General features: G+C 49.9%; 1 protein-coding gene and 2 long non-coding RNA genes across 6 annotated transcripts; 1 reads left to right on the forward strand and 2 right to left on the reverse strand.

The window, feature by feature from the left end:
* Nucleotides 1-18,033: 18,033 nt before the first annotated feature.
* On the forward strand, nt 18,034-102,795 carry Zhx2 (zinc fingers and homeoboxes 2). 2 transcript variants are annotated; one of them, XM_013507918.1, is made up of 4 exons: nt 18,052-18,112; nt 55,890-56,055; nt 82,028-84,761; nt 101,593-102,795. In XM_013507918.1, the coding sequence occupies exon 3, from the start codon at nt 82,247-82,249 to the stop codon at nt 84,755-84,757; it is 2,511 nt and encodes an 836-aa protein (XP_013363372.1). In that variant the 5' UTR covers nt 18,052-18,112; nt 55,890-56,055; nt 82,028-82,246; the 3' UTR covers nt 84,758-84,761; nt 101,593-102,795. The 2 variants fall into 2 exon arrangements, with proteins under 2 accessions (XP_005410966.1, XP_013363372.1); XM_005410909.2 differs by lacking the exon at nt 55,890-56,055 and having other exon boundaries at nt 18,034-18,112.
* On the reverse strand, nt 38,283-67,903 carry LOC106147297. 3 transcript variants are annotated; one of them, XR_001232130.1, is made up of 5 exons: nt 65,830-67,903; nt 63,785-64,895; nt 49,116-49,191; nt 48,820-49,012; nt 38,283-41,775 (listed from the first exon to the last, which is right to left on the reverse strand). It is a non-coding gene; the product is annotated as an uncharacterized LOC106147297 (long non-coding RNA). The 3 variants fall into 3 exon arrangements; XR_001232128.1 differs by having other exon boundaries at nt 63,785-67,903; XR_001232129.1 differs by lacking the exon at nt 38,283-41,775 and adding an exon at nt 44,391-46,813 and having other exon boundaries at nt 63,785-67,903.
* On the reverse strand, nt 78,471-87,781 carry LOC102024506. Its single transcript, XR_264820.2, has 3 exons — nt 85,768-87,781; nt 85,570-85,656; nt 78,471-80,959 (listed from the first exon to the last, which is right to left on the reverse strand). It is a non-coding gene; the product is annotated as an uncharacterized LOC102024506 (long non-coding RNA).
* Nucleotides 102,796-115,019: the final 12,224 nt, after the last annotated feature.

The following is a 115,019-nucleotide window of genomic DNA, read 5'->3' on the forward strand; positions in this document are numbered from 1 at the left end:
ACTAAGTGATCAGACAGCTTTCTCCCTTCGGCGCTGCCTCCCTCCCTCCCCTCTCCCTCTCTCCCTCTCCTCTCCCTCCCTCCCTCCCTCCCTCCATCCCTTCCTTCCTCCCTCCTTCCTTCCCTCCCCGTCCCTCTCCCCTCCCTCCCCACTTGGCTTAAATAGCAGAAAGGTAATGACTGCTCCTTACAAGAAACACTCACTCTTCCTCTGATGAGGGAGAGATTCATCAGCTTCTCCAGCATGGTGACTGGAAACTCAGACACGAAGGAATGACATGTAAAGTGAAGGGGAATCTACTGCCCCAACACCCCAGCCTCTGTGGGATGGTGGCCTTGTACTCACCTATATCCTATTCTTATTCTTTCTCTCCCACAAATATATGCATCCCTGCCTCCGTGCCCCAGACACACACAGAGCAGAGCCAAACAACATGAGCTATCAAAGCATACAGCAAAGACAGGACTGGAACTCCATTTCTCACTAGCATTATGACCTTGTACAATGCTTAACCTGAGCTTCAGCTTTCTCATCTAGACAGTAAAAATACCTCTTAACCTTGCTGTGAGGACTAAGAAAAATAAAGCATAAAAAGTGTTTAATATAGGGGCCAGCATGAATAAAGGTTTAATAAGTGTTATCTAATACTATTAAAAATGCTGCAGATGATACTGAAATTCACATGAGGGAACTTTACTACTTTATTGGGGGTTTTTTGTTTTGTTTTGAGACAGGGTCTCACTATGTAGTTCAGGCTGGCTTTGAACTCACTTTGGAGCCCAGGCTGGCCTCGAATTCATGGCAATCCTCCTGCCTCAGCCTCCCAAGTACTGGGATTATAGGCGTGCACCGGCATACCTCATAGTTAGTTTATAGTTTAAATGAGATCCCACTAGGCCTCCAGTAATCTGACTGCTTACTGAAAACTCTGGTTTTCTACTTCAGGAAGAATAAATATTGCCCAAGCTCCATGCCCACTCCAGCTGGGCTGTTATCTTTGGGATAATGATGTGCTGTCAGGGTGGTCTTCAAAAATACCCTATGTGCATAAATATCCTTATACCTGAAAAGCATATAAAATTGCAAACTATAGAAGTTTCAGATGCAATGGAATTGGAAATCATTGTAACAAGACTAAACCCCAGAAGCCCAGTTGTAAATGGGCTAGAGGTGACACCATGCCACACTCTCCAGGTTGCAGAGAACTTCTCTGCCACCCCCTCCCCCACGGTGCTCACAGCCAGCCTGTGGGGCAGTGTCCCCCTGCCCGTCACAGTGTGGCACAGCTAGCAGGTGTGAGCAAAGGGACTAGGGAGTGGGAGAGGGTCATGGCCCAGGAGCACAGAGGCAGGTGCCAAGCAGGAGAGTCGGCCACATCGGGCAGGGACTCTTAGGATTTAGGAAAGCAAGGGACATTTCATGCTGAGATCTGTAGGAGCCTTGAGTGGCTTTAGCAGGACAGTGGTGGGATCTGATCCCATTTGGAGAAGACCACTGGCTGGATTAGAAAAAGTAACAGCGGAAGGAGGGAGGAGACTTGGAAAAAGGCCACTGTGGACATCCAGGCAAGGGGTGCTGGCGGCGGAAGAGACTGGGTGGATTTGGAGGCAGAGGGAGAGTGGAGATGGCCTGACAGCGCACTGGCTGCGTGGCGGGTGGAGGGCGGAGAAGCAGGAGGCTTCCAGTTCTGAGCAGTCAGCGGGCAGCTGATGGCGGGGAGTCTTCAGCAGAAACAGTTTTGGGATGGGGTAGTTGGGGGTCCCTGTGACCTTGTGAGGTTACAGCCACCCAGGCAACGCAGACTCCTGTAAGAAGAGAGCACCCCAGGACCCCAGCCCTCTCTGGCAGAGAGCAGGTCACAGTCCCATGCTCCCAGGCACCACATCAATGCCTTCTGCAAGCTGGGTGAGCTCGGCCCTGGCCCCATTCGGCCATCTATAAAGCAGTCTGCACCAGCTTCGAGAAGCCCTGTGTTCCTTCTGCCACCGGGGAGCAGTTAATGACCCTTCTCAGAATGCTGGGCCTGGTACCAGAAACAAACAAAAAGCCCCTGGTGTCCTACCTTCTAGTGTTTCAGGCTCTGGCAGACTTTCTTCTCTGCCAGTCTCCACAGGATCTTTCTTTTGCTAATGTTTGAAAGCGATTCTTTTTCTTCTTCTAATATTATACTCGGGCCTTAAATAACCTTTCTCCTGTGGTGGATTCTGACTAGAGGAACCTAGTAAAATTAAAATAACATCAACAATAACCATTTTTAGAGGGCCATTCCATTAAAAGTCTCTTTTATAAACAGTATTTGGTTTTACAAAAGCCTCCGAGGTGAGGTAAGCGGCATGTTTAACTCCGAGAGGCCCAGGAATGTAGTAGCCAAGAGCACACAAATGTGTAACAGCACAGTTGAATTCAAGGAGTGGAACTGGGCAGAATCTGTGGAGCAGGACCTAGCACGGGGATCCTGCTGTTGTTTCTGAGATCAGTTTCCATGACAGAAACTGAGGCACGGTGGGGCTGTGATGCGCGTGCACACACACACATAACACACATACGCTGTAGCCGAATTGATTCTGAGTTGTGCACACTCTGCAGTACCCCGGACGCCTCTGTCAAAAGGAGCCTCTGCTCTAAAGTGATCTTGGTCGGACACGAAGGCCTTTGTAGGGCTGGGTCCTTGTGGATTTCTTCTGTCCTCTAGGTGAGCTCCCTCCCTCTCCCCTCACCAGAAATTGCCGCCCCTTTCTTTTGCAAGTCTGCCCTCCCTCCTGCCCTCCAAGGAGGCTGAGCACATCCGCAGGACCACTGTGTGCTTGCCCTGTGCTCTGTCCTCCCACCTGGTGGCCATCCATCTGCCCATCACCTTCTGGCCCTCCCTGTTCCCTGAGAGGCCTTTCAGGCCCCATCTCCCTCCTCCTCCTCTGCCCCTTGACCTGGTTCCCTGGTGGTGTCTGTGTCCAGCTGCCTGGGCCTTGCAAACACACATGTGGTGTCATTGATCCCAGGGCCCTCTCCTTGGAATCTCCACTCCTCTATTGGACATTAGGGACAGAGGCCTTGTCCTCTCACTGTCCAGCCCTAGAGGCCCAGCCCAGGGCCACTCCCAGAGCAGCCACCACCACACATTATGCAACTGACTTCCAAAAAAATGATGAAGTCACCTCCAGAACCTACCCTGGCACATGGGCGGGTGCTCCTCATGTGCACTTGGGGAGCTCACCCTTTGTTCCAAAGATGGCACTGTGGCTCAGAGCATCCGCACCAAGGACACCAAGAGCGGCCTCCTCCTCTGCAAGCAGTCTCAGCCTTGGTGACCGAAAGGTAGCCCTGCAGGTCACACCTGAGGACCCAGAGCATCACATCCCTTAAGAAACACTGCTGTGAGCGGAGGGCTGCCTGCCTCACTAGGTCCTCGTCACGTGGACCTCTGAAGACAGTGCCAAACACACCCTGGCCACAGGCCACACGCTGCAGAGTGGGAAAGGGACCACAGGGAGCTCTCTGAGACTGTGGCTATTTTGTGGCTGCAGCAGTTGTGTGGGCGTGGTTACCACAGCCCTCCAAACACTTGCTAAGACACGCAGGTGACGAGCAAGGGTGTGAGGGACACCTCATCACTTCATAGCCAGCGTGGGCTTGAGACAGTGCATGTCCTTGTGAACAAGGAGCCACAGGCCTGTCAGCCCTTGCCCTCTGCCCCTGGAGAGACAGTCCCTGTTTGTGAAACAGCCGCTGCCAGGAAGCCACACCCCTCTCACGTCACTGCAGTCCCTCTGCATCCTGCCTCCTCCACAGCCTCCACATTTGCCTCAGCCCAGTGGCTCCCTCCACTGACCTGAATTTAATTATTTTCTTTATAAATAGGACACTGCCCCCACCCCCACTTTTCACCCCCACCCCCAAAATTGACTGGCTTCTCCTCGTTAAGTGTCCAGGCCTGGACTCTCTGTGGGGAGACCTGGGGTGCCGTTCTCAGGCCTCAGGCCTCATTTGTCTGAGGCCTCACTGTCCGTGGCTGTGAAAATAATGAAGATTTGGCAAGGATGTCATCCCTGAATTCCTGGTATTTGGTTTTTGTTCCACAAAATGTCTTTCTGGGCGCCCAGCAGGGAGTAAATGGACAATCAAGTTTCCTCAGAGACCACTCAGTGGCTGGCAGCAGCTCAGAAGTGGACTGTGCCCTCCAGCAGGCTGTGTCGGGCTCCCGAGCATGATGACTCCCTACCCTGTCCCTGGGTGCACTGTGTCCTTTCTGGACCCATGGAGTTACTGATCCCTGCTGAATCAGCTGTTTTGCAAGTACAAACAGACACCCTCGGCTCTGCTGCTCGCACCCAAGGAGCAGAGGGTGACATTACCTCCTGTGACTGGCTTTCTTTCTCATCTCGGTTTCCTGGAGTTGTTATAAATTACCACCAGCTGGGTAGCCTAAAGGGATGGAAGCGTGTTCTCTCACAGTGCTGGAGCCCCAGGGCCCACACGTGTGTGCCCAGCCTGCTTCTCCCTCTAGGGGCTCTGGAGCAGAATCCCTCCTGGCCTCTTCCACTTCCTCTGGCCATTGGCATTCCTTGTAGCTGCTTCTCTCCATCCTCGCCCTCCATCTGCACAGCACCTCTTCCTCTTCTGTCTTTGATCCTGTCCTCGAGTCTCAGGAGACACTGGGCACTGGGTATCAGCTTATCCGGGTAATCCAGGATGATCTTGTCTTGAGATTCTTGTCTCAATGGCCCCTTCAAAGATTCTCTCCACGTAAATTCACATTCATAGGTTCTGGGAGCATGGGTATGTGGACATCTCACTTAGGGGGCGCAGTCACCCCACTGCCCTCGCCTAGAAAATGGAGTTAGTAACAGTAAGACGGAGGTGAGATGAGTTAAGACCGCTGGTGCCCACACACACCAAGCACTCAACCTTTACCCTCTGCATAATCCTCCCTGAGGCATCATCTGTTTCATGTTTACCCCGTCTGCCATCCTGGTGGCTGACTTTCATCAGGAAACTTCTCAAACCTGGCGAGCCAGATGCGAAGCCATCCCTGGCTTCTGCACCCTGAAAGTAGCCCCTGTGTACAGCACACACCCCTGCCTAAGCCGCATTCTTCTTTTCGTGCCCTTCATTCCACCTGGAGATCGTGGCTCTTGCTTGGTCACAGTGTACCCCGTCTAACCACAACCTCCCTGGACCCCCTGGTCCACGCTGCATGAAGGGTGGAGGGTACCCCTGAAGTTAAGCACAGTACCCAGCAATGCTACCTCTTTTTTTTGACAGTATTGGGAATTGAGCCCAGGGACTTCTCACTGAGCTACAGTCTTTTGTTATCTTTTTAAATTTTGACAGTCTCACTAAGTCAGCCAGGCTGAGCTTGAACTTGTGATCCTCCTGCCTCAGCTTCCCAGAATGCTGGGATTATAGGCATATACCACTAAGCCCAGCCGAGGCACTGCCTGCTGTCCTCTATATGCCATTCCTAAATTCAAGCCAGCTCCATCTCCTACATGGGTGATGACTGTGGCTATTGCTTTTACCTTGTGCCCAAGGCCATGCTCCACTTCCTGCACACTTCAGAACCACCTGTTCTTCTCAGAGCTCCTTTGTAAATACATAAACCACAGCCAACCACCTAGGTAGGGGCCTATAATCCCAGCACTCTGGGAGGGTGAGGCAGGAGGAGTATAAGTTTGACCCCAGTTTGGACAACTTGGCAACTTGAAAAATAAAAGGGCTGGAAACATAGTTTAGTATAAACACTCTGCTGGATTCAATCCCCAGTTCCAGAAGAGAGGAAAAAAACTAAAACCAGGTCAGATCTTGTCACTCCTCAACCAATCCCCAGCCTCCTCCCCTGTTCCCCATGTAGTCCAAGCCGAGACTGAAATCCTTACCCCCGAGGGTCCCCATGGTCACCCAGCCTGCACTGCTGCAGCCTCCTGAGCCTGGCCTGCTCTTGAACTCACCCCACAGCATTCTCTGTGGTCTCTGCCTTGCTGCCTCAGGTTCTACTTAGACAACACCCCTCCCTGGCCAGCAGAGGGGCAGGGCTACAGCAGCACCCCTAGGAATGGCCACCGCATCGCCTGCGCCTGACTTTCCTTCTGAGCACTTGTTGCTTCCTGACTTTTTGTGTGCATTTGCTTATTGGATTGTCTGCACTTCCCCAGTACACTCGACCTCCACAGGGGAAGGACTTTCCTTTGATCACTCCCCCAAACCCCTGGCACATGTTAGGCTCCTCATGAACATTTCCTGACCACAGGAGTGATATGGGCCAAGCTCTGACTTGGAACTTGTGACCTCCAGTCTCCCAACAACCTATGGGTCAGTGCCATTATACCCTTGTTTGTCAGGGGTATGGGGAGCTCCAGGAGAGTAAACAAACATCCCCTGGCTTCCTAATGGTTAGCAGCAGGATCTGAACCAACTCATCTTCCCCAAGAGCCCCCTCTCTTGCACCATCTGCCAGGAGCAGGATTGAATGCCATAAGCAAAAGATCAGGAGAATGAAACACACTGTGGAGCGTCAGAACAGCCGCCGCACCTGAGGCTAAGTAGATCATCTGCTTGACAGAGGACCCTTCCCAGTCCTCGTGGAGGCCCACAGATTTCATATTTGCAATCCCATGGAAAAGTTACTGGAATTCTAGTGAGTTAATTCCAACCTGCCACTTCCAGTGCAACCCATGGTGAGAATAAAGACACTAAGGCATATTTGTAGTTATGCAGAGCCAGGGGGTCCTAAGTCCAGCCACGATCATGGCTATCCAGAACAAAGGCCTCAACCCAGGGTTGAACCCAAGTTTACTAATTCATGAAGAAAGGAGTGGCCTGGGGATGAGTGACTGTGAGAATGGCAATAAACAGCTGAGTGCCATGAGCTGAGCTGGGTAGGAGGCCTGAAATCACCTCTGCAATATGCAGAGAGAAGGATGTACAGAAAGAGTAATCTGCATCACACAACTGAGGTAGTATGTGATGTTTTGGGGTCAGTGCTTCAGCTCTGATGTGTAATCTTTTATGCCCTGGGAAGTCACAGCCTCTTATCTTGAGGCTTGATCCCAGCGTGGAGCACAGCTCTCCATCCCACCTCGCCCTGCTCACACATTTTATTTGGGAGCTATGGGGGCAGGGGAAACACTGCCCTGTCATCTTTGCTTCAAAAACTACACACCAGCACCTCAGCTGGACCAATTTGCATTGCTTAAAGCCAGTTGAAGGGATAAGGAATAGTCCTAGCCAGCTCTGCACACATCAATACATGGAAATAGGTCCAGGTTCAGCCAAAATGGAGACAACCGCTCCTCCTTCAAGGAGAGTTGGTTTGTATCTCCTTCCTACTGAATTTTTTTAAAAAATTTTGTATTTTGGGAGCTTATTTTTAAACTTTTAAAATAATAACCATAAATTATTTATCATTTTGAGAACTATTTTTGGCACCTTCCTGGACGATACAAACGAGGTGGTTAAAAAAGGCATTTGTGAAGCATCACTGTCAGACATTGGTGCCCCTGGCATGTCCCAGAAAATGAGGCTCACAGGTGCATAAATGTGTCCTTTATTCCCAAAACAGGCCTGTCCATCTTTCTGCCTTCGGTGGGTTGATCACAATCAAATGATACAGGTGGGTGATGCAAGGGCCCCAGACTGAATCAGGGTTTCCTCCCCAGCTCTTCTCACTAAAATACCCTGTGGCTGCAAATCACTGTCTTTTTTTTTTTTTTTTTTTTTTTTTTTTTTTTTTTTTTTGGTTTTTCTCCGGTACCGGGAACCGAACTCACGACGTTGCGCTTGCCAGGCAGGCGCTTTTGCCGCTGAGCTAAATCCCCAGCCCCCAAATCACTGTCTTATGTCCTGAATCTTACGAAGCGTGCAACACATTCCAAGGGCTCTGTACTTACCACTCCTGTCATGCCACAAACTCCTCTTGGGAATAGGTCCTCTCATGAGCCCGGGTGAGCACCAGTCACAGAGACACAAGGATGTTAAATGACTAAAGTAACGCAGCTAATCGTTGGCAGAGCCGGGATGGGAACTGGGGCCCCATCTCCTGAGGACAGTTCCTAACAGGCTCTATGTTATGACTCTGCACTCCTTTGTCTGTGAATTGTGGAGAATGCGCTAGGTCACATTTTCCAACTCGAGCAAGCTTTGCTCTTGAGGCTGAGAATCTGGTAGGAGTTTTGAGTCACTGGCATGAAGGCAAAGGGAAAGTAGGAGAGTGAGAGGAATGCCTCACCTACGTCTCTTCCAAGGGAACAACTGAGCTATGGGCTTCCTGTTCTCGGTCCTGCTCTCATTTTGCTGTGCTGCAGTTGGCCACTCTTCCTGCCTCCGTGGCTTATAGAAATAAGAACCCCGGACACACGTGTCCGAGCCCATGTGCACAGCCAGGGATGCTCCCACTTTGCAGACAGAAAACTGAGAGGTGGCCCAAGAAAGCAGACCATAAGGTCCCGTTACCTCTCCCTGCTTCATCCTCTCAGGGGAGAGTTTTACTTTCTTAACTGTGATGATCTTAGTACACACAGTCTGCTCCTGCTCCGGCCTCCTCCCACACGACTCCACCACTAGTGCGGAAGGGAGCCTTGGCAAGCCAATGGCTGCTCTTCACCGGGGGCTTTCTGTGTTTTGCTTCCTTTCAATCCCAACACACTCCTGAGACACACGGCACTGTGATCCCACTTCGCAGACAGGTGCTGCCTGGAAGCTGCTCGGCGAGCCACCAACCAGCACAGTGCACAGTGGCATAGTGAGGAAGCCGAAATGGGTGTCGACACTGACCATCCCCTGCACCCTCCCTCACTAATGCCTCCCGGGACTCCTAGTCATCAGGATGAGGTCCACGTTGCTCGGGGCAGCGTGCATGTATGCAGTCCTGGCGCACAGTTCCCCCTTCCTCACCTGCGCCTGCTTAGCCAGCCCTCCAGTGGAGAGTGGTGCATCCTCTCCCACTGCACTTCTGAGTGCAGTCTCCTACCCTTCCTCCACAGACCAGGCCAACACAGCCTCCTCTTCCCCCGACGTCACCCACACCCTTCTCCTGCCTGCTTCCACTCTGTCCAGGGCACCTTCATGGGGTTGCATTGTCAGAGGCAACCTACACAGCCCATGCCTCTGCAGGACATGGGCCAGCCGTGCTGAAGACAGGGCCAGAGGACGTGCACTGCACCCGAGAGCACTGCACAGCATGCCAGCCCGACGAGACCTGTGCAGCTGCTATCTGAACCAGGACCTGGTTAAGGCCCTTGCGAGCTCCACAGTGCACTTCCTTCCCTACACTGTCAGTGCCTAGATGGGGAGGCAGGGAGGCCCTTCCTGGTAATTCAGCATTCTCAATCATTTGATCCCCAAGTGCTTCCTGAGTCCAGACTGTGCAGAAGCTAAGCCTTGAAGGGAGGCAGCTGTGTCCGTGGACTTTCTGGCAGGCAAGTGCAGGGAGATGCATGACTCTGCTTCCCCATAACTTGAGACAGCCATCTAAGGTCCTGGAGCCTCGTGTGCAAAATGGGGACAATGACCCCAAACACGATTTCTGGGAGGATTAGCGAGTTGAGTGCACACCCATGATGCCTGTCCATGCTCCTTCATCCAAGCGTGAGCATTTATCAAGTGTGAGTGCTATGCCAGGCCCTCTGCCGGAGGTGGAAGTCCCTAGGGAAAAAGACAGAACAGACCCCGTTAACTCGTTCTTACTGGGGATGCAGCTTATCGGCCAGCAAATGCGGGAGCAGGTCACAAACAACTCAGTAATTTGAGAATAGGAAAAGTGCAAGAAGATGAAGCTGGTGGTAAGACAGTGGGTGCCGGCATGAACCTGAGGGAAGCAGGGTCAGGAGAGCCTCACCCAAGGGGTGACCTGGAGAAGAAGCTGATAGTCCTGGAAAGACTTGGGAGAGGCAGGGGAGCATCGAGTCCAGAGGCCAGGCAGTGGGCATTCTCAGCACGGCATTGAGTTTGGTAGTTGTTGAGGTTGTTATTGCACGTGGAGCCCTCCTTTGAGTCCACTGTCCTGTGGGAGGACAAGACTGCTGTCCAGCTCTCTGGGGCATTGTGCCCAGTTGAATTAGGTTGCACACTATGATCACGGGGGACTGCAGAGGTGAGAACCTCAGCAAGAGGTGCAGTGGTTGGGAAGGACTCTTGCAGCAGAGACTGGGGAGAAGGATGTGCGGGAAGAGACCCACATTCTGAGGGAGAAGAACTTTTGTTGAAGAGCTGGTGTCTGAGAGCCCCAGCCCAGAGCCGCTTCTCAGGGTGGCCAGAGGAAGAGGCGCTGTCTACATTAGCTCAGCTCTGGCTGACAAAGGCAGCCCCCATTGCCTTCATGGGGTGGGCAGATCATCAGCTGGAGGGAGCGTGCTCCCCACTCAGTGCACAGCCTTGGGCAGACACCCAGCAGTGTGAGTCACAGCCAGATGTATGTCTTGTCAGGAAAACCATGGCAGCAGAGAAACCAGTCCTGGTTTTCTGGAAACTTCCCGAGTGTAGGACAAGGGTGTGAAGGAAGGGCTGGGCCCCGCTGGTGATCCAGAGCTACTCCCTCAGGGCCTGTGGTCCAGCCCACCAGGCCTCTTAGGAGCCGACGCCACTGGATCCAGTTCCAAGGACTTTCCCAAATGAGCCTCTCTGGCCTTTGTGTACCACCCGCAAAGTGAGGTGATAGATTGGGAGCTCTCCAAGGTCCCACCCAGCTGGAACACCCAAGCCCCTCCTCCAAGGCCCTGCTGTAGATAGAAGAAACTGAGGCCCCAGGGCAAGGACCTGCTCAGAGACAACCAGTGCAGGTGGGACTGGCGCTCTCACACTCGCTGGGTCTACACCTGTCCACCTTGCTCCGACGTCCTCCCTCTTTTCATCTGACATGAAGCTGCAGCCTCCATAGGGTGACATTCTCACTGGGCATGGGTGGATCCAGCTCAAAACTTAGGTGGGAACTCCCAGGGGCACTGACATCAGGCAGGCAAGACCTCCTCTGGCCACCTCCTGTCTGAACCCTAGGAGCCCTCGATCCAGCTTAAATGGCACCTCAGTCCTTCCAGGTCACCTCCAGCCAGAGTCGTCCCCACACAGAGCCTCCCACCTATGCCCCTTTATGGTCCTGCCATGGGCTTTTTCACTTTCTTTTATTGTAATTATCTGTGGATACATCATAGCTTCTACATAATTTCAAAGCTTTAAAAACAGTCACCAGATCACCTCCCTTCTCCCCACCCCACCACCAGCCTGCTCTGCCACACCTGAGGCAGGGTGTGGTCTCCTGTAGAAAAGAATTCTCTCCTTCAGAAGGAACAGTCGGTGTGTAAGAGCATCCATTCCAGAGCCAAATGGGATGCAAGTTAGCTCCACCCCGTCGACTGTGGACCTTGAGCAAGTTATTAACACGTTGGTGCTTCGGTTTCCTCATTTGTAAAGTGAAATAAATCGTAGCACTTAGCGTGCTATGTCTGCAAAGTTCTTGGCATCATAAGTGGAGTTGTCCAACTCAGGTGACCCCACATGTAGATTTTGATTTCATTTTCTGAAAATACATGACACTGTCTTGCAGTTCGAGTTTGGCTTCAGCTGGTTGCCAGCCCTTCCCAGGCCTGGCATTCTCTGCATCTGCCCAGCACATGCCCTGCCTGGTGTGGCGCAAGGAGCAGGGAAGGGAGAGATGGAGCCCTGGGTCTCCGGCTTCCCTGCTCAGCAGTTTGGAGCTAGCAGCCACATGGCGGGCTCTTGCTCAATTCATGTGACTCGACAAATTTGGAACATGTAGGGAGAGAGAGTTCCCAACTATGAGTCAGTACATTTATGTTCTCACATTTTTTTAAGAAAGGGTTTACCGAGAATCATTTATGAGTGTAAAGTAAAGGCTTCTGGCAATTTTATTTTGACCCTGCAGGCAAGTAATGTTGAAGACATTTAACAAAGGGTTGGAAACAGGATGCAACTGGGAGGAACGCAGTGCACTGTTTTCTCCTTTGTTCAGTGCAAGGCCAGGACAGTCCAGTTCATGTGAGCTCATTTCGCACCTCCTGGATCCCCGATTTTTGTTAAATTTGGTCAGAAAATAAGAGATGGATAAAAGAAGGGAAGCAGAGCCAGTGTTTGTTAGGCACAGCTGTGTACCAAAGAGTACTGTCCCAAGTCCCACAGGCAGCAAGGGACTGGAGGTGGAACAATTGCAATCAGACAGCTTTGACTTCAAACTCCCACACATAATATTATCTAATCCTCATTATATCCATTTTATGGATTACAAAATGAAGGCCCAGGGAGAGGGGAGAAAACGCTTTGTCTGTGGACACAAGGGTCTTCAATGATGGACACCCTCCTTAGGTCTCCAGACAGAAACACAGTGTCTTTGTGCCAAAAATGAGGGTTGAGTTATTGTCCAAGGAGCTGGGATTCCACTGTACAGAGGGAGGCAGGCACACTGGCTCCTAGGGGTGACGTCTGCATGTCCTGACCGGACACCACTTCCTGGGAGAACAGTCTCTTCAGCCACTGCTGCCACTCCCCCTGGACTCCTGCCAGATGTGGACCAGGATGAACCGGGCTCTCCTGGGTGGCTCTCTCTGCTGTGGCTGTTTATTTTCAAGTCAGAAATCATCGCTGCCCAGATGGCTGGATCTCAGCACACCTAGGTCTCTCTTGCAGAGTTTCCTGTTCCTTCCCATCACCAGGGAGCCATGTGTGCTACAGTCAGAGGTGCGTGCATCCCCCTCAGCCACTCTGGAGCCAGGATGCCCTGCGGCCAGACAGAAGAGGCTCAGACCAGGTGCCCAGGAGAATTTCTCCCACACAAATCACAAATAGGACAGCCTTGGGGGTTCCCCTTCTCAAGGTCAAAGGGTCCCAGGTGGAGTTTCTCAGGTCAGTGGGGGTCTGAAGCTGACCTGGAGATGAACGGAATACAACTTTCTTCTCCACAAGTACTTTTGAGGGACACAGCATGCCAGTAGCTGCAGACTCCTGGTGGCTTCCCATCCCTCGCAGATGAAGATGCAGCTTCTCAAAAGGCCTTCGGCTCTATAGCAGATCCATCCTGCTCTTCCTCCAGACTCCTGGGCAAGGCCACCTGGCCAGCTTCCAAGCTCGGAGTCCACCCTGCTGCTCCCACCATGGGCCACCCACCCCTGCTGGGCCTGGTGTGCTGCCCATTTCCGGCCCTCCTTTCCGGTGCTGTGCTCTCATGCCGCAGTCCTGCCCCTGCTGTACCATGCTTGGGTTAGCACAATAATGTCCTTGTCTCCAGCCTAGTGAGGCAGAGCCCACCTGATCTCCTGCCCACAGTCACTGCCCCGTAGAAAGAGCAGACAGCGTGGAGCAGAACAGACACTCCTGCCCAGTGCAGGGCACGTCTTCCGAGAGCACCGAGGGAGTGCAACAACTTAGATGGGAGCAATTTCAAGTAAATAGGAATGAGTGTGAGGAGAGTGTCCAGTGTTCATAATGCCAGCCCATTCCTCTGCACCCCAGTCTGCTCTCACGGTCAGGACTTTCTGTGCTCTAGGGGCCTTATTTGGGGGCTCGGTCAAGTTGGTGGCAGGTACAGCGCCATTTGCCAGAAACTGCAGGCATGGGGTCAAAGTTGAAGAGACAGTGTTGGGGAATGGGTAACTATTCAGTTAGGCTGAGTTCAAACCCCAGGGCTGCAGGCTCATCGCTTATTTAATGGCACTTGGATCCAGGTTTTCCATCTGTAAAATGGGTCCATGAGTGCCTGCTCACCAGAGGCGCTGTGGAAGAGACAGGAGACGGAGGACAGAGGCCCAGCCCAAGGCCTGGCACAGAACTGTGTCCAGGAGGTAGAAGCAACTGGACTAACTCCTCGCTAGTGCTGCTCTTTGGAATTAGAAGCTGTTTTTGTGTTCAAGGAGGACTGCTGTCTGGAGTACAGACAGCGGTGAAGACTATCCTTCCGGCCTGCAGAGGGATGAGCAAGTTCAGGCTCCCCAGAAAGAGGTTATGAGTTTCACCTTCTTTGCCCTCAACCTTCCTCTCTTGTTTCCAGCCTACACTGGCTGAATGCCTCCCTTCAGTACGCAGGCCATGATGACCCTTTACCAGAGCAGGGTTCTCACTGGGCTACTAAGTGTTTGCTGAATGAAGTGGAGCAGAATGAGCCACTGTACTGGAAACGATGAGAAGGACATCTCTCCTCTAGTAGTGGAGCAGGCGTGGACTAGGCCAAAGGGAGGGTGGGGAGCTTTTCTCCTCCCTGGGTTTTGCTCCACGGCACTCTTGTTTTCTGTGAGCAGAGTCCTGAGCCAGGAAGGCAAGCTGTGTGCTCGTTTGGCCCGGGGCACTAACTGGAGCATCCTTTCCCGCATGTCCCATGGAGAGCTGCTGTCCCCACTGCGGAGCTGAGCCTGTGTGGTGTGTGGCGAGGCAGCGTACCCCCACCGTGCTGGTGAGGACTAAATGCCTGTGTGGTGGGAACAGTGCAAGTCTGCGGTCAGGGTGAACAGAGAACATGGCTGGTTCTGAGAGACTCCCAGCTCTGAGAACTACTTGCTGTGCAGCCCTAGCCACTCACTCAGCTTCTCTGTGCTCACGCAGCTGCCTCATCTGCTGGGGAGAAGAACAGGTTCTGTTGATGACGAGAGCTGCTCACCCACCTGCCCACGCAGCTCCATGCATCTACACATCTCACCTCTGCCTCGCCTCGTCAGTCCCGTGGCGGCTGTCCCTGCCAAGGAGGGGAGAGGGAGGGCAGAGAGTTGCAGGAGAGAACTGGCAAGGCACAGCCATGGGCCAGAGGTGGCACAGGCAGGCACCCAGCCCCGGACCCTCAGTGGGGCATGTAGAGGAGAGGAAGGCGGTGGAGACCTCTGGGCAAGGTGACCTTCAGCAGCAGACGCAGGAGTCTGGCAGCTGTGCCTGCCGCAGGCCTCCTCCTGGTGCATTGTTCTTCTCACATGCTGGATACAGTGTGTCTTTCTGCTTTTCTACACTATTCTTAAGGGTGAGGCTGGGTTTACTTATTGATGTCTATCTGGTCCTTAGCACAGGGTCAGGTGTCTCAGGTGCGTGCAGGCACTCAATAAATGAGTAGCTTAATATTAAATATATTCAGTGATTACATGATCCATATTTAACAGCTATACACATTGTACATTTAGTTATATATAGATATAGGTGCCTACAATGTAACTTCCACTGTGTAGGTAATTCTGCTATAAAATGATATGGACATTGTAGACAGCCTTGCACCCTGAAAAACTGCAAAATCCAGAGCTTTGGGTGTCCAGGGATTGCAGTGGCACCCTCACAACTCATGCAAGACTGTAACAAAATACAGTCCTAATAAAGGTAACAGCAAAGTTAAAATGGCGTGCTGAAGTTTAAATTAAAAAAGAGAGAGCCAGGTATAGTGGCACACACCTGTAATCCCAGCACTCCAGCAGGCTGAGCCAGGAGGGTCATAAATTCAAGCTCAGCCTAGGCAATTTAAAAACTTAGTGAGGTCTTGTCTCAAAATGAAAAGGGTTGGAGGTGTATCTCAGTGCCAAGGTCCTGTGTTCAATCCCCAGTACCACAGAAAGGGGAGGGAAGAAGAGAAATAAAACAAGCAGTAACTTTAGGACCTTGTAAAGTAACTGGATGGGAGGCAGCTTGAAAAGGGTTAGTGCTGGGTTCTAGAGGCAGGTAGGGACAGACACCTCCTTCAGGAGCACAGTGCAGGCTGTGCTACCTCATCGCCAAGGTGGACCGTGTAGCGTGGTCTCTTTGCACAGAGATCAGGGAGACTTAAGCAGCAGCCTCCCAAGATGGCATGTGGCCACCTGGAGCCCAGGGAAGGGTGTGAAGTGCGTGGCGTGTGCGTAGCAGACTCCTGGCTGTGCCAGGGCACTATGCTGCAGCAGCTGGCCTCAGGGGTGCCCAGCATCGACGTGCTGGGGACGTTCCTATAGCAAACACTAGTGCTGCCTCTTAGTCACATCACTCTGCGTGCCTCAGAGGAGCTCATCGGCCCTGGGAGCAAGTGCACGAGAACGAGCAACACACACTGGCCCTTGGCACCCCTGGGCTCCACATCACAGCTAACTGCTGATAGAAGATACTTGGGAAAACACTTTGTGTGTAGCAAACACGAACAGACTTTATTCCTGTCATTATCCTCTAAACAATGCAGCGCAGCAATTACTGATGTAGCATTTACATCATATTGGAGGATACATCATCTAGAGGAGGATTTCATAGATTGTGCAGATCCTGTGCCTTGTTATGTGAATGACTTGAGCATACAAGGGCTTTAGTGTCCACAGGGAGTCCTGGAACCAGTCCATCTTGATACCCAAGGGGGACTTGGCTAGTCGGTCAGCCAAGAATGTCAGCTGGCTAGTTGATATTAAGAGAGGCACCCTAGGAGAGTTGTGGACCATCTCCCCCTCAGCCCATGAGTCTGTTCAGTGAACCCAGCTCATGCGAAGAGTGCAGTGGGAACATAGAGAACAGGTGACCCTAGTTGAGAGCGTCATAGCCTGTGTTGGGAAGTACCTTCCCCATCAGGAAAAGTGGAACTACCTTGGTCATACGTCTGGACTTGAAATCAAAGATGAGTTAGTGCACGCTGCAAGCTATGTGGCCTCTGGAGGGCTACTCGGCCACTCTGTGCCTCCGTTTCCTCAGAATAGGGCTAATGATTAGTCCCTAGTAAGTTGGGAGCTGGTGAGCTTCAGGTCAGCTGGCCTCTTGGGACACCTTCTCCAGCTGGATGGTTAGTTCTGAGGGCAGCAGGCAAGAAAACTAAACTCTCTGGACTCAAAATCAGCCACTGGGATTTGATGCAGAAGTTTGAATCCCCCTGTCGGAAGGAGGTCTGGAATTTTTGCCAGGGAAATCCTGTGGCACTTGGCAGAGGTGGGTAGGAGCTGCCTCAAGCATCAGTGCCTCCCTGCCTGTGCTCTGTGATCTGGGACCCTGCCCCAAGGCTTGCCCCCTGGAGAGTACAGAGGAGAAGAACAAGGTTCCAGTCACAGTTCCTCGGCTTTGGACCTGCTGCGCCACTTACCGACTGCACGGCATAGCAGAGGGGCTGGCATCTCTTGGCTAGCACCTTCCCCTGCAGAAGGTGCTTTCCTCCTTCCTGAGGAAGAGCAGCACAAACCAGCACCTTACAAACTCCAGTGTGCCCACGAGGGACTTCTTAAAATGCAAGTCCTGACTCCCAGAAGTCTTTAGGGCTGTGATTTCACCCTGACTGGCAAGAATCTAGCTCAGGTTCACGGTGCATGGCAAGTTCTCAGAAAACACAAACCAACACAACAAAGATTTTCTTCACCCCAGCCAAAGGCGCTCCTTTGAGAGCAGGGACAGATGGATACTGAAACCTCAGCTCACCTGAGAATTCTTAGGGAAACAAGGAAAAACAAGTTTTGTTCTGCAGGCACCAGGGCCCAGGGAACCAGGGAACGAGGTTGGCATGGTCAGCAGTGTGGCTGCGGCAGTTCTGGCACCACAGGCAGCCTCTGCCCAGCTGGCTGCAAAGCCTGCAGTGCTCAGCCTCCTTCTGCCATGCTGCACACATCCTCAGCTGGGCAGGGGCCTGGCCCCTCGGCTGCCCCTCTCCCGAGGAACATTCAAAGCATACAAGGTGCGCTTGGCAGGAGCCACTGGGGATATAAACACACTTCAAGGCCTTTGTTTAAGGATATCAGTGTCTTTCCCACTCGAGGCCTGAGCATCGAGCTTCCCCTCCACCCTCACCAACATGGCACCATGCACAGTCCGCTGCTGCCAGGAGAGCAGCTCAGATGACTCGAAGGGACAAAGGACGCTGAGCGGAGGCGCAATGCTGCCTCTGGTGCCACTCTCCACACGGCCTGCCTGCCGTCACTGCTGACTCACCCAGGGTTAGGGGCTTTTTTTTCCCCCTCTCCCTGTCTCAGAATCGCCACAGAGCTGGAGACATTGTGTTTGTTTAGTAAGCAGCTCGGTCCTTACACCAAGCCCTTGGCTTTTCGTCCTCCTGACTCCATCCAGTCTCCGGTGACCAAGCCTGCTGGAAAAGAGATGGGCACCCAGCTCGTCCTGCTGCTAATCTTGAGTTCCTTTTCACAGGTCTCAAAGCCCTGGCTGCTCCTGGAGTCGAGCTGTAAGAAGATTCTCAGGATGTGAGCAACACGACACGAGCCTGGTGAGTGCGCTGTGTCTGGCTGTGGTCCCTGCAGCCTAGGTTGGATTTCAAGAAGTGAGGAAGATGGTAGTAGGCCAGGGCACTGGTCTCTGCAGTTCTGATGCTGCTTCCTTCCACACACACCTGGGAAACAGCCCAGTGCCCGGCACCCAGCTGTGATCCCTTGGAATTCGCTGGGCTTCTGCCAGTCCTTCTCCAGAAGCACCCGCAGCCTGCACGTGACTGGGTGGTCCTTCTCTGCTCAGATGACAGCAGCCCAGACTCACCCTGTGGGGGCCTGTGCTTGCAGTTGTTTGCAGGGGACCTTTAGCTAGGGCAATGTGCTTAGGCCCAGAGAAAGCTAGCTTGCTCACACAGCTGGCAAGCCGTAGCCCAGGACACTGGTCTTGGGCGAGGCAGGGCCACTTCCTTTGTGCATCCAGAGGGCACCACTGACCAGAGGAGGGCAGCAGCATTGACTGGGTCTAAGCACAAATCCGTGGCACAGAACTGTGCCAAGGAACAGTAGGCATCTTGGGTAACCCTGGCACTGTCAGAGTCCAGGCAGAGGTTGGAGAAATCTTGGAAAATGTTTTGATGAAGGCAGTGTTTTTACAGATTCTGGTCTCCAAGGATCTTGGTTTCCCTTCGGGCCATGTGGCAGGAGGAAGTGGGAGGACATTTAGGGGAGACTGAAATGAGGGCAGCTGTGGGGACAGGCTGTGCTGCAGAAGCCACTGGATGTGGGGACCCTTGGGTCACCCCATGACCCGCTGCCTGTCAGCTGGCTGACCTGAGCCGACCCAGGCAGCACACAGTGACTCCAGCAGCGGGGATGTGAGGGGTCAGCGCACAAAGCACGTGGAGTTGGGTGCCGAAACTGTGACAGGCTGGTCACACCGATGAGGGACTTGGCCCAAGATCCAGACCACACTGAGCGGGAGAGAGGCCTGGGGAACACATGGCAGGACCACACCCCACTTCCCCAGGCCTTAGAGGAGCCACAGTGGGGGATACCCAGGCGGGCGCTGTTGCACGACCATCACCTGGGCATCACTGAGGGCTGCTGTCCTGTGGCAGGGCGGGACCCAGGCCACACGCTCCAGCCACCAAACCCGGCCCTCTGGGCCTGAGAATTGTACTCTAAACCCCAAGGGAGACTGTAGGCAGCAGGGCCTGCCGAGGCGCAGGAGTGGGGTCTGAATGAGAACCCGCTCTCCTTTGTGCAGCATGTGGGGTCTCGGCCTGGCCTGGCCCAGCCAGCCGCACAGGGTTTCCCAAGGGCCCAGGCCAGCACGCAGCGGGAGGCGGAGCTGGCGTTTTTCTCTCGGGAACTGACAGCCTGGATGAGAATCGAATCTGACAGTTGCTGTGCACAGCCTGTGTGTGCTGCTGAGTCTCAAGCCCTATTTAGGGGCCGGGCGGAAAAAGCAGGCAAGAAGTGGGGGCGCTGAACCTCGAGTTGAAGGCTGGGAGTGCGCGGGCCTTGGCGAGTCTCGCATCAGGACCTGAGCTTTGAGGACGGGAGCTGTGCCGTTGCGTTACATTAGGTGCTCAGTGGTGACAGATAAGGTGAGCGGCAGCTCAGGGAGGCAGCGTCTGTGCTCAGGGACCGGGCCCTGGCGTCAGACTGCAGGTTCCAGTCCCGGCCCCGCCCCTGCTGCAGGGCCTCGACGAGCGCCAGTCTCCTCTAAGACAGCGTGAGTGTTTGAGGAGTTGATTCCCGCACAGCAGCCGTAGCCAGTCTCCGTGGCTGTTACTCCCTAGCTGGGTCTAGGACAGGACTCGGCTCTGAGCGCAGCGCTGCACATTAGAAGCCCGGGCACAGATGCACAGAGGGGCCCGGAGCCCGTTCTCCACAGCAGGAGGCTCTGGCCACGCAGGCCTCCCGCCTGTGCTGCCTGTCACCCCCACCCCGAGCTCCCCGACCGCCTTTACGCTGGCGCACGGTCAGAAGCAGCTCTGCGTCTCTTACTGCCTAAATGCCCCTGGAGAATGGGGTGGTGCCTCACCTGTCCCCTTCCCCAGTAAATAGCCAGGGCAGCGCCAGCCCCGTCCTCCCCGAAATGGTCTCAAAACTGAAGAAAGCACAGACACGAAAAGACATGTGGAACTGTGTCTGGCCCCTGCTCAGCGTCCCTTCCTGTCCCTTCTCCAGTGAGGTCTGGCTGTCCCCGAGGCCAGATGACAAGCACTTGTCCTAGGTTCCCTTGGTGAAAGGCACCAGGAGTTGTAGCAGATTTTAGGTAATAATTGATCTGTGTTCACACTTGTCTTGGTCTCCTCCTTAGGTTAGTAACGGGCCTGGGGCCATGGAAGGAGATTGCTAGGCAGGAGGAGGGTTGCTTTGGGGCTCCCCTCCCCCTCCCTAGGGTGGAGGGTCCACAGTGAGCCACAGTGTCTACAACACAAGCACAGCCCCTGTGTTCAGAGGGTCTACAAAGTCAGATGCCACACTTGGTGCAGCCGCAGCCCACCAGGGACAGCGAGGCGGTAAGAGCACTGACAGGGCCATCTCAGTCTAGACAGCTTGGACGCATTCCTGCCTTGGCCACCCACTAGTGCGTGATTTGGGGGTCACTGAACACCCCAAGCCTCGGTTTCTTGGTCTGTGGTATGAGCATGTGTGACTTTTGCAGCCACCCAAGAGGCTTGCAGGGTTAAAACACAGGAGGGTTAGGAGCTTGTTGAGCTCGAGCAGTGCTCAGCACGAGTCTGTCACCCTCGGGTTAGCAGCAGGCTGAGGATTCGTGTGTGTTCACCCTAGAGGAGATGCCCAGCCAGGCCTGGACACAGACACCAGCTCAGGGCGAGAGGGATGGGTTTGGGACACCAGTGTGTAATCCTGGGACGGACGGCCTGGTGGGTGTGCTTCTGGGAAAGGAGAAACAGGGCTCCACCTGGTGCTTTTCAGCTGTGTCACCCTCCCAGCTCTAAGACTCAGCATGGGCAGGTGTCACTGCTGCCTCTCAGGCCTGTTGGGAGGAGTGCAGATGGGTAGCCAGGTATGTGGGCCGTGAAGTGACAGCTCAGAGACAAAGGACAGGTGAGCTGAATGCAGCACTAGGGTAGCACTGGCACTCAGAAGGCAGGACCAGAGCAGCCGCACCATCAGGAGACTGAGCTGCAGCTGTCCCACCTACCACTAGTATGAAACACACTGCTCCCTGAGGGACTAAACCCAGGACCCCACCTAGGTATCCAGTCCTTTGGCTGGCTCAGGTACACATTCAATAGCATGTGAGGGGCTCTATGTTTCTTCCCCCAGTGTAAGGAGTGGACCCTGTGTATCCAAGCTAAACAGGAGAAATGGAGAGAGGAATAAGTAATGACACCTTGCCCTTCCCCTGTTGTCCACCTCAAACTTTAGCCTAACCATCCTACCTTATATCTGCTTATGTTAGTCACTGTTCTGGTGCTGCGACACAATACCTGACATATACAACTCAAAGGAAAAAAGGCTTCTGCAGGCTCATGTTTTCAGAGATTTTAGTCCATGGCCAGCTGGTTCCATAGCAGGAACAGCATGGTAGAGGGAAGGTGCCCACAGCATGGCAACTACGAGTCAGAGCAGGGATGAGCCAGAGAGAACCAAGGGGCTGGGGACAGGATAGACCCTTCAACACCACACCCTGGTGACCTGCTTCCTCTAACCAGGCTCCACCCACTACCTGCACATTCAGCTACAAACTCAATGATGGGTTAGTCCTTCTGTGAAGTTAGTGCCCTCATGATTGATTCACCTTCCAAAAGCCCCCCTTTGGAGGATGTGAGCTTTTGTAGGATATTTTTCATCTAAACCATAGCACTGGTCCATATTTTGGAGCCCAGAGTTTGTTGGCCAAGGAAATGATAACACTTGAACCCAGTAGATAATGATACTTCACTGGATATTTGATTATATTATTCAGACATTCGGTTTCAAGGTAGAAATCCAATTCAAACCAACATAAGTATAAAACAAAAAAGGAGGCCATGTAATTGAAAAGTCCGAGTTGGTCTGGCTTTGAGGCAGCTGCATCTACTGGATATCAGTATGGGTCCTGTCCTCATCACTCAGCTGAGCCTGGGAAGCCTGTCCCACCCACACAATGGCAGAGTAGCCACCAAAAACCAATACCTGCTCTCCCCAAACCCCATGGAAAAAGAGCCTTGCTTCCTTAGTGGTCCTCGAAATGCCCTGAGATTAACTCAGGCCGCACATCCTCCTTGAGCTAACTGCAGTGGCCAAGGGTGGACCATGCTGGCTGGCCAGACCTGGTCCAATGCCCCCTCTGGGTATGGGGGACCACATGGACTGAGGACCATGGTGGGGAAACTGGGGAGAAGGAAGATACCAAAACCAACACGTGTGTGACTCTCCCTGAGTGAGGATGCAGCAGTGAGTGTGCAGCCTGGCCTTCTCAGAGCAGACCCAGAGCCACTGACCAAGCCTGGCACAGCCTTTGCCAACTGAACCACACACAGGCTGGAGTCCTGTAGTGCAGTATTTCCACAGAAGTGACATCCCATCCACAGAGCTCAGCACCACTGCAGCCCCTCTGGGTATGGTCCCGGGTGACAATGAGACAGATTTGAACCCACACAGCCTGGCTCTAAGCTTTTCTCCTTTACCTCCTTATTGTTGTCATTAGCTCTCTCTTCAGGCAAGAGAAATTTACCTGTCTTCATTTACTTCCTTGACAAATTTTCCCCAATTTCCAAAATTCCTTTCTACTGAAAAAGGGCAACTAAAAAATAGAACTATCAGAAACATTTCTGACACAAATACCTCAGATCTGAGCTTTGGCATTCATTTTTCCACCTGTCTATCCACCCATCCATCCATCTGCCTATCTGCCCACCCACCCATCCATCCATTTGCCCATCCATTGTCTCGGTTACTTTTTTCTCGCTGCTGGGACAAAATACCTGACGCCCAAAATTAAGAAAGGAAAGGTTTATTTCGCTTACAGTTCATGGAAGTTTCAGTCCGTACTTGGCAGATTATAAGGCAGAGTGGCACATGGCAAAGAGCTACAGCTCAGGGCAGCAGAACACAGCTAAGCCACAAGCACACACCAGGACAGAATGGGGGAGGAATGTCCTCAAGCACTCTTTTCCTCTCCCTTACATATGCAAACTATCCACCCCAGGGCAGGTGTAGCTCTCACACCCACAATCATTCAACTCTAATAGCCTGCCCCATGGTCGCATGAGGCTTTGGAGGGGACACACAGACATAAACCATAACATCCATCTGCCTACCCATCCATCTTTCCGTCCATCCATCCATCCTTCCATCCACCCATCCGTCCATCTATCGGCCCATCCATCCATCCACCCATGCATCCATCCACCTACCCATCTACCCATCCTTCCATCCACCCATCCATCCATCCTCCCATCTATGGATGATCTCTCCATCCATCCATCCATTTGCCCATCGATCTACCCATCCATCCACCCACCCATCCAGCTACCCATCCGTCCATCCATCTACCCACACACCCATCCACCTACCCACCCACCCATCCATCCATCCTCCCACCTATGGACTACCTGCCCATCCATCCATCCATCTGCCCATCCATCCATCTGCCCATCTATCCATCAGTCTGCCCAATAAACACAACACAGGCCCTCGTGAGAGCCCACGCCTTTGCCACTGAACACAGCAAGTCCCAAGCACCAGCATCCTCCAGGTTCTTTGTTGCCAGGAGTCTCAGAGGGACGCACACTGCACAGAAGCAAGCACTTGATTAACATGCTGCAGTTAGGGCATCATCAGCCTATTGTGGACCCCTCCCCCTGCATGGTTACCATGGCAACATTATTTTAACAAACAGCTCCTTAATATTTAATGAAAATTATGCTTCTGACAGACGAGCAGAAGAGTAACTGCACCACAGAGGGCTTAGAGGGTCCACAAGGACCTTTCTGCACAAAGCCATCATTTTCCCCCAATCCCTGGATGCCATTTATCACCAGACAATGTGACTGTTCTGGGACCAGGAGCCACCACGACACCAGGCTCTGGTTACATGCAGCAATTGAAGGTTGTCACTGTTCTAATGCTGAATGTCACAATGGCTCTGCAAGGACGGGATGGTGTGATGGCATTATTAAACCCTCCCTTGTACGCCAATCTGCTATCTTCACCCGCTCACCAGGCTGGAAGCCTCGTCTGCCTCCTGTGTCTCAATTTGAGCTGTGTTGTAAGATACTGTGTGCAGAGCCCAGGCATCGTGCCAGAGTGACCAGCACTGTGCTGCCTCTTCAGGCGCCATCTGTCCTACCCAGTCATCTGAATAACGTGCAGGGCAGAGCTAGGGGTCCAGCCCTCTGCTCACCTCCACCACTATGTTGTTCTGTGTGCCAGGCACTGTGCTACACAAAAATTAATCACTCTCTCCAGATCCCCAGTGAGGAAGATAGACAAATAAAGCAAAGACCATACCAATGGTGCCTGACTTGTGTGACCTTCGATACTTTACTTAGTCTCTGTGGGCCTCCGTTTCCTCATGCCCTGAGTGGGCATAATAACCCTATACATAGCAGCGGTGGCAAAGCCGTGGCACACCTGTTACTGTGTTTTTCTTTTAAGATGAAAGATACTAATGTAGAGTTACTTTTTCTAGATGGAAACCTCAGTGTTCGGGCTTAGTGGCAGTGTGGGCACTTTGTGATAAGTAAGTGGATTTGGGGTTGCAGTTTGGCGCTCGTCTCCAAAAGGTTCGCCATCACTGATCTGTAAGACTAGTTGCCAAGGGTTTAAAATGAAATAAACGTGTAAGAAGGCCTAGCATAATACTTAGAATATTTAAAACAGTGGGGGCCTGGAGAGCATTAAATAAATGCTAACTGTGGGCTCATGTTCCCATGGTACCGCGCATACAATTAGAATAACAGCGAATGTGTAATCAGTGCTACTGCGCCCCAGGCGCGCGCTGCTGGAGCTAACCCTCGTCAGATCTCACAGGCAGACGACCCTTGAGCCGGACACCGTTGTCACTTTGCAAGGAAGGAGACTGCAGTTGGGGGGCTGGGAACTGGTCGGGCAGAGGGAGATGCTGTGAGTCCGGCTTGTGTGGCTTCTCTGTCATCAGCACACAGCGTGGCAGTGCAGGCACACAGGGGTGTTGTGGTAGCACAGCACCTTGCCGTGGGCTCCAGGGACAGCTGTGGAGGGGAGGTGACCTACAAGTCCCCTGGGGAGAGTGAGGGGCTGGTGGTGGAGAAATGACGGCAGACAGGGGGCCGGGTTGGGACACAGGGCCGTGTGTGAGGAAGGCCGCACAGTCTGGCTCCATCACTCAGACAGCAAACTCTTGGCACTGGGTGTGTGTGTGTCTTAAACAAACACGACCTGTTTATTTAAAATACATGTATACATCATAGTTTCATTAAAATAAATGGATTGGAAGAAGGAGACAGAAAGGGAGAGCAAAGCTTGTAGCTTTCTCTGTTTGCTCCTGTCAGGTTTTTGTTGAGGGGAGCAATACGAGACTGTGTGGGCCGTGTGTGTGGGAAGTAGTGACAGCTTCCTGCCTGTGCCCGAAAGAACAATGAAGGAGGCAAGGAAAGGGAAGTCTGGATTGTGTGGCAAAATGTAATTGAAGGCATCCTATATGACATTCCTAAACCGTCTGTGTAGCAGTTATTCATTATCATGCTGCTGCTATGTAACAAACAGCCACTGCCTCCATGGTGGGTAAGAAGCATTTGCTCAGCTCACAGAAGTATGGGGTTCCACTGAGCAGTCAGAGGCTCTGCAGTCTCCATGGGTCCACATTTTGGGGCATTGTTGTGTACTGGCTGATCCAGCACAACCTTGGCTAGATAACAGGAGCCCTACATGCCAGCACCCTGCACCGGTCTCACCCCAGCACAGTCTTATGATAATGAGGAGCAGGAGGACAGAGTTGCCGTGGCTGGTGTCATATCCCTGACATCCGGTGTGCCAAAGCCAAAGACCTGGCAGAGGCAGAGGGAGGACCCCACAGGGCTGTGTGTCACAGAAGGTGGATGCAGGGTGTAGTAAAGTAGTGGATTCATACCACAACCAGAAACATTCCCGAAATTCACCCAACAAAACTGTGTACAGGGAGTCTCCTTGTCTTGAGCTCAGAGTGAGACCTCAAAGCAAGACATGCACGTTAGCATCTGCATTGTGCCTTACTGCACCTTGTGTTTTTCAGTTACTCCACAGCACAATTTAAGGAAGGGAAGTTTAACATGGCTCAAGGTTTCAGAGGCTTCAGTCCATGGTTGGCTAGCTCCAAGGTGGGAACATCGTAGCAGAAGGGTGTGGTGCACCAAACTGCTCACCTCCTGGTGGCCAGGAGGGGAGCAGTGCCAGAGAGGAAGGGGTGAGGGACCAGATACTGCACCCAAAGAACCATCACCCATCCAGACAACCCCAAAGTGTGCTTCAGTAGTCCCTAGGTGGCTCCCATGCTAATCAAGGTCCAGCTTCACTGTCACACACCTGATTCTGACCCCACATGTGTACAGGGACAGGCAGAACCCATTGCAAGAAGAATGGAGGCCTGGTGTGCTAGTATAGGGCTGGCCACATTGCTCATCCTGAGTGGCTTCCTGCAGAGCAGGATGGCACAGCTGAGAACCCAAGGTCAACCCTGTGCCTCCCAAAGCTCTGGCACTCCAGTGTGCCCTCAGAGCAGTCTGCCTGGAAACACACGTGTCATGAAAGAGGGCCTGCGAAGAGTTTTGTCTGCATCATTTTTCTCCTAATACCCAATGCCATGCATTTATCTTACACTTGATTCTTTCTGCAGCAATCAGGACTAAGGTAAGTGTGATGCCACAGGCCTCCACTCAGGTGGCACTTAGGAGGCTGAGGTAGGAAAATCACTGCAATTTCAAGGCCAGCCTAAGTTGTGTAGTGCATTCAAGGCAATAGCAAGACCCTATCTCAAAAAAAAAAAAAAAAAGCAGAACTAGCATCATTTCCATTTCACAGATGAATAAAATAAGGTCCAAAGAGCTTAACTGACCGCCTCAGAGTGTATACCGCAAATGCTTCTTGTTCACCATGGAGGCAGTGACTTTGTATACCTCAAAGATGAGGTGGTGGAGACCTCATCTTTATCTCCACCACCAACTCAGTCCTTAGGCCACCTTTCCACAACACTACAGTGTTCATGTCCTGACTCTGCCTCTTGTGGACATGTGACCTTCCTCTTCTGGACCCTAAGATGGAGAGAATCTTACCACCCTGATAGTTGTCATGGGGAGTAGTGGCATCTTAAATTCCAAGTTGGATGTTCATGTGCTTGTGCTACCCAGCACCATCTCATTCAGTCCTCAAAGACACATGGAGAGAGAGCAGGAATGGTCCCATCTCCAGAGGAGGAGCTGGGGCCCAAGACAGGGCAGGCATCCCCAGGTCCCACCATGGTGGAGCTGGACATGGACACAGGCTAACTGGTCAGAGCCCATTCACTCATCCCCTGCCCCTTCCACTCACCAGGAAAAGGCTCAGCAAGGACACCAAAGCCACCAGCTGCAGATGTCCCGTTGGAGCCTTGAGATCAAGGTGCCCTAACTAAGAGAGAACCTGCCACAGCAGAGATACAGTGGGAACCGTGCTGCGCCCGGCCTGGAGAGCAACTAGATCGGGGATGCCGCCCAGCTGTCTGACCTCCAGACAGCAGGAAATGAGTTAGTCACAAGTCCATACCCCAGGAAATGACAGGGAGAACAAAACCAAGAAGCTTGAATACAGCGAACCTGGGTGATTCCAAAAAGCGTGGCATTGCCCGCGGCATTTAACAAATTCACATGACTGCAGGTGCTATGTGGCAGGCACCCCATTCACTGCCTGGACATTGCTAAAAAGCTCCATACTGGACGTCCAGGCCTTCGTCCTCCTCCTCAGGCCCATGTGTGTGAAACTTCCCTCAGCACCTCTGCTTTGGTGTCTTTTAATTCCATAAGAGAGGGAAATTCAAGATGAGTGTCTAGATTTTACAGATAAGAAAACTGTAATAAGAGTGGGCATGGTAGATAAGAGTGGGCATGGTAGCACCTGCCTTAATCCCAGCACTCTTGGAGGCTGAGCAAGAGGATCTTCAGTTTGATTCCTGCCTGGGCAACTGAATGACTTAGCAAGAACCTGCCTAGAAAAGAAGGGAGGGAGGGCAGAGAGACAGGCAGGCTGGGACTATAACTTAATAAGTACCAAAGAAAAACAAAACAAAACTAAGGCTGCAACAGTTAGACTTTAGCTGCCGGTCTCTTGGAAAAGCAAAGAATGTAAAGGCTGGCACCAACTAAAACTGTCAACTGAGTTGGAGAAGAACCATATTTGTGTCTCGCCATTTACTAATTGCGTGATCTTGAGCAAGCTCCTTATTTCTCTCTGCCTGCGCTTGCTCCTCTGTGGAAGAGGATCTGCCTCCGAGAGCTCTCATGAGAATCAAGCTTCTCCACATTGCAGGTTTGGAGCACACATAGGAAGCCCCTGGTAACAGCACTGCCTGCTGGGCATCACTGCGTATGTGCTATTTAAGCATGGGTGTGAAGGAAGGAGAGTTTGAGAACTAGAATTTGCAGCAGGGAAAAGTTGCACAAGGAATCTTGTGTGATGAGAGCATTTAGGCACCCCTTGGGATGTGTGCCACACCTAAAGTTGCCCTGCCAGTGAGAGGCAGCCTGGAGACTGGAAGCCGGCTTTCCTTACCCTGAGACCCATTCCCTTTCTGCTTTTCCAGGCTGTCTGACTCTCCTGAGAAGGGGCTTCCATCCCACCCTGAGAACCACTCTGGGATTCTCACATTTAAACACCACCTGCATTCACAGCCCAGGGGAAGCTCGCACTTCCTGGCAGCTTTCAGCTGGCAAAGTTCAATGGAGCTGTGCGCCAGATTTGCACTGGCCACACGAAAAGGATACAGTTTGTACCCCAGAACATTTCACTGAGCACCAGGTGTAATAAGGCAGACTCCTCCCTGCTCCCACTAGCTCCTCACAGGAGAGGCGGCTTCAGGACAGTTCCTACCTGGAGTCCTGATTCCAGCAGTTTCTAATCAGATTCCAGTTGCTAGCTTGTTGACTTAATCTGCCCTGAGATTTCTGCCCTCCCTCTGTAATTAATCTCTCCTTTCTTTGGCCATGTTTCAGACAGAGACAAGCATTGCCCTGTGATTTATCATGTTGTGGTTATTGTTCCCCAAAAGAAGTGAATAGAAAGAGCAGCCTTTCCTCTCCATGCATCATTCTTCACACACACACACACACATACACACACACACACACACACACACTCACTCACACACACCCCCAGACATGCATGCAGCCAGCACATGAGCTTTGCATTTCTGCAGTGGCTCTGACTCTGGTCCTTTGCCTACACCCTTGGGAAACTTTAGCATCTTTGAAGTTTTTTTCTTCCTTTTTGAAGAGTAGTGAACCACCTCGCAAAGGAAAATAGTGCAGTATACAAATCTGGACCTTGAGCCCCTCAAATTCCACCTTGCCTCCCTCCCAAGTGCAAAGGACAGTGGAGATCCGCTCTTTCTGGAGCCCCACTCCCTCTGTGCTGTCTGGCCCCGGCCCACCTGAGGTCTTTCTCCCTCCCACCTCAGCCTGAGCTCACTCCTTCAAACACGAGACAAAGCTTAGCGCTCCTGGAGCTGAAGCCAGCTTGTGCCTGCTTGCTGTGCTTGGGCTGACCTCCGGGCTCCTTCTGAAGCCTGGAACCTTACCACCTTCCTCCAGCCTGGTTTCCCACCTCATCTCACCCCCTAGGCTTCAGCTCTGCAGCTGCTTCTTGCTGCTCAATGGTACTGAGCCTGAGTCCACTCGTAGTTTTACCTGTGCTGTTGCCTCCTTAATGTGGACGCTGCATCCGAGCCTGGATTCCCTCAAAAATGAGGCCCATGCAGAGTCCCTAATAATTTAGTGGGGGGAAGCAAGCAGGGAAATGTGCAACCCCAGCAGGAAGAGCGAGGGGAGGGGAAGTGAAAGAGGAAACCAAAGCTCCCAGTCATCCCGCTGACAGTCACTTCGCAAGAAACCTGGCTACTCTGATACACGGCTTGTCCTTGGACTGGCAACGTGGAGTGCAGTTGGCCACACTACAAACCGTACCTGTGTTCCTCAGAGCCAGCACGCTGTGCAAAACTGCACACTGGGAATCACAGGGCACATGGGAGAAACGTGGCTAGGGATGTAACAGTAACAGAACAAACCAGGTAACAGCAGGAACATGGTTTAGAAAGACACGACAGCAGATGTGGTGGTACACGCCTGTAATCCCAACACTCTGGGAGGTTGAGGCAGGAGGCAATTTGAGTCCAGCCTGGGCAATTTAGCAATATCATATCACCAAACAAAGGGGGAGTAGCTCAGTGTGAAGGCCCTGGGTGTAATCCCATCATGAAAGGGAGAGAGATTGAGAAATGAATACAGCAACTTACTCTGCAAAAAGATTCATTTACTCAAGAAACCAGTGCAGGTGCTTACAGCTGGCAGGGTACTGTGAAGTAGTGGAAAGTGCAGACTCAGACCACAGCTATAACCCAGGTGTGAATGGCACGGCTCATAGCACATGAGGCAGCTGGCAGACAGCTGAGGTGTGCATGTGTCTCTTGTATTCCTGTGCAGCCCACACAGCTGGGCGAAGCTTTCCGAGTTCCCCGCTGGTGGTCACCGCTGAAATCAGGCCTGAGAGGTCCAGAATTCACAGCACACTCACATGTCCTCTACCCGTCCATTGTGTTGGAACAGGTTTCTGTTTTCAAGTGTTCCAGCAGGACTGCCAGTCCTGTTTTCCAGAGAAGCCCATCAGGAGTAGGAAGAGTGAAGAACTTCCATGATCTTTTCCTCTTCCTGCTTTCCATGGCTCACAGCTGCCCCTCCCCTCCAGGCAGCCCTGCAGACCCTAAGGCCCACGGGTCTGAGCGGGTGGGACCCAAGCAGAGAAGGCCCAGCACATCCCACATCCTGGTTTCATGGTGCCCACAGAAGCCTGGCCCTCTTGGAAGGGACAACTGGCAAATCAGGAGCAAGGGGTGGAAGTGCAGCGTGCATGCAGGCCAAGCAGATCTACGAAGGCATCTGTGCCACATCCAGGTCAGCCTGTCCTGGGCCTCCAAGTGCAGACTCTGGTTCTTCAGATTTCCACTTACAGACATCCCTGCAGAAGATAGGGTCAAGGGCCCCAGAGGGGCAGCCACACATCACTCACCAGCCCACTTCAGAATTCCCACAGAAAAGGAAGTCACTGGAGCCAGGGATGTGATGGGACTTATATTTTGAACATTGCTGTGGAGCAGTGTGAAAAATGGACCTTTGGAGAACAATATCCTCACAGACCAGACAAAAGGCATTGGTGGCCTGGATCGGAATGGGAGGAATGGGCTGGCAAGAAGTGGAAGATCTGGAATCTGTTTGGAGGAAGGGCCAGAAGAGCTGCAGTGGGTAGATCAGGACAAGTATAACAGCGGGTGGTGGGTTTCATGGCCCCACTGCAGGGGCCTTCCTGGCTCATGGCAAAGTAACAACTGCAACCAAGAGACCATCTTGACCCCCATGAGCAGAATGATCTTTGGCAGGGTGGTGAAAACTTGAACTCATTGAGACATTGAATCATCTCTAGAGGAACCTGCCAGAGGCCAGTCTTCATGGTGACAGCTTTTGGCTGTGACTGAAGCAAACACAAAGCCTAGCAAGAGTGAGATGGGGGGCAGCTGTGGACGCTCCCACTGTCCTGCCTAGATGAGCCCTCACCAGGGGGCGGGTGGGAGGGTTTGGGTGGCATTGGAGTTCTCGTCATCATTGCACTGGAAATAACAAAACGTGTCACTGGTGACTGTCAGCAGCGGTGGGCTGATGAGGGCGAGGGAGCAGTGTGTGTCCCCCCCAACATCATTTGACAGTATTTAGAGACGTGTTTGGCTGTCACAGTTTGGAGTGGTGATGCTGTCAGCAAACTGCTAACCCTCCCAGGCCCCATACCACAGCCCCCTTAACTAAAATTCCCCAAGCAGCCAGGTTGAAAAACCTTGACTCAGAATCCCATGACCACCCAGCATTCAGGAACAGCCACTTGCAGGCTCCATGGTCTGGGCCTCAGCCACGTGGCTGTGAGCTCTGCTGAATCTACACCAGACCCGGGTGCTCTAGCTTTAGGGGGCATTGAGGAAAAGTTGAGTACTCACATATTTGGATCAGCGCTTTGGGAGGCTGTCAGTTTGGGAAGGAAGAAAGGAAAATGCACCAAAATGCCATGAAAAGCAGTGTGTCTAAACACGGGACAACCAAGATGCCCCTCGGGGTGAGTGCAGAATCATTCTGATGCATCCACACCCTGGGGTGCTGTCTAGCCATGAAAAGAGAGGCTCGCCGCTGAGGGACACCACGGAGGGCCCGAAATGCACAGCACTGTGAGAGCAGCCGGTCTGAAAGGCGACGCGCTGCATGGCTCCCACGCCCTAACACTGTGGGGAGGGCAAGGCTGTGGCAGTGGTGAAAGGATCGGGAGTTGAAGGCAAAAGGTGAACCAGCAGAGGACCAGGGGAGTCCCAGGCAGTGAAGCTCTGCATTTGTTAAAACCCAAGAACTACACAGGCCAAGGGGAGCTCAGGAATCAGCCGTGGCTGTGGTTAGCAGTGATGCATTGGCATTGCTTCCCCCAAAGGCACCACACCCAGGCAGACGCCTGACCCAGTCCAGAAAGGACTGGAAGGGAGGAGTTCCCCAGCACCTTGCACTTGCTGCTCATTTCTCTGATGAAACTAAAACTGCACAGAAATTAAAGTCTATTAATACAGTTAAACATATGACAGAGTAAGAGTTCCGATCACTATACCAACACTTGGTTCCAAGGAGGCAGATGCATGATGTCATTTCTGTTGGAAGGAGACACCAGAACGTGGAGAAAGCATCCACCCACCAAAAGGATGGTCACTCCAGCCCAGGTAGGCAGATGTTGCAGCCTCTGCATGTGGTCCTCACTTCTGCCCTAGGAGGAAGGTCTTCTCAGTATCTTCATGCTCTAAGGCAGGGAGATGGAGACTCAGACAGGTTAAGTGGGATTTGAACCAAACCTCACTTCTTCTTCACCCACGTGGTCCAAACAGGTTGCTGGGCCTATGTACTTGACACTGTTGCTACTCCTCTGTGCTCATGCATGTGTGTGTATGTGTGTGTATAAGAGAGAAAATGTGTGTAAAACTGTGAGATGTCAGTATGTGGGAGTGAATTAGTATGAGAATGTGTGTGATAGAGTGAATGTCAGTATGGCGAGTGTGAGTGGATAGAAGGATGAAGAAACATCAAAAATGAATAGCTATGTGCCTTACAAACACATGGGTATTGCATATATAAACATATAACAGGATGCAGTGTTGCATAGACATGTATACACATGCAGGAGAAGAAAGCGAACAGGGGAGGACCTGGCAAACAGAAGAGGGATGAACAGGCTGAGGACCCGAGCTGGGGCCTGGGCCCTGGCCCAGGCAGATTCCCCCAGCAACCCACTCCCTCCTTGGCCTGGGGTCCGGGTCTCTTCCTATGGGAGTTGCCAGCTTCTGGTTTGCTTGCTGCCAGGGCTCATGATAGGACAGTGTGTGCAGTTCCCCTGCGCCCACCACCACCACCACCAGCTGTGTCCAAAGCCAGCCTTCCGCCATGGGTGGCCCTGGATACATTGTCCCACCCTGGGTGTCCCGAGGACTGCAGACTCCACAGTGGAGCATCCCCAGCCCTTCTCCAGGGCTGCTCCCCTCCACGAAAGGCCCTCAGGGGGGCAGCAGCTGTCTTGCCCTTAAATGTGGAGGGAAGCCCAGAGCCACCAGGCTGCTTTGGTTTCCCACACTGGGCCTGCCTGCAGGCTGCCTCTAGAGCAATGACAGTGAACCTTTTAGAGCCCGAGAGCCACACTCTAGCTCAAAGCCCACTTATTTATCCCAAAGTGCCAGCACTGCAATTAAAACTGAATCCTGAGGTTTTTGTTTAGAAGAAACAATGCTATATTAACATCTTTTGTCTTAAAAGAAAAACACAGTAATAACACATGTGCTATAGGCTCACACCCTGGTCTAGAGAGACATCAAGAGTCCTGGGCTCCCTGGGAGGTGCTGAACGAGCTTCCCCGAACCACCCAGCTTTCCAAGGGCCCCTGATCAGGTCCCCAGATGGTAAAACAGAAACCCCACTGCCCTGTCAGACGTTTGCAGGTCCTCTAGATGGTGACCTCCTGGAGAAGGGCAGGTGAGAGCCCGGCTCTCTCTAGCTACCATCCCAATCCAGACTAGTCGATCTTTGGATCCATCTCGGTATCTGAACCCCCAGCCTCCACTACTCACCTGAGGACACAGCTCTTGTCCCCAATCTGTGTTTGGCACCGTGCTCGACATAGAACATGTTCTCAAGAGTTGTGTAAGCTGCACTGCCCCGAATCCAGAGCAGTCCTGGCTGGCTGGAGGCCAGTGAATTCAGAGGTGTTTTCTGTCCATTCCAGAGGATTCCAGGTATATCCTCTCCTGATTCTCATGCTGTTTTCCAGTCACCACATTTGATTTCCCTCGCCCCTCTCCCCAAGGTCCTCTCCAGCGAGCTGTACTAAATTGCAATTAATGTTGACATTAGATGCCCTCTGGCTGCTCCCTGTCTATAAGGGCGCACACAGGTGGTGGCGTATTGAAAAGCCAGTAGTAATGCATCCCAGGAGAGGTGTGGGCCTTGTCAGGGCATTTGCAATTAGATTAGGTGACACTTCTGCTGGCTGAGAGAGTACTTTGGGAGGAAGGGACACCAAGGGGTGATGCCTGCTAAGGGGCAGCTGGCCTGTCTGCAGATTTACAGCACAGGAAGTTATGACCCCCAGCATAGTTGCTTTTGCATGGGTCAAGTTTTAGTGATCAATTTCTATAGCCCTTTTACTATTGGAATTCAAAAATGAATCTGGGGGGCTGGGGATTTAGCTCAGCGGCAAAAGCGCCTGCCTGGCAAGCGCAAGGTCGTGAGTTCGGTTCCCGGTACCAGAGAAAAACAAAAAAAAAAAAAACCAAAAATGAATCTGTACGTTCTCACCCGGTGGCATCTTGCTCTCCTTTTGTTGTTTCCTTATTCTCCACACTAGTGCCTGGACTCCTTTGTGTCCCAGATGTACATCAGCTATGTTCACACCAGGATACTACCCTTGCCCTAAGGGTTCCTGCATAGGAACCAGACAGTCCATAGTGTGTAGAAAATGGTCTGGTTTAGATAAGCACAGAGACAAGAAATGCTTCCAATTTGACCATCAGAACCATCTAAAAAACTCCCATGGTATCCCCAGCCCTCCCCTGCCAAGTTAGACCCTTCCCTAAGAATGAGCTTTATTAAGAGTTTCAATCAGCTCACTTGTAATTTTTTTCTCCCCTGCAATCAACGACTCATCAGCCTGTAATTCATTAGGATTCCTATTATCCTCGGTAATGGCACAGCTGGGCACTCAGTCTCTGCTGATGGCAGATGCAGGGTGGGGCCCACCCACGGTCCTGGGGTACCCTCAGAGGTGCAGGACTCGGGAGGGAACACCTCCAGACCCAAAGTCCCAAGTCCCACAGCCTGCCTCTTGTCCCTGGACTCTGCAACCGCCCAACAGGGACTTGCTGTGACTTTATTTTTAAGGCACGGTTTTTATTGAAAGGCATGACCTCTCCTCTAAGAATTCTTTGACTTCGTACTGGTTTGGTTTTTCCTGCAAAAAAATGGGGCACATAGCAAGACGTATCTCATGACTTTCTTGGGAGAGTGCAGCATGATAATGAAAATAAAAGTCTGATGCAATGACCAGGGCACAGTTGCACCTTGTTACTGGCAGCGGACTGATTCCAGGGCCCCTGCAAATAGGAAAACCCTAGGACACTCGCATCCCTGTGTAAAGTGGTGTCATATTTGCATATAACCTACGTGCATCCTCCATACACTTTAAATCACCAGCACACTACTCATAATGCCTCACAGAAATGCCATGTAAATAGTCATTATATTGTTTAGGGCATAATGGCATGAAAAAGTTCTGTACATGTTCAGTACAGATGCAATTTGTTTTTCAAACATTTCTGGTCCACACTTGGTTGAATCTATGAGTGCAGACCTGTGGATATGAATAGCCAACTGTAGTTGCCTTTTTTTGAGCACCCAGTTCTGTTATGCATTACACATACAGTATCTTGTTTAATCCCTACAGAAACAGTATGTTTTTTATTCCCCTGTTTATGCTTAAAAATACATGTTGAGCATTTACTACAAGCCAGGTCAGATATTACACAGCATTCTGAGGCTCCTGGCATGAGCAAAGCAGACAAGTTCTCTGCTGCAAAGAAGCCTGCATTCTCATTGCTGCTGCCCATTTTAGAGACAGGAATACCAAGGTCTGCTGGCATCAGATCACCAGGCTGCAGGTCTGCCTCTGAGGTCGACCCTTGCCCTGCTGCCTCCCTGGGCCTAAGCCCAGAGCCTGATGTAGACAGGGACTTACACAGGTGTCATCAGTGTGAGACCTCAGAGAGGTGGATGAACCCCACCAAGGCTCCACTCCCTCAGTGTGGGCCAGGGACAAGTGTAACATTGAGGTCCTGATGGGTCCCAGGCACTTAGGGCAGGGGAAGGTGCTGTAGGAACTGGGTGTCAGCACGAACCCTTCCTCGAACTCTGACGCACCAGCAGGCCCGGAAGTCTTGGGAGCCACTGCCCCTGGTGCTGGGTATAGGAGCCACTTCTTGACCCCGAGAGGCAGGACTGCAGAGTGGTTTTGAACTCTGGTTAAATTCCAGCTGCCTATGGGCTCGTTATGTCACTAGCCTCACTGCGCTCCGAGTGTCACCTCTGCAGTGGGGAGGACAGACGTCCCCGCCTCACAGGGCTGTGATGAGGTTGAAATGATCTTGGGGTGACAGTAACCACCGTGGCGATGCAGTCCGACAGCACAGCACTTCTTCCCCCAAGAGCTTGACAGAACCCTGCGATTCCGAGACGGCACTGATGACTGCGTTTCTTGGGCTGAAAATTAAGTCTAATTATTTCTGGAAAACATTGTAACCAGTTATTTGGTTTTGGATTATCCCTTGCAGCCTGGGAGGTTTTTGTTTTGTCTGTCAGTTTTGTTTTTTTAATGTGGCATTTGGAAACTGAATGGAGCAATTTCATTTCCATTTACTGGAGTAGATTGTCCGGAGCAGGGACACACATAACAGCCTCACACAGGACAGGACTTTCTTGTTTTCCTGACAAAGAACAGAGAGGTCTCATTTCCTCACTGGTCTGTGGCAAAGCCTCTTGCCTCTCGCCCCCTCAGCTCTGTGTGACCAAGTGACTGGAAGAGGGGCTAAGAAGGTGACCATCCCCACACAGGACAAACCCCACCCAGTCGGACAGGACAGACATGGCGGCCCGTGTCACTGGAGCGCCGCGTTTGAGCTTAGATCCCTCAGGCAGTGTTGCACAACCTGGAAATCAAATTCTCCGGAGAAATCCTGGCGGACACGGTCAAGTGAAGGAAGGTTTTGGGAGCCTGAGAGGAAGACAGCAAGGTGCATGCCCGCCTCAGCCCCACTAGGAAAATGAGCTTCAGCCACCTTGGATCCTCATGTGTATGCCTCACTTTCCAGGGCTTTCACTACACACTTTATTTATCTCACAGAGGTGAAATGACTCACCCAAGAGCACACAGCTCTGAAGCTCTCAACTGAGATCTTCTTCATTGCAAAGTTCAAATCATTCTGATAAACCACCAAGAAAAAATGGGGGCAAGAAAACAGTTTTTTTAAATCTCAGAGAAAGTTGGAGAGGATGGTAGTCTTGGAGATGGCAGTGTGCCCATCAGTGAAAAATGACTGTTCACCCTGAGGACGACGATGTTACTAACTCTTCACATTCAGAAAGTATCCAAGAGCTGCATTTCAGATCCTTATTCAGCTGGTTGTTTTTTTTTTTTTTTTAATGAGAAAAGGAACTGGGCATGCTGACACATGCCTGTAATGCCAGCATTTGGGGAGGCTGAGGCAGGAGGACTGCGAGTTCATCCCCAGCCTGGCCAACTTAATGACTTAGTGAGACACTGTCTCAAAATAAAACATAAAAAATGGTCAGGTTGTAGCTCAGTGAAAAGGTTCTGGGTTCAAACTCTAGTACAAGGAAAGGAGGGAGGAAAAGAGGGAGGCAAGGAGAGAGGGAAGGAAAGAAGGAAGGAAGGAAGAAAAGAAGGGAAGGAGAGAGGGAAAGGAGTGAAGCTTTCCGGGGTGAATTCCCATGGTCAGAGGCACAACTAAGCCCGGTCTATCTGCTTCTGATTTCCTCTCCCACCGTCATCCACCACACACTCCCCACTGTAAGATTTTTTTGCTTCAAGTTCATATAGCCGTAAGAGACCTCAGTGGGCCCCACAGGAAAATAACAGCAGCCAGTGCCGGTAGGTGCTGTGTGCCCAGCATGGTCCTAACATTCACCTGCGTTAACCGCAGAGCTCCGCAGTAAGCCTGGGAGGTGGACTCGTGACTGCAATCGTTTTATGGGTAAGGAGACTGAGGCACAGAGCGGCCTAACCATCTGCCGCGGTCGCCTCACCAGAGAGTGACCAGCCTTCATGCACTCCCAAGCAGGCAGCCCCCGAGTCCACTCTCCTTGCTGGGCCTTGGGCCCCTGCCTGTCCCAGGTCACCAGAACCGGCCCCTGGCCTTGCCTGTGCAGTTGCAGTGCCGTCTTCACCGACTCATCCAGTACTCCCCGCTGGATGCTCTCATGATGCTACAGATCCGGTGTCCAGGGTCGGGGTGCAGTCAGCAGCCTCTGACCCAGCCGTGCTCGCCCCCTTCCTCATCCTTCTCTCTGCCTGCGGGAGCACACCCTCACCTTTCCTCCGTGCTCCTGTTCAGGGAGAGCGAGGGTTTCGCCGCCGACACCCAGAGCCTATTGAGCCCTGAGTAGGTGCTCAAAACATGTCTATACACCATCTTGTCTTTCCACCTCAAGCCAAACAGGGATGGCTGGCAGCTGCACAGAGAGACACTTTCTAAATCACAAGCCCTTTGAGACTGGAGGGAAAGGTGTATCTGTTTATAGCCTTGCTCAGAAACACCCCCTCAAGGTCTTTACCACAGAGAGACACTGTCATGGTGTTCTGTTGTGTGTGTAGTACCTGGGTCTGAGGGCAGTGTCCTAGCTCCTCCTGGCCCAGTTCCACACTCATACCTCCCACCCCCTGGCCAATCTTCTGATGTGTGCGGAACAGCAATGTATCTCAAGTAGGAGACAAGTAACTCTGAGAGGTTGCACCTGAGGTGGGAATTATGCAGGCAGCTGAATGTGGATCAGAGAGAAAAGACAAAAATAAAGCGGTGTTAGTGAATGCACGCGCACCCATCGGGCCGGGTGGCAGCTGCATGGGCCAGGTGTGTGGCAAGGTAGGCTGTGTGCAGAGCCCAGTGGAAACCAACGTGAGGTCAAGGTTGGCCTTTTGGGAAAATGTGAACGGAAAAACAAACTGCACACGCTTATTCTGACTCTTAGCAGAGATTGTGAGTTTCTGTAGCCTTTGGTGTGTCATGCTTGTCCCTTTGTGACACAGCCAGCAGCACCACCTGAAAGAGTTGCAGGAGAGGGAGGAGGAGGATGGAAGCCAATTTCTTCATAGACTTGTACTTCTCACACCCGTTCCAACTTCTGAGTGCCAGTGCCATGCAAAATGTGCTGGTCCTTTGTTTTGTCCTAGTGTGGGATTTAAGATGGTTCTGGCTTTTTGGTTTTTGCAGAACTGAGGATTGAACCCAGAGCTTTTGCTCTGATCTACATGGCTGGCCCTGTTCATTTTTTTTAAGACAGTGCCTTGCAAAGTTGTTCAGGCGGGGCTTGACCTTTCCATCCTCCTGCCTTCGCCTCCCAAGGAGCTGGGACGACAGGTGTGCACCACACTGACAGTTGTGCACCACTGTGCCTGATTTAAGATGGTTCTTTACAAAAGCTCATCAGTTGGAGCTGGTGGCTGTCAGTGTGGGCCCGGGGCTAATTATGTCATTCTGCCTCTTTGGGGGCACCCGTCTGACTCGTTTCTGTGCCTTCACCACGTCTGCAGGGCCCAGCACAGTTAGCCCACTGCACATGCTGGTTCAGTCCCATTCCCCTGGACGGGGACCCAACAGCCACCTGGCCTGTCCCAGCTACATGTGATTCCATGGAGACTTGGATTTATAGCTAACGGTGTGTGGTACTTGCTGACTACTCTCGCTCCTCCACAAAGCGATTGGCAGGCAAGCCTGCGCTTGCAAGGAAGGTTCAGACTCCACCTGCAGAGCCCAGGCGTCTGCATGGTAGAGAGTGCAGTTGCTGGCTGAGAAGTTCCCCGAATGGGCTGCGGCTGCTCCGCTGCCATGCAGCTTCCCACATGCGCTCTTTGTCGTCTTGGGTGACACAGGCGGTGTTGTTTACTTTCATACTTTGTGTTCTGAGGAGTGAGAAGAAAATGTAACTGGCTGTCAAACCTAGGTCTTCGTGGGTATTGCTGTTTTTTAGAGAGACGCTGCAGCTCACTGGGTGGCTTCGTGAACTCCTAAGCAGAGCAGCCAGGGTCCCTGTCTAGGGCAGCTCATGATGCGGCAGTGCCGATGATCAAGTTGGAGAGCCGTGCTAGAATGTGCAACTTCTTAAAAACCACTCTGCATATGGCCCATCTGCCCCACCCTACTTTTGGGAAGTGGAAGAAAATGTCAGTGTATGTCCAGATCACTTGGGGGGTGTCCTAAAAATGCAGACCCCACCACTCTCCCCAAGAGCGTCTGCTCAGTGGGTGTGAAGAGAGGCCTAGGAATCTGTACTTTAATAAGTTTCCCCACTGGGTTTGTGGGGAAAAGCCCTAGACCTTTACCTCAAAGCCTTGTTTCTGAATGTGCTTCTGAACTAAAATGGTCTTGCTGCGGCACAAAATGTTCTCTTTCATTTCTCCCCAGTGATCTATGCTGCTCTCAGGGAGTAAAATCTCATAAAAAGTAATTTAATTGTTGAGCGATGCTTCCTCCACAAACACCCTGTGCATGCAGATGCAGGGCTGCTTCGTGCGCGGATTTCTCAGCTTCAGTACTGTTGGGTGCGGGCGGGCTGGCTGCTTGCTGCTGGGTTCTCCTTGTGTTGTGGGACGTAGAGCAGGGTCCTGGCATCTGCCCACTGAACACCGGTAGACCCATACAGCCCCCTTGTGATAACCACAGGTGTCTCCTGATAGTGCCACATGACCCCTGAAGGACAAAGGCACCAGCATTGAGAGCTGCCAGGCTAAGTTAGTCACTTTCTTCCCTTTTGAAAAACCTTCCCAGAACAGCTGGACACAGAGGGTTGCAATAAGAAGAATCTGTTTACCTTCCACTCCTGGCATTAAGTTACCAAAAACTCAGATTCCTAAATGCAAAAATGCGCCCCAGCAGAAATAATGCATAGCTCCATGGCCCTTGGGTTTGTGTTCTGCCTGTCTAGGAGCCCCGGGCCCACACTATGTGAAGAAAACGTTTTATGAGAAAGCAGAGCAGAATGCACAGCCTGCAGCCTGGCACAGACCCCCTGTGGCTAAGCTGCAAACCCAAGGTCTCCATGGACTCCCACGTGGCCGGGACAGGTGGGGGGCTGGGAGTCCCCTTCTAGAAGGATTCAGCTGAGCAAAGACGTATGGTGGGCTCAGTCTGCGCTGGGTGCTGCAGGACCTGTGAAGACAGAAATGAATGACAGTGAGTCCTTTCCCTCGAGGGGCTTGGAGCTACTGGAGGAGCAGACAAGCACCCCGAAAGAAGCACCCAGGCATGGCTTGCTACACTGTCTCAGTGCAAACCCTGTTCCCATCAGAGCAGCTGTGCAACTTAGGACACACGTGACATGGGGCTCGGAGCAGTGGCTGGCTCTTAGAAGAGGTGTGTTAGGAAGCCAGAGATGAAGAGCAGGCTTTAGAGTCATGACCCGTGGGTTCAAATCCCACCTCTGACTCTTCTGGCTTGGTCACTCAGTGTAGTCTCTGTGAGCCTGAAGCCCTTCATCCACAAAGCAGGATGGTCCCAGTACTCACTCCACCCCTGATGGTGAGTATAGAGTGAGGTGAGCCTGGACATGTCTGGTGCAGCTGACAGTAACAAGTACTGAGTCACTGTAAGTTATGATTATTGCAGTTTTAAGTGGATTTATACCAATCAAGCCCTGAGAGACCAGCAGTCCTTTTCTTTCAAGTAAAAAAGGAGAAAATGATGGGCCCATATAGCTGTATCTTCAGGTCAGGCCCCTCGCTACACAGATACAGAAATGGGAAGCTGGATTTCCAAGGCCGCCTACAGGGCCACAGAGTCTACTCCAGGAGGACGCCTCACATGGGGCATCTGTCCCCACCTCCAGCCAGGGTCCACTCCTGAGGCCAGGACACTTGCAGGCTGGGTGACTGCTTCTCCTGGCCCGCATAATCATCGGATGCTGCTGTGGCTTCTGCAGGGCGTGTTCCCCAAAGCTCCCACAGTGCTACTCTGTCCTCAGGGGCCCGAGAGGACTTCTGCGACCTGGGCCCTGCAGGGCGGGTGCTCCTCCCCTGCCCCGGCTTCCTGTCCCACCTGTGATCTCTCCCTCTCACACTCACTGCACCCCGTGAGGCTGCCCACCATAGTGGGCCTCACCAGAGCCCGGAGAATGTGGCGCAGGGCCGAGCACTGCCAGAGCTGTGTGCTACGTGAACATCTCCTCACAAAGTCCCCTGGCCTTGATTCTCAGGGTTCCTCTCACAGAGCTCCACTCTCAGGCAAGGGCCTTTAGTCATTCTGTCCTAAAAATTAAGCTTTTATCAGCTGTTCTTTGTGTGCCACTAGATAAAGAAATGTCGAGCCTAACCTGGACCTTTAATGAATTTAAAATCTAACTGACTTTCTGTGATTGTGCATGTCTAATATAGGTGCCACATCCTAGACTGGGCTTCCATCTTAGCTGGAAGGCACTGGGGAGAAAACAGGCCCTTTGCACTGGGATGGAGGGAGAAGGGCAGTGTGCCAGGAAAAGAGAAGCTCCAGCCGCCAGATGAAGGAGACGGAGGCCAGGAGTGTGCAGCGCCCACAGCCAGCCTGCTGAGTCTGGCCTTCAGTCTGTAGAGGTCCACAGCAGGCTTTGGAAAGGGGGCGGCGGGCTGTCCTGTTGTTTCCCGATGTGGCTTTCCTCCTCCTCCTCCTCCTCCTCCTCCTATTCCTGCTCCTCTTTATCACCCTCATGAAGGTGAGGCCAGTGCTGGATATCGGAAGGATGGAAGTACAAGGGAAGACAGCAAATGGGAACGGGAGGGGCTGGTGCTTTACTACCCTGGGAAGAGGGAGGGAAGGAACTGGGTAACACTGGTGGGCAGCCCTTAGGGGAAATGGAGTACGCACTTCTCTCTATTCTTCCCACTAAGACACCTAAAAACCTTGAACATTACACACAAATGTAAAACTCTTCAAGGTGGAGAGGTAAAGGCAGACTGACTAGGGGCCTCACAGCCCAAGGAATGATATGGTAGTAAGTTTAAGGGGTTTGGGGGGATTTTTGTGCTTTGTCTTGTTTTGTCTCATGCAGCTCAGACTAGGTGTTGAAGAAGCCATCCACCAAAAGGCCAGTGGGCACAGACCAAAAAAGCCCCCCCAAAAAAGTGTTCTCTGTCCCTAGAAGGAGAAAGTTTTATACAAGACAGAAAATTTGTCAACAGTAACCACCTGCTCCAAAGCCCACAGAAAAAAATATGTCCCAGCCCCTGCTCCTATCAGCGAAGGCCAGGTGGGAGTCTCCCTCCACCCTCACTGGGGTGCAGCAAGCTCCCATCCACCTGCCTTCCCTCTGCCAGGGTGGGGCAAGAAGTCCAGGTAGGGAGAGAGAGGAGACTTCTGCCACAACACCAGTGGTGACCTGGCCATAGCCACCTCCCTGGAGTCTGCGGGAGCAGGGCCAGGCCCCTCACTCACCCAGCCGGGAGCTATGATGGGCGCCCTGTACACAGCAGAGCCGGGCTGCTCCCTGAGTGTCAGTGGGAGCCAAAGAGGGCCGCTTGGGGCGGGGGTGGGAGGCACACTCCCTCCCGTGTCAGAGCAGGGCCAGAGAGGCCGGGACAGATGGTTTTACTGAGACCCAAGTCTCAAAACCAGGTTTCGATTTTAAAGATCACTCATGTCAATATCTGGTAATCTGAGCAAATACTTTGAAGATAACAATATGCAATATAATAACCCTTGTTAATTTCCTATCATCTTATTTTAAAATTATGTATTGTTTTTATTTTTTATTCTCTTTAAAATAAAATATCTGAAAAAGAAAATGCACCTAAAAATAATATGATGAAATAAAAGATATAAAAAGGACATGTAAAAAGGGTAACACTAAAATGATGGGGAAGTTACAATTGTCTGGTAAATGTTATGAAGGAACCATCTGAAAAACACTTCAGGGAGCACCTGCGGATAGAATTCAAACAAATGAAACATAGTCTCAGCAAAGATATAGGAGAAATAAAGAACCACATGGAAATTTTAGAACTGAAAAATAACTGAAATTAAAAACTCACAGGATGAGCTGAATAGCAGAATACATGGGAAAGAGAAAAGAATCAGTGAATTTGAAAATAAGAACACAGTCAGGCATGGTGGCACACACCTATAATCCCAGCACTTGGGAGACTGAGGCAGGAGAATCACTGAGAGTTCGAGGCCAGCCTGGGCCCCAGTGACTCCAAGGCCAAGGCCATGCTGAACTATGTAGTGTGACCCTATGTAGTTAAAAAAAAAAGAACAATCAAAAATACAATCTGAAAAACAGAAAGAAAATAGAAATACAGCAGGAGAAATAAAATGAACAGAACCTCAGGAAACTGTAGGACTGTAACAAAAGATGTTACAGTCATATCATCAAAAGTCTAGACAGCAAAGAGAAAGACAACAGAATTTAAAAACTACCCAAAGAAATACAGGAGTACTTTCTTCTGCGGAAGCTATGTTCCAAGACCTCTGTTGAATGCCTGAATCCATGGATAATTCTGAACCCTGTCTGCATGCGTTACAACATCATGATGGGCAATCTGGTAACCATGACAACCACTAAATGACTAACAGAAGGGTAGCATATACAGTGTGGATATGCTAGTCAAAGGGAGAGTTCATGACCTAGGCAGAGTAGAACAGAATGGTACAAAATTTTATCACACTATTCAGAACAACATATAATTGAAAATTTATTAATTACTTCTAGAATCTTTCATTTAATATTTTTAAATCATAGTTGACCATGGATAACTAAAACATGTAAAACAAAGGCAATCTACCATAGTGGCTTAAAAATTCGCACATTTGACATAAATCTACAGATTCAAGAAACTGGATGAGCCCCCAAACAGAATGAATATAGAGAAACCCGTAAAAAGGCATATTGTATTCAAATGTCTGAAACTCCTGACATTTACTCACAGAAATAAGGGGAAACTCCTGCCCTTACTCAGAGAAACAACACCTGCCTCACAGGAGAAACAGAACGTATGCAGCAGATTCTCACCAGAAGCCATGAAGATCGGAAGGAAACGGCACAGCACTTTTAGAAGGCCTGTCACCAGGGCCCTATATCCATCAAAAATATGTACTATGCAAGAGGAAAGGAAAATCAAGGTAGTCACAGGTGAAAAAAAGTTCAGGGATGTTTGGGCTAGTAGATGTACCCTAAAATAATGGCTAAAGGGAGCTCTTGAAACAAAATGATAAAAGAAGGAATTTTGGAACGTCAGAAACGGCACAAAACTGTTTGCTACTTTGCTGCCCATTTTGAAGGAAAAGAACAGAAAATGAAGCAGAGGATGAGAATTTCAAAAAAGGCAAATTGTCTGACTCTCACCAAGATTATGAGAAGAAAGAAGGGGGATGACTTAGTTTCTGCCCAGGATGGATAAATGGCCTGGGAAACTGATGCGATGACTCAGTCTGCGGTTGATAGACTCAGCGCCTTGTCATTTGAGTTCAAAGAATGAAGTCATTGGAGCTGGAATAGAAATGTAAGGCCAGGGAGCTTCCTTCCTTCTTTATGTTAGCCTGGAATTCTGCAGCTTGTCTTACAGACTTAAAACACAGTTTTAATTACCTTATTTATACCATGCATTTCCTGCAAGAACTGAGCTTTGGTTACAGAATGAGTGGGAAAGTTTGGAAAAGTAAGGCTGGCTCAAAATGTAGCTGTCTAAAGCCAGTTTTCACAATGGTCAAAAGGCTGAAACAGAGTTAACTCCAGCAAGTTTTTGTTGTTTCTGGAGCGATAGGAATGAAATTCATATAGGCAAGTGCTCTACTATTGAGTTACAGTCCCAGCCCAAAAATTATTTTTTGAAATGAAAACTTGCTATAGGAATTGTATTGAGATTACTGGTTAAACAAAGCTGCATAAAAAGGCTGAGAAAAACAGCTGAAGGAGTTTACAGCCCAAAGGTCTGTGTCATTTACAGTAAAGTATGACACAGAATCGATGAAAAGTTGAAGACAACCCAAGAGTGCACCAGCAGAGTTCATTAAGACGGTGAAAGCTGTTCCAAAGGAGGATCGGCCCCTTCCCATGAGGAGGTCTGTGTGTTAGTCGAGAGCCCAGCTGTGACGCATGGCTGGGTGAATGGAGCATAGCCCTGGGGTGCATCCAGTGCCTGGCTTTGGTGGAGAGCACGCTTCGAGTGCAGGGAGTTGTGTGCATGCGCAGTTCAGGCAGAGCAGCACTAGAAGCGTCCATCTGAGGAGGGGAGCAGAGAAGCAGAGACAGGGCAATACCTTTACTTTAAATGTTTCTATCATTCAAATTTCATAAAAATCACATGCTGCCTATGTAATTAAATTTTTTTTTTTTTTTTTTTTTGCGGAACTAGGGATCAAACTCACAACCTTGTGCTTGCCAGGCAGGCGTTTATGCCACTGAGCTATATCCCCAGCCCTAATTAAAAATTTTAAATGATTTCTATTCAAGGGGGACAAAAAGCTCAAAGGTCTGTCGCATCCTAGTGGCTGGTTCTTGACTTGCGGAAATCCCTGTGAGTGCTCCCGGGATGGAAACATTAGACAGCTACAGGAAGGTGCCCTAGCTGCTTGACATCCTCACTGCCTGGCCTCTGGCCAGCTTGACGTCCCTGATCCCCAGGTTCTTGAATGCTTAGCCAGCTTGAGAGAAGCCACAGAGGACTGTCCCGGTACTGCGGCAGCAGCGGTACAGAGTCCAGCACCAGGCCACAACGAGTGTTGAAGTGTGTTGGTCTGTTTTGTTTTGTTTTCGTTCTTTTAAAAATAAGAACCAAATTGGTTCTAATGTCTTTTGCTGTTTCCCAAATGTGTAAACTCCAGACAGGCTAAGGGTTCACCTTGGATACCGCAGTAGGACAGGTGGCAAGACACAGAAGAGCTGCTTCCATCCCGGCCCTGCTCTGCATTTGGCTCCCAGAGGGCCGCAGGCGCTGCGTAGGTGACACTGGATGACAGTGTCCTGTGCATTCCACAGGCTGCTGTGGACCCGTGACCAGGAGCGAGGGAGCACTGTCAACTAGATGGTGCCACCCTCAGGGAAACCCAGTTATCACTGTCTTCCTTTTAGTTTGAGCCCTCAGAGAAGGCGTACATTCCCCACCCCACCAGCATCCCTGCATCCTGGGCCTTGGGTCTGAAATCAATTTTCAGAGCACCAGCAACTGCAGGCCAGGGAAGCCATCCTCGAACCTTCCAAAAGTGCGGGGGCTCGTGTGTCGTTTTCAGAAGTGTGTGTCTGTCTGCACTCCAAGCCAGGCCTCCCTGCCTCAGTGGGCCACTAAGAACCTGCCTGCGTCTGAGAGCCAGAGGGTTCATCCTCTTTCCAAGTTGACTTTGTGATTTCCTCTCTTCCATAGCACCTCTTCATTCTAACTTGTTCTTTAATTTAAAACTGTCCTCTGGATTCCACAAATCTGTGGCTCTGAGCCAATGGCCGTTAGGGCTCACCTGGTGGCTTAAATAAAATTTATCTGATTTGGGCTCAGTAACCAAGAGGAGTTAGGTTTGTTGTAATGGACAATTTTAGGAATACTCAGGGTAGTAAATTTGTAGATTTTTGTCTACCTGGAAGCAAGCCCCTGTTCATTCACACCATGAGGAGGGTAACCTCCTCCTCCTCACCTCTCCCCAGCCTGCTCTTCCTCTTGGTTTCCATTAACTCAAGGCAGAGGCGTGGGAGGAGCACTGTATGACACCCACTCCACTCCTGCATTCCCAGCAGCTCCCAGAGATGTAGCCGGCTCCTTCCAGCCCTGAGTGTCACTGCCTCGCCTGGGGCCTCACCCTCCACCCCTGGCCCTTATCCAGCAGTGCTACTTCCTGCTTCCCTCCATCCTTGGACCAGGGTGACCTCACGAGCCCAGCCTCTTCTTGCCTGGACCTTCCCTGCCTTCGCACATTGCCCTGGGAGCCTAGGTTGCCCCACCTCATCCCAAGGTCCAGCCCTCTCCCCAAGGGTGCATCCCAACTTGTTCACCATCATTCCCCTAAGCACAGCAGCGCCCCAGCCTCTGCTGTTGGTTGTCTACCCAGATATCCCCCTTCCCTTCTGGTCCTCAGTCAACCTCTACCTGCCCCTCAGAGCCCCTCACGAATCCCCTGCTTGGGGAAACACATCCAAGGGGGGCACATCAGAACCAGGCAAAAGACCGCAGGGGGCCAGCAGTGGTCATGCAGATTCTCTTCGGATCAGCACCCTCCCGAGAACGTAAGGGCCTGCCTTACCTGGCTGTCCTGGAAGAGGGTGCAGAAGTTGAAGGGTAAGGGAGCTGGCCGGCCTTGTGGAGATTCAGTCTGTCTGGTGGGGGTCACATGTTCAGCAGCTCTTCACAGCTCCTCAGTGCACTGTGAAAGTGGGTAGGCAAGGCGGACCCCGTGGTTCGTGGGCCCAGTGCAAAATGAAAAGGCAGGGCCTCAGCTGGAAGGCAGAGAAATACTGTTCTTTATTCTGCCGCCTCCACCTGTCCTAGTGTGTTTTACTTGCATGTCACACTTTACTTGCATGGCACCCAGGCACCCACCTGGGCCAGTTCCAGGCCTCTGCTGGGTGGAGAGAGCCGGGTCCCTGGCAGGAAGTGGGGATGGGCAGCCCAGAACCTAGGACACAGAAAGAGGTGAGGGTGCAGGGGGTGGGTGCGGGCAGCCATGCCACCTCTCAGTTCCTCCCTGTCCCACCATCCTACACATGGGTATACATACGCACACCCCTTACACACACAGACCTTTGCACACGTACCCCTTGCACACTGTAGCACATACACCTTACACACACACCTCTCACACACCCGTTACAACTCACCCCTTACATGTGCCCCTTACACCCTTGCACACCTTGCACACACCTTGCACACACCCCTTATACATTTGCATGTACCTTATGCACCCTGTACACACACACCCCTTGCACACACATACCCCTTGCACACATAGGCGTTCCTCCCCCTCTACTTCCCACATGAGGGTGCCCTGCGTGGGGCTGCTCCAGGAGGAGAGCCCACTCCTCTAACTGCTCTGGCTTCCTGGGGGACAAGGAGCAGCCACCACCCCATCAGAGAAGGAAACAGTGGAAAAGGGGGGCAGAGCAGTACAAGCAGGGCTGTTCCACTGCATGAAGATTCAATGAGGGTCTCCCACGTGCCAGGCTGCTTTCTCTAAGCCTGGGGACAGCTGTAATCGTGGAGGGCCCCAGTTCTGGGCCAAGAGACAGTGGAGGGACCGTGCTAGCCAAGCAGTCGTAAGTTATGCCATGCACACTGAGGGTGAGCATAGCTGGAGCCCAGACGGCAGAACCATAACCTCATCTTGAACAGCCGTGTCCCGACAGCTGATCTGGAAAGGTGGGAGGAGTTAGAGGTAAGGTTTGGGTAGGCTTCGGCTGGGGGTGGAGAGCCACTCCTGGAAGGCACCAGGAAGGACAGATAGCCTCGCAGAGCTGCCTGCTGGGAACCCTGCCGAGGTTCTGGGGCCAGACAAGAACAGGAGAAGGGCTTCCCAGGTCTGCCTGAAAGCTCTTCCCGCAGTTTTGCAAATAGGTTCCTAAGGGTAGGGCTGAGCTGCCAGAGCCTGACCTTGGCCCTCACACAGCTGGGTGTCTTGGAACCGTTCTCTGTGCTCTTTGTGTGTATTGCTAACACCCAGGGGAGCTCAGCGCCGGAGCCAGCCCTGACCAGCAGAGACAGGCGTGCTCAGAGGGGCCGTTAGATGTGTCTCCAGACAGGAACAGGAAATGCAGTTCATTTGTCCACCAGCCCCTGCCAGGCTGGGCTCTGGCCCTGTTCAGCACGTGGGCGTGGCCCTTCAGACCAGCCTCCAGAAGCCTGAGCAGGGGCATCACGTGGGCCTCTGGGTGACAGCTGTGCCCTTGCTTGAAGACGGACATGTGAAGGAGGTGAAGAGGTGACTAAGAAACAGAATTCCCAAAAGCACAGGTCACTATTAGAGCCTAGAGATGGCACTAAGCCACACATCCAAGGAACCACCTCTTGCCCCTGTTGTGCCCAAGACTCTGCCAGGTTCCTCAGTGCCCTGTCCACTAATCAGTGGCCTTCAGCATAAGACACTGTCGCAGTTTGTTTACAGTGCAGAAACTGAGGCTCAGAGAGCTACGTGCTTTGCCACGGCCACATTTTCACTGGTTACCAATACACAGCCACCTATGACATATCAGGTCCTCCAAATACCATGGAGGGCAAAGCCAGTGCCCAGACCTTGAGGAGTTTAGGGTCTAGTGGGGACCAAGAAGTGGTAGAGACGCAGATTCCCAACAGAGCTGCTCTGTTGAGCTCTAATGCACCTACTATATAATTCACTTGTGGAAGGGGCACCATCCAGTGATTTTAAATACCTTCATGGAGTTGTGCAATCATTGCCCGAGTTTTAAGCATTTTCATCACCCCCCAAATAGCTTCAGACCCAGTGGCAGTCACTACCCACTTCCCTCTGGCACCTCCATCTCCAGCCAGTTGGAGGCAGCCACTAATCACTTTCTGTCCTGCAGGCTTCTCTGCAGATAGCTCACAAAGGTGGAATCACAGAACATGCTGTCTTTGAGGACTGGCTGACTCCACTGAGCTGTTTCTGACTTTTGTACACACCATAGCATGGAGCTCTGCTTTGTTCCTGTTTTGGCCAAAAGATTTCATCCTATCTTTAGAACACACTTGGTTTATCCAGGCACCATCAGTGGACATTTAACTTTCTGATGGTTACAGAGTGCTGCTAGAACACGCAGGTGCAGGGCTTTGCATGGCAGGGGCTCAGATTTGAATCCAGCTCCACCCTTTCCCAGAGCGTGCACCATTGCCTCCTTAGCAGCTCCTGCATCCACAAGACAGTCCTCTGGGAGCCCTCAGGCCCACCTGTGTGTGATTTGAGTGAGAGTTAGAAAGTGGGCAGCAAGTGGAAGTGACTGGCAGGGAGGATGTCCCTGAGGTCTGGGCACAGCGCAGCTGAGGGAGGTTCCCTGTGCCTGTGCCAGTCCTCACACAGCCCACAGGCAGAGAGCAAAGGCCTCTGTGCCGAGCTACACCACAGGTTCAGCAAATTTGGAAAGTCAGGAGCAGCAGCCATAGAGTTTGAATGTGCCACCTTCTGGCTCAGACAGGGTATGTCCTCAAGTGACTCTTGGGTCTTTCCTGACCCTATCACCTCCTTCCTGGGGTTGCTTTCAGGACAAAGGAAGGCTTGTGACACCGTCAAACACTGCTGGAGAGAAGGAAGTATGCACAGAGCCCAGCAAGCTCCCATCCTGTAGCCAGGGATGTAGCAATCAGGTGGTTCCTGGGGCAGGCCTTTCCTGAGCGCCACCACACGGACACAGACACTATCCTCTGGTCGTCTGTAGTGCTTCTTGCTCCTTTACCATGGAATTCAAAACATGGCTCCTCTCGCCTGTAGCCTCCCCTTGGAGCTCAGGGCACAGCTGTCCTTCATTGCATCCCAGGTCCCTAGCACAGTCCTTGGCACCGTGGAGGGCTCAGAGAGCTGCAGAAGGAGCCAGCAAGCAGCACCAGGGAGCTGCTGCTCACATCGTGCTGCCTGCTCCTGGCAGCCTTCCCTGCCAGCTTGGCAGGGCAGAGATGGCAGCTCGTACCAAGCCAGAGGAGACAGCAAAGCTCTAAAGGCACTCAAGTCTCACACGTGAGGTCACCGTCGCACAAATGGGGAAGTAGGATGGACGCAGCCGTGTGGCAGCAGCTGGAGGTGATAACATTCGCCTGCAGCCGGCAGCACCAGGGCCCGGCTGTTCCTTCCCAGCTGCCCCACAGGCCCTGCTCAGCTCTGGCCTAGTTTCAAGCTCAGGCCACGCTGGTTGGCACAGAACACTTGCCCACCCCAGTCCAAGCTCTGCGCTTCCAGCCCTCGCTTGGCATTGTTCCACGCCCAAGACTCATAACTGATCAGAATCCCAATTAAAACTCACGACAGGTTTCCTTCCCTAAAACAGTGGACTTCTGCTCACTAATGAATCTTGTGGTTAATTCAGAAACCTCCAAAAGCTCCCAGGGACGGGCTTTCTCTCTACTGCTTTGTTATCTCAGCTTTCCCATCCCATCATTGTGTTTTCTGAGGTTCAGAGCCCAGGTCTGTAACTTAGTCATTCCCGGAGAAGCTGCCCTGGGCTGGCAAGCCCCACTTTGGGATCTTCTTGCTGCATTAAGGATTTTATGCTGTTCCCAGAGGGGAACACCCACACTTCTCCTTTGCCTCCCCAAACCTATGCCTAGGCCAGCCTGCCGGGTCTGGCTCCCTGCAGCCGTGTCAGGCACCCTTGGCCCCTCTTCCCTTAGTGCCCACTCTCAATAGCAATGGCTACCCTCATCTGTCTCCAAGCAGCCATTCCAGCTCAGAATCCTGCAGGGCAGGCACTGACCAACCTGTGGGCCCTCTCATTTGCTATGGTATGATTGTGGCCCTAAAGGCCACGTGCTCAGTCCCCTGTGGTGCTGTAGACTGTGGAAGCTTTAAAAGGACAGGCATGACACATAACATGAATGCCAGCCTCCAGAGCGGCCCAGCACTCCTAAGCGTGAGTTGTTACTGAGCAAAGCCGTCCCTGTTCTCTCACTGCCACACTGTGATGGAGCCAGGCCCTCCAGACTTTCCTTCAGAGGCTTTTTCCCCAGGGATGTCTTTCCTGGGCTAGGTCAGAAAGTCCAGAGCCCGCCGTGCTGCACACAGGGCAAGCTTGTGCTAGGAAGGTGAGTCCCCTCAACTAATCCTGCAGCTGTGGCCTGCTGGCCCAGGCTCCTGCACACTCTCCCATCGTCCTGGTGCTTCACAATCCAAAGGGACAGTGTGTTCTCTTCCAACTTGGAGATTTCCCTGAGTCCTCCTAGACACTTAGGGCCAAACAGCAACTCCACTGTAAGAAGTCTGTTAGAGGTCCTGCCCTGATCATTTGAGGCTTCATCTGGAAAATCGCCTCTGGCTGCTGTTGATCTCTGGGCTTCGTGCTATAGGACGACATTGCTCCCCTCATCTCCCCGTTCTGAGTGGTGAAGAGGACACATCCAGCTCTGGGTTCTCCCAGTGTTGCACAATGTCTCAAGAGGGCAGGAAAAGCAGAGCTGGCTCCATTGTGTCTACTGACGCAGCTCATGCTTCTCTCAGTTCCTGTGGAGTCCGACTCTGTGACAGCAATGAGGAAGGCTTGTGTTTTTTCTTTTTTTTTGGTACCAGGAATTGAACTCAGAACCTCGCGCTTGCCAGGCAGGTGCTTGCTCCACTGAGCTATATCCGCGGCCCTGAGGAAGGCTTGTTGTGGTACCAGGCTCTTCTTCCCACCGTGCAGCGCTCTCTAGAAAAGTGAGGAAGAGTAGGAAGGGGAGATGCAGGCCGAGTCCCCCATGCATCCAAGGCCAGGTCCAGGTCCCAGGTCCAGGTCCCAGGTCCCAGCTGGGTGGTCTTCCTCTCCTCCTGTCCTCCTGTAGCCCGTGGGCCATGCAACCAACGCACGCTGGTCCCCAGGCCATGGCTCACCCACATCCAGGCACCTGGGGAAGGGCAGACAGGCCTCTTGCTGGGTGAGTTTCACACTGCCTGCCTTGCAGTGCAAATGGCAGGTGCTGGCTCCTCCAGCCTTTCAGAGCATCGCCTGGCTCTGCTATGAGATTACAAGTGCTTTCATCTCCGCTTTGGCCTGGTTTCCCTCCTTCCCAGCAAGACTCCAAAGACAGGCGTGAGGCAAGAACAAGGAGAGGAGGCGCATTCATACCTGTACCCCCGCTGGGCAGGGCGGCCTGGCCTGCACTTCCTCGAGCCATGTCCTTTGGAGTTGCTGCGGCCGGGAAGGGGTGTGGAGGGCTGGGTCAAGAGCGGTTGCAGGAAGTTGTACTGCATCCTGGGAACGCTCTGATCGTGCTTTCTTTGTGCCTGGCTCGTCAATGCAGTGGAGGGGCTTTGGGGCCTCGCCTTCTCTTTTTCTTTTTTTAATCTAGTGGTACACTTTTGAGGCACGAGGCTGAGAACGTAGTGTGTCTCTTGCACTCGTGTTTGCTGTGTGTGTGTGCATGTGTGTGTGCGCGAGCGCACTCGTGCACCTTCAGCCCCGCTGCTTTGTTCATAGTCCCATTTTCCCAATTCCTTCTGCCTCCAGCAGCACAGGCAGAGTTTCCTTCCCACGTTGCTCTCAGTGAAAAAAGAGGCAGTTTCTACCCTCTCCTCCATCTGGAGACCTTCCTTCCCCTACCTCTTCTGTCCTGTAGCCATTTCTGTCTGTGCTGGGAATGGGGATCCCATGTGGGCTCAAACTGGGGCCCCCAGTCACCTCCAGCCCCTCATTCTGGAGGTCCACATAGGACCCTGCAGGTTCTTTTCTCCTTTAAGGAACCACCAGATGGGCACCTTGCAGCCCTGCCAGAAGGAGGCTTCTGGGGTCTTGTCCCTGCCTATATGACCACAGCATCTACACTGTGCTCTACCACAGCACCCCAGACCCCCAGGCCCTCGCTCAGGTGAGGAGACCATGGTGAGGACACTTTCTGTCCCATGCACTATTCCACTCCGAGCCCTCCACCCTGAAGGCTGCCTCATACACAGATTTGTTAAGACAGCTCTCAGTTCTCCCCCTTCTCTTAGCGTCAGATGTGGATCCTTGGGATCTGATGAAGTTCAAGCACCCAGCCAAAGTTAGAGCTGCGTTTCCACTTGGTGACTAATGCAATGTTCTCAAGTCAGAGTTTGTGCCTTCTCTGAGGATGTATTAGTTCCCAAGCAACACCTTCAGCCATGGAAGACAAAATTTACAATTAGCCTGTCTTGCCAGAATTCCGAATGTGCTCTGATATGTCTGAATCCTAAAACAAATATAACCTAGATCCAGGAGGCACACAGGCTACCATGGTGTCTTCCTTACCCAGAGCAGACATTGATAATCAACCACAGATAGATTCTACCCAGCAAAGCCTTAGGATTCTGCTGCCCATCAGCAGATCTCACCTCCACTCTGCAGTTCTTCCTGGATTCCCCTCATTAGAAATGACCAGGGGCTGGGGATTTAGCTCAGCGGCAAAAGCACCTTCCTGGCAAGCGCAAGGTCACGAGTTCGGTTCCCGGTACCGGAGAAAAAAAAAAAAAAAAAAAAAGAAATGACCACACCTTCCTCATAACTCTCACAGCCCTCAAGACTCAGCTGCTCTCTGGCCTCATTCTGACTGTAATAACAAAGCTAATGGCTAACTAAAGTACGAGCTCTGTCCTTGCCTGAGCCAGGAACTCTTCTTGGCACATCTTATTAAACTCATTCAATCCTCACAGTCATATGAAGTAAGTATCGTCACATTCCTATTTGACAGATGTGGAAACTGAGGCATGGGAGTTACACAATTGCCGAGTCAGAGACCCGGTCCTGCCCACCGTTGTCCTTTCAGTCATTCAGCCGACACTGTGATCAGGCGCCACAGGCACCGGGCACTGCAGTGAGCCCTAAGGACTGAAGTCGGACCGGCTTGGTGTCTGGATGTAAGTTCAGGGAATAACCAGCTATCAGGGCATTTTCGGGGACAGATGGGAGAAAGACTCAGTTCAAGAATGGGCACTGAGCTGGAGACCGAGGGAGTGAGCTCATTCAGGGTTTCAAGTGAATGGAAGAGGAAAGCGGAAGGCTGGAGTCTGACTAACGTCTTGTACTCCCTGGCAGCTCCTTGTTCTTGTCCAGCCTCACTCCTCCCTCCCCAGCTCTCGCTGTTCTGCGGCAGCTCTGGGTTTGTTGAAGGAGCCACCTGGAGCGTGAGCAGGTGCCAGCAGGAGGGCTCTGCACTCACAGCCCCTCAGCCTCACCGTTCCAACAGAGCTGCCATGGCAGCAGCTCCCCTCAGCTAGACCGTGGTCTGGTCCAGACCCCAGAACCTCAGCCTCCTCTGCAAATTCAGCAGTGCTGTTTTGCTTCCCTGGAAACAAGAGCATCATTCCTAGCTTGCGAGGCCACAGGGCCTCTGCCCCCACCACAGCCACAGCATCTCACCCATCTCTTATGGCCTCCATGTGACTATTCTGTTACATCCAGACCACTTCCACTCTGGTTCTTGGCAGAGATCGTGGTTTATTTAGACTTTTGTATCTTCTCTAGACTTGGGTCAACCAAACTTTTCTGTAAAAGGACAGTTAGTCTATATTTTAAGTCATCCAGGCTGGAATATCTCTGGCACAACTCTGCTGTTGAACATGCAATAGTCATAAGCATGGCTGTCCATGTTTCAGTGAAACTTTATTTACAAAGACAGGAGGAGGGCCACAGTTTGCCAACCCCTGGCTCCAACTGTTCCCTCTGGAATATCTTTCTGCCTTATTTTGTTGCTTCCTGGCCTTCAAGGCTTAGCTGTAGTTCCCCCTGGGCAAGAAAGCCCTGTCTTCAGTCGCTTCCCCACCACCACCAGCCTCCAAGCTAATCTCTCCCCTCATTGTCTTTGGACTTGTCATTCTGCATCTGTTCGTGTGTGTGCCTGCTTAGATGGTCAGTGTGAGGTGCACGTCTTAAATTCTCTCAGTGTGCTATTAATGGTAGCAATATGCTAGACTTACCCTGAGTGCACAGAATATGATCAACAGTTTTAAGGACTTGCTTGGTGCAGTATTTCAGGAAGGCATTGGTTCTTAGTCTGTTTTCTCTGCTACAACATATGGGGCATAGCAGTTATTCATTCAGGCATTTATTGAGTGCTTAATACATAGTAGGCACTCCTTTCGTTTCTTCTCGTTTCTGTTAATAAATCACCTGCTGGCTTCAAGCTGTTAATAACACAACTGTGTGAGACAACTATGCTTGGAAACCACTGGATTAGGAATGAAAAAATTCTCCAAGATGATGACGGATAGTCAGAATTACTAGTTAGGCTGCATCTTCAAGTCTACTCAGTGCTTCTACATTCATCATCTCACTGAATGCTAGTGGCAGCCCTTAGATGTGGATGGTGTTGTCCCATTTCCCAGTGACTCAGACATGAGGCCTGCCCAAGGTTTCATCTTCTAAAGCAAAGTAAAACAATTTTCCTGATTCTAAACTGAACATTCCAGGTTATCATAGAAATTGTTAGAAATATATCAAAAATAAGAAAAATCATAAGTAATCTCTATACCCACACATAGTCAACATTAATATCTGTGTGATTTTACAAATGTTTGTGCTTCAACTAGATAAAAGTCAGGTCCTACACCTTAACTATGTACATGCAGACCTCCATGTCTCCAGGTCAATGAACTGCAAGTCAAGATTCTTCAGAAAGAAAACTGCATACATACTAACCTTATCATTATTCCCCAAGTAATACAATATGACAAGAATTCACATAGCATTTACAATGCATTAGGTCTTATAAATAATCTAGAGATGACTGATAGTGTACAGGAGGATGTGTGTGGGTTATATGCAAATACTATGCTGTTTTATATAAGAAACTTCAGCATCTGCAGACTTTTGTATCCATAAAGGGTCCTAGAACCAGTTCCCCACAGATATTAGGGAAGAACCATATAATTTTTAATCATGTTTATATCAGTAACCTTTTATAAATGTTGGAATTATTGTAATTAACATAACTGCATTTTATTACTTTTTGAAAGTTCAAGTTGCCTACAATATAATGTGCCCTTTCTTGTGTATAATTTCATAAATTTTAAAGCTGTGTAGCTGAATAACCATGACCAAAATGAAGGCACAGAACCATCCTGCCACCTCATGGCCCCTGGTGACCCTTGAAGTCAGCCTCCACCCTTGGCCCTGGGAAAGCACTGGTTTTTATCTCTGTGATGTGACCTTCTGCCTGTGTCACCTAAGTGTCTGCGGCTCTGGTCTCTACTTGATATTATGTGAGCATGTTCCCACATTGTTTTGTTTGTTTGTTTGTTTGTTTTTGTCTTTTTGAGACTGGGTCTCGCTGTGCAGTTCAGACTGGCCTTGAGCTCACTTTGTAGCCCAGGCTGGTCTCTAACTCACAATGATTCTCCTGCCTCAGTCTCCCAAGTGCTGGGATTACAGGCATGCGCCACCATGCCCAACTCCCACATTGTTACATACTCTTCAAAAGTATTATTTTTCAATGACTGCCTACCTCACTGCACACCATATGCCCTCCAGCTCTCCACGGCACTCTCTCCCGGAGAATAGAAATGAGAGGTGGGAAGTCATATTGGAAAGGGCAGGAGCAGGATTGATCTGATCAGTGCTTGTCACCTGGAGAGGCGCTGGCTTTTCTTTCTTCAGCCAATGTGGCTGAGCTCCATGGGGACAGAGTGAACAATACCAAAAACAGCATGACCTGACCTTGACCCCAGCTTTGGGCTTGCAGAGCCTTGCTGATCAGGGCACCTTCTGGATTCGCAGGTTCAGATTCAGAATCTCACCAAGGACCTAGACATAGAACCCTCCACCAGCACGGGGCCATTGTGAGGACGAATGGAGAGGACTGGAGCGAAAGTGCTGACCACCCGTCTCCTTCCATCTCACGGCCCCCTCCTTCCCCCAGGTGTCTGATCCGAGAACTTAATGTTTTCACACCAGAAAAAGGAAACAGTCACTGTGTGAGGGGATGGATTAACTTCACTGTGATTACTTCACAGTGTGTACGTAAATCAAAACATTAAGTTGTATACCTTAGACACATAATTTTGTCAATTATACCTCAGTAAATCTCAAAAGAGGAAAGAGAAATGAGTTGATATTCATGGAAAATGTTGAAGATAGACTGTCATCCACTGGAAGCTGCCTCCTCGTGTCATCAAAAGAGTCGGAAGTGAATTGAAGAAAGGGAGAGCTTTAGAAAGCACAGAACCGCCAGCTTGATGGGTGAAGAGCAAGTACACAGGGGCTTCTAGAACCTTCTCCATCCACACAGAAGCCACTCCTCAGTGCAGGGTGGAGCAGGGGCCTGGGCTGACACCAGCACCCCTGTCTACTAAATGACTTGAGGCCTCTTCTGCATTTGTTTTCAGTGTGAAAGTTTTAAAAATATCTCCCTCCTCCCCTCCACACACGACATTTTCTCCTTCCTCCCCCAAGTCCCCCTCAGAATTCCTCCAGCAAAGCTGAGTAGTATCCTAGGTGTTGCTATGGAGAGAATGAAAAGAGATGAACTCATGAAAAAGAAAGGAAAAGAAAGAGGGAGAGAAGAAATAGGACTGACCAGATTCTTTAAGTGTTACGAAACCAGAAGAAAAGCTGCTCCCCGACAAAGTACCCCCCATATCCACAGCCAGTGGGGCTTGGGGCAGGAGCAGGGGACTTCTAGGTCCTGCAGCTGCTTCTGTGCAGAGCGCTGCTGTAGCCACTGCTCCTTGGAACTCTCGGTTGTTGGAATTCTCGGGTTGGTGGCTGAAACATTCTGTGTTTGCCAAACAGATCTCAGGGCAGCCAATTTGAAGAGTACCTTGGAATAACTGGACTCTTTCTTGTTTCATTTACGGGCCTTCCTCCTGTGCCCTCTCCCCCATTTCTTAAATCAGGTCACCCCAACTTTGACTCCCCTTTTGGGTCCCATCAAAAAGCCCAGCCTTGGATCCTGGATTTAAATCTCAGTTCTGCCCTCAGGCACATAGTCAATGCCTCTGAGCTTCAGCTTCTGCATCTGGGAAACACTTGCTTCCAAGGGGCTGGAAATTGTAGTGTAGGCCATGACCAGCCAGCACATGGCCAGCAGCTCCGCCTCTGTCTGCCAGCCAGGTGGCCCCATGGGTGTGGCCTCCACTCGCCCTCAGCCCTTCCTTAGCCTCCTGCAGGCCTCATCAACCTCCACTCCAGGTTCAGCGCGTCTTCTCAGTTCTTGCTTGGTATCTTGGATCTGTCTCTGCTTGGGTTCCCTATTGCTGCTTAAAATTACACCAAAACTTAAACATTGCAAACAAAAATTTGTTATTGTATCTTACAATTCTCTGAGAAGTTCTGAGGGCAATAGTTAGGGTTCATCTACACTCCAGGAGACCTGAGACCTTCGCTGAGGTGGGACTAAGAACGTGTGGGGACTGGTTGGGCACCTGTCTCCACACAGGAAGGTTGGGTCTCCTCACAGTATGGCAGCCTCTGGGCAGTCAGACTTGTGAGGAGGTTTTGAGCAACATCCTAGGAAGTCATAGGGCTGCCAAAACCAAGTACCACAAACCGGTGCCTTCAGACAAACTTGCTGTCTCCTGTTTGGAATACCAGAAGCGCAAAACTGAGATATCAGCAGGGCTATGCTCCCTCTGGAGGCTCCAGGGAAGGATTCACTTCAGACCTTATGGATGCCATCTTCTACGTTTGTCTCTTCACACCCTCTTCCCTCTCTGCATGGCTGTCTCAGTGTCTAAATTTCCCTTTTTGATAAGGACACTAGTGAGAGGGGGTTGGGGAGTCACCCTAATAACTTCATTTTAACTTCATTACTTCTATAAAGACCTTATTCTGAAATACAATCAAACTCTGAGGGACTAGGGTTGGGACTTCAACATTATTTTGTGGGGAGATGAACTCAACTCATAAAAGTTGGTGAACAAAGATGGACTGTAACCAAAACCTGATCTTGTGCAGTCATCTCACTTCTGGTCTCAGTCTCAGTCTCTCTCTCTCCCTCTCTTTCACCCTTTCCCTCTCTCTCTCTCTCTCTCTCTCTCTCTCTCTCTCTCTCTCTCTCTCTGGGTCGTAACTCAAGAGTAGAGAGTCCTCTAAAATACAAGCTCCAGACAGTGGTCCCAGGAATAGTGCAGATATAGATTAGACCTATTTATGTATTAAGTTCTTATTGAATGAAGGAACAAATGAACCAGTCTGCCAGTCAATGACTGACTAGTGGCAGACAGAGCAGAAGAGCCAGCACATCCCATACCTGGTGTCCCCTGAGTGTAAGAGGCTGGTCTAAGTGGTATTGGTGGGTCTCTGAGTTGTACTATTAGAGGTGTTGAGGCCTCTCATCTATCTCTGGGTTACCTCTACTTCTGCCAATACAGAAAGACTCACAGCCCTCCCCTCCTTTGAAAGAAATTCAACAACATCCTGCTATGAAGACACATATAGAGAAGACAGTCTAATGTCCTCCACTCTTAGCTGTAACAAGGACTCATGGAGGGAAGAAGGATCCTGTTCAAAGTGTTCTAGTTGACCGTACAAAAGCACTGGGTCAGCCTGGCTCCTCAGCACTAGACATTTGGATCTTTAGTCTGAGATAATTTGGGGTAAGTTAAACTGATTTGGATGAAACTTGGTATACAGTTGTGGCATGAAGTGCTAATTTTTTGTTCCCCATGAAAAAAAAACAATTGCCGAATGAGATTCTTAGGGGGCCTGTCTTCTACAAAATGTATCTGCCACCAAGAGCATATGTTAGATAGAATATCCAGGCAATGAAAACTGATCTGCTTTATTCACTGCCGTGTCCACAATGCCTAGACTGGAGGCCTAGCCAGAAAGTCATCAAAAGACATCCGTCAAGGTGTTGGGTAATGGGGAGATGTAAAGAGCCTGCAGGGGCAGGTGCTGTAGGGAGAAGAGCGTGTGAGGTTTGATAAGTTTGCTGGAATTGTGCCTGGGGCAAAGGAGAGATCAGAGGATGAGCTGGATGGGAGAACAAGGAGGTTTTCAGGTCCTTACTTGAAAGAAGAGATGAGGAAGGGCAGAGATAGATCTGCCCGGCAGCAGGCACAAGACAGCTGGAAATGGGAAAGTGTATACTGTGGTTTGAGCGTCCCACAAGGCTTTACATGTTGAAATTCAATCCTCATGGAAGGTAATGTGAGGCAGAAACGTGACCCAACATTGGTGTTTGGAGGTTGGGCCTCTGACAAGTGATTATGTTAGATAGTCACAGGGTGGAGCCCCGTGATTGAATCCAGGTGGCTTTACAAGGAAGGGACAGAGACCAGAAGAGACGCAGAGACACCTTCCGCCCCTCTCTTGCCATGTGATGTTCTGCACCACTCAGGACTCACCAGAAAGAAGGTCATCACCAAATGCTGTCCCTTGACCTTGGACCTTCCCAAATGTGAGCCAAATAAACCTCTTCCATACAAAGTAGCTGCCCTCTGTTTTGTTATAATAATGAAAAATGGACCAATACACCATGAAAGGCAGGAATGTCATTCCATTCCAGCAAACCAGGCAAGGAGTGATGATGGCTGGGATTTGTGTAGAGCTGCCTGGAATGTTGCAGATGACCTAGCGTGGATTGGGAGGAGGGAGAGAGGTAGAATAAGGAGCTGAGTTAGCTCACCCCAGGCACACACAGGAAGAGTGGCCCAGCAAGGAGCTTCCAAGCTGACTTTATATTTATTGGCCCCATGACTGAGAGTTTGATGCCCCAGAGATGGAGCCAAAGAGAGGAAACAAGGAAACCAGGACATCACTGTTTTGGCTTGGAATAGGTTGGGCTTACCACATAGATAAGGGTATCCTACTGCTTTTATTACTGTTACATTATTTTTATTATGTATCTTATTGATAAGTCAACATATTGAATGTTTCCTATAGACCAAGTCATATTATGCTGTTTCAGGGGACTGTATTACTTGATTCCCACAGCAATCTTGTGAGGATTCCTTCCTGTTATCCCCATGAGGCAGAGAGTGATTTGAATGTTTTTCTAACACCACTTCTGTGACACTGGCCACACTAACTTTTTAAGTTATTTTCCTTGTCTGCCTGCTTTCATCAGCCAGTGTTCCTGGACCGGTCCAGCCCATTCCCTCAGCCATCTGTGTTTAAGGCTTTGCTTCTTCATATCCTTCAGCATATATTTCTTTCCAGCTGACCAACTTCCTTTCCCAGGGTTTTACACCATTGGGGTGTTAAGATTAAAAGTGGGAATCCCTCTGGGAAAAGATGGAGCAGTCGCAGAGACATGCCCCCCATCTTGTTTGTGTTCCGGTACTGGGAATCGAACTCATGACCTCGCGCTTGCCAGGCAGGCACTGTGCCGCTGAACTAAATCCCCGGCCCAATGCCCCCCATCTTAACAAGGCCATTCAGCACTATTTTGTTGCCTGGCCTCGCGTGCCCATAGCTCTCACTGTTTCTCAGCCTGATCTAGAGAGTACAGCAATTCCTAATATAGCTCTAACTACACAAAAGCATGTGATTGTTAATAATTAGCTAATTCTCTGTCCTACACAAAGTTCCACCATGGAGGCCAAAAGAGGTCCTGGCCTCTGTCCCTGTTCCAGTTCAGCACATCAGCTCAGCACTTTATATCCTGTTTGTTTATCCAAAGAAAGGTGACAGCCATCCTGTTACCTGTTTGTACAAACCAGAAGGTACCAGCAGAAAGCTGGAGTAATGGTGGCTCTGAGCTGCATCCCTGAAGGAAACCTCTGGGCAGCCTTCATGGCCTCCTGGGAAAACAGGTTCTAATATTTCCTGCTGTTCTCTCCGGCCTATGAGACTGACACAAGTGGATGCCAGTAGAACTGTCCTGTGGACTGTATTGCTCAGCTGGGACCTGAGGGACGCTTCTTCGCTTTGCACTGCTGCTGTTGTGTTGGTGTAGAGGAGAGGGGAGGACTGTTGGAAGGAACCAGCAGACCACGATTTTCTGCAAAAGAGCATCAGGGTTCAAAATTACTTAGAGATGTGAAGGAGGCCTTTGGGGAAAGTGGGCAGCCCCTAAGGTTTCTTTCCAAGTGTAAATTAAAGTCACGTCTGTCTAGAACCTTTCCACACTGCAGAGGCTCAGGCAGAATTTTGCCTTCGTGATGAAAGTGATCACACAAACAGCTTTTCCTGCTTTCTGATGCAGGCCAAGTACGTGATCAAGAGCCCTCCCAAAGTGGGCACTGTGGCCGGTGCACCTGTGCACCTAGTCCTGGTCTACCCACCAAGACAGCACTCTGGGAAGGTCAACCAAACTGTCACCCTCAGCCCAGAGCTGACCTGGTGTAACCACAGGTACCCGGCCTGGACTTCAGCCCAGGTTCAGGTGGGGAATGCCTCCCAGTGGGCTGCCAAAGGCCACCTGCCGGGACCCACCCCCCACCTGTGTATCTTTTCTGGGCAGTGACACCTCACAGTCCTCCACTTCCCCACTTGTTCAGCGGGTGGGCTGGGCAAGACCAGGCCCAGGTTTACACTGCGACCCATTGTTCTCTAGGTTTTCAGGCACTTATCTGAAGCTGTTTCGTAGTGTCTGGGTGCAGTCATGCGCAGAGCTTGGTGCCCATAGCCTCCAGCAGCCATGGGTGCCGATGCAGGAGTGGCACACTGCTGGCTGCATTGGAGGAGCTAGAGTCTGCACCTCAGGCTTCCTCTTTCACTTCCTGTCTCCCTCCGTTAGCCGTAGGCCCGGAGACCGACCTACTGTAGGTCAGTGACCTTCCACAGGACACTCGTCTTTGTTCATTTTCTGTTGCTACAACTGAACAAATGAGACTAGGAATTAATTTATTTCTTGTCGTCCATGGTTCTGGCTTCTGGCAAGGCGCCCTTGCTGCGTCATAACATGGCAGAGGCCCCCCATGTGGTGAGGTGGGGAGTGTGCCAGCCCAGGACGCTCTGCCTCTCTAAAGCCACTGATGGCATCGTGGGGCCTCACCTGATGCTAAGCACTTCCCAGAGTCCCACTTCCAAGTGCCATTCACGCAGGAATATAGGGATCAAGTGTCCAGCCCAGGGACTTTGTGGGGACACCTTCAAATCACAGTGACACTCGTCCTGTGTATGATCTTTTAAAACAGGAATGAAGGAGGTGGGACAAGGGCAGTGGAGAAAGCAGGTGGTGCCGTCATGCCCACCCCCTCATTCGGTCTAGGAAATGAGAAGGAAAATATTTGTGAGGCTAGCTTAGAAACTGGCCCAGCGCCAAGAGCCTCAAGAGGCGGCCCGCCAGCTCCCAGAGTGGAGCACAGGCCTTCCTCACTGCAATGCAGGAGGCTTCCGGCGGGGGTCCCCACCCCCAGCCGCCATCAGCATCTCTGGAGGAATTTCAGAAAGGTGGACGCCGGGCCCCAGACCTGAGGTTCTAAGAGGATTGGTCTGAGGTGTGGCCTAGGCACCAGGGTCTTTAGCAGACCTGATCTCAGATCTCCAGAGATCTCTCTGAGAGTGAATGACTAAACAGGAGTGGCATGTGAGCCAGAGCCCAAGAGAAAGCAGGCGAGAGGCCCAGAGGAGAAAAGATGGGCTCTGGACCAAAGTCATCGCGAAGTGAGGATAGATAAGTCTGGAGCCTGTTTTGGGGTAGAGGAAACAATGTGGGCAGCAGGTATGCGCCTTTCTCTGAGGACTGTCCCCCTACTGTAGCCCACAGGCAGTCCTCACCCCACCAGGGCAAAGCCTTTGCATACCTGCCTCACAGGCTGGGCGCCAGCACCAAAGCTCAGGCTGTGCTGAGTCCCAAGGGCAGCACCTCAGTGGCACCAGGGCCAGGGGGAACTAGGCCTCTGCTTCTGCCTAGAGGAGGCCCTCCCCAAGGTGGGTGGTGCCAGTCTGCCATGTAAGATCAGCTTGCCCACTGTGTCACTTCCGGTGGCTGCTGGAACAAATTGCCACAGATTCAGTGGCTGAAAACACCACTAATTTATTCTCTTACCGCTCTGGGGATCAGAAATTGACAGTCGGACTCCCCGGGCTCCAGGGAAGTCTTGTCCTTGCCTCTTCCTGCTGCTTGTGGCCACCTGAGTTCCTCAGCAAGTGGTACCTCGCTCCGTCTCTGAGCACTTCAGGCGCCTGACTTTCCCATCACCACACCTCCTTCTCCTCTGTGGCCCCATCTTCTCTGCCTCTGCTTACAGGGACATTGTGGTCACATGTCGGGCTCAGCTGGACAGTCCAGTGTGGCCTCTCCATGTCTAGCACTTAGTCACCATGTCAGAGTTCCCTGTGCCATACAAGGAACATTCCCTTGTTCCAGAGGTTAGGGCCTGGCTGTCCTGGGCTGGGGGCATTTTTCAGCCTCCTACACCCCAAGTCCCAGGTGGAGAGATGCAAAGATGCGCTTAGATGGCTTTCGGGTAGACTTTCTGCCCAAAAATAAGAGGAAACGTCATCCTTTGTCCAAGGCTTTGAGATGAATTGGAGACTCTTCAAGTACAGATGAAAGGGTTCAGGAGAAAGCCATGCGTATGGGGACACAGAGGGTGGGGCTTGGAGTGCGAGAGAGAAAGAGATCTAACAGACACAGTCTAACAGCTGCTGAAAAGCCCTGTCTCGCTCTGATCCATGCCTGGGCAGCAGAGAAATCATGCCCCTCATGTAGCCCCAGGAAGATGGAGTGTGCGCAAATCCCAGAAAGAAGGGAAACGGAAAGGTTACACCAGGAAATGTCGATATAACAAATCCCTCTAGTCTCACAGCCTCTCTAAATGTTTTGATAGCAGAATTTGATGGATTGTAAATCAGAGCAGGCCCATTTTAAGCATTTGATAGCACTTTATTTATTTATGTATGTGACACATAAAACCAGAATTGATTACTGCTTCCCACTGTCTCTGTGAGATGTTTTCCCCACTATGGAAACACATCACTCTTCCCCCGCCCTGGTCTCCGTGTCTGTGGGTGTGTAGGTGTTTGTGCTCGCTCGTGGTGATGGCCGATGTGATTCTTCCTGAAAAAGAAGGCTTTGCTTTGGAAAAGATGGTCATGCTAGGAATTCACTGTTTCAAAATGTGTCTTAATCTTTAGTATTATTGCCTTTTGAAAAAAACAAGATTATTGCTAGAGAAAGTGTATCTGTTACGTGTAATAGATATGTGATTTAAAACACAAGCGCACACACGTGCACACACACGTGTGCACAGATAAAGTCCTTTGAATGCACAGTCCTGAGCTTTGTTGGCCTCTTCAAGGGACTCTGGTTAACCTCGACCCTGTCGTGCCCTAACACACTCATTTTTGCTTTGTCATACATGGTAGTGGAGCTACTTTCACTCCACTTACTACAATAAATTCTCCACTCATCATTTTCAAGTGCCTAGTGTTGGAGAGGTGTTCTTGTGCATTAGGCCCTTTAGTTCTAACAATCCTATGAGGTGGGCACTAATGCCAGTGTCTTTATGGACAAAGAAACCCAGTCTAGAAGGGGGAAATACCATACCAGTGTCCTACAACTGGTAAGCACTAGATAAAGCCACAATTCAAACCTGGGTGTGCTTTGCCTCCAAAGCTTACGTAGGGCTAATCATTCTATGTAACTGGCTTCTCAAGGATTAGGCCAGCCCCAAACACCCTGATCCATGGTGACAGTGGACAGACAGTCACCACCAGAACCCACCTCTCAATGTCATCCTCTTGCCCCAAACAGATAGACCACTCACATCATATAATGAGAAGGAAGAACAGGATTCTGCAGGACAGCTGAGAGAGAAAGAAACCAGGAAAACAGTGTCCTTCACAATAGCCTCAAAAAATAAAATACTTAAGAATCAGCCTAAGGGGCTGGGGATTTAGCTCAGCGGCAAAGCGCCTGCCTGGCAAGCGCAAGGTAGTGAGTTTGGTTCCCGATACCGGAGAAAAACCAAAAAAAAAAAAAAAAAATGTATTTTGGGGCTGGGGATTTAGCTCAGCGGCAAAAGCGCCTGCCTGGCAAGCCCAAGGTCGTGAGTTCGGTTCGCGGTACTGGAGAAAAACCAAAAAAAAAAAACCAAAACAATACTATTGGGGCTGGGGATTTAGCTCAGCGGCAAAAGCGCCTGCCTGGCAAGCGCAAGGTCATGAGTTCGGTTCCCGGTACCGGAGAAAAACCAAAAAAAAAAAAAAAAAATCAGCCTAACCAAGGAAGTGAGAAACCTCTATAATGAAAATGACAGAACACGGAAGAAATTGTAGAAGATGGAAACACCTCCTCATTCATGGGTCAGCAGAATTAATATCATTAAAATGGCCACAATTACCAAAAGCAAACTACAGCATCAGTGCAGTCTCCATCAAAATACCAGTGACATTCGTTATAGAACTAGAAAAAGCAATCCTAAAATGTATATGGAAACACAAAATACCCAGAGGAGAAAAAGCAACCCTAAGCAAAAAGAATAAGGTTGAAGGTGTCATAATGCCTGACCTCAGATTATACTATAAAGCCAAAGAAACAAAAACAGGGCTGGGGATTTAGCTCAGCGGCAAAGCGCCTGCCTGGCAAGCGCAAGGTCGTGAGTTCGGTTCCCGGTACCGGAGAAAAACCAAAACACAAACAAATAAAAGAAACAAAAACAGTATGGTACTGGCACAAAAATACACATATAGACTAGTGGGATAGAGTAGAACACACAGAGACAAACCCACACAACTACAACCATCCAATGGTAGCTTTTCAAAAGCTAAAAGTAGAACTACTTTATAGCCCAGCTATACCATTCTTTGGTATATCCCCAAAGGAATTAAAATCAGCATACTGTAGGTATACCTGCATACCTGTGTTTATCACAGCAGCCCATATATGGAACCAGCCTAGATGCCCATTGACAGATGAATGGATAAAGAAAATGTGGTGCATATATGGTGGAGTATTATTTAGCTGTAAAGAAAAATGAAATTATGTCATCTACAATGAGACCACCATGTTAAATGGAAGAGGTCAGACTCGGAAAGACATGTCTTCCTACTATGCAGGGTGTGAAAGATGATGTGGAAGTAGGGGGAGATCTATTATTGCACAAGGAGTGGGAACAAAGACGAGGAGGGAAGAAAGGTACGGAGGTTAAGGAGACAGTGGCTATCAGAACACATGTGTATAAAAATGTCACATTGAAACCTAGTGTTTTGTAAAATTTAAAAGACTTGCTCTTTTTGGAGCCATGTGGGACTTTCCACGTGTCTCATGCTTGCTTATCCCTGAACTGTCCTGCGTAGGGACAAGCAAAGCATTTTTCCATTATGAAATCCTTGAGGAGTTTTTTTCATGCTGATAAGTGAAAACTTGTACTTTTCTATGAGGCTTTTCAGCACTTTGTAAAAGGATAGCTTTGGGGAAAATAGGAATTTTTTCAGTACTGGGGACTGAGCACCTGCCCTTCACACTGAGCAACATCCCCAGCCCTTCTCATTTTGAGGCAGAGGCTCATTAAATTGCCAAGTTGCCCAGGTTGGGCACAAACTTGCCATTTCCTTCCTCAGCCTCCCAGAGTGCTGGGATTACGGGTGTGAGCTGTCACACCTAGCAAGGATTTTTAAGTACTAACAGACGAATTTGGAAATTAATGTGCAGCAAATGCAAAATGTGGCGAGTAGTCAGTGAGTCACCTGTTGTCACCGGTCAACACTCATCAGCATGCATGGCCGGTCTTTCCTGGTGTGCAGACCGAAGCTTCCCGGCTTCTGTCATGGAACGCAGGGCTGCTGCCTGGGTCCCATCCTTGAACATGAAACTCTGCACCACACTTAGCACTCGGCAGTGTCTTTATTTTTTACTTGCTCTCTGTCTACTCCCTTCTGATAACAGTTCCTTGCGGGCAGGAGTCCTAAGTCTGTTAGCAGAATCTGACACATAGCAGGCACTAAGGGATGAACAAACAGGCAGGATATGGTGGCACACACCAGTAATCCTAGCACTCTGAGAGGCTGAGGCAGGAGGATGGAAAGTTTCCCGACTTAGCAAGACCCTGTCTCAAAGTAAAAAATAAAAAATGGGCTGGAGATGTAGCTCAGTGTGAAAAAGAATAAATGAATACATGAAGGAGATGTGTTCTCTTTTCCAAGATTCATGTCTCTGTTTCTAAAAACTTAGAGCTCCTGCTGTGCAATCCTTTCCAGACCCCAGGAGTGCTTGAGGAAGGAGTGTGGTGGCGTGGGCCCCTCTCACAGCTTCCCCCACACCCCCAGGAAGTCGTCCTGGAGATGCAGTGACGCAGTTGGACACAGCTAGGAACACGAGGTTCTCATAGCATCCATCGTGAGGGCCGTGGTGGAAAAAATTCTGCTGCTAAAAATAAAGTATTGAAGCCTGGGGATGACTTATTTTTTAGCTTAGTGAGGACTCAAGGTTATCCCTGTAAAAACGTCGCTCTTGCTCGTGTCTGAGATTCTTCTTACGAGAAAATGCGGGGTGCAGAGTCAAGGCCCGAGGCAAGGGTGGCAGCCCCCAAGGGAGCACACTGCAGGCAGGCTCCCGCCAGAGGCTGGCAGGTGGGCAGGCACTGGTGCTTCTGCTTCACAAAGGGACGGTGGCGGTGAAGAGGTGGCTTGTGTGTTCAGATGTGTGCAGGTTCAGGAAGCCATGAAACTGCTTGAAACAGACTGATGCTGCGGGGCCTGTGGGATTCGGATGTGGCGGGATGCAGTGGACGTTTCCATGCCCAGCTCTCTGCCTCTGGCTGAGCTCTCCTCCCTCTGGCAACGAGGCAGCCAGGGGCACTTCGCTTATACCCAGTCCTTCAGCAACCCCAGCAACAGGCACATGTGCTTTCCCAGCGGTTACAAAAGCCCCAGACCTCAGAGTGAAATCCCCCTGGTTCTTCCTGCTCTGCTTGCACCAGCGCCCACTCTTTACATCCAGTTCCCTGGGGAAACAATTCTGCCCAGTCAGGACAGTGTGGCCTACTCAGTACCGGGGTTCCGTGTGCACCACAGTGGGTCCATAGCAGACTTTCTTTTTCTCTAGAAGCAGCACTAGACTTTCCAGAGGAGGGAGAAAAGATAGCCACAGGCATCCATCTCATCCCCTCCTCCTCACCCTTCTTGGGGAGCTCTCAGCTCTTCCTTGCAGACACCCAATCCTGAGCCCCACTCCTCTCTCTAGACCCGAAGCAAAGGATGAGAGCAGGAAGTGGCCAAGAGAACCAGGCCGAGAGGAGCCAAGGACCTGCAGCAGGCCCTGCAGCCCCAGAAGCCAGGAGGTGGAGCCAGCAGGGGCTGAGGAGGGCGGGATCAAAGCAGAGCCTGAGGGCCTGATGTGGGAAAAACTATGATGGGGAAAGTGGAGGAGGAGTCCAGGGTTCCAGCCAGAATGACTATGTAGATTCCGGTGCTTTTATCTGAAATAAGGAATGGTATAAAAGACCAGTTTGGGGAGGCAAGTGACACACTTGGCTCTAGCCAGTTAAATTTGAGGTGCACATGAGACCCACACACACACCAGCAGTGCTCAAAGATGCCCTGGAGGGGGACTCTGACCTGACCCAACCTCTGCCAGATTCCCCTCAGCACACCAGCCAGGAGCAGAGGGAGTAGAAGCTGCTCTCTGGTGGGACAAGAATGTCTGATCCACACACTGTGTGCCGTGGTCTTCCTGAATCAGCTCAGCACTGTTTTTGTAACTAAAGTCGGTGTTCAGTGGAAGTAGCCACCACAGCCTATGTGCGGCTCCCCTCACTCCGGTCCACCCCCTTCTCTCTGGCAGCTGGCAGCTGGGAAGAAAGCAGGGGTTCTAGAGAGAGGAGTGGGGCTCAGGATTGGGTGTCTGCAAGGAAGAGCTGAGAGCTCCCCAAGAAGGGTGAGGAGGAGGGGATGAGAAGGACCCCAGGGCAGGAAGCCACACCTGAAGAGGACAGCAAATGGACCCGAAGCAAAGGATGAGAGCAGGAAGTGGCCAAGAGAACCAGGCCGAGAGGAGCCAAGGACAAGGCTTTTGAGGGTGCCGGTTTGCTCCACAGGTCAGCAATATGGGATATTTTCAGCAGTGTAAGAGAAAAATGTTGACAGAGTGGGGGACAGAACCTGCAGAAGTGAGGGTAAACCATACAATAAATGACCCGATGATCAGTGGCCACCACAAATGTCCTTGGAGCAGTTTGATGACCAAGTCATTTTCACAGACAGGTGCCCTGCATCATGCCCTGCAGAGCTCATCCTGGAGTGGGTGCGGAGCTAACAGGGCGTGAAGATCAGCTCCCCAATCCAGGCCCTTTGACGTGGGTTTCATTTTCCTCCCTGGGTTCAGGCTTCCAAAGATCAGTGCAGCTTGTGCAGGATGGTGGCCCCAGACCCAGGTGTCTCCCTCAGAGCCACAGGAAGCAGAAGTTGGTATAACATTGTGTGGTCAGTGGCAGAACCATGCTGTGGTAGGAAATGCAGTCTTGTGTTTCATGTTGGTTTTGCTTTCTTTACATTTTTAGGGAAACGGCAGCCTCAGGTGCCTGTAACCCACAGGAAAGGGACCTGGCAAAGGGACATCACAGCAGACAGAGCCAGTGAGTGCTAGGGGAGAGCTAGGGCTACGCTCAGGGCTCTGTAATGGGGTGACTAGTCACCTCCTTCTGCCCAGTCAGTGAGTAGATGAGGACAAAGGTGATCTTGGGATCCTTGATCTTCTTGACAAGATTATTTGAGGCAAAATCTTCCACTAAAACAGGCAGCACAGGGAGAGCTGAAACTGCTAGACCAGTTGCCATAGGCAATCGATGGCAAGAACAAGAGCTGAGCAAAGAGAGCTCCGGCGAGCAGAGCTCCGGGAGACGATCCCACACCAGTGTCCAGCACCTTCCGTGGGGTAGGCACTGGGGGCTGAGAAGAGAAGGGAATGGCCCATCCGCATACACTTGCCAAGCCCCACATCTGAATGCGGGCTCACCTACAAAAGCCACCCTCCACGGGCCCCGCACACACGGGGTTCCACCCTGCAGGTGGAGAGGCGCTGTTGTTCAGCTGCAGACCCCGAGGTGGCCATGGTGAATTCTATATTGCATCTGCTATGCTCCAGGTGGGGGTGGGCTCTGGGACTGTGAGGTGGGCATCCTGGCGTGGCCACAGAAAGGTGGACTCCTCTGCTAGCTTCTGCCTGGATTTAACCTAGGGGCACTGGTCCCAGTGCACACCCTCTCCACCAACCAGCTGGGCACTGAACGGGGGCCAGGCCCTGGGAGCTGCATCACCACTCGCTGAAGGGATGAAAGGGTCTGAGTATGGATTCGTTGGCTCCAAATAAATGAGGAAACCCTGGGCTCAGGGCTCGTGTCTAGGACAGCTTTGCCGCCCCAGGCCTGGATGGCTGTCTCTGCCCATAAGCACTGAGTACACTACCTGAAGCCACAACCCCTACCCTACTGCGGGCCAGACCCCGACATCCTCTCTGAGCCCAGTGTCACCCAAATCCACGGCACCGCTGATGTAGCAGGCTAGGTGGAGCAGCACAGACTTCATTCAGCCACTGCAACTCCTGAGCAAGAAGGGACCAGGGCAGATTTGCACTGCCTAACGAGAGAGCATCTCAAAGCAGCACACTGAAAAAGACATCACCATTCAGTGAAAACCATATCCTCTGAACATCCCCGAGGGGAAAGGCCACTTGGAATTTGTGAGAAATCTAATTCATAGGCCCAGGATGGGGAAAGGGAATTGCTAACAGTGGACAGCTGTTGTCCCAGGGCCCAGCAGTGCCTGTGCAGCCAGGACTGTCTGGGCGCCGCCTCCCCAGTTTCATCTTAAAATAGAGATTATGGCCATCAGTTGCCGCTGCGGGCAGAATAAAGAGGATGCATGTAAACACCTTTTTACTCTATTACCCTGCCTACACTCAACCAGAGCAGCCAGCCCCCTTTCCTCTTCAAAGTGTGTTGTCTGAACAGCTCAGCACAAGATGTTAAACACAAACACAGACAACAGGAAGCAGCTTCTCAGCGCACGACTGCACCGATCCACCAGCTCCGTGAAGCGGGCGTCACTGTAGTCACATGTGTGATCCATTGCCACCGAGCACCCCGTGTCCTGAGTCCTGCCCTTTCCAAGGTCATGGTTTGTGTGGTGCCTCCCCATGCCTGCATCGTCTTGCAACTTGCCTGCCACTCGCCTTGGGAGGACAGGGTTCCACCCCAGCGACCAGGAGTTTGGGCTGCTATTGGTGTCCCCGTGTAACACACATGAAGCATGGCATCTTCGCTGGGCTGGGGCGGCGTCTGCACCCCCAGCTCTACACGGAAGAAGCCAACGATGCCCAAGTGCCAGGCCCACCACGCTGGCTGTGCGCAGGATCGTGGGGCTGCTCTCAGAAGCACAGGGCCCTGGGCCTAAAAGTTTGGGTTTAATAAGTGTGGACAGGAGATTAGGCACTGCTCTTTCTGCCAAACACCTGGCTGATGTGCGATGGTTTGCGAGCCATGCTGCAAGCTCACCCTCAAAATTCAAATTTAGATTTATGGTCAGATGGGGAGAAAGCATAAAGCTCAGGAAATCCCCCAAGAACACCAATGACCTTTCCAGAACAATTCCTGTTAAACAGATGAGGAAAATGGCAGCAAGGACAGAGACAAAGAAGAGAGCTGGGGCTTGGAAAGGAACCCAGTACCTCCACTTTCCAGGAGACCCCACCCTGCCCCATCTACCTTGTCCCCTACCACGCCTGTCTCCAGAACTCCTGGGGGGAGTGGGTTGTGGTTTTTTCACACAAAGCGATGTGCTCCCTCCCCTCATAAAAGGTCTACCCTGAGTTAACCGACGTGGAGTCTGTTAGCAGCTCTGTCGACAGACCCCGCAAAGCTAAAAGCATCCTTTTGGGCTTTGATGTCTTGACAGGATGCTTCCTTTGAAAGCTCCGAGACAGCCCTGTTATTCCCTCTGACAGCCCAGTGAAAAGCTCTGAAATGAGAAGTGGCGTCCTGTCAAAGCCTCAAGGTGTGATTTCCCTGAGCACCAGCAGCACAGGCGAAGGCTCCCAGCTGACACCCCAGGCTCTGCAGCCCCCTGTGACCGCCACACTCCCCTGCTCCCCAGGCTAGAGACCCACAGTTTCCCCACCTCCCCAGACACCAACCCCGGGGTCAGGAACCTGGCTGAGTCCCTCATGCTGACAGCAGGAATGGTGTCAGCCATCCAGAGAGGAGTTGAGGGTGCTCATGGTTTGACCCCTTTTTCCTGACCTGAGGGCCTGCAAGCCACTTGGAAGGCAGGGCCAGGACAGGGAAGGGTGCTTCCCAGGAAGATGGAGAGTGTGTCCTCACCCTCACCTGGGGCTGTGGGAGACCGCAGAAGCAGGCTTTGCTCCAGACCCACTGACTCGTTCTGCACTTTAACAAAATCCCCAAAGGGGTTTGTCTGTCCCTGAAGTTCATATCCCAGTTTGAAGCTGGGTAACCTTGACCAAGCTTCTTAACCTCTCTGAGGTTCTAAATCCACACTTCGCATACACTAAGCCCCCAGGGCAGGTGAGCTCTCTGGTCTGGGACACAAGGGAAGCAGAGTTGGTGTTGCCACGTTTAAGCCCAAAACACCCAGCCACTCCTGGGTAGGGAAGGAAAACCCACAATGAGTGAAAGAAGTTCTAGGTGAGAAGTGAGCCTCATCATGGATCTAAAGCAGAGACTGGAGACTGGCGGGAAGCTGTCTCAGCAGCCCCAACCTCGGAGACCCCCACTGCCCAAAGCACAGAAGGAAGCTCCTGGCCCGGCCTGAGGCCGCCCCGCATTGTTGCTGCATTGACTTTGCTGCACCAACCTCCAACGGCCTCAGCCCTGTGGCCCAGCCCCTGTCCGCTCTGCCTGGGAAGCGGGGCTCCCCAGTGGAGGCACCCTCCTCCTTCTCAAGCCCCTCCCCTCGGAGAGCACCTCTCTGCCCCATGAGCCAGCCTGGCCTTAGCCAGCTGCTTCCCTCCCTGCACTTGGTTCTATATTTTGGTTTGTGAACCCAATTTATATATTAGATAAATCCACTTATTTATTCTTTTTTAAAATGAATTTTATTGATACACTTTTGATATACATAACAATCACATTCGTCCTAGGGGATTTGTAGCTGTACATGATGCATCTTAATTCTTTTTTCCCCATTCCCCCCGCTTCCCTTCAATCCTTCTTCCCCTTTCCCTTTATAAAACTCAGTTTCTGTTGTTTCCCTCCCATTCTTTTAAAAACTTTTTATCCTCATTCTTCCCCCGCTCCTCCTTCCCACCTGAACATTTTCTTCCCATTTCCCAATGCACATTATACATTTTGGTCCTTATTTACACTTGCAGTTTCCCACACAAGAGAAACTACACAGTATTTACACGTGTGTCTGATTTATTTCACTTAAAAGTATGGTCTCAAGGTGCACCCATTTAACTAAAAATGTCTCCAGTTTATCCTTCTTTATGGCAGAGTAGCACTCCATTGTATAAAAAAACCACATTCTCTTTATCCTTCACTTAGTGGGCATTTGGGCTGTTTCCAAGATGTAGCTATTACAAACTATGCTGCTATAAACATGAGTGCACATGTGTTGCTGGGATGTGATACTTTCAACTCTTTTGGGAATATACCTAGAAGGGGAATAGCTGGGTCAAATGGAACTTCTAGTCCTAGTTTTTCTGAGGAATTTTCACACTGATTTCCACAGTGGTTGCACTAGTCAACACTCCCACCAACAGTAGAGAAGGGTTCTTTTTCCCCACAACCCCGCCAGCATTTGTTTTTGGTTGATTTCTTGATGAGAGCCATTCTTCTGTGGTGAGAAGGACTCTCAGCCTTGTTTTAATTTGTGTCTCTTGAATGACCAGTGATGTTGAGCATTTTTTAATATATTTATTTACTGTGTCTACTTCTTTATCTGAGAACTGTCTATTTATTTCAGATCCCCATTTCTTGATGGGGTCTTTACATTTGGGGGATCTGATTTTTTTGAGTTCTTCATATATTCTAGATAGTAGCTCTTACAGGAGTAGGAGCTAGTAAAAATTTTTTCCCATTCTGTGGGCTACCTCTTTGGTCTGTTGGTGGTTGATACATTGTGTCAACTTGAGAAGTTTAGAAGTTTAGCTAAGCACTCAGCAGGGGGCCAGGGTCCTCACTTTGTAAATATCCTGATCCTGTGCAAGAGGAGCGCATGAAGATGGTGTGAGTGCTGCGCTAGCCTTGAGGGGGAGGTAGCCTGCTTAAATGTATAAGGGTGGAAAAGAGGCTTGCTCTCTCCCCTTTTTGCTCTTGTTGCCTTTGCTGTCTTCTGCCAGGCCACCCTGCTTGGGAGCCAGCTGATTATGGACTGAAACCTCCACAAACTGTGAGCTAACTAAATCCTTCCTTTCTTAATGTTGGACATCAGGTATTTCATTTCAGCAATGACAGAAAAGTAACTAAGACAGATTGGGTCTTTACATTTGGGAGGGGTCTGATTTTTTTGAGTTCTTTATATATTCTGGAGAGTAGTTCTTTAAGGGGTAGCTGGTAAAAACTTTTTTCCATTCTATGGGTTGTGTCTTCAGTCTGTTGGTGGTTTCTTTTGCTGTGCAAAAGCTTTTTAATATGATGTGATCCCAGTTACTGATTCTTTGTAATATTTCCTGTACAATCGGGGTTTTGTTCATAAAGTCTTTGCCTACATCTATGTTTTCAAGAGTTTTACCTATTCTGTCTTCCAGCAGAGTAAGTATTTCTGCTTTAATATTTAGGTCTTTGATCCATTTCAATTTTAGTTTAGTGCATGGTGAAATATATAGGTCTAGTTTCAGTCTTCAGCATATGGAGAGCCAGTTTTTCCAGCACCATTTATTAAAGAGGCTGTCTTTCTTCCAGTGAAGATTTTTGGCTCCTTTGTCAAAGATAAGGTGGCTGAGTGTGCTTGGATTGTTTCTACATCTTCTAATCTGGTCCACTGATCCTTGGGTCTGTTTTTTTTGTTTGTCTGTTTTGATTTGTTTGGCTGGTTGGTTGGTGTTTGTTTTGCAGGGGTTTTTTGCCAGTAATGTGCTGTTTTTATCACAGTAGCTTTATAATATCATTTCAAATTGAGGATTGTGATGCCCCCTGCCTTGCCTTTGTTCCCAGAATTGCTTTGTCTATTCTAGGTCTCTTCCGGTTCCAAATGAATTTTAGGATTGTTTTCTCTAATTCTGTGAAGTATGCTGTTGGTATTTTGATCTGGGTTGCATTAAATCTGTATAACAATTTTAGAAGTATGGCCATTTTCACTATATTGGTTCTTCCCATCCAAAAACAAGGAATATCTTTCCATTTTCTGATATCCTCTTGGATCTCCTTTTTCAGAGTACTGTAGTTTTCAATGTAAAGGCCTTTATTTCCTTCATTAGACTGATTCCTAGATATTTCATTTTTCTTGATACTACTGTGAAAGGTATTGTTTCCTTTATTTCTCTCTCAGTGAGTTTGTTATTTGTGTACAGGAAGGATATTGATTTTTGAGTGCTGACTTTGTATCTTGCTTGGTCTGGGTCCTTTTGTTGGCAGATTGAGGCTAATCACACTTGCTTTTCAGAGTTGAAATAGACTCCTCAAGAGATTATGGAGAATTGTCATCAGCAGCAGTTGTCACAATTGGGTTTCCAAGAAGAGGAACATTGCCTCCCCTGTGACACTTGTATCCACCCTGCCCTGCAAAATGAATACTGACTACCCTGTGCTTTATAAACTGTTAGCACCACAACATCCAGATGCTCCTCTGTCCCCCATCACGGAGAGCAGGCCCTGACTGCTGTGCTTGGAGTCCCCGTCATCCCCCACTCCAGCCCTCTCCCGTCTTCCCTGCTTGGCTCTTTTCCATAATAAGCTCTCCAAGAGCAGTGACTTCTGTCTGTCTGTCCACATCCGGGTCCTCAGTGCCAGAACTACATCTGCCCATGTCATTTTCCCTTTATATTCTGCACTCCAAGATTTTGTCCTTTCTTATTCATGGTAGGGTTTCTTTCAGGCACACGGGAACTGTCATAGTGGGTAAAACAGAAACTGAGTCAGTGTCGGCAACATACAGAGAAGGAAAGAGTATCGTAGGTGGTTCGGCTCCTTTCTGTGTAACGCATCCCTGCCACACTCCTGGTTATCCTGAAGGCTGCTGAGACCCCCACCAGAAAGGGGCAGATGGGGAAGGGTCCTCACGAAGGAAACTCTTACCCCACCTCCCCTAGGCAGCAGGACTTGGAACTCCAGTGTGCTTTGTTCTGGCTGGCTCGGGCAACCCCCTGAGGACAGGGACATCACACCCTGCTGATCCCTTGGAGTGAGTGAGGCTTCTTCAAGTTGGCATTACTGTGCCTGTACAGGTCAGACCTGTGGGAAGCTGGCTGGGTACAAGACCCACAACTTGTAGCCAACCCATCAGGCCATTTGCTACCCAACTGGAAAGGACGTTGGAACTTAGTCCTACAATATATTTCATTTGTTCACTTTTTATTGTTGCCAACTTTGACCAGTGCACATCGGAACCAGAAGACTGCTCAAAGCACATGAAGCATCACGCTGGTAGCAGGCCTGACCTTGCTGGTGGCTCACAGCAAGAGGACAGCAGCCAGAGGCCAGCGTGTTCTGCACCACGGACACTTCACCCCTTGTCGTGGCAGGACTGTGCTCCAGCAGGAAGACTTCTTGAAGGTCCTCCCGCGGGCTCTCAGAGATGGATCCTTCAGAGGCTCCAAGAGCCCTCTCTTGTTTGCTTCTTTCTCTTCTCTTTGCTTCCTCTTAATCCACCCCAGTTTGGATGCCAGGCTGCTGAGTAAATTTTGGAAGAGACTCGTGGGTTTGAACCACAGTTATTGGAACCTAGAGAGGCTCCACACAATTTGACCTTATCTCTTTGGCCCACTTTTAACAGGTTAGAATATTCTGGATTTGGGAATTTTCTATAAGAAAGGTCTCTCCCCAGCACCCATTCCTGCAGGAATGGAGTCTTTTTGCCCTCTCTCTCTCTCTCTCTCTCAAATTCTAACTCAGACACCCCAGACCTCTTGGCCAGTATGTGCACATTTAACCACGTTCTCTGTCAGTAGTCCCTCACACAGAACCTTAGGATCTTCCTTTTACAGCATTCCTCTGCACGTATAACCCCAGCACACTCACACACATGCACATGCACCCCTGAACATTCAAAAGGTGTTTCACCATACCTCAGCATGCTCTGTGAGCTGCAGTCCCCACCTGTAGGTAGCTTCATATGCAGACAATGCTTATGGGAAGCAGTCTGAGCAGACTGTGGGCAAGGCTCTGTTCTAGGCTCTGGGGAAGCTGCACTGGAAGCTTTCTTCCCTGACAGAGTCCATATTCTAGCTCAGCATTGTTTACTAGAACTTCCAACAAGGATGGAGAGGTCTCACCCTGTTTAGTATAACAGCCTGCGTTTGGCTGTTGAGCATCAGAACAGCCATGCTGTTGAGCATGGCTAGTATGACCGAGGACCTGCATATTTAATTTGACTTCATTTCAGTTCATTTAAATTCAAAGAACCATGCATGGCTGGTGGCTGCCACAGGGGGCAGCACAATTCTGGGGGGAGAGACAAGAAATAAAGGAGTGAAGAGATGCCCCCTCCTCCTTTAGCCACAAAACAGATAGTGGAATGTCAGCTATAAGCATGCTTTGGAGAAAGCAAGGCAGAGGAAGAGCTGGAGCGTGGCCAGGAAAGGCGTCCTCGTGTGGAGGGGCAGTGGTCAGGACAGGCTTGTCCCAGAGGAGCTCCGGCTGGACTGCACTGGCCTGGGCCAAAAGCAGTACTGGCCGGGAAGTGGCGGCAGGAGCAAAGGAGGGAGAAGCACAGGGCCAGGAACCAAGGGCATAGGCGCTGTTGGAGAGGGGTGGGAGGGCTCTGTGCACGCAGGGACCGTGAGCAGTCTGATTGGATCTCACCGCTCCTGACTCCCTGGAGAAGAAACAAAAGGATGGGACTGTAGATCATTACTTTTTATTTGAGACAGGGTCTCCCTAAGTTGTAGCCTCTCTAAAGCTACCCTTCGAGGGTGGCCTCAAACTGTGACCCTGCTGCCCCGGCAAGATGTGTGCTGTCACTCTGGCTCTGGCAAGGCCTTCCAAAGGTGATAGTTTATGGAAATGGGTAGGAAGCTGGACCCTCTCTCATGCTGCTAGAGGAAGGGCCAGTTGCGGCCAAAATTTGGTCATATGAGACAGGAGGGCCATTTCCAGGCCTTTGTCCAAGGACCCTTTTCAGAAATAAGGACTAAAGGCGTTCACTGCAATTTTGTTAAGAGCCAACAATTCTAAATAGACATCCAAGAAACGTTGAATGGCTGCATATATTATGCATGGTATATCCTTACAATGTAATATAACATGCTGCCATTTTCTAAATCATCATTTTGTTCAGTATTTATGGAAAGGGGGCACTGTTAAATAAAATGAAACTCCAAAATGTAGAGTGATTGCTTTTATTTTCCTTTATAAGTTCTGCATTTTCTGGATTTTCTGTAGTGATTTTGCTTTTATGATCAGTAGCAACACGTCCATGTTCCCTTCTAATGCCCACAGAACCCTACTTGCTGGCCCCAGGTGAGCATTGGTCTGGCTTCTGAGGTACCACAAGTGAGAAGCAGCCTGCAAGCCCAAGAGCGACACCCATCAGCCACATCCCCTTCACTGCCCCCCTTTACTGCCCACCTCCTGCCCCCCACCCTCCCCATTAGAAGATCTTAGAGCCTGTGTTCCCTTTCTGCATCTTTTTGTCTCGGAACATAGAGTCATCTCCCCCTCTCCCCGCAGTCTTGCTTGCTGCTGGGGGCCATTCCCACTGCCCAGAAAAGGAGGGAAAGAAGGAGACTCTTCATGTTCAGAAGCATCCACTCGCACCTGGACCTGTGGAACTGTTTGATTTGGGTGCCCACTGGGATGGGTCATGGGGGCAGCTCAAAAAGAAAGGCTTGTTTCTTCTGCGTTATGAAGAGGCACTGATTCTGTCTTTCTCCTTGTCCCACAGATATGACGCTGCCTGGTATGTTTAGCAATTGATACAGTTGCGATTTTCTGTGCTGAAATCATTTTGAAAACTCCAGCCGGAGACTTGAGCATTCAAGGGAAGCCAAAGCCATTTGAGGGGGAATAAAGCCAAAAGCCTTTTATCCTGTTTTCTCCAAGAAGTTCCCTGCCGCCACCCCTCCACCCTCTCTAAAAATAAGCCATTGCCCAGACAGGCAGCATGGCAAGCAAACGAAAATCCACAACTCCGTGCATGGTTCGGACATCACAAGTGATAGAAAAAGATGTGCCAGAGGAGGGAGATAGGGCCAAAGAAAAAGGAATGGCCATGCCACTGTCCGATGCGGCCAAGGACAGTTGGACAGCAGAACCTGAAAGCTCTTCCAAAGAAAATGAAGTGATAGAGGTGAAATCCACTGGGGAAAACCAGTCCAAAAAACTTCAAGGTGGCTATGAGTGCAAATACTGCCCCTACTCCACACAAAACCTGAACGAGTTCACAGAACACGTGGACATGCAGCACCCCAATGTGATTCTCAACCCCCTCTACGTGTGTGCTGAATGTAACTTCACAACCAAAAAGTACGACTCCTTGTCTGACCACAACTCCAAGTTCCATCCAGGGGAGACCAACTTCAAGCTGAAGTTAATCAAGCGCAATAATCAAACTATCTTGGAGCAGTCCATCGAGGCCACCAACCATGTTGTGTCCATCACTACCACTGGCCTCGGAAGTGGTGACCATGATCCTGGGATCTCAGTAAGTAAAACCCCCATCATGAAGACAGGAAAACCGAAAACAGATGCCAAGAAGGTGCCCAAGAAGCCTGAGGAGGCCATCCCTGAAAACCATGTGGAAGGGACTGCCCGCCTGGTGACAGATGCAGCTGAGATCCTTTCAAGACTCGGAGGTGTGGAGCTCCTCCAGGACACATTAGGACATGTCATGCCTTCTCTACAGCTGCCACCAAATATCAACCTTGTCCCCAAGGTCCCTGTGCCACTGAATACTACCAAATACAACTCTGCCCTGGACACAAATGCCACCATGATCAACTCCTTCAACAAGTTCCCTTACCCAACCCAGGCTGAATTGTCCTGGCTCACAGCAGCTTCCAAACACCCAGAGGAGCATATCAGGATCTGGTTCGCCACCCAGCGCTTAAAGCATGGCATCAGCTGGTCCCCGGAGGAGGTGGAGGAGGCCCGGAAGAAGATGTTCAATGGCACCATCCAGTCAGTACCGCCTACAATCACTGTGCTGCCCGCCCAGCTGACCCCCACCAAAATGTCCCAGCCTATCCTCCAGACAGCTCTGCCATGCCAGATCCTTGGCCAGACCAGCCTGGTGCTGACTCAGGTGACAAGCGGGTCAACAACTGTCTCCTGCTCCCCTATCACGCTCACTGTGGCTGGAGTGACCAACCATGGCCAGAAGAGACCTTTGGTGACTCCCCAAGTGGCCCCTGAGCCCAAGCGCCCACACATTGCCCAGGTACCAGAGCCTCCACCCAAGGCAGCTAACCCTCCACCCACCCCAGCCAGTGACCGCAAGAAGACCAAGCTACAGATTGCACATCTCAAGGCGAGCTTTCTGCAGAGTCAGTTCCCTGATGACGCTGAGGTCTACCGACTCATCGAGGTGACCGGCCTGGCCAGGAGTGAGATCAAGAAGTGGTTCAGTGACCACCGGTATCGGTGCCAGAGGGGCATCGTCCACATCACTAGCGAATCCCTTGCCAAAGACCAGATGGCCATCGCAGCCTCCAGACATGGCCGCACATACCACGCATACCCAGACTTTGCCCCCCAGAAGTTCAAAGAGAAAACACAGGGTCAGGTGAAAATCCTGGAAGACAGCTTTTTGAAAAGCTCTTTTCCTACGCAAGCAGAACTGGATCGGCTAAGGGTGGAGACCAAGCTGAGCAGGAGAGAGATTGACTCCTGGTTCTCGGAGAGGCGGAAGCTTCGGGACAGCATGGAACAGGCTGTCTTGGATTCCATGGGGTCTGGCAGAAAAGGCCCAGATGTGGTGGCCCCCAATGGCTCCCTGTCCCGACTCGACCAGCTCACAAGTGCCCAGATAGCCAGCTCTCTCCCCAGCACCTCACCAGCAATCACACAAAGTCAAGAGCAGGTTCATCTTCTGAGGAGCACGTTTGCAAGAACCCAGTGGCCGACTCCCCAGGAGTATGACCAGTTAGCAGCCAAGACCGGCCTGGTACGAACTGAGATCGTGCGTTGGTTCAAGGAGAACAGATGCTTGCTAAAAACTGGAACCTTAAAGTGGGTGGAGCAGTACCAGCAACAGCACCTTGCAGATGATCATGGCTATGACACTGTAATGAGGAAAGCAGCGAGACCAGTTGCCGAGAGCCCAAAGAACGGAAGCGAGGCAGTTCCACACTACCACAAGGACCCCAAAGCTCTCTGCGAAGAGGACTTGAAGAAGCTGGGCCCCAGAGTGAAAGGGGGCAGTGAGCAGGCAAAAGACTGTTTACCAGCCAAGCCCTCAGAGGCCACCTTGGACAGGTCAGAGGGCAGCAGCCGAGATGGCCAGGGCAGCGAAAACGAGGAGTCTGGCGTTGTAGACTATGTGGAGGTGACCGTCGGAGAGGAGGATGCCACCTCAGACAGGTCAGATAGCTGGAGTCAGACTGCGGCTGAAGGCACAGCAGACCTGGCTGACTCCGACTCTGACAGTGGCCCTGCCGAGGCTGGCCAGGCCTAGACAGGTAATCCCACCTGTTTGCCCAAGCAGCAGGGGAGAAGGCGGGTCCCTTTCTTCTGCTTGGCAGGGTTAACAGAGGTGGTGGGTATGGAGGTGTTGATTCAGGTGATGCATTCTTTCTTTTAATCGATAAAAAATTGTCCCTGCCTATAGCACTGCTCATCAACACACCCCAAAATATCCCTGTTGCGGTGTTCACACTGAGCACCCCCAACCTGAAACACTTGGGACCAGAGCATTTTAGATTCCAGAACTTCTCATCTTTTGGAATATTTGCATGTGTACAATGAGGTATCTTGGAGGTGGGACCCGAGTCTAAACACAAAATTCATTTATATTTTACCTACACCATATATACACCACTGGAAGTTGATTTTGCTTGATATTTTTAATGATTTTGTGCATGAAATGAAGTTTCACAGTGTGGAATTTTCCATTCATGGTTGGCACTCTAAAAGTTTCAAATTGTAGAGCATTTTAGATTTTGAAATTTCAGATTAGAGATGCTCAGCTTGTATTTATCACATGCAGCATGATATTTTGAAATACGTGTGCAGAGTGACTGGCTCACTGGAGATGGTTCGCACATGCATTACCTCATGGGCACATCATTTTTGTGGCAGAGGAGTCTTTTTCAGGGTTCTCTGAAAAAGGGAAGAAAATAAAGGCCAATAGCCCCCTGTCCTTATTTCCCAAGCTCGCTGAGGGAGACAGCCCTGCTGCTGTCGCTGTGTGGGCATTAGCAGCAAGGTGACTCTTGGAGCTGCCTTCAGGACTGAGAGACCATCCTGGAGGGTTTTATGTTACATTACCTCCCCTGGCCTTTGGGGCCGTCCTTGTGGAGTCCCGTCACAACTGTTAGAACAACAACACATCCTCCACATGCTTTGTGTTCACTGCTGTAAAAAACAAGGAGCAAAAGGAGATGTCATTTTCTTTTCTTTTTGCATCTTCCTAAGCGTAAGTATGCAAGTTTACTGACTCAGAAATTTGAGACTGTTTCTTTTCACCTGAAAGTGCTTCCTCATATTTGCCTTGGTTTGTGGCTCAAGCCAGGCGCCGCTCTGCTTGGCTCCCCAAATCTGGAAGAGTCCTGTGCACATTTAGACCTGTGAAGTGCCACAGCCAGGAAGGGAAGTTGCCATGGTTACTAATGGCTGTGTCATCCACACAATGGGACAGGCCTCTGAAGCCCTTGGTGTGTGGCTTCCCAAGGCCCCCTCAGGCAGCCGGCTTGGGGATGAATAGAGAAAGGGCCACGGGGTGCTGCTTTGCTGGCAGACTGTAAGTGCAGTTTGGAATCTGGCATGATCTATCGGTCCAGGTGGACTTCTCTAGAGGTCACTTTAAGAGCAGGGAAGCGGCCTCTCAAGTTACCTTTTCAAATAATGAGATAAAGGTAAGAACCTCCAGAATGATTTATAAGGTCCTAAAGGGAGCTCTGAAAGTCATCATATCTGTTAATGAACTCTGACAACTTCAGCTGGCTATGTTACTCCCTAATTCATTTATCTGGTAATAAAATGGGGCACCTGGAAAATACGCGAAGTCCTCTAGCAGCCTCGGTTTAGCCAATTCCATCGAGCGGGGAAGGAGCAGCTGGATGAACTGCCAAGCCCAGAATGCCCTTGCATCTTCCCGAGTAGCTGCTCCCGGTACAAGGCGGCCCAGGGGTGCAGGCTGTTGATAGGAGGCGCTAGAAGAGCTCTAAAGTTACCAGAAGCTCAGCCACCCACTCCATCTGGCTGCCGCAGTTTCTTCCTCTCTGGCCATTTGCCTTCTTGAAACACTTACCAGTCCGTCCCCCACTCCTTGTTGCAGTGGAGTGATTTCTTTCGTCTGCCTAAGTGCTGCTAGCTTGTCTCTGATGTTCTCCCATCCCTGATATGTCTTCTCTTTCTATGGCTTTCTCCTTTCTGCCCTAGAGTAGGAAAACTTAGTTCTCTTCCATTCAGAGTCCCTACTGAGTGCCAGCCATTACGCTTGGCCCCGGAGACAATGAGACAGAGATAGGTGACACGGTCCTCCTTTGCATGGAGCTCATTCGGGCCAAGCGGGGAGGAGGAGAGTGGACTCAGCTCCGCAAGCCAGTGTAACCCGCAGTTGCAGTAGAGCCGGGCACAGCTGTGTGTGTGTGTGCTCACACGGGGACACCAGGCCGGCATCCCTGGGGCTTCCCACAGGAGGGGCTGTCTGACTATGGGGCTGGCTCCTAGGAAGGAGTTGGCTGAGTACAGAGAAGAAATGCTCAATAAAAACAGTACGGGCCAAGGGATAGCACAGGCGAGAACCAAAAGAAATTTGGGGTGGCAAGAAAGTAGAGTTTGGATTCAGTAAGTGAAAACAAGAACAGCTAAAAGCAAACCGAGCTGTTCTAAACTAATTGTGTTTGTTGATCTTGAATCTAAGACTCAGTATCCCAGGGTGAGCTCAGATGGCGCTTGATAGTGCCCACACTGACATGGGAAGTTGTCTGCAGGTTGCAGTTCCCCGGGGCCCCTGAGTCTACCTGTCCCCGTCCTTCTGCCATGCTACAAAGTGCCACCTGTTGAGGGTACTGTCTGGGTGGGCTGCGCCTGTGCCTGATCCATGCTGAAGTCCCAGGAAACAAAATCAGGAAGCAGTGCCAAAGCCCCAGGGAGAGCCACTGGGAAGTAGAGGAGAGGGGTGGAGGTCTCCTGAGGAGCAGAGACTGAACCGGCTGCTCCGGCTGCCCACAGTCTGATCTAGTTCTCCAAGCCAGGCAACTCTCTGTATTTGTATAAACTCAGAAGGTAAGACTCAGAAACCAAGGACCTACTCAGATAGCTTCAGCGGGGCTCCAGGGCCCTCGCCCTCACCACTGTCTCCACTTCCCATTCTGACCGGCAGAAACTCCTCATTCTGACCGGCGGAAACTCCCCATTCTGCAGGCCACCCTCCACTCCAGGGTTTTTGAGGTTGACTTTTGAGTTAACATCAGAGCGGGTGTGGTAGCACATACCTGTAATCCCAGCACTCCGGAGGCTGAGGCAGGAGGATCATTGTGAGTTAGAGACCAACCTGGGCTATAAAATGAGCTCAAGGCCAGCCTGAACTGCATAGCAAGACCCTGTCTCAAAAAGAGAGAAAAAAAATTAGACAATTCAGAGATGTAGGAACTGGCTGTATCCTCCCAAGTCTAGGAACATCCAGGCACCCGTTTTATGTTTACGTTCCATGCTGCCAAGTATGAGCTGAGAAACGTTCCTAACCTAGATGCTGAGATCTCTTCAGCACCTGCACCATCAGACACCCCTACACTTTCTGACTCTGGAGACCCACCATTCTGAGATCAGGACTGTCAGTGGTGCTGGTGGTGAGATGTGAAAGCTCTCCTAAATCCTAACCAGATCCCTCGGCCTTTCAACTGAGAGAGGGGAAAGGCCCCCTAAATTATTTCACAGCTTTTATGAACCAAGTATATGGGTCTCTTGAAATCCATAAAGGGCAAGGGATATACCTTAGCAGTACAGTGCAGCGCCTGGTCCTGCGTTCGATTCCCAGTACCTCCCTACCAAAAAAGAAATCCATAAACACTCCAAAATGCGCCCCCCCCACAACACATATGTTTAGGAGTCTGTAGCAAAGCAGCACTGTTACACACATCATCTTCCTGAAAATAATCCCTGGTTCTAACTTTATAAAAGGTGTTTTATGTTGCAAAGGGGTAAGGGGACATGGTCAAGCAGCTGCGAGGACCTCTAGGATTGGATTTCCTCTATAGGAGGAAGCATCTCACCTGGCCAGTCCCTGCTCTTTAAGATTTTCTGGCTTATAATGGTGTGTGACTCAGTCAGCCTTGAGGTTAGACACAAAGATAGGAAATCCTCAGCACTTATGGTGCTGTCTTGATTCAGTCTCAGAGTCTAAATAATTATTAAGCCATCACTGAGAGACCTGTCCTAGTAAAAAGCTGAAAAATAAAACTTTCACCTCCAAAAAGTGCTTTCACCTACTCATGCAAAGCATTGTCAGACAACATGCCTCTGTTTTGATCAAATGGAATGTCCCATTGCTACTGCTACTAAGAGTTTCTATTTATTAATTTATTATTATATACTATGTGCTTAGTGTTCTCCTAAATCCAGTACATTTCACAACCATTCTTTGAGTTAGGTACAGCTTGTCCCCATTTTATAGAAGGAAAAACTGAGACTCAGAGAAAATCAGTGACTTGCCCTGGGTTCCCCAATCAGCAGCAGGTGGAGCCTGGAGTCCACCTGTCATCTCAAGTGGTGGTACCACGCCATGGCCGAGGCCCTGCAAACAAGACCCAGTCACTTCTTGCCACGTTGAAGAGGAGAAATTAACATAACTTCCTCATTCAGCTGTAACCCTGGAGTGCACTCTTTGCATCAGGCACTGTGCTAGTCTGTATAAATATTCCAGAAGGCTCATGACACAGCTCCTACCTAGATCTAAGGAAAGCAGACCTGTACAAAAGTTCCAAAGCTGACCTGGGCAGACTGTTTAATGACAGCTGTGCGTATAGAAATTGGAAGTGTTCAGAGGGCAAGAAGTGGCTTTGTCACCAACCCACATATGCAGACTCTCTCCTTATTTGTTTTAAGTAAAGTCTCAGAAACCCGAAGTAACTCACCAGGATCACTGACCCAGTGTCTAAATTTGACTCCAAAACTCCAGCCAATACCTTCACGGCCTCCCAATTTCTTACAACAATTTCCAGCTCTTGATGATTAAGAATGGCTTCAGGGAAAATGTAAAATCCGTGAAATGTCAAAAAAACCATTTTCCATGGCTCGGCTATCTTAAAATGTTTAAGGCTGCTAAGTGCTGCATCCTGGCACAATTTAAGATCCAGAACACCTGAGCCCCCCACCATGTTCCAGTTAGCTGCCCAAACACTGTTTCCCTGTCTCTGCCCTAGCAGACCTGGGAAGGCAGGGACAGTGCCTTGTTAGTCTGAATCCTCGGAGCAGATACAGAGCAAGTCCTCAGTACTGGTTGTCTTCGTCCATTTTCTGTTACGAAGGGCACAACAAAAAGATTATTTGGGCTCACACTTCTGGGGGTCCAAGGTTGAGGGTCACATCTGGTGACAGCCTTCTTGCTGGCAGACACCCAAGGCAATGCAGACATCGCTTGGCAGAAGCAAACAGGAGTCTCTGCCCTCTCCCGCTCTTTGTACAAAGCTACCAGTACTCCCTCACGGGGCCTCCACCCTGATGACTGAGTGTATTCCTGGTTGCCTCCCAGGGCCCAGCTCTATTCCTGTACCTGACTAAGGGGATCAAATTTCACCTTCAAAACAACCTGAGAATTAAGACACTAGTTGTTTTCCAGTTATCTGCGATCTAGACGTTGATCCTTTTGCTCCTCCCCGTGGAAGACCGCAGTCCAAAGAGCGGAGTTGGGCGTGGTTAGCTTTCCGTGTTAGTGAGCAGCTCAAGGCAAGGGCCTTTTGGAGACTCCACCAGCAGACACTGGGGTGATGTTCCCTGGGGCTGCCCATCAGCCTCACTGGCTGGTACCTAATGGGGAGTTACCTATACCACTTCCAGTTATTTCGTTCTGGAGCCTCTCAGCCTAGCGATTCTCACTGTGCTTCCGGCAGCTCGTAACAACCTAGCAACCATGCAGTGAGTGCAGCCCTCTCATTTTCCAGGAAAGACTGAAGGCCCAAGGAGATGAACTAAGCGGCCCGGACAGGTTCCCAGTTGTGCCTTGGTTCATTCACCCATCGAGTATTTGTGGAATCCTGCAGTGAGCCAGGCTCTGAGAGGCAGCGGTGTCCAGTGCAGCTCTGCCTTGGTGGAGCCCATAGTCACATGGGAATTAAGGCTTTAATCAATCTTAAATCAAACGGAAGTGGCTGCCATGCTGGCTTGTGGAAGGAGAGGCACATAATGCTGTTAAGAGTACAGAACAGGGGACCTGATTTAGGAGCTGGGGGAAGGCTTCTTTGAAGAGGTTGTGAATGAATTTAAGCCCAGTTCCCAATTCAGAGCATTGAGCCAACACATAGGGGTTGGCTTGGCGGGAGGCATAGGGAAGAGCATTCCCGGCCAGAGAAACACATGCTGCGTTGGGGGATGACTGACAGGTGCCCCTGTACTGTCACTGCCTGAGTCCACACTTCAGAGAGGTGCGGTGGCTATAAGCCAGTGTTAAGTGGATTCACATACGGTACAAACATACCATGTTTTATTGTGCGCCAGTTTACTGTGCTCTACAAATGTTGCACTTTTTTTTACAAGTTGAAGATTTTGGCAAGTGTGTAGATACCATCTTTCCAACAGCCAGTGGTCACTTCCATCACAGAGGGGGCACATTTTGGCAATTCGCTCAAACTTTCAAGCTTTTTCATTATTACTACATCTGTGATCTGCAACCTTCGATGTTACTGTTATCTCGCCTTGGGGTGCCATGAGTCACACCCATCTGAGACAGCAAATGTAGTTAACAAACCCTGTGTGTTTTGATTGCTGCACCAACCAGACTCCCTCTCCTCAGGCCTCTGAATGCCCTGAGACACAAAATTGAAATTAGGCCAATAATAACCCTACCGTGGCCTGAATTGAAGAGTCATATCTCTCCCTTTAAACCTAAAGCCAGCAATGCAAAGCTGAGTCAGGAAGGACGGTGGAAAGCCAAGACAGGCTGAAGGCCAGACCTTCTGTGCCAAGCAGTTAGCCAAGCTGTGAATGCAAACAGAAGGTTCTTAAAGGAAGCCGAAAGTACAGCTCCAGCGAACGCAGGCATGTAGGGAAATGAAACAGTCTTATTGCTGATGTAGAGAATGCGTCAGTGGGATGGACAGAAGGTCAAGCCAGCCACAAAATTCCCTGAAACCAGAGCGTAATCCAGACCAAGGCCTAACTCTCTTCAATTCTGTAAAGAGGTGAGGAAGCTGCAGAAGAAAAGTTTGAACCGAGCAAGGGTTAGTTCATGGGATTTAAGAAAAGAAGCTGTGCCCATAACACAGAAATGCAAGGCGAAGCCCAGTGCTGATGGAGAGGCTGCAGGAGGTTATCTGGAAGAGGCTAAGCTAGGGAGGCTCCGCTACCGCAGGTTTTCCGTGAGAAGGAACGGCATTCTGTTAGAAGCAGGGGCTGTCTAGAACTTTCACAGTGAAAGAGGAGATGGCCAGGCGGACTCTCTTCTTAGGAGTTAATAGGGCTGGTGAATGGAGGCCAATGCTCATTTGCCATTCCAGAGATCTAGAGTGCTTAAGAATTATGCTAAACCCATTCTGCATGTGCTGTATACATGCTCTATAAGCAACAAAGCCCGGGCAACAGCACATCTGTTCATAACATGTGTTGTAATCAGGGTTCACAAGGGAAACAATTTAATATGGGACACATAATTTATAGGATTATTTTATAATCACCCAAAGAGTCAAATGCCAAAGAATGCAGGAAATCTGTCCATGTACTAGAGACCCAAAAAATCCAGCAGAGGGCCTGGATCCCACGGCATTATCCTGCATGAGTCCAGCTGAAGACCTAGAGCCCATGACAATGTCTCATGCAAGTTTGTATCAAGGATCTGCACTGGGAAGGCCCAAAGGGCAGAGGCAGAATCTAGAAAGTCTGCATCAGCAGGATGAAGGCTCTGTGCCAGCAGGCTGAAGATCTGCACTGGAGCCGGAAAGCGATACTCAAGGTAAGGACCAGCTCCCTTGAAAAGAACCACAGCCATCCTCAGTGACAGCAAGGACCCGAGTTCCTTCAGTGATGAGAACAGCAGAGTTCATATCAGGAAAGCCAGCATGATGGGTTTCTCCAGGAGAACCAATAGCACCTCATCTTCCCCTTCCAGTTCTGCTTTTATGCTGTCGGCAACAAGACTCAGGTGGGCCTCACACACCCAGCACCATGCTGATTCAGTTCACCTGCGGTTACAAGTTGACCATTAGTTGTTTATCTACCATGACATGTTTTCCTGCGTATTTTAAACACGCTGTTCAGACATACCCCCAGAAAAAAATTCCTTTCAGATATTACTATTTACTGACAATGTACCTGGCCACCCAAGAGCTTTGATGGAGCTATATGAGATTAATGTTGTTTTAATACCTGCCGACATAAGGTCCATCCTTTCAGCCCATAGATCAAGGAATAATCTCTGCTTTCAAGTCCTAAAATTTAAAAACTACATTTTTTTCTTTTTTGTTGTTGTTTTTTTTTTTTTTTCCGGTACTGAGAATGGAACTTATGACCTTGCGCTTGCCAGGCAGGCGCTGTGCCACTGAGCTAAATCCCCAGCCCCAAAAATACATTTTATAAGATTACATCCTCCCTAGGTAATGATTCTGCTGCTGGATCTGGTAAACTAAAAGTATTCACCATGTTAGATGCATTTGTATTGAATGGGAACAGGTGAAAATGGCAACTTGGACCCTCACAAAAAAACTCTGAGGGTTTCAGAGCTTCAGTGAAGAAATAACTAGAGATGTAATGAAAATAGCAGGAGAACTAGAATTAGAAGTGGAGCCTGAAGATGTGATTAAATTGCTGCCATCTCGTGATAAAGTAGAACTGATGAAGACTTGCTTCTTAGGGATGATCAAAGAAAGTGGTTTCTTAAGATGGGACCTTCTCCTGGTGCAAATGCCGTGAACACTGTCAAAATGACAACAAAGGATTCAGAAGGTTATGGACAGTTGATAAAGCAGCAGGTAGATTTGGGAGGACTCCAGTCATGACAGAAGTTCACTGCTGGATAAAATGCTACCAACAGCATCCCGTGCTATAGAGACATGTTTCATGAGAGGAAGGGTCAATCAGTGTGGCAGACTTCATTTCTGTCTTGTTTTAAGGAATTGCCACAGCCACCAACCTGCAGCAACCACCACTCTGATCTGCCTGCTGCAGTCAATACCCAGGCAAGACTCTACTGGAGAAAAGCCGAAGGCGCAGTTGATCATTAGCACATGTGAGCAGTAAAGTATTGTTAAATTAAGGTATGCACATTTTTACACATAATGCTATTGCACACCTAATAGTCTATAGTATGATGGATATATAACTTTTATATGCACAGGAAAAACAAAAACTCATATGACTAGTTTTATTGCAATATTTACTTTATTGAGAGAGTCTGGAACTGAACCTGCAAAATCTACAATGTGGGTCTGCATGTTCTAACTTTCCTTTGAAACTCCTCTAGCTTAGCAAAAAATGAGACTATTCTGTATGTCCGTCCCTGCAGTCTGAGACCCTGGATATTTGAGAAAGGAGCAGAAAAAAGGTCACCTTGCAAATGTCTGTGTGTTCAGACTTCTCTACCCTAACAGTAATGGAGACTGGGCAGTGGGGAATTCTGCAGTATCCACATGCTTATGCGTTTCACTCTATCCCTTTACTGTTGAGTTTCTATAACCTGGTACTTACTCTGTTCATCAGCTATCTGCAGAACCTCAGTGCCTGGATGGCTTAAATACAAATTTATTGTGTTCACACTTCTAGAAGTTCAAGATCAAGGTGCTGGGAGGGTTGACCTGGAAATGGCTGCCATCTTCTCCCTGTGTCCTCGCCTCGCATTCATATCCCGGAGTCTTCCGTCTCCTTGGAAGAACCCCAGTTCTGTTGTTAGGCTAGGCTTTTCATCGCCCCCTGAGTCACCTCCTTAAAAACCTTATCTCCCAATACAGTCACGCTAGGGGTGAGGGCATAGGAGCTCAACATAAGTGTTTAGTCAGGGGCCAGGAGGTGACACAATTCAGTCCATAACTAAGAGCTATTTGGTGTCAGGGTCAAATGAGGTAATAAATGAAAGCCCCAAGTTCTGCCATTAAAATTAGATTCTCAGATGCTGCATCTGAACTTGCTCATGGCTCTCCAGGTGAAGAACTTGGCCACCTGCTTCCTGCCTTTCCAAGCTGACTTGTTCTGCCGGGCCCTACTTGTCCAAGTTCATGCCAGGGAGTGTTAACTGCATCTCAGAGGGCTAGGGACGGGCCAGAGGCAGTAACAGGGTACTGATAGCAGGGTACTCACCATGCGGGCACTGCCAAAGCACCTTACATGTCCTCGCAAGTTCTCATGGTAACTCTGATCTGGCACTCATTTAACTCTTGGCTCATAAGAAGGCAGTGAAAGGCAACTTATCCAAGATCACCAGGGTAGAAAGTGGTAGGGCTGGGACTGAAACCCAAGCCCACAAGCATACTCATTCTAGGAATTTGCCCAGTGGTGTGAAGATACAGTTCCAGTCCTGTCGAGCTCCACTGGGCCTCAGCCCTGATGATGAGTGGGCAGGAGCAGCTGCTGGTCCCTTTGATGCCTACTGCCATTGAGCCCCCCTGAGCGGCCTAGTGGCCTATGAGTCTCAGCAAGTTCCCCCACCTAGCAGCTGTCCAAGCCATGGCCAGGAAAGAGACTTGGCTGTCTGTATCAGAGCAGACCGAGGCCTGGTGAGGGGTGACTTGGGAGAATGAGGGGTTTTCCTCATGACCTGGAATTCACTTAACCCCACATGCCAACAAAATCTCCTTTTCTCAGTTCTAACTAAAATCAAACCATGCCCTCTACCTGCAATACAAAAAGTAAAACTTTGATTTAGAAATATTATGGAGGTCAGGTGTGGTGGCACACACCTATAATCCCAGCACTCGGGAGGCTGAGGCAGGGGAATCACTGCAAGTTCAAGACCAGCCTGAACTACATAGAGAGTTCAGGGCCAGCCTGAACTACAAAGTGAGACTCTGTCTCAAAGAAATAAACAAACAAATAATAACAACAACAAAAATACATATATGGCATAGAAGTGGATGATAGAAGGGTGTTTGCCAAGGGTACGGGCATGGGTGAGGAGGGGTCCTATGGCCAGAAAGCTGCAGTTAGGTAAAGTAAGTGCCCAAGATCTGCTGTACAACATAGCGTCTGTAGCTAACAATAAAGTGTTAAGCACTTAAAATTGTGTTATGGGAGTAGAGAGCTCATGTTAACTGTTCTTATTACAAAAAAGGAAGGTTCACAAGGAATCTTTGGGAGGTCCAGATAGTTTTATTACTGGATTATGGCAATAGTAACACAAGTGTCTGGACTGCTTCCAAGTTCACCAAATTGTGTACATTAATTATGTGCAGCTTTTTGCATACCAGTTATACCTTAATAAATAGGGACAAAAGAATAAATAAATAGGGCCAGGGATATAGCTCAGTGGCACAGCACCTGGCTGGCAAGTACGAGGTCCTGGTACAAAAAAAAAGAAAAAAGAAAGAAAGAAAGCCAGAGAGAAAATACATTAGCTACAGAGGAACTACTATTAAATCGAAAGCAGGGCCAGGCATGGTGGCACACGCCTGTAATCCCAGTACTTGGGAGGCTGAGGCAGGAGGATTATTGTGAGTTCGAGACCAGCCTGGGCTACAAAGTGAGCCAGCCTGAACTGCATAGCGAGACACTGTCTCAAAAAGACCAAAAATAAATAAATAAATAAAAATAAATTGAAAGCAAGTTTCTTCCCAACAAAAACAGAAACCATGACAATGGGATAACATGAGATAACAGGTCCTCAGTGCATATGCAATAAGCCCTATTTGTCTTGCTTAGGTATGTGTATGTGAATCTCCAGGTAAGGGATAAAAATCCTGGCCCCTGCACAGTGTTGCACACCCTGAGACAGGATCTCTGGTATGATCTGGAACACACATTCCAGCACAGCCCACTCTGAGTCCCCCCAGTTTAAGAAGCCAGGTGTGGGGGCCCAACACCCACTTCCTCTGCTCCCTCATGGCAGGAGTCATCCCAGCCCTGCACAGCCATTTGGAGTGATGATGCCTGTCATTTTGGAGTCTCTAGGACACAGCCCTCAAATGGAGGCCCCATGTGTGTCGGCCATTCCCCTCTTCCCGTGAAAGATGCTGCACTCCACCCCACATGTCATCAAGGGCTGCAGCTCCCTCATACTGAGCACCAGTCCCTCCAGGGCGCCACTGGGGAGAGGGCATTATTGAGAGGGAGCTGGGTCAACCGGAGGATGCCGAGAGGGAAGGAAACAGCACGATGAGACATGGGCAGACAGTCCTACCATTCAGCCCTTCCACAAACAACCACCAAGTCCCTCCCTGAAATATTACAAGAGGGAGACAGCAGTGAATGGGAAAATCACATGGTGGCAGCTACAGAGAGCCACGGACTTCAGATTCCCCCTCCCAGTGTCACCAGTAGTCGATTATTACTGTACCAGAGAGGTGTGGTGTTAAACATAGAAAAGAAATGTTATGAGAATATAATCACCATCTCGGTGTTTGCTTGCTCTGTGGAGTGCGTGTTACTCTCTCCCATGTCCCTGGGGCCTTCGAGAAAGCCCTACAGGGAAAGAGAGAAACACAAACAGAAAGCTATCACATGGAAAAATAACTTAATTTTTTTCGTGTTTCCCCAACATATACTAGAGAAGCAGATTCTGCTAAAGAATTAATAGTTTGAACACAGCAAATTGTTCCCATGGCAGTTGTGGGAAGTGGGGTCCCCTTCGTGGGAAGTGTTCGTGGAGGGATCGAACATCCTTCAGGTAGAGATGTCCTGGCCGGAGCAGATGGCCTTGCAGTCTCCTTCAAAGCTGAGATCTGGTGCTCTGGATGAAGTGACCCAGTGGGGCGCAGGTGCTCTGCTGGTTGAATGTCTGTCTGGTCAGTGGTAGGTCTCCTAGGGAAGCCCAGGGGAATTAGCAAGAGCCACACAGTCGAAGCATAGTGATACACTGGACAAAAAAACAATAACAATCACCACTGTGACAGTACCGTGCTTCCCATTTTCACTCATCACCAAGCCTGCGTTGAGCCTGTGTGGACCAGACACTGCAGGGTGGAGGTGCAGGGCCAGCAGCGAAGAGGATGGGCACAGTCCCTGTCCTCCAGCTTCACATCCACGTACAACTCACTAGGCGAGCTGAAGTCAGCCTTGACAGTCATGCCTGAGAAGCCCCAGCACAAGAACGTTTTAGATCTGGTTTGCAAGATCTAGGGACAGCTGCCCATGTGACAGTATGCAGGGGCTAGAAGGCGCCTGATGTGTGAGCAGGTGAATCCATGCTGGTGGAGTAGACCCAGGGGACAGTGTCTGCCAGGAAAGCACAAGCTGCATCCTGGGAACCTGGTCAGGAGTGGGCCTTGTTCCTAGTCAGCTGGTGAAGGCAGTGAGGGCAGTAACACAAAGGGACACAAAAATATGCTCCTCTACAGTGTAAGAGGATGGCTTCAGCCACACGTGCCAGAGCCTCTGCCTGGGAGCCCAAGGTAGAAACCTGTTCAGGGAGGAGCACCCATTGCTAGTGAAGAGAGAAATTTGGGGGCCAAAGCGGGTTTTGTCTATGCTGCTGCTTCCAAGTGCACACAGATGAGGCCATGAGAGACACCTGCCCAGGTCAGCATGCCAGGAACTGCCCAGAGTGACCTGAAGGACCCTTTCATTGGGCAGGAAGGCAGACTTGCCTGTGGGGTCCACTGCCAGACACCCTGAGAGTGCTCAGGCGCCTTCCCAGCCTCATTTTGAGAGTGCTGCCAGCCCCCACAGCCTGAACCCTGCCCACCGCACACACCCTGGGAAAAGTCAAAAGTGAGAAATCAAGTCCAAGTGGTTCCAAGGGTGCTTCCTATGCCTGGAACCATCCGTGCACATCTGCAATCTCTGCAAACACAAGCAAAAAAAAAAATATTGCTTTGTCTCCCTTCTGGGTCACCCTTCTGGTCTTGCAATCAGTTTAGCATTTTTCTGAACTATTACATTTGATTAGAGGATTATGCATGTTTGTCCATGAGAAATTACACAGAGAATCATGAAAACACTTTGCCAGTTGTAGGACCACCTTCATATTGAGGTTAGCTAAAAAACAAGAGTTTCCCATTCACTTGAAGAGGTTGGCTCTGGTATAATTTATGAGAGACAGAAATGGGCATGGGCATTGCATGCACGCACACACACTGCACACACAGGTAAGCTTACACCAAACCTTCCTCAGCAAAAATAAAGCAGTATTGCTTGAGCTCCTGTCACACACCAGGACCTCTGTTTCGCCTGCTTTGTGTGCAATTCCCTGTGGCTCCACCAGCTCTGATTCATGGAAGTGAGGCTTCAGGAGACTGATGGAACCAACCTTGGGGCCCAGCAGGAAAGACGCAGATGCTGGATCCCCGACTTCCCCCACTCTGCAGCTCTAGGCTCTGCCTTGCTGTCCTGGGCTGACCAGGCGTCCTTCAGCTGGGCCGGGAGAAGGAGAAACACTAGCCGTCTCTTCACCCAGGCCTTCTTCACCCTTCACCTAGGAGGCCTTGCTTCCTAGGTCTGGGGAACTGTTCCGGGTGGACATGCAGCCACTGGCAGTTCCCTTCCAAACATAGTGAAGGACCCATCTGCAGGGGAAAAGGCTGGCTGTGGCCAGCCCACCCAGGGGATACATTTTAGCAGTAAGGGGGTCCTCACTGGGAGCCTCGGTTGCTGTCCCTGAAGCATATGTGCCCTTTCCTTGGCCGGGGGGTTTCTGTTCACGTACATCCAGTGTGCAGAGGTGCAGCTCTGAAGTTGGCCTGGCCAGGGTGGAATTGACTCCACCTTGTAAAAGTTGCCTAACGTTAAGCATAATGTTTAATCTCTCCGAGCTGCAGCTTCTTTGCCATTAAGTGGGTCTGCCAGGTTACTGGAAAGCACCAATGAGATGATGCCGATTATCACCTGGCAGTGCATCTGGTTCGTGTTAAGTGCAGCAGAAATATTAGCTACTGTCACAATCATGATCATTCCTGGTTCTGACTGTGTTCCTGAGCACTCCTGTGGCCCAGGAGAACCTCTAGCTCATTCGTGCAGTGAGTGCTGTTGGCAGTATTGCCAGTAGGGACCCAGGTCACTCTCCTGATGGGTGACTTGCTGGATCACTTGCATGTGGGAAGAGACCCCAAGGAATCTGGTTGCATCCACAAGACTTTTACAAATGGGTTTCTTAATTCCAGTAACTCTGTCTTACTCCCAGGGGTGTCAAAGGAATGTAAGTACCTCTAACATCCAGACCTGAGGAACATCACAAAGGGTCAGCCTATGCCTTGGTCTCTGCACAGGCCTTCTCAGCCAGAGAAGGGGCCAAGCAATAACATGGCCGTTCCAGTCACTTTCTTCATCTCTGGGACAAGAGACCCCAGTGCCTGCAACTGAGAGGAGAGGCTTGTTTTGGCTCAGGCTCCTATCCATAGTCAGCTGGCTCCAAGGCAGGACAGAGTGGCAGAGGGGTCTGCTATTCACCTCATGAGAGCCAGAAAGCAGAGAGAGTCAAAAGAGGACTTCTGGCTCACCCAGTAGGAAGGGAGCTAGAACCCTCCAGATCACGCCCACAGTGAACCGGCTCTTCCAAGGAGGCCCCGGGTCCTAACCCAAAGTCAGCTATGTAATGCCCCTGTAATCCAGTCACCTTCCAAAGGTCCCGCCTATGACTGTGTGAAGCTTTAGGGGGACATCTAGATACAAGCCATTCCAATGGCCTTCGCAGGAGGGGACACAAAGGAAAAGCCAGTGGCTTCAGGGAATACTGTCTTACTCCTTCGCAGCCCTGAACTCCTCTTTGGATTCCCTTCTCAGACTCTAAGATCCATCTGATTTCCTAGAGCTTCTAGAAGCTTCCCCAGTCTTGGTGGCTTATCCAGTAGAAATCCATCCCCACAGTCCCGGGGCCTGATGGGGCTCCCTGAGGGCTGGTAAGTAATGTCTGTTCATACCTCCCCTGGCTCCTGGTGCTCTGCAATGCACTTCCTCATCCGCCCATCTTCATGGGCACCTGTCCTGTGTGGGACCTTCACATCTTCCCTCTCCACCTGTCTCAGGCCCAAACTTCCCCTCTTCATGGGGACAGCAGTATATTAGAGGGGTCCACCCTAATGACCTCATGCTAACTTGGTGACTTTGGTGAAGGTGTTTCCAAATAGTACTTCCACCTCTGGGTACTTTCTGATGATAAGGGCGTCAGTGTGTGTATTTGGGAGGACACCATTCAAGTCTTTAGACTATCTTCATTGCTTCCGAGTATAAAAATTAAATGTCACTTATACTGAAGTAATGAGTACTGCTTGTGAAGAGCACAGAGTAGAGATTGCCCGAGTGACCTGGCTCTGCCTCTTGCCAGCAGTGATCTTGGCTAATTTACTTGTCCTGTCTGTTCCATTTCCTCATCTGTAAAATGGGGATTACAATAATATTTATACTTCCTAGCATTGGTATGAACATTAAATAAAAATACGTTGTAAATGTCTCCTTATTACATTGTGCATCCTATCATGCTGGGAAAGACAATGTAATAAAACCAATGAAAGCATACGATATACTCAGCACTGCCAGCGTTCGCTATTCCCAAAGCAGCTGTACATATCAACTCACTGGATCTCCACAACTCAACAAGGTGGGTGCTGTGTTCATCCCTGTTTTATGGAAACAAAAACTGAGCCCTGGAGAGATTAATTTACGTGGATACAGCCCCTCAACTACCACATGGGGAAGTCGGGAACCAAGTCCAGGTTAGTGACTCCAGGGACTTCAGGAACCGCAGGACTCCAGGACTTCCTCCTCAGGAATCATGAAAGGGTTTTGTACTACTGCAGGTGTCACAGAACACGACCTACACGTTCCCAGAAAGCCGCCCTATATCAAAGTCCCCACTTTGTGCAGCTGCCCACAGTGCCCACTGTGCTAGGGAAACTTTTGACACCAGATCCCTCATTGGAAGGGCATCGTTCCTCCTCCAAGCCCTGAGATAAGTCCAACTTATCAACTCCAGGAAGGCCAGTAGAAGCGAGCCCTGCTTCCTTGCACCCCAAGCAGTGAAGGTCTTCTCCTTGACATTCTCTCTCTGTGTCCCCCTTCTAGGTAAGTCCTTCGGAACTGTGCTATACAGGGGACACTCTGTCTTGGGAAAGAAGAGAACTTCCCTTCTCGCCGTGGGCCGCCCTCACCAGAGACTCCAAGTGGAACTGCTTAGCTCACTAGTGCCTGGAGAGCTCCCCACCGACTCCCAGAGGACAGATGGGAATTGTTCATAGTGCCAAAGTCCTACTACTGTGTTTCCAATGGGTCCTTGTACATAGCTGGCTCCTCTGCCCCAGGCCCGCCTCTTGCTATACTGGAACTGATTTGTACTCTGTGGGAATTTTGTTACCTTTTTAATCAAGGGCAACTTCCTTTTCCAGCACTACCATTGCAAGGTTTTTTTCCAGGAGCGAGGGCTAACCACATTGCTTTTCCCTTTTTTATTTTTCTCTTATTAATTTGGGGAGGGTGTGCTAGTATTAGTGCCATTATATCTACTGGATTTTAGATAGGGAGAATTTATTTTTAAATGTAGCTTGGAATTTGGAAGGTTTCTTGGTGGAAAGTGGGTTTGCAGATAGCAGACCTTCCACATCAAATCCATTTTCAGTTCTTCCCTGGCTGCTCGGGGATCTGGCCTCACCCACACAGGTTTCCCATACTGCCAAGAGGTGAGTCTGCCCTCGCCACCACTTGTCTCCTAGGGCTGGCGTAGCCCCAGCAGCACTGGAAGGACTGCTGAGCACCTTTTCAAACACCAGCAGGAAGGGCTCCACACTTATTAGCACCATCGTTGTGCTTATGAAATTAAACAAACAAAGGATCTCCCTTTCTAGGTGGTACAAAGATAAACAGCTTTGGGTTTTCATTTTTCTTCTTAACTGCCTTTTCTTGGTGTGGTATTTGAGAAGCTTTGGCTTGAAGCCTCACCATGAATTGATATTGTGTGTGCAAGTGTGTGTGCCTGTGCGTGCGTGCGTGTGTGTGTGAGTGTGTGTGTGTGTATTTTGGGCCAATTTTAGATACCTGAGTGCACTTTTTTTTAGTTAGTCCTAACTTTTAAAGAAGGAGAACCAAGAGACATGTCTGATGTAAATGTTGCAATATGATTCATGTTTGCAATCCCGTTCCCCCTCTCCTGACACCCCCTCTGTTTGAGTACACTGCACAGATAAAATGCTAGGGAGTTTGAATAAAACTGATTTTTCTAACTTTTGCTCATTTGTTGTAACTCAATAAAGCAAAGACTAAACATTTTTATAACCTTTTCCTCTGTTCCTTGTTCTTCATTGCTGCCACTTTGGGGATTCCAACTCAGCTCCCTCCTGCTGCAAATCCGTCTTGACCTCAGCTCTCACTTCCCTCTTGGGGAGGTCTAACACCACGTGTGGGGCTTTAGAAGCAGGCTGCCAATGTAGGGCTCATCATCGAGTCTCTGGCGCAGAAAAGGATGTTCTAGACACTCCCTGCTCCAGGGTCCTCACAAAGTGTTCTTTCAAATTCTGCAAAGAGCATGAGACTAGGAAGCAGAAGGCCTTCCTTTCATACCCAGTTCACTCCTGGGTTCTTGAGGGGAGCCAGTCCCCTTCCCTGGGCTGCGGGGCCACTACCGTTTCTCGAAAGTGCAGCCTCATGTTCATGCACGATATTCATCTAGACCCGTGCTTCTCAAAAGCGAGTAGGTGCCAGAGCCAGCAGGCCTGCGGGGGAGCAAGAGTGTGCATTGCTGACAAGGGGCCAGGGAAGGCTGCTGGCCCAGACCTCACTTGGGGAACTCAGGAGGGGATGTTCCATTTTTACAGGGTCTTGCAGAGTCCAGCTGGTTTATAAACAAAGCACGTGTTTATTCTTCAGACACAGGACAAGACCCTACTGCCCTCCCCGACAATTCCCAAAATAAAGGAAAAATCAGAAATCCAGAAGAGCCTGGGCTCCTCTGAAGATGCCTCTGTCTTCCTACTCTCAGAAGTTCTTGTTCCCTTCTCTAGGTCCCTCTGGCACCACACCCATTTTTCCTCAACACAGTGTTAGGGTTCACTGGGTTAGCTTGACAGTGCCTCCAAACTAAGACCAGGGTCCAAACACTCTCCATAATTCACATCATCTCTAAAATCACCCTGATTCTCCTTACCAACTAACAAAAAATTGAATATAGCTAGTTACCCAAAAGTAAAGTGGTAGCTATCATATTTCAATTGAGCACTTACTCTGGATTAGGCTTTGTGGTGAGATATATATATATGAATAGATATACATAGCCAAAAAATATACATCAGGGAAAGAAAAACTTGTACAACTACTTTAATACTAAATTTATTGAGAGATCATGAGATTGATACAAGTTACCTTTGGGCTCTACAATTACAAGAGGTGCTCAAAGTGGTGGCCATCAGCTTCCAGATATTTACTAGTACAGCAAACTTCTCAAGTGCACATATACTTTTTGATGGAATATATATATTATACATTTTCTTATTTTATCTTTACAGCCCTCTAAGATAGGTAACCCCATTTTACATGTGAGAACCCAGGCTTAGCAAAGTTTGGCACAAGCCAGAAGTCGGGCAGATACTAAATGATTGTTATGAAAATCTACCTGTTTTATACTTCATGTGTGTCCTTTCCCCGCTTCTTGTAAAAATAACCCCTGTTCTACAAGAGCTACCATCCCTGTTCCATGATGTTCTGGTGGCACCATTGGCAGGAACTGCTCTAGCACACAACGTAGTCATAACCTCATCCCCAGGTCCCCTCCCCAGTGATGCCATGTGAACCAGGCAGGGGCAACTGAGCTTCTTCTTGAGAGATGGATGCTGGGAGAGATGAGCTCATTCTACCTACGTCGGTGGCTAAAAGATGTGAGCCTGAGGCTGACTGCAGTTATTTTCCTGGCCCTGGAGAGGAGGCTGTCAGCATAAGCTAAAAACTCAGAGAGAAATCAACTATTTAGAGTGTTGTAGTGTTACACATTAGGTAAGCTGCTGTAACAAAGAAGTCCCAAAATGTAGTGTTGCAAATGAAATAGTTTATTCCTGTCTCAGGCAATAGTCAGAGGTGGCCCATCAGACAGTCCATACAGCCACCCAGGGACCCAAGATGGCAGGCAGCTCTGCCATCTTCAGCAGAACGGAGCCTTCCATCTCTAGGTCAGAGCTGGCTGCTTCAATTATCCTCTTCCACATGGCCAAAGGCACACCACATTCTGCTTCCACATCCCAACCCTTGAGAAATATGGAAGGTGAGCACCTTTAGTTTTAAGTTCTTGAAACAGAAATTGTCATCTGTTCGTATCCTGTTACCTAGCCGTGGAAACACCTAGCTGGAGGGAAAGCTGGCTTGGAAGCCAAAAATCAACAGGTGAGTGGCTCTGTCCCTAAAAAGAAGGGAGCGTGGGTATCAAGGACAGTTAATCTCAGCCACGAGGACGTTCAGATGTATCTGAGGTCTCAAGTTCACCTTTACCCTTCCCAATTACATGAGCCCATACTGAACTATCTTTCATCGAGTTTAGAAGCAAGCTGGGTCTCCAGGACTTAAAAATCATAACCAGTATAGTCCTGAAGCTAGAATTTCTCTCAAGACTTTCCAAGGCACAAACTTTGTAACCTACCATATAAAATGAATGTCTCCAAATGTCTAGAAAATCACATTAGCTGTCAGTTCTGACTGATGTCCACCCTTACAGTGAGAGGTCAAGCTCAGTGGTATGGTTTGGATCTAAAACACCCTGCTCCAAAGGCTCATATATCCAGAGATGAGGCTTTGGAAAGCAAGTGAATTGTGAGGGCTTTAACTTGATGAGTGAATTAATCCATTAATGAAGTTACAATTTGCTGGCATGCTTGGGTGGTAATGAAAGCTGTGAGGTGTGTCTCTGCTGAAAGGAATTGGGAGTGGACTGTATCTCGTACCCAGCCCTTTCCCCCGGCTCTCTCTGGCCGCCATGATGGGGGCAGCTTTCCTCCACCACACCTTCTACCATGACATTTCGGCCTCACCACAGCCAGCCTAAAAGCAATGGAGCAGCTAAGCATAGTCAGAAGCTTCTGAAACTGTGGGCCAAAAACCTTTTCCTCCCAAGGTGTTTATCTCAGTGACTTCATCAGAGCACACTGGAGAGGAGCCCCGGTCTCCTTGCAATTCCCTCAGGAACTCCTGAGACTGAATCAAAAAGGAAGGCTCCCAAGGAAGGTAGAACAGAAGAACTGAAAGTGTGCAGAAGCACATCGAGTAAGGGGCTCTTTGGAGTCAGACCCAGCAGCAGAGAGAGTGGGGAGGCAGAGGAAGTGGGATGGAACTCGAGGTCACAGGTTCAGGTCGGGCCAAAGGGTGAGAAAGGAGGGGCTGGGGATTTAGCTCAGCGGCAAAGCGCCTGCCTGGCAAGCGCAAGGTCGTGAGTTTGGTTCCCGGAGCCGGAAAAAAAAACAAACAAACAAAGGGTGAGAACGGGAAGATGCCTGAGTACATCTTTATTCGTCTTGAGTCCAGTGACATAAAGAGGCAGAAGGTGAGATGGTTAAGAGCGTACTCCAGAGTCACACAGCCTGAGGTCAAATCCTAGCTCTGCCACAAACTGACAGTACGACCATGGGCAAGTCACTTATTCACATTGTGCTTCACTTCACTCATCTGTAAACAGAGATAGCCACCAAGATGATCTCATACTGGCTACTGCCATAATGAGCTAGTACATGAAAAGAATGAGAACAGTGCTACATTCTCAGAGATACTGTTATTCTTCCTGGATGCATAAGGCCTGGGTGAATTAGCCCAAATTAAAATGTAGGGATTTCACCACACAAGGCACAGTTGTACTGTAAAAAATTCTAGTCCTTAGCTGAAAATTTGCAATCTCACAGCAGCCACTGGCTGTGGGCTCCCTGGTGCCTTAAAGACATCTGTCCACTAATACCCTCCCCTTCACATCCCCCTCACCCTTACTCATTCTCCAGCCCTTGGCCCTCTGCACCTTGAAGCCACAGCACAGTCGTTGTTCTGGTTTTCCTGTAAATTACCCGGCAAAGACTCATGATGATGCCTCATAGCTGAGTACACTCTTAGGAAACGGGGCCTCATTAGAGGAAGTAGGTCACTGTGTAAGAAGCCTTTGAAGGATGTACTGTGTCCCCATGCCCTTTCCTTTCTTTTTTTTTTTTTTTTTTGGTTTTTCTCCGGTACCGGGAACCGAACTCACAACCTTGCGCTTGCCAGGCAGGCGCTTTTTGCCGCTGAGCTAAATCCCCAGCCCCTGCCCTTTCCTTTCTGTCTGGCCCCTTCTCCTGGCTGCCATGAGGTTAGCAGCTTTCTTCTACCATGCTTTTCTGCCATAATGTTTCTGCCTCTGAACCAACAAACCATGGACTGAAACCTTTGAAACTATGAGCCAAAATAAGCCCTTCTTCCTTTAAATTGTATACATCAGGTATTTTGTCCCTAGAAATGGAGAGATGTCTATCACAGTCAGGATGCATAGATGTCTTCTCCTTAGGGATCTCTGCTCAGGCCTTCCCTGAAGCTCGACTCCAGATGCCATAGTTTACCCCAATTAAAGTACGAGCATCTGGCCACTCTTACAAATGTTACCTGCCCTCCATGACTCCTTATCCACAGAGTCAGGACCAGGATGAGGCAAGCAAATCACCAACGGGTACAAAATGTAAAGAAGCGAGTTATGCAGTATCAACTCTGCACTTCCAGACCCTGTGAGTGGGCAGCAACTTAAATTTTGCCTCTTAGACTGGTCACTAGTCTCACCCTGCCTTTGTCCTACCTACCTATCATGCCTTCCCTGACCCTGCATTTCACATCTTGATCTTGATTTTCACATGTCATCATGTATCTGTTTATTGTCTTTCTGCCCAGTATAATGTAAGATGCATGGGGCAAGGAGTGTATCGTGCTCCCTTAGGTACATTCCCTGTGCCTAGCACAATGTCTAGCATACAGTGGATGCTCCATAAGTATTTGCTGGATGAATGGATGGATGGACGGACAGATGGATGGACAGACTGATGGATGGTTGGATGGAGGCCAGCTCTCCAGTCAACCAAAACTGAGTTCAAGCCCCAGCTCTCCTGATGATGATTTTATTGGATTTACTTAACTTTTGGAGCTGTAGTTCTTCATCTGAGACCCGGAGACACTTATACCCATACCATACATCCGGTGTGAGGCATAACTGAGTTCTGCCTGCATAGTGCCTCATTTTAACAAGCAGTGGCCCTGGGCCAGTCAGTGTGATAGCTGTGACTTTCTATGCCTAGACAGGATGTATGTGTAAGGGGGCAGCCAATCGGGAGTTGAATCCAGGTCTAAGAAATGACATTCCAGACATGTGCCTCTGACATTGGAGACTTTGCCATACATAGCAACTCTGTCCTTGCCATGCCTAAACTTATGAGGGCTAGAGTCTCCCTCAAGGCCTCAAAATTCCAAGAAGTCCAACTTGTATTTTTCTCATTAAGTAAAAAGGTTAGAAATGACTGTGGCCAACTTCTTTTCTGGTTCCTGTAAGCACTGCCTTGCCTACCTGTGCTGCCAGCACCTGCCCCCCACCACCTCACCACCACCGTGCCATCCTGGCCCTCTAACCCACTAGTGAGCTCTCCCAGGACTTCGCCCTCAGCAGACGGTTGCCTTCCCCTCTGTTATTTACCACCCTCACCCTTAAGTTTGCTGCTCTAAAGGAAATTCTTCCAGCAAGGCAGCTACCATCAAATGCCTAATGTCTGAATGAACCAAAGACAAAGCTAAGATCACTGGCAGGAATGAAATACAGGGGGAGTATGGTTATCCTCTTCTAGCCACCCAGCAAAATATGTCAGACTGTCTTTCTCCACTGAGAATGATTAAAGATTAGAAAAAACGAGGAAGGACACTCCTGAGGGGAACAGGTAGAATACAAGAGAGCAGTGGGCAGAGTGACCGTCTGCTGCTTCTTACTTCCCTGTACCTTTCTACTCTCCTATCGCTTCCTTGAGAGGATGCTCCTATCCCCTCCCACTCATCTAATTCTTGACACTCCTCACCATCCACCAGATTTGTCTGAGACTTGTATCATATACACTTACAACCAACAAAAAGCCTGTGTGTTATGCCAGGCTACATAGACCTAAACTCATTTATACACCTATTCATTTTTCCGGGTGCTATTTGTGAGATGAGGCATAAGTCAGGCATAGTCTGTCTCCTACTCAGGGAAACTATCTACATGTTAGGGATGAGTAGGTGTTTGCCAAGTGAACAAAATCAGAGGGAGACAACAAGACATGGAAATAAAAGAGTATATATAATTTCAGGATTTTAAATTGCAGGACTCTAGCAAATGGTCTATAATGTGTAACAAAAGAAGAAACCATCAATTCTGAACAACCAATTTTGACAACGATGTCACCTTGATTCAAACACAGTCATAAAGAAAAATATTATCTACTTAGAAAGGACCTGAAAAACAGCCAAAGAATTAAGCTACCTGCTGTATAATGGGAAATTTAAAAGTTTGGAATTTCCCAAAATAAGTAAAGTAGCATATAGGCAAGAGATGTAAAGTGGGACAAAATATATTGAGGTTCCTCCATTGGACGTGCTTCCCATAACTAAATTTGTGTCACAAATCTCAGAATCAGGTTCCTCTCTCCAAGTCGATTCCCTAACTCCCCACATAGGTCTTCTGGCGCCAGGGGGAACACTCGCAGGGTTATTTTAGATGCATAGATGTCTTCTCAGAATGCCTACATCTTCCCCTTATCTTGCCTAAGTTTTGCCTATTTTTCCAAGCCCAGCTGAAATTCCACCAGAGCAAATAAAGGCAAATCTAGGGTGACGGGGAAACTGGATTCAAGAAAGATACATGGAGGCTGGGGATATATAGCTCACTGGCACAGTGCCTGCCTGGCAAGCACAAGGTCCTGAGTTCAATTCCCAGTACCAAAATTAATTAATTCATAAATAAATAAAAAAGAAAGATACATGGGCTGAGGCAGGAGAATAGCCATGAGTTTGAGGCCAGACTGAACTACATAGCAAGACCTTGTCTCAAAAGAAAAAAAAAAAAAGACAAGTATCTCAACTGGTTCTCAGGGAAACCTATGCCTCTTAATTACTGGGACAACTGCCACTATCAGGACATACTTTATTCCAGCCACACATGAGTGTAGTGGCTTCATATCTGTGTGAGGCTCTTCCAGTTCAGGACATGGCTAAACATCAGTTTTCATCTACCCACCTCCCCCGGCCCTGTTAGTAGCAGCACACATACTCCCTCTCACTGGGGAAGTCTCCCTACACCTTGCCCCTTCCCTGTTCCAACTATATAATGTCATTATGGCACCAATAAAGAATATTATCCTCTGTCCATAGAGTCATGTGACTCGGGCCTAGCCAATCATAGCACTCATCCTGGTCAGTCATGCACTCAGTGAGTGTTCCAATGGGCACACACATGACCCACACGGGGCCAATTAGAGTCATTCTCAAGGGTTACAAAACTTAAAGGTGAACAGCTCAGACATGAGATATGAGATTTTCTCATACAGGATATGAGAAAACTGGGAAAGAGTTCAAAGAGCATGGGCTACACATAGAAGCCTGTTTAATGTTTCTAGGATTTTTTAAAAATCATATGTCCTTCTAATCACATATTGTTTCCTTAGACTACACTCCTAGGGCTGGATCATGTGAGTTTCAGTGGGTTACATAAATAAGTTGTTCCAGCAAATGTGAAATGAAGCTAGAAAACCAACTGGAAATACATCCCACTAGCAACAGGACAAAGCGCATGACCTATGCCCATGGAATACTAATCTTCACACTTGCTCGCATGAGTCCTCTGTCCAGTAGGGATCCCTCTGAGCCCCGGCACATACAGAAACACGGCTAAGCAGCGGAGAGCGAGGGACTCCCCACAGTCATGCGGGTAACCCACAGCAAGGCCACCCGGGGATACTGGGGCCTGAATTCCCACCCTCCCTTTTACCACTGATGTACTGCATGGCCCTGTATAAGTCTGTCACTCCCCTTCCTTGAGCCTCAGTTTCCTCACTTGAAAACTGAGGGGTTTTAGAACAAATAACCATTAACTAACACTCTTTCCAACCCAAGATCTTACGATTACAGAACCTGGGCCAAAACCCTCTAAGCTCCCTACCCTCACCCTCAACCAATGCCTTTGCAGGAGTTTTTCAAGCCAGAGGGGAGTTAAGTATACTTCTGGGTCATAGCTCTAAAGCTTCAGAGCAAAGATCTCAGGAAGCTGCTGTGGGGAACTTTGGAAACTGCATAATTAAAGCACAGCCAACAACGAGATGGAAAACTAAGTAGTAGGCTATTAAATATTTATCCAAACCCAGAACAGAGCACCCTGCACCTTTCCTCAGTCAAACTACAATCACAATGGCATCTATTAAAGACACAGAAAATCTTTGTTTGGGGTATTTACCAGCTGCTCTGGAAAGGCAGCTGCCCTCCTAGACACCATCCCACCCTGCAGACCCGGGGAACCTTCCAGGCACCAGCACAATAACAAGACTAAAGGTTGGGTTGGCCTTAATGGGGTGAACTTCTCTCTAAGGATTTTAAAAAAAAATTATTAGCACATTTGTAGTACATAATGTTTACATTCCTTGTGGGATTTTTAAATCCACATGTACTCCAAAGAAAGTCTCATGTGGTGCATCATCTACATATTGTGTAAGAGTGCCAGGACTCCAGGAAGGAAGGGCTTCCATGGAACATTATAATTTTGACCTCTGCATTGGGACATTGCATAATTTTGCACATCAGAAGACTCAGATTTGGACTTCAGAATTTTTCAATATTGGATTCAGGAATCTTCCCAACGCCACACAACTGGTAAGTGTCAGGGCCAGGATTTAAACGCAGAGTTCTCAAAAGACCAAAGCCTACGCTCTCAACCACAACAGTCCAGTCCCTCATCAAGTGACTGTCATGGGTTGGAACAAATTACAACACTGGGAACATCACACAGGCACACACACATTGAAAGTGGGTTGACACATGGTGTATGCACCTCCAGCGTGGTACCCTGTGAGGGTTTCTTCACATACTCACAGGCCCGGGGAGTGGACAGCTGTCCTTCCTAGAAGTCTGGCTCTCATGTTTGTGGTCATGGGAGGCTGACAGGAATGGTGAGGCATGGGCTGGGTACAGCCTTTCAGAGCTATGAGGAGAGAAAAAACAATCCACAACTTGGGGATCAAATGATTCTAACAATCAACTCAATATCCATCTTCCTTCCTAGACCTAGTTTGTGTCTCTTTTCTTCTTATCATTTGAAGGAAGTTGCACGGGGGGGGGATGCCTCACCACTCTCTCCGGCAGAGCGCTCACACAGTTCATAATCACCTATCAATGCAACCTTTCCTCTATCAATAGATGGGAGCTCCCTAAGGCAAAGATCTTATTTTATTCATCTTTACCTCCCCAATGCCCAGCATATCATGAGGTTCTCGATAAATAGGAAGGAAGGGAGGAAAGAAGGAAGGGAAGGAAGGAAGGAAGGAAGGAAGGAAGGAAGGAAGGAAGGATGGAAGAAAGGAAGGACTTAACTACAAGGAAATAAAGAAAACAGGGATCTGTACAACTTGCATAAAATTAGCCCATCAGAAGTAGCACATAAATTTAAGGTTTTTTCAGCCGAATGCATGGTCTTGACCCAGATCCTGGATCAAACCATCCAACTGTAAGAAATATTTGGAGGCAAACTGAAAAGTCTAAACATAGATGGATTATACATGATAATATAAAATTATTATTAATAATTAGGTATCTTAATGGAATCGGAATTATGTAAGAAAATGTTGTTATTTAATGATGCATAATTGAGGGGATAGATATAATTTTATATACATATTATATATAATAGATAGGCATACATAAGTAAACTTACGATTAAAAATTTTAAATGTTTCAGAGAAAAGGAATTCTAAATTAACAATCATCAAATTTAAGTAATGGCTGTAAAAGTCCCTTAGTCTCTCCACTTTTCTGTACAATTGAAACTTTTCATAACAAGAAATCCCAGTAAAGCCATTTTCTAATGTAAGCACAGTGCAACTATCAAATTCAGGAAACTGTCCTTGCTATAGTACTGTTATCAATATAGCACATAATCCAATTTTGCCAAATGTCTAATCCTGCCCTTTACAGCAACCTTTTATTTCCACAATCCAATTATGAACTACATTTTTAATTTACTTGTCATGGATTTTGCTCGTTCAATTTGAAGATTTCCTGGTGTCTCTGTCTTTCGCAACACTGCCACTGTTAAATAAGGCTCACTCTTCATACAGTGTCTCTTTCCTGTGCCTTTATCTGACTGTGTCCTCATGACTCAGCTCCTGAATACTGCAGGACTTTGGTGGGAATACCAGTATGTTTCTGCCATATTCCTCCACTGTAAATATACTTTGTTACCCTTTATGAATAATCGGTAATCTATGGAGAAAAAACTTGAGACTACGGCAATTTCCTGATCACTCAATGGTTTTAGCATCCTGATAATTCTTGCCTGAGTCAGTTAAGACTGACTGCCACAATATAGTTCTTTTTCAAGTTCCATCTTCCCTTTTTCATTTATTAGCTGGTCCTCTCCTGAAGATATTTTCTGTTCTCCCACTGCCACTTACTCGTTAGTATCAGTATGGATTCAAGGAACTTTTTTTAATATTAACCTTTCCATGGAGGTTTAGAAAGCCATGTTCTAAGCCAGGCATGGTGGCACATTCCTGTAATTCCAGTACTCCAGGAGGCTGAGGCAAAAATTCACAAGTTAAGCCCAACCTGGGCACCTAGCAATTTAGAGACCTTGTCTCAAAAAACAAAGGGCTGGAGATGTAACTCAGTGTGAAGGTTCTGGGTTCAGACCCTAGTACAAAAAGAAGAAGGAAGGAAGGGAAGGAGGGAGGAGAGAAGGGGAAAGAAAGAGAGAGAGAGGGAGGGAGGGAAGGAAGGAAGAAGGAAGGAAGAAGGAAGGAAGAAGGAAGGAAAGAAGGAAGGAAGGAAGGAAAGAAGGAAGGCAGGGAAGGATGGGGAGGGAAGGGAGGGGAGGGGAAGGAAGGCAGGAAGGAAGGAAGGGAAGGGGAGGGGAGGGGAGGGAAAGAAGGAAGAAGGAAGTAAGGAAGGGAGAGAGGGAGGAAGGAGGGAGGGAGGAAGGAAGGGAAGGAGGAAGGAAAAAAGGAAGGAGAAGGAAGGAGGAAGGAAAGAGGGAGGAAGGAAGGAAGAAGGAAGGAAGGAAAAGAGAGGAAGGAAGAAAGGAAGGAAGGAACAAGGAAGGAGAAGGAAGGAGGGAGGAAGGAAGGAGGAAGAAAGGGAGGGAGCAAGGAAGGAAGGAGGGAAGGAGAAGGAAGGAAGGAGGAAGGAAAGAGGAAGGAAGGAAGGAGGACGGAAGAAGGAGAAGGAAGGAAGGAGGGAGAAAGAAGGCATGCGCTACATTTCCGCATTTTTAGGCCTTAGTGCCACTTTGCTCTGACTCTGACCTTTTTGTACCACCAGCAGGATCTAGGTCACAGCACACTTGTGAACGGAACTCAATCAATGTTCCCCTTTCCTCCAGCATCTCACATTGGTTTGTTCACTTACTCATTCAATAAACATGTGTAGCGTGCAGTGAGGCCCAAGCTCTGGATCACTGCATTGCATCTATCGGCAGCCACACTAATGAACCTCGCCGGTGATGAGGTTAGACAAGCAACCCCATCCTGTCCTGATGAGCAAAGTGCTGTCCTTTGCAGCAGAAAAAGACAGACTACAGAGACGTCACCAAGGAGGTGCACCTGGAACTATCACGAAGGCTGAATGGGAGTTTCCCCAACAGCGATGGGGAACAGGCCTCCCAGATGCCTTGCAATTAGTGAAGTCAAGGGGCCCATGGTGCTGCTGGGTGGGATAAGATGACAAAACAGGTAACTTTTACTTCAGTGTTGTCTTAGTTACTTTATTGTTCCTGGGACAAAATACCCAACACCTACAGATTAAAGAAGAAGAGGTTTATTTGGCTCACAGTTTATAGAGGTTTCAGTCCATAGACAGCTGGCTCCAAGGCAGGCAGCAGGGCAGAGGGTCAGGGCAGAGGAGAAACAGTCTATGGCATGGCAGGCAAGAAACCAAGCAGAATCAAGGGAAGAGAAGGAACACATTACAAACCCCTCCAGGCCACACCCATGGTGGCCACCTCTTCCCACCAGGCTTCACCTCCCACATCACACCCAGTATAAACTCACCAGTGGACTAACCCAGTATCACACACCCAAGATCACCTCCTCCCAGAAGCCCCACCTGTGAGCACATGAGGCTCTGGGAGACATCTGATATAAACCATAACAAAGGGCGTCCTATCATGTACCTGTTCTACAACCTGCTCTTTTCATCTAACAACTCACGATGAACATTTTTTCATGTCAACAAATTCAGATACGTTTTAGTGGCTGTTATGTGTAAATGAGTCATTTTCTCTGTACGATGAGGCCATG

The sequence above is a fragment of the Chinchilla lanigera genome, unplaced genomic scaffold (genome assembly GCF_000276665.1).
Source record: "Chinchilla lanigera isolate Chin_1 unplaced genomic scaffold, ChiLan1.0 scaffold00139, whole genome shotgun sequence".
Lineage (NCBI taxonomy): Eukaryota > Metazoa > Chordata > Mammalia > Rodentia > Chinchillidae > Chinchilla > Chinchilla lanigera.

What these genes read in the sequence shown, in the direction of transcription:
- Zhx2 (XM_005410909.2), top strand. Translation starts at nt 82,247, where the DNA reads ATGGCAAGCAAACGAAAATCCACAACTCCGTGCATGGTTCGGACATCA.